Genomic DNA, 144,179 nt, shown 5'->3' with positions numbered 1-144,179 from the left:
TGTTGTTTTGTGGTATTTCCTTAGACCTCTCTTGATTAACTATTCTGGAGTTGTTTACTTATTCCCTGTGACCTCTTGGGTGTGCTTATCCTTGCTTTCCAACTAAATTATTGCTGATTCTGACGTGGAGACTTTTAAAACCCATGCGATCCCGTTCATCTGTTCTTACAATCATTATCTGAGCCATTGGGCCACGTTTCAGAAAGCCCTGGCTTATGCCTTCACCTTTCAGGGTCTTCTCTGCTTCCCTCCAGCAATATTGAAGGTCCAGAGTTAAACTATACCATAGGCAATCGACTCAATAAACACCTACAGGGTGATTTTATCCAACAGCGCTGGCGTATGCATTTTTATCAGCAGTCCCTGGAAATTTCTCTAAATTGGATTACATTTTGGTCACAAATCAAGTCTTAGCAAATAAATCGACATACTTAGCACATACAAAGTTATTAGTTATATATTATGAAATCATAGTAGAATCAAATTAGAAATCAGTAGTAAGAGAAACTGTACAAGTGTGTGGCGACTGAATATTCAATTATTGAGTTGAGCAAATTTTTAAAATCCCTAGCAGCAAAGTGAAATACAACTTATCGGAGTCTTTAGGATTCTCGAAGGCAGTTCTGAGGGGAAAGCTTACAGCTGCAAGGGCTTAAGACATCAGAGTTGGCCCTAGAGTGCAAAGAGAGAATGGATGGACCTCATGCTTTTAGAAAAGCAAGAAGAAGCCAAACTCAAAAACAGCAAATGGAAACAAATAAGTGCCAGGGCAGAAGTTAATAAAATGAAAATTAAACGAACACTATAAAGAATTAAAGGGTTTGCAGTAGTGTCTTTACTGTATTTTAAATATAGGACCGTGTCGCCTACAAATGGGACGATTTGACTTCTTCCTCTTCTATTTGTACCCCTTTTGTCACTTGATCCTGCCCCGTTTCTCCAGCTGAGACTTCATGAGCTACATTAGCGCACGCACTTCTACTCTTTGTGTAAGGTGATGGAGACACAACCAATAGATGAGCTAGTTCTCAGTCTTCAGTAGCTCAGTACTAAGTAAGGACACAGATGTTAACAGCCAATGACAATGTTGACAATTTGATTGCAGTTGTGATTCGAGCTTTTTGACGAAAGTCATATTGGAGAACTTGGCTTTACCTCCAAGAAAATGAGGTCCAAGACAGGATGTCAAAGGCTAACCAGAAAGAAAGGAGCAGGAAAGCCCGGTGGTTAATAAAGGAAGGGTGGGCAGAAAGGACCTGAGCCTGGGAGAACCGGTTTTACCCTAGACAGCTCAAGTAGTCCCAGGAGGAGGCTGTGCCACCCTCACTGGATTCTGGTGCTGTGGGCTTAGGGATCCACAGTCTGCAGGCTCACTCACTGCTCTTAGAGACTTCACAGAGACTGGTCGCCTTGTACGACAGACACAGAGACTGTTTGCGCTAATTGGAAACATTTCTTCAGAGCCTAAGGAGGTAAAATAGGTTTATTCCCCACCCACCTTGGCTCTCCTTATTCTGACAGGCATCCTGGAAAAAGAAGCCCCTCGACTGCCTTACACTTGGGAGCTAATAACTTAAATATGTGGCATATGGATGGTGTGAAAGAGCTCAGTTTGAGGGGAAGGAGGGCCCTTGTGGACCACCAAGGACTCTCTCCTGCCTCCAGCTGCATGGCTCATGACTTCTGGGCAGCACCAAACTTCCCCGAGCTTCTGTAGTCTCATTCGTACAAGAAAACAGTTAAATCCACAAAAGAAGCTGTGAACCAGATTTACTTTAAAAAGAAAGTCACACATTGAAGGTGATTAGATCACAAAGCAATGTTTAGGAATGTTCTCAATGACAAACAATTTTGTAAAATCAACATGTACCCTGGGTTTCAGGTCTAAAATATTTGGCTGCATTTTGCTAGAGAAGAGAAAACAAACAAACAAAAAACTTTTTTTTTTTTTGCCATGGTTTAAAGATATACCACAACAGAAAACCTCAACTTTTAGATATATCATAGTGCATCTAGGTTACAAAATGATTTGTGATAAGGCATTATAAATAAAGGCCTGCTTGCATGCATGTACAGTACCTTAAGAAGACTTATTGTACAGGAGAGAGACACCCCCAACTTGCGCTTGCTTGAGAGGTCAGGTCATCTGTGGACACACCCTGGAACCCGTACAATTTTGAAAGGATAAAATGTAATTCCAAGAAGAATTCCAGACATTAAACAATCTTTATTTCAGCTTGGTTTTTTATCACAAATATGAACCATCATTTTATTTCTTTCAAAATTAACTCCTGGAATTTCTAGTTAACTTTGAGTTATATTGCCAACAGATGACTGATTGAATAAAAGCTCTTCACTTACTGACAATAATGTTTCCTTCTGAATGTCTCTAAACCTTTCCTTTTACAACGTGTCTTTATTATAGTGTGGTGTGATGTTTGATGTAGATGAACCAGGTTGATTCCCAAGAATCTATTAATTTGGAGGTTGAAAGATACCATTAGAGAAGGAAAATGAAGGTGATCTTTCATTTTATGAGCTTCACAAAGTTTAATTTTTAATTTTATATTTACAAGAGACTATTTTGAAGGATGCAACATAAAATAATACACATGATATTGAGTAGGGTAGGTAGAGAACTGTTACATGTAAATGAACATGGATGAATATTCATATGGATACATATGAATACTACAGGGTTGTTTTTCCCTTCCATTGTGTGTGAGTGTATGGAAGGAGCGAGTTTTATAAGAAAAAGTAAATGGCAAAAACATGCACTGTTTGTCACTGCAAAGCAATGCAAACAGACCGTTATCCCTAAAGGACAAATGGAAAGACTGGGCAAACTCGGAGCTTACTATCTTAAGTACATGCCCAGGGTACCAAGGCCCGGGGGGCAGAACTTTTTTTGAGCATCCCTACCTAATCAAGATGTTTCCTTTGTCCAGTTAGAAGCTTTGCTAGATTTCCTTAGACTGCTATGGTAAAATGTGTAGCACTGCCTTTGAGACTGAGAACAGAAAATCTACGGGAGGAATTTGTGTGAAGAATTTGGGGCTTGCTTGCTAGTGAGTGTTTCTGTGTGGCAGACTGTGGTCTGAGATGAACACTCGATTAATGCTGAAGGAAGAAAGAGGCCATTGCTTCTATTTAACTTTTATCAGGTTACCAGATGCTGAAATGCCAAATATTTATTTACGAAGAGAGTCTGATAACTCTCTTAAGAGTTATCTTATGTAAGGCCAGGTTGGCTTACATCATCTGGTATGTCATTAATTATCTGTGAGTTTGGAGCACTATATATAACATGAGAAAAGTCCCTGTCTACAGAAAGCTGATAGAGTAACTTAAAAAAATGCTATTTCTATTTATGTGAGGGCATATTGAATTTTAAGACCACATATACCAGAGGGAATGGTCTCATTTACAATACTGAGGTTAAAGTCAAGATGATATTTGATTAAGAAAACATTTCAGTGATATTACTCTATCAGCTTCTTAAGAAACGGATCTGAAACTGACAGTCAATGTAGAAAGATCTAGAACTATGTACTGGCTCTGTCAGGCGACCTTTTGGGATGTTTATTCTTATAAGCCAGTCTCCACGCTGTGTGACAGACTAAGGCACCAGTGGCGAGACCCACCAGGAGAAGAATTCACCGGCTTACAAGTCACCCTGGAGGTCATCCAACCCTCAGTAAGGCCAAGGGAACATCGCTGCGGTATTCCCACCGTGACAGAGCAATTTCAAGGCTGCCATGGGGAAACTGGCAAGACCGTATCTTAAGAAGGGGGGAGGTTAGGGAGCACATTCCCAGCATAAGGGTGGCCCCGAGTTGACACCCTCTGAGCCACAAAAACAAAGAACAACAACAAAAAGCTATCAGTAGCTCATAATTTGAGACTGAGAATTGAAATCAAGTTTTATTAGTGCCCCTGACTTTAATTAAAAAGTCGAGGAAAACCATCGATGCAAATGACAATGTTTGGAGGAGCATTCTTCAGGCTCTGGGTGCTCCATCTGCGCTGCGACCATTATTTGACCTACTTGACAGATGGTGGGGTCACTCGAGCCAAGGGTTTGTCCCATTCTCAGGTGGAAGGACAAAGTGGAGAGTACACCCCAGGTCAGACAACTTAGTCTTTGCACAGGGATACCCTTAATCTCTCATGCCGCTGGGGAACAGTTTCAAAGACATTCCAACCACAGCATCATGCCAGGGCACTGGTTATCAGTTGTTCGGCTGCTCCTTCAGCAAACCCTCAGGCTGGCATTTCTGACCTTCTGAGACACAGACCACAAAGCGCTTCGCCGCTGTGGCGTCCCCACTCCAGTCCCAAGCACACAGAACAAGCCTTGCGGGGCTGGTGATTTATGGTTTTCCCACATCAATCATGGCCGAGCCAGACAGATACAGAAGATCTATCATTGAGGGGAGAAATGCCACGTTACTTGCTCATAAATTCAACTTAATGGTGATTTTAGGAGGGCAGCTTGCCCAGAGTTTGTCGAAACACAAATCAAAAAACCCCAAATTCCAGGCATATTAGCCTGGAAACTCTGCTGGCAACTTGGTCCCATTGACTTTTTAAGGAAATCGGCTCCCCCAGTCATGGTCCTAGTTGCCTAGGGAAGGTTTGCACAAAGTCTGGATATCACTTTGGCAGCACAGAAGCAAGTAGGTGCCATGCTGCTTGAAGGATTTTGCCAAGCATAAGGCCTTGACACCAGTCATCTAGGAAGTGCAAACAGACAGACACACAGACTCACAATGCAGCAAAAGCAGTCAGCTTTCAGACAGTTCAGATGTCTATGTTTTTTTCAAATCCTCCTGCCATCGGCCAGTCACAAACAAATAAATTCTGATCATTGCCACTCTTGAATCAGATAGTGAGCTGATGCTGACAGAGTTGGCTTGGTTCCATAGAATTCCATAAACTGTGCACAGGCACAATGCTACTAGATTGTTCTCAATAACCCTGAGAAGCGGACTAGATGGTAGCATCTTGTCTATGTACAGAATGCCATGCTCACTTCTCCTGCAGAACCTACAAAGTTTGTGCTTAAGTATTCTCTGTGTTTAAAGATTCCTTCAATAAACATGTTCCCAGGTACGGTGATATCATACCTGAAGTTGATTCTCTAGCCTCTGTCCAGTGCTTGGCATGTGAAGACAGCATGGTTTCCATTGTTGGATGAACAGAGATGTGAAGGCATTAAGTTCATGTCTTTCAGGAAGACAAAACCTGTAAGTCAAGGAGCCTGGTCAGTGATCAGGTGAGTTAAATGACTGAGTGAGACCTCAGGGAGAAAATGCCCCTTTACATCACCACTTTCCATAGGCCACAACTAAGTTCATTAAAAATAGATTTTGCGCATTTGAATAAGCATGTATATCGTCAGTATAGGCAATGAATAGTGCCAGTCCAGGAATGTTCAGGGTGACTAGAACTCAAAAAGCTTTTGATCTGTTACTAATTAATTCTAAAAGTCCAACATAGGATGATACCTTAAATTGCCCTCCCGATAGCACAGTTCTTTCCTTAACTGCTCCCCACTAGAAACCATGATGTCTTCTCCGATTTGGTTTGGTAGATGGCTGTAGACATTTTCTTTCTCTGTGTGTTGGAGTTCAGTTGGAAATTTATCTCTGTTCTGTTCTCAGGTCTCGCACACAGGAAGGCTAAGATTAGAGTTGACGTGGAGGCTCGGAATACTGAAGGGATCTTTAAGTCCTTACAGGTCTCTGTCACTCATGATGCTAAGATTCAAGGGTGGTGGCTTTCCAGCTGGAGTGTTCATCACAATTGCTCTGAAGGGCTATTAGGAAGCTGTGATTGCTGCCCGGAGTGGTCCTGGCTAGGCCGACAGCCCAGAGTCGCCTTTCTTTCTGTGTGTGTACGTACGTGGTTCTGGGGAGTGAACCCAGGGTCTCATGTGTGCTGAGCATGTGAACTCACACTGAGCTAGACCCCAGCCCATAGAGGAAGGATTTTTTAAAAATCGCAGAAACAGTTGATCTAATATTCTGATTCTTACTATGTATCTTGAACCTTTTCTCTTGAATGCCCCCTCATTGTGTCTTCATTGATACGTTCAGTCATGGCAGCCCCTGAGTGGAATAGGAAAAACCGGTTTGAATTGACTTATAACTATTTTTCGTGTTTTTTAAATATACAGATATCTTCTTTATTGCTGTGTACCTCTTGGCTTTTTGTGCTGACTTTCCTGCTGTTAGTTGGGATTAAAAAACGTGGGCATGCATTCATGCAAATGATGCCACTGGCCTTGGGTGGGTGTATAAAAATGGAGAACTTAGCATCAAGCTTGAGACTATTTCTTTTTTGACAAGGAACATACAGAAACTTTGGTCTAAATGGAGAAATATCAGCCATGCTTTTCAACCTGCTAAAAAGCTCCTGTAGTCCAGTCAAGCTACCTGGCTTCCTGGCTCCACAGTTTCTATAAAGAGGAAAAAAATTTTTCCAAGAACCATTTTTAGTTACTTTTTTTCTCATGATGAGACGCTTATCCAAACAGCCCAATTTCATTCAGGATTCTTTCCCATTCCCTGTTCACTGCCCATTCTTCCCTGACCCCACTGATCCTCAGACGGCCAGGGATTTAGAAATATGTTGGAAGCTTCTAATGATGTCTGGAGGACAGAACTGTGTTCAGACAGCAGTCTGCGTATCTCATTCTTCATTAGCTTCACGGTATCGCTTTAATTGTGGTTTAATCACTGGCTGTGTGCCGACCGTGCCACATAGTTAAAGTAATTACGGGGGTTTAATTCGAAAAGTTTTGAGTTGGTACAATGCTGCTTTTACAACGAGCTTTGCATTTTTTAAAAGGAGAGAGCAAAGAAGGACAGCCAATTGGTGCTATCATCTGCACATTTTTTGCTCTTTTGCAAGGCTGTCCAGGGTAATATACATAAATATTAATATACATAAACTCTTTTAGATCATCTTCCACCTGCTCAAGGATGCATTTGGCCCAGTTCTGGAGATAGTGCGTAGTGACTCAAACTATTTAGAACGGCTAATAATTAATCTAGGCTTCACTAGTAGTAAGCTTATCTCCACAACATGTTTGTACGAACCCAATGGTACATTTACGTAAGTGATGTCTGCTGCCAACTTGAGAGTATATTCTGAAAGGTGGTTCTTTGATACAAGTGGTATGAGGGCCAATTTTATGTCTCACATCGACTGGCCTGTGAGCTTTCACGTGGAGGTGGAGGGGAGGGAGAAGTATAAGTTTGGGAATACAGGTACTCTTATTTGAGCAGGCTCAACTTACGCTATTTCAGCTTACCAGTGACCCCAAAATGAGCATTTTCATTAAAACACACTTTAAATCTGAATTTTGCGTCATTCTACTGGGTAAGGTGTTTGCAGTGTGCTGCATATTCTAACGATGGGCAGAGGTAGAAAGTATCAGTCCCCAAGCAGCCTTAAGATTAGCATTGTTGCTGGGCGGTGGTGGCGCACGCCTTTAATCCCAGCACTCGGGAGGCAGAGGCAGGCGGATCTCTGGGAGTTCGAGACCAGCCTGGTCTACAAGAGCTAGTTCCAGGACAGGCTCCAGAACCACAGAGAAACCCTGTCTCGAAAAAACCAAAAAAAAAAAAAAAAAAAAAAGAATGCCGAAGGTAAGGCACGCTAACTATATACTTCTCTGGAATCCTTGGCGCATATATGTAACATCCACTGCTGACGTAGATCTTGAATGAGATGCTCAGCCAACACGAAGGAGATGCACGCATTATTGCTCTGTTCTAGTAGGGCACCTCCTTCTAAAATGCTGTCTTTATGTTAGATGTCCCTTTCTCGATTTTCTTATGCCATACATAAGAAAATCTCTCTCTCTCTCTCTCTCTCTCTCTCTCTCTCTCTCTCTCTCTCTCTCTCTCTCTCTCTCTCCCTAGTCTTACAGTGTAGCCCCCAGCTGATCTTAAACTCATGCCACAGCTTCGTAAGTCCTGTGACCACAGGATGTATGCCACCATGCTCAGCCGTAAAGCACTTTTGATTGAAACAATAAAGACTAACTTGAAAATCCGCCCACAACTAAGCTTACAGCAGAATTAAAAACAAATAAATAAAACCAATATGTCACCAAAGGAGGAGGACATAGCAGCACTGTCGATTTGAGTTGACCCTGTCGCTTGCTTTGCCAGTCCTCAGAGTACTGTTCTGCGTGTGTTTTGAGCAAGAAGGAACGACTAGGATAAGTCATCTTCCACCACGAGATTACTTCAAAGGAAAGACTGTTTGCTTTGGTTTTGTTCATTTAGTTGTTCATGATGATGCACTTGCCGTCTACCAGGCACCAGGTGATTCTTCTAGTCAATCATACACAGTGAGAAGAAGACAGCAAGGCTGGCTCTCAAGATTGAATCTTTGCTCTGAAACATTGCCATCTCCTGGTCTTATTCCTACCCCTATACCCTCAGCTTAAAAAAAAAAAAAAGACAAAACTCAATAACTCAGTTAACACTGAAACAAACAGAAACATTCAAAACATGGAATAGGGCTGGGTGTATCACCCAGGGGTAGAAGATTTGCTTAGCATGTGGAAGAGAGCAGGTTCAATCCCCAGCACCCCTTTTCATACACAAATAAGATGGAATAAAGGCTAACTCTACCTTTGCCCTTCTCGTTCGGGTTCCTCTATCATATTCTCAGGGACATAACTCCCACCCTCTGACGGTTCTTACCAAATCCTTTCAGATATCAAACCCCCTTCTTCTTTGCCAGGACAGTGCTAATCTCTGGAGTAGGAGTCTAATATTGTCATCGATTCTTCATAAGGCATTGGTGACTTGATACTGATATACTGTGGCCTTTATTTCTATTTTAATGACAGAATAAGTCGGAGAGGGAAAAAAAACCTGTACATTTTTCAAATGATGAAAATGAGGGAGATTTTAAGGAGTTAATTTGTATTTTGCCAGGGAGCCTTCCCTATGGCAGAAATCACAGCCTATACCATTTCTTTAGACTGCCAGGCAGAAAAGCTGGGAGCAATAATCTTTCTGTTTTTCACTGATGATACCATTTCCTTGTAAGAAATGTTCTTCAGTGCTCAAGTGACAGGTACCATATTAGCAAGCGAGCCTCAACACTGTGCTACAGGGATGGGCCGCCTTTGGCCTTGTCTTTGTTTGGCTCGCCGCTGCCTGTGTGCTGGCCTGGGGCCTCTACCACCAGAGCGCTCGCTTCTTCCGCCTGTGCACCGTGTTATTACAATCAGCCCTACTTGTTCCCAGCGCTTTCAACATCTGTACTGGCAGCTGGCTCATCTCCTACTTCATCAGGAAGTGCATTCAAGGGTATCCGGCTAGAAAGTTCCCCCAGCAAGCATTTCTTCATCATGGAAAATGAAGAAGAAAGGGTTCAGTTGAAGGCATTCATATCTGGGGTGAAGTAAGGTAGGATAAGGTCAGGGAGGAGCTTCCATCATCAAAGTGTCTCCATCATGGGTGAGACGCGTAAACAACACCCCCTTTGCCCTCGTGGACTGAGAGACTGGCGTTCCCTTCATCCTAGTTTGAGTCGGGGAAAGGGTGCGCAGAATTACGTTACTGGCACAGCCCTTGTTTGTTTTCTAAATTCCCAAAGGGAATCGCTCTCATACCATGGATTTCCTCCAAGATCTACAGTCTGATTACTCTGATTCAGTTTTGTGTGAGGCTTCTTGCCTTTTGCCACCAAATAGCCATGTCGATCTTTCGAGAAGTTAATAGGAAAACCCCAACATGCCTCTGGCTTTGCCTTTCCTCCCCGAGAAAACAAGCCCCTACTGTCTTCCACTTGTTGTTACATTTCGGATGCTGAATGCACGTGTAATGGCATAGCCTGCCGACCACGGTAACAGCGGTAACTAGGACTTGTCAAAAATACCGAAACAAGTCCAGTTAAGGTGAAAACACCTGTGACCCAGGGAACGAACTTCTCATGTTTTCTCAGGGAAAAGTTCGTTCGTTTGTGTGTGTGCATGTTCCTGTGTGTATGGGTGCAGTCAGAAGCCAGAGGGCAATCTCGGGTGTCATTCCTCAGGTGCCCTCTGCTTTGTTTTGTGAAACAATGCCTCTTCCTGGCCTCTAATTCACCAAGTAGGTGAGGTTGACTGGCCTCCGAGCCCTGGGATCTGCTGTATCTGCCTTTCTCAGCCCTGAGATGACAGATGGATATCACCACATATGGGTCTTTTCTGATGTGGGGTACAAAGACTCAGACTCAGGTCCTTGGATTTGCATGCAAGCTCTCTACGGTTGAGCCATTGCCCCAGCCCATTCATTCCTGTTGCTGCTGTAGTTAAACAGTATGCTGCGTGTCTCGGAGTGGTGATTGCAGCCAGACATCCTTCTGGCGTGCACTTGTCCTTGGCAGTTATGGAGATGGATGTGTTTTTTATATAAAGATTAATTGGAGTCTTAAATGTTTAAGGAAGCTAACAATTATTGAGTGCGAGCTTTGTACCAGGAAAGCTAGGAGTTTCTGCCTATATTATGTCATAGAGTCCTGATTTTCCACTTGTTAGTTGGACATTGATTTTATTAGTATGGCATGAAATGTTGCCGTGTGTGTAGTTTATGCTGGAAACAAAATGCACTTCGTGTCTTAAAAGAAGCACTGTGGCCATACAGCAGTGGTGCACACCTTTAATCTCAGCACTAGGGAGGCAGAGGCAGTAGAATCTATGAGTTCGAGGGCAGCCTGGTCTACAGAGTGAGTATCAGGACAGCCAGAGAAACCCTGTTCTAAAACACACACACAAACCAAAAAAAAAAAAAAACCTCACTCCTCAACTCCCCCAAACAAACTGTTGTAAATAACAGGATCGGTTCACAAAAGCAAACAAACAAGTACAAATTATAAAGTTAGAGGAAGACTTAAAGGCAATTTCATGGATGGGGGAGTAAGTAATCATTAGAATTATTTGTTTATACTTCCAGACTTCTTACTTATACCGGGTCTATGATAAACTATTAGCAAATGATCCCTGTGATTACATATTTTCCCACTTCTCTCAAATTGGGGACGTGGCACTTGTTTCGAACAATACCTCTAACCAGTTGCCTGTAGAAGCTTTTAGGGCCAGTACATGTTGGTGACCAGCAGCATCCCAGTGGCTGGAGGCTCTGTCAGTTCTGTGTGAGGATAGTGAAGAGAAATTCACCTCCCCCCCAGTTCACCAAGAATGCAGAAAACGAACCCCTCTTCTTCTAAACCCACCAAGCTTTGGTGATGGCTTGGAAGCCTGACAACTCCAGGATTAGTCTGACTAACTAATAAAGTACCATCCATCTAGAAGATGGAAATGGAAGGTCTTCCCCAAATGCATCTCCTTTCTGGTCTGAGAAATTTAGTCTGCATTTTGAACTGGTCACCCATTCTGTTTGTATACAGCCACTTTCTGCCTATAAAAACTTGATGACTTAGGCATCCCGGGTTTCAAGCTCTTCATCTGGAAAAGGGGCAAGTGCAGCTCTCACCTCACAGAAGCCAGTGGAAGGTGAACTAAAATCACACACAGAGGCACTTAGCAGGGGTGGCTCGCTTCCAGATGGTTCTGAAGAGACAATTAGTTTCCTTCCATCGTGTAGGCCAAGCACTGATGTATAGGAAGGAGTCTTTGTGTTTAGAAGTTGGGGAGGGGAGAAAAACTCAGGCAGGAAGAAGGACAAGCTAAGAGAGGATATAGAGCACAGTCGGGGTTAGAGAGAGAAAAAGCTCTGGGGACCAAAAGTTAGAGGGGAGCCCAGTGTGTTTAGTCCACAGACACTAAAAAGGGCATCCTTTAAAAGAGCCTAGGTTATAGGCTGGAAGGAGAAGACAGACAACAGGGAGGAAACCCACTTCTCTAGACCCAAAGATCAGGACCTGTTTCAAATGCCTTTATCCCTGTCTTGCTGTGTTTCTAAGGTAATAGCTTCATTGGAGAGGGACCCCCAAGAGTCGCTAAGCCAGCTTATGTCAGGGAAGACCAGTGGAGTACTAGGAAGACATTGCCCCGTATTTTAATAAACCTTTTCTTTTATAGAATTTATGGCTGCTGGCCCTGCAAAGTATCGACTTTGAGTTTACCAGCAGATGGCATTCCAGGTCAGTTCTGGAAATTGTGACCCTGCCGGTCCCTATCAGGTGGTAATGGGGACAGTCCAGCGCCAGAGCCTACCTGGCCAGTGGGTGAATTCCAGCAGGAGTCAAGGTGGAGGGAAGGGGAAGGAGAAGTGTTCTATGCTGGAGAATCAAGTGGGAAGAAGGACCCGTCATTCCCCCCCCCACTTCTACTACAACCCTCAGGTAGATGAGGCTAAGGATCTGGTGAAGTGGGTTGTTTTTACATAAAGGTGTTGCTTTGTTTGCCCCAACCTTCCCATTCGTTTGGAACTAGAGAGTCACCAATAATCTAAAGATAACACACATAGACTTTGGGAAAGACAATGGTAGGTAACATTTAGAGTCCTCTCGATTCTTACCTTCTAATACTTATGTATCCCTATTGAAGCAATCCTGATTCAGTCTTAAGGGAGTCTGATACTTCTGACTTGGATCTCAAGGTCCCAAGAATTCTTCCTCTTGCCTTCTCCCTCTGGGGAGGGCTTTACAGATGTTTTCTTGTAGGAAAGTCTTGGACGCTGTAACCCCAGACCTCATCCTTCCTTAGTATTTGCATCTTTATGACGTTTCCTTCATTATTTTAGCTCTGTTTTCCCCTACTGTAGGTTGAGGTACTCATTTGGGAGGGGTATAAGCTGCTGACGTGTGTCTGAAGTGCCAAGACCACACCGGGCATATGTTGCCCTCCCTAAAAGGGTTCCTTCTACAGAAATCTGAGTGGCTAGGATTTCATCGTTGCCTTAGCAATCCTGAGAGCTCTTGCTCCAGAAGACAGCCAGGAAGCTTGGTGTGAGATTATCAAAGAATTCTCTGGGAATGAATGAATTGCCAAACTGGTATGTTCAGTAGACTGCCCTGACCATTGTTCATTAGTTCTTCGATCTTCCAGCTTCGGGTGGCTTTCCTTGGACTCAGGCTCTTTCAGAGTTTAGCTACTAGTCCTACACAGGGATGGCTACCCAGGGTGGAAACGGGCCCTCTGCACATGTGTTCTAGGCCAGTAACACTTTACTGAAGCCAAATAAAAGGCTACAAGTGTTAGCCCAGGCTAGGGATGATATCAGACAGGATGTACTTCCCAAGTGTAAGTTTCCAGGGTTTGCCACCCCGGCAAGGGGACATTGAAGTGGTTCTCGGGCCCTCTACCACGTCAAACCAGAGTCAGTGAGATGGCCACAGATTTGTAATAGCTGGTAACAGGGTTCTGATTCGACCCTGGGCTATAAAACAATCAGCAGGCACTGATGTACATGGATACAGGTATATGCACTGATGATTCATTTTATAGCTACGGGGCTCGGGAGGGGCTGGGTGCCTCCCATTTGCCTGCAGTCTTACCAGCCTCCCGTATTGGTTTTACAGGCTCTTCTAAACCACAGGGTCAAGCTTCATGGCATGGGTTCTCATATCTCCTGGTCCCTTTGGAAAGCTCATGATGCCTGTATTACAGGCCACCAATTTTTCAGGTTCTCTTGTCCGCTGGTCTTCAGGTAGCGTTGTCTGGCTGAAGGCACTGGCTGAAGAGTGGACAGCAGGGTGATTCAGAATTGCCCCCCTCTTTGTTTGGCTTCGGATGAGGCTTCCAGCGCTGGCAGCTTCTGTTTGTTTATGTGTGCAGTTTCCGTCCTTGTGGATCAGCTCCGTCTCGGTGTTCCCGGCTCTCACAGGGCACAGTTCTTCAAACTGTGGTAATGAACCGACATGGAGTTGTGTAAACAGACGGGGAGGCAGGTCTCAAAACATCTGGCAACAGCAAAAAAAAAAAAAAGCTTTCTGAATATGGGACAGACAGGATTTAATTAAAATCAAACATGTAATAAATCTGAAGTGTTTCTGAAAGTGTGTGCGTCATGCAAGTTGCGTCATGCAGCTTTTCTGTAATCTTGGTGCAGAGCACACAGCAGGTGTATGTCTCGTGGCATGCATTGCCATGCACAGTGCTCATAACGCTGCCTCAAACACCCCGGCTCACACTGTAGACTCTTGTAGGTTACGAATTGCAGCATTTTGAGTGTACACACAAAGTTTTGTGTCCTTATGATTTAACTGTAGAAATGGGAGATGTTTAGTATTTTCCTACTATTCTTTCTCAACTTGTAAGTACCAAATTAGGTAGCATATCTCTGGGTTTTTATCATTATGTTTGATTTTGATCATTGATGCTTGAACTAATGACTTGAGTCTCACAAACGTTTGCCTGATGGAGTTCGCCATGAGGCTAGGACAGAATTTCCCACGATTCCTGAAATGGCCCTAAATATACTTTTGCCATTTTGTGCAGTATATTTGTGTGGAATAGTGGTCTCAATATTATGATTAAAAATGCAAAATATAACTGGGCAGTGGTGGCGCACACCTTTAATCCCAGCACTCGGGAGGCAGAGACAGGCGGATCTCTGTGAGTTCGAGGCCAGCTTGGTCTACAAGAGCTAGTTCCAGGACAGGAACCAAAAAGCTACGGAGAAACCCTGTCTCGAAAAATAAAAAAAAAAATGCAAAATATGGAGCAACTTTGATAAATGTTGAAGATGCTCAATGTCCTACAGTAGCAGATATTCAATTAGCATTTAATTCTTTATAAAACTAAACAGCATGTCCATCTCATTAGTATGCAGATTTGCTTTCATCTTTAATAAGTTGATAAAACTATACCAAAGGGGTAGCTTCTTTTCTTTCTTGTTTTCTTTAAGACAGGGATTCTTTGTGTAGCCATGGCTGAAAAGGGCTTCTTTAAAATAAATATTCTTAATTTATTAGTAAATATTTGATTTGTATAACTACTTTTACATTATTTAAGTATTTGTGTATGTGTGTGTGTGTGTGTGTGTGAGAGAGAGAGAGAGAGAGAGAGAGAGAGAGAGAGAGAGAGAGAGAGAGAGAGGAAGAGAGGGAGAATACACATGCCATAGGTCAGAGGTCATAGGACAACCCACAGGAGTTAGTTCTCTCTTTCTACCCTCTAGGTTCTTGGGATAAAATTCAGGTCATCAGATCTGGTAGTGAGCTTTTCCACAGGACTGTCTTGCTGGCCCTGCTGGCCCTGGAGTTGATGGCCCACACTGTGTCTGTGACATTTGCTAAATGAATTTGCTAATGCTATATCCTTCCAACCTTTCCAGAGTCACCCTAACCCAAGGGAGGAATGTGCCGTTCTGGTCCCCCTAGTTGCCACCCCAGTTTCATCCTTGCCTCTGTGCCCAGGTTCCTATAGCGGAACTATAGGAACTATAGACTCTCAACCCCACCCTGGGAAACTAGGCATAGGAACTATAGACTCTCAACCCCACCCTGGGAAACCAGGCATAGGAACTATAGACTCTCAACCCCACCCTGGGAAACCAGGCATAGGAACTATAGACTCTCAACCCCACCCTGGGAAACCAGGCATAGGAACTATAGACTCTCAACCCCACCCTGGGAAAACCAGGCATAGTTGCTTAGCCCTTGGGTTTTTTTTTTCCTTTCACCTCTGAACTTTTGACTCCATGAAGGATACAGAGTACTTATCATTGCTCAGTGACTTGCTTTATGTAAACATCAGGCAACATTGTTAAGACAGCCCTCCTACTAGTTGGTTAAATTAACTTCCTTTACAGTAACAGAAGCAAGCCAAATCTCGTTTTTTTAGTTGCTCACCCCGTTTCTCTGCTTTCTTTGGTTCATGCTATAAAGTTTACATTATCCTTCCAGCCTGATGTTGGATGTAAGACTTTAAGTAAGAGAAATAAACACAAATAGGAAAACAAGCCAGTGACGCAGAGCATGGGGACCACACAGATCCACTTGAGAGACGTGCAGCGGGAACAGCGGCTCCGCCAGATTCCGAACAGTGAAGCAATGGTGGGAGGGCCATCCGCAAGGCTCAGTGACGAGAATGGTGTCCCCTGGTGTCGGTGGTGGCGCCGTGCGTGCCCTTGTCAACTGAGCTCTGATGATTCTAACACCTTTCCCAAATGCATATCCTCTAAGCCTGCTGTCGGGTCTCCAGTTCCCAAAGGCACTTTTTCTCCTAACATGTTCTGTTTTGCTTTCCAATCAGCTGTCGTTTTTCTAATGTTTATAACTAAATGATGACTGCAGAATAGTCATAAATAAATAGTGTGTTCCGACCCACAAGGTCGTCCATTCTGTGCCCAGGTGCACTTTAATCTCTTATGCTGTTGGATGGGTCTGCCCTATTTGCGTTCCCATGTGATATTTACAGGTTTCTCTTAATGTTGAGGGGATCAAAATGCTCCATAAACTCTCTGAATGACAGGTCTTGGTGTTCACCTCAGTGTTGCTCAGCGGGCTTGATGGGTAAAGAAAGGATGGAACTTACAGGAGCTGATGTGTTAGTTGGATTTGATGGGCTTCTCTCCCCTAAGACTTTCCTGGCATCAGAACCCCTTGCCAGCGGTGGGGCCCAGCCATGGCACGTCTGTCTGCTGCTATTTGCAAGACAACGGTGCATCATATGCAAAGAAGCTTGTCGCTCCTTTCCCCCCAGACTCTCACGCCCCTTCCTGCCCCAGCCTTTCCATCTGTGATCGTCTCTCTCTATTTTCATTTTTTCTATATAATATGTTATTCCCTAAATGTACCCCCCCCCCCAGGTCCCTTTCTGGTTTCTTGGTTTCCACTTGTGCTCCAGGTTAAACACAGAACAAAAGATTGGAAGTGAGGATCTACATATGAGAGAGACTGTGTGGACTTTGTCTGTCTGGGCCTGAGTTATCTCACTCCATATAACTTTATTTTCACTTCTATCCATTTACCGGCAAATTGAATGATTTCATTCTGATTTGCAGCTGAATAATATCCATTGTGAATATGTATCACACTTATCCATTCGTTTGTTGATGGACATGAAGGTTAAGTCCATTCCCCAGTCACTGTGAGCTGGGTGCAAGGAAGTAGCTCTGTGAGATGCTATTAAACCCTTCTGGGCATGTGCGCTGGAGTGCTGTAGATGGGTCGTATGGTAGAGCTCTCCAGAGTGATGGCCCTGGTGACCCCTAACAACAGGGTGATAGGGTAGATGACCTCCAGTCCTGACCTTACACAGGAGTCGAGGAGCTACTGACAGTTGGTAGTTTCTGGGGAAGGGAGGAATCGTTCTTTTCTTTGGAGACTGTGGCCACGGGAAGGATTTCTATATTACAGTAGATGGGCCCACACTCTGCATGCATGTGGGCGGTGCTAACTGAACTTAATGAGTTACACAAAACAAAGATGTGATGTTGGGAGAGAGACACATTGAGGGGATAAGAGGAGGAAATGAGGGTGTGCATTGTCATATTTGTTTGCATGTATGAAATTCTGGAGAGTAGAGAAAAATTAAGAATAAAATTGGAAATAAAAGCATTTCAGTTGGCCGTCTTCCTTACGGAAAGAGAAACAGTATATTGTAGTCTCTAGAACATGCAGGACTTGAAGTTTTCTCCTCTCCACATCTCCCCTACCCTCCCTCCTCTTCGCTCTCCTCCCCTCTCTGTGCTGCCAAATTCATCACCTGTCAATATCCTGCATGCTTTGTGTACTGTTGCAGCATCCTGCCCATCTGTGCATCTCCCCGAGAAACTATAAAGACGAGGGTGATAGCCGCGCGAATCGTTTGTCTTATCACAAGTTCCGGGAGCAGTTGGCTTTACAAAACCAGAGGGATGACTGAGTCATAGTACAAACCCGAAGTTAGCGCCTTGAGAGGCTGTGCAGCTAAAACGCTGCAGCTCATTGCTAGCTGTCGTCTGTTGATGTCAGTGAGCTGGCAGTCTGAGCAAACAGGATAAGCACCATGAAAACACACCTTTCGTTCCATCCTCTGCAGGCAGATTTTATTTGTGGGAAGAGGCAAAGGTAGTCATTCTGGAGCTGAGTCTTCACGGCACTTCCGCCCCGCCTCTCCAGGTGGTCGGGCACATTTTTGAGAGCTTTGGTGTCTGTGCCTCCCTCATTGCCACACATTGCCACTCTGCCCTTGTTCTGTTGATGTTTGGGTTCAGGCACCTCTTGAAATATAGGTCCTATTCATTCACATGGATGTCAAATTTGTACTGCTCTTCCGGCGGTGTCTGGACTGGATAGGCTAACGCAGAAGAAAGAAATCATTAGCAGTATGTTTGCTGAGCTAGTGATAACATGTTTATGCTGTTGCAACATGGAGTGCGTGCATCTTTATGATACAGAATATGAAAATGCCCCTATCCATCCCTCCTGCTCCTTATACTTGGGGCCTCCCCTCTTAGGAGTCGTGAAGAAAAAGGACTCTATCCTATTCTGTAAACTATAAAAATAAGTCTCTCTCTCTCTCTCAACAGTTTTCCCAAGGAGCATATATTTCTGTATCTTAGATTTTATTGAAGATTTTAACTGACTTTTTTTGGGGGGGGGTCTTTGAGACAGGGTTTCTCTGTAGCTTTGGATCCTGTCCTGGAACTAGCTCTTGTAGACCAGGCAGGCCTCAAACTCACAGAGATCCTCCTTCCTCTGCCTCCCTAGTGCTGGGATTAAAGGCGTGCGCCACCACCGCCCGGCTCCATGTGCTTCTCTTTGGTGGTGTCTCATACGTCTGAACTAGTCCCCCAGTAGCATTGGCCATACACTGGGTGCTCTTTCAACAAAGATCAGAGTATAGAGGGTTCTTTTTCAGAAGGTTATAGACATGAAAATATATTTCAGGTACAGTAAAATATTTTTAGATAAGAAAGGATTTTATAAGGCAAATAGTTTTGTTTTAAACACAAAGGGCTGTTTCAAAAATAGAAATAGAGAGAAATAAAAGCAAAACCAAGTTAGTAAATCTCTTAAGATTTGCAGAGTTTAAAAAGAGAGGTGGTATGGATACGATTGAGTTGATCATTAAATATTCCTGAAACCAAAATTCAACACACTGATATAGAATTGGAGCCTGATTTTCTATGTGAAACAAAAAGGTTTACTTAAAATGTTGATCTCATTTTGACCACATTTTCAGAAAACTGGCCAAAAGAACAGGATTTTATTATATTTGATCAAGACAACTACTTGTATTTTCTATTGAGTTTGTCAAGCTGTTTTTTCCTTTTTTTATTGATTTTATTGAGCTATACATTTTTCTCTGCTCCGTTCCTTGTTTCTCCCCTCCCCTTCTACCCTTTCCTATGGTCCCCATGCTCCCAATTTACTCAGGAAATCTTGTCTTTTTCTACGTCCCATGTAGATTAGATCCATGCACGTTTCTCATAGGGTCCTCATTGTTGTCTAGGTTCTCTGGGATTATGATTTGTAGTCTGGTTTTCTTTGTTTTATTATGTTTAAAAAATACTTGTGAGTGAGTACATATGATATTTGTTTTTCTTGGAGCTGTTTCAGGCCTGCTCTGACCTAGGTTGCTGGTTCATTCCTGCTTCTGTGGAGTTTGCCATCGCAGACCCACTCTGAGAATAAAGTTTTAGTGGAGTGTTTTGTTCAGTTAGTGCACTGAAATGTGCACTAGTCATTATGTGTGAGTATAGTTGAATGTCTGGGTATCCATCCTTAACCTTCCTCGAGGCTCTATGAATTGCAATCTATTCTCGGGTTGATCTCAGGACTATCCAACATGAGAGGAGCCATTTGCTCATGAGAAATTTGGTTTGGATTCTGTGAGAACTGACTTCATTTCAAGGATGGTAAACATTTGTCCTGAGGTGATTTTGGGACTCCCCCAGACCTGCAGGTACTGTAGGGATAAGAGTACATAGACATCTGCGACCTATCCCATTCCAGGCAAGCACGTTCACATTCTTTCCTTTTCCCCAGTCTTAACTGTGACTGGAAACTCAATGTTCCATTGCTGAAGTTAGGGAGTGTGAGGCATGACTTTTCTGTGTTCTACTTTTCCGTCCCCTCTATCAGAGCAGCCCTCAGCCTCCCTTTTGCTCTGTCCCCTTTCCACAACACCCCTGCACTATATTTATCCTTGCCTCTCTGCCAGACTTCAGGAAGCAGGAGAGAGAAGCTTTAGGTTACCCGGTCTAGCTCATGACAAAGGTTCTCTAAAGCCAGACCCAACTTCCTGGGACTCAAGAGTGGACCTTGGCCACTGTCACCTAAATTTCAAACTTCCCTCACTTTCTACGAGAGTAGCAACACAGTAGAGCCAGGGCAGATCACTAGGTGAAGGTACTTGAGGGTGCTAGGCTCCTTTGCACTGAAAGTCTCTATCCACTCCCAGCACTTGTAGATTTGACTTTGCTGGTTTACAAACCTGAGAGCAATAAAACCACCTGACTCATTCAGAGTCGCGGTAAGTCTAATCTGTGATGATAGGTATATTCTTTGGCTCGTTAGTCTATTTAATTTTAACTTTAATGAAAGCCTGGGTGCTCTTTATTCATCATGGCCGTAGGCCTGGCTTCACAGCTGCTTTTAACTTTAAATTTCCATCTTTGACCCTGAAGGGGTCAAGAAACAAACCTGATGTTTTTAGCACACACTCTGGGTTGGTAGAATTAAGCCCTCATCTTTATTCTGGCATTTCTAACATGTTGCTTCCTTGTGGCCAGCTGTCTTTTCTTTTCCCGCAATGGAATCTTTACTATGCCCCATTCTGGCATCTGGAGTCTCAGCACACACACATATTGATATCTGATAGGATGACTAATCCCACCAACAATTTCACTTAATTCGATCAACATTTGCCAGATTGAGTTACATCTCAGGTGGTGTGTTAGGTGCTGGCTGGATGAGAAGGGACAAAGTCATTCAAAGAGTGTGACAGAAATAGCCATAATATGACATAATAAATGCTTTAGCAGAAGCATGTACTGGTGCTATGGAAACTCAAATGGAGAATAAGAAATTCTTCCCAGGAAGGGTCAGGAAAAGTCACTGGTAAGAGCCTAAGCTTGGGATCAGAAGTTCTCTCCAAGGACGGGGGTGGAGCAGGCATTCCATCAAAGAGTGACACCAAGGGAGTGCCAAGGAGTGAGTGCTTGCTGTTTTAGGCAACAAGGACAGGGTTTTCCCCAGTGTGACCTCCAACCTTTACCATAGTGATTCCTTGGGGAGCCTCTTGGAAATTAGTATTTCCAATTCCCACATTGCAGTGATTTGGGACCTCAGGAGTGGTGTCTGGCAATCCTTAATAACAATAAGCACCAAGGTACTTGGCTATTTTTGTTGTTTTGTTTTTCTTTTCTTTCTTTCTTTCTTTCTTCTTTTTTTTTTTTTTTTTTTTTTACAATATTCTGTCTACATGTATACCTGCAGGCCAGAAGAGGGCACCAGACCTGATTGTGAGCCACCATGTGGTTGCTGGGAATTAAACTCAGGACCTTTGGAAGAGCAAGCAATGCTCTTAACCACTGAGTCATCTCTCCAGCCCTATTTTGTTTTTCTTTCTCTCTCTCTCTCTCTCTCTCTCTCTCTCTCTCTCTCTCTCTTTTTCTCTCTGTGTTGCCCGGAACTCTCTCTGTAGATCACACTGGTCTCAAACTCACCAAGATCCACCTGACTCTGCCTGGGATTAAAGGCGTGTGCCACCGCAGCCTGTGATTTTTTTTTTTTAGTAAAGTAATTAAATAAATGCTTATCTATCTGTGAACACTACAGTCATCAGGCGGGTCAATAAGATATGGATGCCAGAATCATCCCCAGAGGTTCTTAGTTAATGATTAAGTGTCAAGGCCTAGATGTCTAGATTTTAAAAGTTCCCCTGATGTTTCCGATGCAGATAACTATAGCTTCCAAGATGGAGGACTCAGGGTCCAGAGTAGCAGCTTTAGGAAGCAAAGTAGGTACATTGAGACCTGCTGCACATCATAACAGGGATGCAAGAAGATCATGAAATTTTCAGTATATGTTGCGGAGTATAGGAGGAGGTTCGTTCTTGGCTGCCCAGACCCAAAATAATCACACAGAAATTAATTACAGCATTGCTTGGCCAATAGCTTAGTCTTCTTATTAACTAACTCTTACATCTTAAATTAACCCATTCCTTTTATTTTGTATTTTATCACAAGGCTCGTGATTTATCGGTAAGGTTCCAGGGTATCTGTTTCCTTCAGCAGCTACATGGTGTCCCTGTGACTCCGCCTTCTTTCCTCCTCTGTCTCTGCTTAGAATTCCCACCTTGCTCTATTCTGTGCTGCCATAGGCCCAAAACAGATTCTTTATTAACCAATGATAATAAAACATACTCACAGCAGATAGAGGGGACTCCCACATCAGGGGAGTTTGTAAGTTGCAAGTTGATCTTGCAGATGATTGAGAAAATGAAGTGACTCCCAGTAACTTAAATTTCTCTCTAGTTCTCCCAACCAGTGACATCAGGAAATGAGGTCAAATCTAACTTGTGTACTCCTTGTACTGGAGACTGAGACTCTCAAGTACCTTTTCCAGGAAGTGGGCTCTTCTGTGCCCTAGTAACTGCTCTCAATACTGTTTCTTTCTCCAGAGATACAGTATCTATTCTGTGCCCCTCTTTAGAAACTTCATCTACATCTGGGTAAACTGAGTCAGACAAAGGTTCAAGAAGGCCAGACTTGTGGCATGTTAGCGGTAGAGACTGCACATTTTTGCCGGCACTAAGCCTAGCATCATAAAATCCAGCAAGTCCAAATGGTCCAGAAATAAAAGAAAATGTGGGTTTTTTTATGTAAGACTACAGTATGTTTGGGGCCCTGGGGAGTTTTGGGGTTAGACTATAATGTTTTGGAAATTGATGAAGGTGGCAACTGATTAAGTACAGGAAAATGGACAATCACCACCCTGGACTGGGGTTTTGGAACTGCAGTGGTTCAACATGATCAAGAGAGTACCAGCTCCATCATGGGTTCAGGTATAAAGGAATGGCGAGAGGCCCCATGTAGGGCACACCTGTGGGCTCTGTGTAGCCATTCATCATCTAGACATCAATGAAGGCATTCTCCTTGATTCCATCCCCCTTTCTTTATGTCTTTTCTGTCCCTCATTATTTTTTAAGCCCTTTATATCTTCACCTATCTGTCATGAGTCCTGAGACGACCAGCCAGGTCTGATTAGCCTCAAAAGCTGCTTTAAAAACAGCAGAGCATCTTTATTCATTGGCGTGTGTGTGTGTGTGTGTGTGTGTGTGTGTGTGTGCTTGTGTATTCCCATGGCGTACATGTGTAGGTCAGAGAACCCCTCTGCTTTCCACCTTTCTGTGCATTCTAGAGAATGGACCCCATCCGTTGTCCTCTTCTTTAGCTGTTTAGCCTTTATCAAAGCTTTCCACACACCAAACCATCTGGTCACTCCCCCTCCCTGCCCTTTGTCCAGAGACCTAGAGAGGAAAAGTTACTGCCCAGAAAACTGTCGCTTGCATAGTTAGTGGTGGAGCTGCGACAGAACCATGTTTTGTGCTCTTTCTCTCTAAGCCTATGTGTCCTGTCAAAGTCAAGAGAATCCTTTGGGAGATGCCTTGTATATCATGGATGGAACCTAGAGTCATTTTCTAAGAGAGCTGCACTAATTAGCCTGACATGCTGACTAAATTAATTGAAAAGGACGTTGCCGGGCTGGAGAGACGGCTCAGAGGTTAAGAGCACTGGCTGCTCTTCCAGAGGTTCTGAGTTCAATTCCTTCCAACCACATGGTGGCTCACAACCATCTGGAATGAGATCTGGTGCCCTTTTCTGGCCTTCAGACACACATGGAAGGAATGTTGTATACATATAAATAAATAAATAAATCTTAAAAAAAAGAAAAGGACGTTGCCTAAAATTTTCACTAAAATGCAAATAGGAATTTATAAAATAGGAAGTTCTGGTTCACATATTTTAGGCTGCATGGCAAGATAGTAAGGTCACCATCTGCTGTTGTGATAATTTAGAGTCTCTGAACCACAAATGCTAGGAAAAGAAGAGGTTCTGGCCGCCTTGTGGATGGATCTGGAAAAGGTGTGCTGTGGTCGTCACTTTGGTTCATTGACCGTGCTCAGGCTTCCTTCTTTGGTCGTAAGACCCTGCCTGTTGGTCACAGGAGTGTCGGGAGGATGAGCTCATAGCTCTTCTTGCCTGGCAAGGCTCTGATTGTTTTTATCTGTGGTGTTTTGGAGTCTGGGAGCATGAGTGTCCAGCGCAGTGAGTAGACAAAGCAGACGTAAAGATATCTGCTGAACTGATGTGAAGTTTGTAGATTGTACAAGATGCTGTAAGCACAACCTTGGGCAGGCTTTTTTAAAAATCAGTCTCCAAACTCACTGTAACTCCCTAGAACACATTAGACAAGAACCAGACAATATTGATGCTACATCCCACTCAGAGATTATACATATTGGCATCTTTTTGAAAAATCCAAAAAATTTGGAACTTGGACAGATTTTAAAGGTCAATGAGCCCAACCCACAGCTGGTTCAAGAAAACCAGATTATTCAAAGAAATAGAGATTTTCTGGCTTCATGGTTTGTGTATTAGTAAAAAGTCAGAAAGAATAACTTAGATTAAAAGTCATTTGAGGGCCAGAATTCTTCTTTTTGGTTAAATCTGTTTCATTAGTCAAGAATAATTAAATCCATTTGTATTTTCTTCTTTATTTTATATTGACGTATTTAACACATACAATAAAACACAAAAATTTTGAATGTATCGCTTTAGAAAATTTTTACCTATGTGTATCCATGCACAGAACTATCTCACAAATTAAGGTATAAATCATGACAGTCAGTTTGGTAATCATCCTGATTAGATTCGGGATCAATTAAGAGACGTGCCTCTGGAGGGATCCAGAGGGCGTTTCTTGGAATGATTAACTAAGGGTGGAGGACCCTCCCTCAGAGTGGGTTGGATCAGACCCCACATTTAAAGAGGGATGGGGTTGCTTTGAATTGCTCCTCTTTGTTCCTCCGTAGGTGAGAATAACTGCATTGCTGCATTTGCCGAAGCCTCCACCGCCGCCACCACCTCAGCCACCACCGCCATCGCGACCGCCATCATCGCTGCCTTGACCGCTGCTGCTGCTACCTTAATCCAGTTTCTTCTCGCGTCCATCAAAGAATGAAGACCCAGGCCTCCATGCCAGACTGTGAACGCTGCACATCCAGCCTTCGGGGTCGAGTTTCTACCCATTTTCAGACACTCTAGCCTGTCGACTGACTGTCACTTACCCAGCCCACATCCTGTACAGCAATCTAATATATCTTTGCAATCTATATTCAGGCTGATGGTTCTTTTTCTCTAGAGAACCCCAGGTTCCTCTAGAGGAACCCATTTCAAGGTATGTGCCCATAATTGCTGCATTTGAAAGACTGAGACAGGAGGACTTCAGGTTCCAGGAAATCCTGGGTTACATAGCCAGATACTATCACAAGGAATCTTTAAAAATGCTGTAGTCTGTTACACAGGGGGAGACTTCTCTTCTGATCCAATGCACTCTTACGGTTACCATCTTCTCCAAGAGACAGAAATCTAATTTCTACCTCTGCAAGCTTGGTGCCTCGCTTTGAATTTTATATAAACTAACTACACAATGTGCAGTTTTGTTGGAGGTTCATCCATGGTGTTGTAAACGCAATTGTTTCTCCACAGCTGATTGTGAATCGCATGACCACAAGTTAAGAATTAATTAGCACAGGGTATTAGCTACTGGTAGGAAGAGAGTCGAGTGTGTTGTAACTTTAATTTAACAGCTCCTTTCTGGATTCATTTTCTCCAACTGTTAATGTACAAATAGTCTAAAGACCAGCTAGCACTGTCTTTCTGTTCAAGAGTCAATGGATTGAAGATCCAACCTACAACTGGGAGACATTCACGGATTACATCTGTCAAAGATTTCATAGCAAGAAATGGCCAAATAATTCCTATAAGTCAGTAAGAAAAAGGGAGAGGTGATAGCCTAAGCCAAAATGGGAAGGTTTGTGTGTGTTTGCCGCTGTTGTTACAATGAAGAAGAAATTGCTGAGCAGGAGATCTTGGCGTGGTTGTAGTGACCCTGGGACTCATATTTGCAGAGCCTCTGAAGTTCCGGCCATCTGGATGCTTCAGGGGAACACCCCTTGTATTGTTCATAATGAGGAAGGTAATGCACTGTATTTGGTGACTATGTGGACATGGTTATACAAAGGGATTTACCCGAACACAAAGCTCTGTGCCAACGAGAAAGCATTCTTCTTCTTCTAGAGCTGTATGAATGTAGCTGACATCAGCCGCCATTCAGCTCAGTTGCAGGTGCAGCCACCGGGCTGGGTTATTTTCCTTTGTTCCTTTGCCACGGCGACGGGAGAGCCTCTGAATGCAACACAAATAACAGCTGTGATCTTCATTGAGCGTTTGGAGAGGATCGGCAAGGTGTACGCTGAAGGCATAACAGCAGATAGGTTTTCATCTGGGCAGGCGTGGCTTGATTTCCTCCAAGCTGGAAAGGGAAAGTTTTACCAGGCCTCTTGGAAGTAACCCTTGTTTTCCCCCCCACCTGTTCGCAGTTATTGTCAGAAAATGCGTCATCTCTCTCCCACATGCCTGATGGAAAAACAACTTTGCCATTAAGAGCAAAGGGAGTATTTGCACTGTGTCAGGGATACAAGGGTCTGCCTATGGCTCACTGTGCACTTAACCAACTAGCAGCCCTACTCCCATCCCCACCCCGCCGCAGCATTGTAGTTCCCTGCCTTATCATTTCAGCATGAGAAGCCACTGCGAATCAAAGTTTTGCCAGAATGCTTGTGGTCTCTGTGTTGGCCCCTTTTAAGATTTTGCAACACTGGTCTCTTAGCAGGGTGAGAAATTGTCCCATCATTGTAATCAGCCCAGATTGGTCAACCAAAGAGAATTTGCTTGTTCTTCACATTTGGTTGCCCGGATCTTCTTGGATGAGGAGATCCCCGTGACTCTGTCCCAAGACTGGGGGTTAATTATTAGGTATTCCCTGTCTAGAATCACACACTGATTTATTTCATACTTAGCCTTTTCCCATTCATTTCCTTTCTTAAAGATTGAACTGTTTTAGAGTAATATAAATACTTACAAACAGCCCACAGACTAATAATTCAGTGAGGTCGCCAATCACGCAGAGATCTGAAGAACAAGTATGTGTTGTCTGAGTTTAACACAACATCTGGGTGATTAAAACCCCAAGATTCTGGGCCTGTAGAAATGCGACAAGTATCTTCCCAGCTTTTCAGATTCTCATTCTCTCACATGAGGTAATCCAGTACAACATCACAGAGAGTGGACAGTCCACAGTAATTGCCTCATAAATACTCTGTGGGATGTTTGTCCCACAGATTGTGCATCTGGGATGGATCACCCTGTGGAGTGGCCAGCTCAAGTTCACAGCAAGTGTGTGCTAACACTAGGACACTGAACGCAGTCCCACAGTGCCTTTCCATTGGGGAAGAAAGGCCATGGGGGGAACAATGGCTTCTGCAAGCTTGGGCAGGAAGCAATGTGGTAAAACAAAGCAAGCAGTGTAAAAATGCCTTGACTTTAAAATTTAGAACAAAAAATATGTTACTTTTTTTTTTTTTTTTTTTTTAAAAAAAAGAGGTTTTGCTTTTGTTCCCACAGGAAATGAGAGACTGTGAATTCATTCTGGGTTAAGAAGAATTAGGTTTGATCAAATAGGACCCCCTGAAAAAACTCTCTGATGGGAACAAATGGTCTAGAGATCCAACATTTCAGAGCACCTCTGTTGGAGTTTCCTCTGAGTTCTACACCCAAAACAGCCTCAAGACTGCCGGCTGAGATGACCATGCCCCACAGAATATTCTAGTCAGGACTTGACCATAATCCAAAATTTTCTTTATGTCCCCATAAGAGTATCAGTTCCCCCAGTCAGCAGGACTTAGCCTAAAAAACTAAAACCATATTCCCAAAAAAATGGATTCTGAATATCTGTTTTTGTTTAGAGTGTTGGCTACAAGTTGTTATTATGGTCAGAAAAAAAAGATAAATAGAGGAGATTAGATTCAGAGTTCTTGTTTTAAAAAGAAAAACAAGCTGTGCGATGGTGGCGCACACCCTTAATCACAGCACTCAGGAGGCAGAGGCAGGTGGATCTCTGTGAATTCAAGATCAGCCTGGTCTATAAGAGCTAGTTTCAGGACAGGCTCCAGAGCTACAGAGAAAACCTGTCTTGGGGGGGGAATAAAAAGGGAAGTACTGTGGGACAATGGTCTTGTACCCTGTAAAGATTTGTCATGTGTATTGGTTTAATATAATGCTGATTGGCCAGGAGCTAGGCAGGAAGTAGAGGCGGGGCAACCAGAACAGGAGAATTCTGGGAAGAGAAAAGGCTCAGTCTGCAGTCACCCAGACACAGAGGAAGCAAGATGAAAGTGCCTCACTGATAAAAGGTACCAAACCATGAGGCTAACACAGACAAGAATTATGGCTTAATTTAAGATGTAAGAGTTAGTTAATAAAAAGCCTGAGCTGATAGTTCAACCAGTTTATAATTAATGTAGGCCTCTGTGTGTTTCTTTGGGACTAAATGACTGCGGGGTCAGGCGGGACAAAAACCTTGGTCAACAATGAATTATTACATGTTGTTGGTTTCTTCCAACTAAGTGGTCTAGTTGGCATGGGAAGGAGGCTTTCATCTCAGAAATGGCAATCCCGGCTTCTGCTTCTGGTTTCTTTGTGAAGGGCATCCATTATTCTTTAAAGTGTGTGACTGAGAATAGAAAAGCACAAGGAAGCCATACTATGGGCTCTAGGGTCTCCTAAGAGGAGCAGAGAGGCCAACCCTTCAGTTTTAATTTACAGGAAGTATGTTTTTGTGGAGAGAAAAAAGATCTTTGAGAATCAAGGGACAATTCCTCCAGGGGCTCTGTAGATCTATGACCTAAAAGCAGGCAAATAAGAGAAGGAGCAGTTATGACAGTCTCTTTCTAGGTTACTAAGTGGAGATCCTCTGACTGGAAAAGAAGTGGTGGGCTGGGTGCTGGGATAAGGAAGACACACCTAAGGGGATGGCATGAGGGGGGTCATTGAGCCTAGGGTGGCCTTCCTTTCTGATAGCAGTGTTACTGTCAGAGGGCAGTGTTAGCTGTTTCTCACGGCCTTTTCTGTTGTGACTCTTCTCCAAACCTCTGCCTGCCTATCAATCTGTCTGTTTCCAGCAGAAACAATACCCTGCAGCCCTGCATTCTTCTGAGCTCCATATGAGCCACCTCTTCCGATCTCTCTTTTCAACGCCCAAGGACAGTTACAAACACTGTAAAGCATAGACCCGGTCTCTGGAAGTTCCTTGGAGATGGAAAAGGATGCTCCCAACACCTGCGTGCACCAACCAGTCCCATCAGTTGAGTTTTAATTTAGAAGTTCACAGAGCAAGCTCATTAAGCATTGGGTCTCTGGAGCCAGGACTGTCTTTTACTTGGTTCTCTCCCCTTATTAGCTAGGAAACATTGAGGTGATGTCAGAGTTGCTCAGGGCCTCGGGTTCCTTGTGTTCCAGATGGTGCAGTTGTAACGCCTGCCACTTGGGTTTGCGGTGCCCCCTTGAATTGAATTAACACACGGGGAGGAGCGATGTCTGGTACAGAGTGGAGTACTGTAACTGCCGGTTAGAGACATTGCTGCTTGTGCTCAGCTGTGTGTGTGTGTGTCTGTGCATGCGTGCGCATGCATGTGTGTGTGTCCGACTGAGTATGCACTTTAAGAGATAAGGTACTGGCAGACTGGCAGTTTTTTTTTTTTTAAATATTAACCAAAAGAAGAGTTATATTCATTATGTCAATGTTTTGGGTGCCATTCATTTGGTTTTCTCTTCTTGATTAATAGGTATTTTGGGCTCCATAATTGAACCTTTATTTGTCCCCTGCTGGCACTGTTGCTGCAGGTGACAAATGTTTAAGATAGGCATGCCTGCCCTCATGTAGCTTGTAACCTCCACTAGCCTATTCAATACACTTTTCTCCCTTGACCTGCCTTGGGGGATCCATCTTGGTCTACAGCATATATCTGCTGGTGCTGGAAAGCTGGGGTCCTGCAGCAGGCCCTACACTGCATGGTATATGGGTTTAATAATGTCAGGGGAAATTTTCAGTTAATTCCTTGGACTGTGGGTACACCCAGGATTCAAAGGCCAGACCAAAATGACATGAAGAGAAACAGAAAACTGGTAATTATCTGGTGAATTTGGGTCATGTGGAAAGCCAAACCAAATTATTTTAGCCAAGGAAAAAGTGATTTTTTTCGAATGAATTAACTTTGGTAAGATTTTGATGGGGTCTCCTCTCTCTTCTGTGGTCCACCAGGTATTACTTAGGAGCCAATACACAACTTGGTAAGAGGAGAGTTGGGGATTCTGAAGGTTGTAAAATTGCCCATTCAGGGGGAATCTGTGATCTTGCATTATTCTCAGTATGAATATATATAGAAAAATCAAAGCTTGGTTCTCAAAGCTGAGGTTGTAGGATCCCATTCCTTCTTAGGTGTTCTTCATTGCAAATGTAACTTGATAGCTTTTTTTAATTTCGAAAGGAATGATTTCACTGAGATTATTTCCTAATTATTTTTTAAAATTCTAAATTATATTTGACTTCAGATTTGTATTTTAGAGTAAAATCAAATAAAAAAAACAGGTTTTAATTTTTAAGTTTTCAGTCATTTATTACACTTTTAAGAGAAGATTTCAAAGCATTTCCTTATCCAAGAAATAGTAATAGAAACGTCTAATTCCGCCTGTAACCTGCAAAATCCCATCAACTTCTGTCAAGAGAATTTGTCACTCTGTCTCCTCACTGACCTCTTACAACCTGGGGCACTCAGGTTGAATTGCCGTCTCCTTCGTTTCTTAGATTCCGTGATCTCACCAAGCACCCCTTTCCGCCAACTTCTCCGTCAGCCCAAGTCAAGTTTTTTAAGCAAAGTGCATGACCAGAAATTGGCACCACTCTTTGGGTATTATCCTTTCTGTATTCAAAAGCTGCCGAGACTCGTTTGATTAAGCATAAAAATAGCTCTGTGAATGTCATCAGGCTGATGAACATTCCATGCCTGGCCGCTTGAGTTGGTATTCTGCGGATGGATCGCTAAGTCACCGTCAAGTCGTTTCCCTCATAAGGACCGGATCATGCTCTCTAGAGTCTGAAGAAAATATTCTCGTCTCGAGTTTAGAAGGTTTAAATTTGCTATTTCTATTCAGCAGAAAGGAAACAGCTGGTAAGTTAGGGGAGGGCAGCACAGTTCATCTGGCTACCACAGTCTCTACTGGGTTCTTTGGTTAATAAAGCATCTTTATTCCAATCAGGGCCCTTTCCCTGCCAAATCTCCTTATTAAATAGAGAGGTGATTAGAAAATAATAAATGACACTTTATTTTTAGGTGACTCTTACCGAGCTTCTGTGGCTGTAATTTCCTCTCACCCAGCTTTTCCTTGGTCTTGGACCTTGGCAGCCCTTCAGTGTGGGATATGCAAGGCTCTTGATCTATAGACCACTACTGAATGGAGCGCCCTTTCACCCATTTCTCCAGGACCAGATGTTATCTATGCATTTATTCTGTCCTACCCCTTAATTGCTTGCCACAAATTAACCTTGTCTGTCTTGTCTGTGGATCGTTCACTGGAACACAAGCAGTTGTTAAAATGTTTCTCTGTTAGTTGGGAGTGTTTCTAAAGTTAAGCAAGGTTATTTTATGTCTTTTATATGGTGACTAGGATTCCAAATGTGGACAGATATGGACCAGAAAAGTATCACTCAGGGAAGTTGTTAAGAGATATTTTATGGTCTGAATTTCCAGAAGTTCTGAACCATTTTGAGTGGGGCCCATAAGATGCTAATGTACAGTTAGATTTTTTGTTCTAGTTATGGAGTGATGGCAATGCACACAGAGACATACTTGAGAAATACTTGGGCAGTGGGAACAAGGAATCCAAGATAACCTATTCATAAATACTATTTCTAATTTATTTGTTGAGATAAAAGAATTTTGTTTATTTCATTGACTGAGAATCTCTCGGTGCATATTTAATGGAGCAAAATCAAAACACACCAATAAAAATAAAAAAAAAACAGCTGGGCAGTGGTGGCACATGCCATTAATACCAGCACTCCAGAGGCAAAAGCAGGAGGATTGCTGTGAATTTGAGGCCAGCCTGGTCTACAGAAGTTGTTCCAGAGCAGCCAAGGCCACACAGAGAAACCCTGTCTCAAAACAAAACAAAACAGCAAAAAGGTTTACAAAAAATCCCACACATAATCATTTTTATACCCTGCTTTTCATTTAACAGTGTGTGTTGTAATTCCAACTATATGCTTCGTGAACATTTCCCCCCGTTCTTTGCAAAGGCTTCCGTCTGTACCTGATCATGAATATTCTTAGATTTTATTATTTTTTTGATTTTTCGAGACAGGGTTTCTCCATGGCTTTTGGTTCCTGTCCTGTCCTGGAACTAGCTCTTCTAGACCAGGCTGACCTCGAACCCACAGAGATCCGCCTGCCTCTGCCTCCCGAGTGCTGGGATTAAAGGCGTGCACCACCAGCGCCCGGCTCATTCTTAGAATCTTAACATTGCCTGAAATGATGTTATTGAGATGCTCTGCTGTGGCGGTGTTGTCAGGGCCTGTCCAGCGGTGATCAGTTCATGAAAACTCTATTATCATGAATGGATCAGTGCCTTATTACTGGGCTGAGAGGAGGTGGCCTAGTTCCTGCCATTTCCCACTTTGTGCCCTCTGTAGGATGCAGTAGGAAGACAGTTTTGGAAGCAGAGAGCAAATCAGTTGACCTCTGTCTTCATCTTGGACTTCTTAGACTTTGGTATTCTGACAGATGAATTTTCCTTTTTATAGACTGTTCATTTTACAGTAGTATAAAGTGGATTAAGGAAGGTCATTCCCAGGTCCTTAACTATGAGCTGAGTATCTCTTCTTGTGAACTTTAATGTTGGTCACAGGTATTGATCTGGCAAAAAAAAAAAAAATGATGCAATAAACAACTTCATGCTTCCCTCCTTATGCATATACATGTGAAGGGTATGCATATACCTCATCTTGGTAAAGTTTGACAGTCCTTTCTTTTGTGTCCTGCTTGTCCAGTTTGTACAGCATAACGTCAGCAGTCAAGACAAGAATGCTTTCTTACCTTTGCCACAAAGAAAGTAAACTCTGTGGAGTTTCTTTGATGCCCATCATCTTCTCTGAAGTAGACTGGTGTTACCAAGAGCAGATATATCTCATTTGTCATAAAGAAAAGAAGTCATGTTATTAAACATCTTAAATGCCATATTCAAAGATCTCTGAAGTGTTTGAAGATGATCTGGCTATTTAAACATATCTCTGTTTGACCTTGAAAATATACTTAGTATGACTACAAGTTCAATTGTAACAGGTGACTAATTGCTAACCTGCATTTCCTTATTATCTTAAATAGTTGGTAATAATAACTATCAAGGGCTAGAAATTTGCATTACATTGTTAAGTGACTTTTATAGGCACCATACCTTGAACAAGATTAGAAATGTATGTGCAGTATCCTAACAAAAATAATCTCAATTTTATATTAATATATAAAAAAATCCAAGCCAATGTAAAATATTTAAAACTAGTAGTTGCTTTTTTAGTTTAAAAGTAGATTCAATAATCCACCTTTTAATCCTATTTCTATATCCACCTTTTAATCCTAATTCTAACCCCCCCTTATTTCTTTTCTGAGTAGATTCAATAATCTACCCTTACACCCTATTATATCCGTATCTCTCTCCTGTTTTTCAAAACAAGAACATTGTCTAAATCTAATATCATTTGTTCAATTTTCTTCCTGATCACAACCAATAACAATTTGTAACCAAACCCCCCTACACAATAACAAATATCCATAATCCACTGAATGACCAAAACCCACCCACCCCACCTCTTGGAAATGTGGGTGTTGTATTCCTAAATTTACTTTCTGCTGTCTTGGGGCAATGGCATCTTTAGGAAATCCTGAAAAGAAAAAAATTGCATTAATTGTCAAGTCCTGGGAGAGGTAGCTGTATCATTTGTTGTCCAGTCTCTGCATCATGGAAAAATTCAGATCTTGTCTCAAGTCCTGGCTAGAGCAGGCTGGATCATCTCAGCTAGCCACCTCTAAATTTTCCGGGGTGGTGTGTAGCCCAAAGCCAATCTTTAGGTGGTGGTTTTCAGCTTAGTGGTGTTACCATAGCCTTGGTGGAAACATCGCTGAGGGCCCCATCCTTCTTATGGAGATGTCCAATGTCACTGTTAGGCATGGTCTTGGTTCACTACAGAAAAATTAAACATTTTAAATGCCATGTGCAGCAGATCTCAAAGAAGTTAAAGGATCAGTATTTGTAATGTACATTCAGAATACAAAGACTCAATTCCTAGTTACCTGATAGAGACTCAAACCTGAAATCAAGTACGGGAAGGTAGATGAAACCTTTTTGTAGAATTAGTTATTACTCTATATGACCATTATTATCATGATAAAACTTTAAAATATATATTTTAATGTTATAAATTTTTAGAAAATATTTATTCCTCAAGAAAAAACTTCAGAGACTCAAAACAGAACCAAAGAATTATGAGATTAGGGGTAATAAAATAGTCCTTCAATTTTTGTTTTGCTATCGGCATTTATATTGGTCAGGTTATAATCTCAGACCCTTCATAAAATCTTAATCTAATTTTTCCCAGGCCTCAACCCAACTGTTCATTAACTTATCCACGCATCCCATGAATCTGCACAGATAGCTGGGTAAAAGAAGCTGTGGTAAATAGGTCTTCAGGAATGTGAGGATCTGATGCTCAAAAACTGGGGAAGGGAAACAGCACACAGTCCTGTGGGAGTTGCTTTGGGAGCCTGTGTCCTGGGCTCTAAGCCCCACAGGCACTCTTCAGGATCTTTCTTTCTCCAGGAGTGGCAGAGAGGCCTAACAAACCAGCCTGTGGTCTGCTGGTGTATCCTGGTACTATGCCCACTTCTGTGTTGCAAGAAGGAGAGGGTTTTCCCCTGAAACTTCTGTTGGAACCTGGCTGAGTTTCCAACAGTATATCTCAGAATACTGTAGGGGGATCCTAGAGCTGACTTGCAGTTTGTAGCACTCAGAATGGGCAGTGTCAAGTCTCCTACTTAGTCACTTATATTCCATGGTTTGCTATCCCAGCCCTGCCTTCTACGGTTTCTGTTTGTGAGTCTATATCTACCTGTCTCCAATCCTGGGGGCTTGATTTGCCTTGGGCTCTTTCTTATGAATCCAAGAAGAGTTGTTGATTTTATAGTTTGTTCTAATATTTACTTTTAGGGTGGAATTTAAATTTCTCTAGCTTTAATGAAGATACAGATATGAAGTCCCCTTTAAGAAATCCTGAACTGCAGGTGGTTGGGGATGCCTGTAATGAGCATTTGTGGGGCTGAGGCTGGAGAAGCAGCTTGAGTTGCAGGCAGCCCTAACATAGTGAGTCTGAGGTTTCTCTGAGCCTCTATAGTATGAGAGAATGTCTGTAAAATCCAAACAGACAGAGACAAGATAGGACAGAAGAGTAGCTGGTTAGAGCTGCCATAATGAAGCAACACAAACCACGTAGATTAAGACAACAGAAATTTTCTCTTTACAGCTTCAGAGATATAGTCAAGGTGCCGGCCGGGCCATCTCTCTCTAAAGACTCAGGGAAAGAGCTTCTTTTTTCTTTGGCCAATTTTGGCAGCTTCTGGCATCTTGAACTTGTAGAATCGGTTCAATCTGGGCCCACGGTGTCATCCATGTGCCTGTATCCCTCTTTTCCAGTCCTTCTCTTTGCTCTCAGAAAGACCTTAATCGCAGAATTTAGAGCCTACCTAGGTCTGGGATGACTATGTCCTGAGAGTCTTAACTAATCCACCAGCAAAGACACTCATCTCCAGATACCCACTATTGGCAGTAGATAAGAAAGACTTGTATATACCTTACTAAGGGATATAGTTCAACTCACCAAATTTATAAAGAATGATATTAAAATATATTCAATTACACTGAGGGAGCATCTATATGGTAATATGTATGATGATCATGGGAAATTAGATTTGATATATATATATATATATATATATATATATATATTTTGTCAGAGAAAGATTATAGCATTTGTTAATGCATTCTATTTGGAATGGGAGAGAAAGGGAAAGAGATAAAAAATAACACAGACTTTTCACTGGAACCACTTGGCAGACAGTAAGAATTGTCTACTTGTTTAGAGAGAAGCACTCTTTCAAGGAAGGGGATGGTGAGGACTTTCCCTGGTCATTTTAATAATTTAAAAGAACTTAAGAGCAAGGCTTCTGGGACCAGATGGGCTCACAGATAGTGCTGCACTTTGATCTCCATCTGCAAAGCATATTTAATAAGAATGCTGCTGGGTCAGTTGCATGTGATTATGCATGTGAGAAGTGGACTAGCCCACGCCAGTCAGGCAGAACTCCTCGGACCTCATCTGTCTCACTTTGAAGGAACCTGGAAGGAGCCCAAAGATTCCTTTCAGTGGATCACTCTTTGATTTTGGTAGTAAATTAGGAAAATTGACAGGGAGGTATCGGTTAGTGAGGGGGAGAGGAAGGAGGAGGCACAGAAGCAATGAGAAGTTGTCCTTAGATATGTTAAGGCAGTGGCAAGAGCAGAGAGACAGGAGGAAGCTGCTCCCGACTTAGTAAGAGGCAAAAAAAAAAAAAAAAAACAAAAAAAAAACAAACAAACAAAAAACTATGAGGAAAGAGAGACTCAGGACTTTTCAAATCTGGGATGTTGGAAAGGAGCCTTTGATGGAAGTAGGAAAGCCAGACTGTAAAGGGGGTGGTGGTGGTGAGTGCTGGTGAGGGTTGGGGTGGTGGTGATGAGAGCTGATGAGGGCTGGTGAGGGGCTGGGGTGGTGGTGGTAAGGGCTGGTGAGGGGCTGGTGTAGTGGGGATGGTGAGGGCTGGTGAGGGGCTGGGGTGGCAGTGGTGAGGGCTGGTGAGGGGCTGGGGTAGTGGGGGTGGTGATTAAAGATACCTGTTGCTAACTTGATGACCTGAGTTCAGTCCCCTGCAGTCACATGGAGAAAAGCAAAAGTTGTCCTTTGACCTCTACATGTCCATTCTGTCAGATGCCCTCTGTACCCCCAATACACATAGACCCCCCCACAGAGATCAGACATAAATATAAACAGAATTTTTAAAAACTGAGATAGCCCAGGGTGCAAGCTTCATGTAATAATTTCTTTAGTTGCCACTTAAAAAAAGTAAACGGTTAAACAAAGCACAAATGAAACATTACTCAACAGTACAATTTAACTCATGAGAAGTAACTTGTATATTTCCAGTACACAATCAGCATAAATTATTAATTAGTGTTGTGTAACAATTTCAACAATTTCCTCTGAACTGAAACAGTTTGTAGTAGACAGGAGAAAGCAGATGAACTATGAAAGGCTAAGGAAGTAAACAATGTGGAGCTTACAGGAAGTTCCTGAAACTTGTAAGTCATGAAAGTCACTCCCCCATCCCTCAAAACTAAGCAGGTAGTAACAACGGATGGGAAGAGGATACTCGCTGCCCAGCTGAACTGCCTACAAGTCCGGATGCTGCGGCAGGCTTTTTGGGAAAGCAGCTATTTTGAGTCATCCATGTTCCTATAAGCAAGCGATCCCAAAGGACTCATTGGTTCACTAAACCGGACAAGGGTAGAGCCGTTTCTTTGGCCTGTCTTTGTTGCTCATCTGGGATGAACAGACATTTATTCACAAGTCCCCAGGACAAATTACTCTTTTTTCGATTGTTGTCGTCATTGTTGGTCATGGCGAGTCTTTGAAATCTGGTATTTTATAATCATACACATCCATGTTTGCACCAGGTCTATTTTGAGAATGCAGTTTCTGCCATAGTGGACAGTGTTATTAGAGCTGAGGGGATGATCATACAGGAAGTTGGGACAGGATTTCAAAAGAAATACAGTCTGGCAAGGCTTGTATGGAGGGGGAGATCCTATATTATAGCACAACATTCTCCAGCCAGGTTTGGGGAATCAATTATTTTGAATGAGTTCAATGTCCTGGGGCTGGGAGATAGTTCAATTGGTGAAGTACTCGATATCCATGCATGGGGACCTGAATTTGATCTCTAGAATGGGCGTAAAGCCAGGCATAGTGGTGCATGCTTGTAATCTCAGCACTAAAGAGACAGAGACAGGTGAATTCTTGGGGTTTACTGTCTAGCTAGCCTAGCTTAATTGACAATTACCAGACTAGTGAAGTCCCTGTATCAAAAAGCTAGGTAATGGCAGCCGAGGAACAACCCCCGAGATTGAATTCTTACATCTACAGCTATATATACACACATGTATGCCTACATATAAACAATGAGCACGCACACAGAAGCACACATAATTCAAAGACATTCCCTTTCCTTGTTACACTGCCTGGCCCCAGAGAAGAACTGACTTCATAGCGGTAGTTCATGCCACGGTTTTATCACAGTGTCCTCCTGGGCTCTTTAATTTTGTAAATACCTTGTTGCAGCATATTGTCCCCTGGGCGTGTCATTTGGCTATTGTTGTCTTGATATAGAGAAGCTGCGCCTACCCTATAGTCCACCAGCCTTCGGCTAGAGAGGGGGGCAAGGGCTCCTGAAGTCGTTCCGCGGATGGCTAAGGAGGCAGTTCAAGGGAGAGCTCATCACCTCTGGGAGGATACGAAAGCACTTAACCATCCCCGAGAGGTGCTGGGGGAGCTCTCTTTGTAGCTCAGCCTCTTCAAAGTTACCCTTGCTCCTACAAATGATCTCTATTACTAAGCCAGGAGTGGGTGGAGTTGTTTAATTGGTGCCCTATTTAGAGGGAATTGACACCCCCCATCTATGCAGGAAAAATTGATACACACTGTGCTCATGGATTATTCTAATTGTCCATCTCTCCATGACTATCATGTAAATCTGATTTCCATATAGCTCCGTTCCTAGAATAGAACCTCTCGTATATTCGGTTTCCAAAAATTGCCTGTGGCATAAATGCCAAATCCTTACCTCCCATGAGTTTATGGTATGGCTCGTAGAGAATTCCATAGACCAAAACAATCTAGTGTTCGATCGTGGAGAGCCAGGTTCTTGATAATATTGCAATATGGCATTCAAGAATTCAACAGAAATAGAGTCCACGGGGTCTGAAGTAGTCTAGAATAGCAGAATGGCCAGCTATCCAAAGGTCTAAATCCATGGAAAGGGAAAAGGAGGTAAATGGCAGGGCAACTGGGATGCAAAGGCAGGATGCGTGTGAGTTGTTAAGATAACAGTAGATAGCAAAGGAAAGAATAAGCTAGAATAGTAGCCCCTGGGCAGTGATGGGATTTGAGTTGTGCTAAGCAAGACTTTTGCGATTGATCTTTCACAAGGAATTGAAGAGAGTAGAGGCAGTTGGCGGCCATCACAACTGTCTAGAAAGGCAGTGAGGGTTGATTAAGCTGCCGCTTTGGTGACAGGTGGGAGCAGAAATAACGACGGGTGTGTGAACAGTCGTCTCCCTGGACTAATCTAATCTAAATGTGCATCGGGAGGTTGAATTCATCACGAAGGACAACTTCAAGGTTCTGAACTAGTTACCGGATGGCTGTAAGTTCCAAACGGGAAATCGCTTTTCGAGGCAGACACTGAGAAGAAAAAAAATGGGCTAAAGACAAAAGCGTTAGGAGTTGTCTCAGTGGGAATTTCCAGTAAGCCTTGAAGCGATGAAGGGTCTCAGAGAATGTAGGTTCTTTCCAAAGTTGCTCTTTCTGCCTATACAGAAAGTGTTTATACGTTTCCCCGTGGCTCGGTTGATTACATTCTTGTGTGTGGTTTGATGCTTCTCTGGCCTCAAACTTGTATTTGTTTTGGGCATGCTTGAAGTAAAGTGCTAATGAGCCCAAGGTCACGGGTTTGATCCCCAGAAGGGCCCGTGAGTTTCATGAAGAGGAAAACGGCATTCCATGGTTCACAGACTTCACCCCTAATCCCATCTAACCCATCTCAAAACCGTGAAGCGCTGTCCCAAGAGGGCCTGGTGAGAAACTCTGAGTGGCCGTACACAGTCCATTAAAGCCACTGGAATAAACAGGTTCAGACGGGTTCCTCTGCATCGCTGCTTTGAGAAGCACTGTCTGCCTTTCTCGCTCAACTCTTGGGAGATGGATCCTAACCAGATGCACATGAAGCTATCACATGCACCTACACTCCCATCTGCCTCTCCTGGGCCAGTGTGGTGGTCCAGGAATGCATGGGCCTTTGCCATCAGTGTCTCCTTACCCGTGCGGGAGTATTATTGTTTGATTTTTTCGAAGCCAATTTTGTCACATACAAATAAATCCTGGAGAACACTGAGTGTGCCCCAAAGACTGGAAGCAAACCTTTCACTGACAGATTTTCCCCATCCCATCGGGCTGCTTCAGCTCGATGGATGATACAGTGTATTTCTCTTTCTGAGAATATACACGCACGTCTAAAAATCTTGGGCAGTTGCCATACTAGGATACAGCATCCAATATTCCCTGCCTTCCGAAGGAATGATGGCATCTATACGTTAGCTCTGAGATAAGAATCCAGAGGACTTCTGTCATATAAACCATTAGCAATGCTTGTTGGGGGTAGCATCCGAAGCCTGTTTCTATGGATACTGCATTTTCAAAAATTGATCTTAGAGGTTCCCAAATTGCTGTACAGCCGACTGATACATTGCAGGGTCCCATAGGGATGAACTCTTTTCCCAAGAAGGATTCAGAAGAATATTTCATATATCTTGAAAGACTCATAAGAAATCTTCATGGTTTAATATAGACTTGAAAACAGACTGCCTTTTCTTTCGGGGAATTAGAGTTTGTCACCCTGGGGACATTAAACCACTGAAGGCTGCAGAGTGAGAGGCCAAATGCCATTGAGCAGGCTACTAGAAGTAAGATTGATACTTTAGAGGACTATGCTATGGAATACATGCCTAAATGTAAAAGAATAAATGCAGAATAACTACAGAGACATGTTGATAAATTCAATTAAAAAACTGTTTGGAAAAAAATGTTTGGGCATAACAAGGAGCAACTGATTCACATACGTTGAGTTGATTGCACTGACAGGCACGCTTATTTGGATGATAACGTGGCGCTATCCTGACACCATCACAGAAGAAGTTAGAGATCATTTACCGAGGAGCAGTAGCTCTTCTGCCCAGGATGGGGTGGGGAAGCAGAAAGAAGTACAATAGCACAATGAGAAAATGCCCGACTTGGAAATCTGTGTTTGCTGTGTGGTATGGTAGGTGGAAGATATCTGTCCGGCCCAGTCCCGCCGCTGTTCAGTCCCAAAGAAACACACAGAGGCTTATGTTAATTATAAACTGTTTGGCCTATTAGCTAGGGTGCAAACAAGGAAGCAGTGCATCCTAACACAATCAGAAGCAGCGTGTTTCACGGCAGCTTTTACTACAGCGGTGGGGCCTAGAGATACCAGAGGCTTCTCTTCAGTATCCGCAGTCTAAGAGAATCAATCTGTTTGGCTATGGGAGAAGGGTAGGGATGCCCTTTTCCAAGTGACCTTTAAAGCGAGAGAAATAAAGAAGAGATCTGATTCTGGGGGAGTTCTAACTGTGCCTACTTTAGAAGTCCCGAGCCAAACAAGGCGGGGCGGCACAGTCATGAACAGTCCTCCGCTTTGCTTACCGATTTCTACTTCAGTATCTCAAAAAATCCGCCCTCACCCCTTTTCCATGTTTTAGAGATTTGAGGTTTGGAAGAATAGCTCCATGTTTATGGGGTGGAATGCTAGGTTCTTTTTACAGCATTTGAATGGAGAAGTTGCTACAATTCTGGTCTCAAATTTCCGTTTGGAAGAAGAAATGCTCTCCTCTGTCCCTTCTGTGGGATGCTGGGGGGTAGGCAGGAGCATTGAGTTCAAAAAGCAAAGCTGAGTTGGGAAACGGCAGGAGAGTTACTCAATCTTTAGCTCATCCTTTATGCCAAGAAGAGGGGCATCTCCCAGTTACTTGCACTCCAAAAGCAATTCTGACTCTGATGCACAGCTGCAATTGTTTTAGACCCGACTGACAGCTGTTTCTGCTTCCAGCGACTGCTGTATTCTTTTCAAAGTCGTCTTAGCCTTCACAGGGTAAAGGAAAGAACCCTTGGAAACCAGATGTTGCAGTAACTATAACCACTCCTTTTTGTTGGATCCCAAGGAGAATTAGTCTCTATCTATAAATGGGAGATGGTTTTCAGTTTAGCCTTGTGCCAAGGACTCTTCACTGTTTGGGGACAAATGCTCTGTAACCCATCTTCCATTGTGACCTAGGTTGAGTCCTGGGATCTTCTGTTTTATCAGAACCACAGTTCTGATAAATTTCGTAATGACTATTTTTGATATGCTGCTGTCCCAAAGTGAAACTCCACGTCAGAGATACAGTTTCAACAGATGCAGAGATGCTCAGGCTGCAATGGCAGGGAGAGACAGAACATACAGCAAAATACACACAAGATTGAAATGCCTGACACTACTCCACTGAAAAATGTTACGAGGCAACTCGGTGTTTGCGGTCATGTGAAGAACTCTAGTGGCATAGAGTAATACAGATGCAGAGGGGAGATGGCCAATAACCCAGTAAGGGTCACCATTGTTGATGCGATTTCCCAAAATGGTGGATACAAAGGTTCCAAACAAGGGACACTGTGATCTTCCCCTGAGTGGATGGCGATTTCATCCTTGTATTCAGCTTAAGTTGGAACCATGAGAGAAATACTTTGAACTTGTAATAAGTTGAAGTTGCATTCTAGGCTTTGATGTTGGGAAATTGGATAAACATGTTTTCGTTCATGTGACATGTCTGAAGTCTTAGTCCTGCTCAAGAAATGCCAATAACATTTCCCTTATTCTCTCCACTCTGAGTGACTCCATATGTTTTCAAAAGTTTGGAACCTCTCGTGTGACTTGGCTAAAGTGAACTGCAGAGGAAGAGGTGTAGGTGTGTTGATGTTATGAAACTCCAGACTATAAAGATATGGTTTTTCCTCCAGAACAACCAATTAAGCCATTGGCCCTTGAGACCTCAACAAATTTGAAAAACTTTTTTGGGAAAAAAAGCAGATGGATTACTTCCAAATCTCTGATAAGTGTCTTCATGATCAATTTACACATTTCCTTATACAGGGATTGTTTATCCTTGGATTATTGCAGGTCTAAGACATAACCTTGCTCCTCAATGTATCACAAGACTGGTTGGTCCTTGAATTTCCCAGCCACTATTCAGAGCGCTCTCAAGAATTAGCACTGCAGCCTAAACAAGCAGAAGAGGGGCAGAAGCAATGTTGAGAGTTGAGCTTACAAACACTCTCGCTGCTGTGCAGAAATGCTTATTTACCCTGATGATGTGCTCCCATGTGGTTTAGAACTCAAAGACATAGGCAGCTACACTTCTGCCTCTAGCACTGAAAATGAACTTGAATAGGAAGTGTCCATTAGTATGCTATGTCCTTACATCTGAATCGAATATGAAATGATGACGTTTTGAGTACACAGGCTTTTGTGTCTTCAGATCATCCTCAGGTCTGCTTGGAGTCTTTGACTTTTAGTGTATCAGTGAGTTTGAGCCTCCATTCCTAGTTCCAGAGTCATATAGGTAGATCATAGTAATAACTTATTATTTTCGGCCATTATTATTGTTACTGTTCGTGCTAATTATCACTGATATTCATCAAAGAGTGAGGAACATTATTTTTATGAAAGGCAATGATTTGGCCTAGATAATCATGGAGAACTTCCCAGGGGAAGAATTGTTCCTTAGCTCTTTGGGAGGATAAATGGCTTTGGAAAATATTTAACACTAAAAAGTAAATCAGTCTGCCCATACACCCCAACATAGGTAAAACTGTGATTGGTTGCTTCCCAGAACACAACAGAACTTTCTTGCAAGCTTGTGAAGGGTTTCCTAGGTGAAGTTCAGAAAAGGACAGGGTCTTACCCAGTGGCCTGTGAGAGTCAGAGATTCCTTGGTGCGTTTGGACTAATGATGCTGGGTGTCAAAGTGGAAACCCTGTTCTATCACGTGCCTAGCAACCTCTCACTTCATTATCCACAAAACATTTCAGAAAAGGGTGTGACTAGGTTAGGCGGATGGAAATGGAGGGGAAAGGTGTCATCTTGGGCGGGGGAAGGGGAAGAGCTACAGAGAAGACTCTTGCCACATCGGGATTTGAAAGAGGCAGCTGCAGAATGTTGATGGAAAAATTCATGGCAATTTTAAAGGAACAAGGATTGAGAGTTAAGTTGGAGTCAGCTACCAAGGGTGTGCGAGACAACAGCAAGGAAAACATCTGCCTTATTTCCTTAAATCCAAGTGCAAATCACGTGACTCCTGTCTACTTTTCAGTAACTTTCTAAAAAGTTAAAGGTAGGTTTATAAAAAGGGAAGTAGAATCAGACTCTTGAACAGGAGGGAAAGTTCTATATGCTACAACTTGTCCTCGACTAATGCTTGTGTGAGTAGGAGACCATGGTATGTATTCAGTAAGTAGATTTCTTAAAATAATTCAACGCTGAAACATCACATCATACAAAATCTCTCACGGGAGTGCATCCAGTGCTATTTGTGTGTGTGCCTTCTAGGATGCTGTTGGATCTCCTGGCATGAAAAATGTTTTCCCAAATAATTGCATCATGGGCTACATGTCAATGTTGAGTCCCAGTGGATGGGGTGGGTCTCACCTACCTGCTTCATTGCTCATGGATGGATTATACAATTAATAATCTCATCTATGTTTTACATAAGTCCTTTGAAACACTTGTAAATTCTAAGATATCGCTGTGATGTTTGACAAAGTTTTTTTTCCCCCCGGGTGTTTTCTGTGTTTGTGTGTTACTTTCACCGTCCCTACTAAAAACGCGACATAACTGTAAGCCTCTTAAGAAATGACACACCACATCAAAGGAAGTAATTAATCAAACATGATTAATTTTAATGTAATTACTAAAGAAAGATATAGCATTTTATTATGACACTCTAGCCATACATTTTCAAAATATGCTTGCTAAACAGTAAATGTAAGATAATGATTCAGTTAGTTACACGTCTAGAAGTCGTTAGGACTGATATTGTTTCGCCATAAATGAATTGAGTAATAATCATTTCAAACACAATCAGGATTAATTTGATAGAAGATGTTTTTGAATAAAAGAGATACAATGAACGACCAATTATTACTTTTCGGCTTCAGGAGGAAAATTAATTCAATGCCTGTAAGTTAATTATCACAGTTGGCTGTTAAGTGTGATAAGAATAAATGAAGCAAAAATACATGATGTCATCCAAATTCTCATAGCTCATTAACACTTTAACCAACAGAGAACTGACACGATATGATAACTGGAGCTTTGCCGTAAATTGACTAGAGACGGCATGGTGTTCAGAAACTGGATATTTTGAATAGAGATTTTCATGATACACAGACACAGAGAAGAGTTGTGAAGAGACAGCTCGAGGTTTCAGCGTCCCCTGCGGGGTGTTTTGCAGTAGGTACAAGGTAAATACTCAAACGCAACGAGATCAGAAGATGAGCAGAAGAGACTCTCCAAAGAGCTGGGCAGTGGAGCCGGGGGCGCTCGGAAAGGCGTTTTTAGAGTTCTTCTCTCATTGCCGTACTTTACACAAGTGCATTTTGGACAAAAGAAAATAAATGAACAACGCTTGCTCCTGGGCTCAGGCAATTTAAACACAGGCCAATTCTAATGACTGCGAAAGGTCACGCTGAAGGTGATTTAGCCTGGGTTTCAGGTAGGAGAAAGTATTTCCATTTTAACTCCTATTTCAACTGGGCAGTGACATTTGGATTTTTGTCTTCTTTCTCATTCTTTGTTAATGATTTTTTTTCTCCTTAAAAACTCAAATCAGTGACAGATAAAAAAAAGACAGAGAGAGAAATTATGTTTGAAATCAACGTAATCATCCATGAGAAGGGAACATGTGAAAGGTATTTTAAAAGGCAGTCCTTTAGTTGCTGGATTTGTCTGGCCAGCCTATGTAAAAATCTGAGGCAGTCACTGGGGAGGACAAACAGGACTTGGAGGAACAAAGACAGTTTCCAAAGTCCCCTGGGCCTCTGTCTTATCTGGGGAAGTTTTCCTTAAAATGATAAGAAAGAGAGGATTGTCTCAGATGTGAAGTGGTCATTTAAATCGGTGTCATGTACCATATGCACTCAAGCTTCAGACAGTCTTGTCTCTTTTCTTTTAAATGGAAAGCACACAAAGACTTTTGTGTATCTATATGTCAATTTCTAATACCTAACAGGAAAGTCTTATGGAATATCACAATAGCAGTAGTTAATATGCACGGCAGGGCTTGAAAACAAAACAAGCAACAAAAATTTCCCTTAGTTTTTTTTTTCCCCCCTCAGATTCAGAATTTCATGACCTTTGTGGGGGAGTGGGGACAGAGACTCACACTTCTACTGTATTTTAAGGTAAATAATTCCTTAATATTAATCATTCATCTTTGAAAACATGGGACAAGCCATGTGCTTTGAGCGCGAATGCTCATTCTCGGGAGAAGAGCCAAGTAGGGCCTATTCTAATACATTAAGATAATCTTTCCATGATCGAAAATAGAAAGGGACACTTAAAATAGTCTGATTCGATAGTCAAATATTGCAGGAGCTCCTCTGCTCCTTCAGCCAATAGCCGCTGAGATATCAGCCCATTGGGGCGTGGTTTCTCTCCTTTAAAAAAGTGGTTACTTCTCTCAGCGCTCACGCGGGCGCGCGATCTTTCTCTCACGCTTCCGGCTCCACTTCCGGCGACTAGGCTCCCTTCCTGATTGCGCAGAGAGCTGTTGTCAGGGACGGTGATCTGTAAGTTTTTACCCCTTAAATAAATAACCATTCTATTAATCATAATTCCAAACTGGTGTGGGATGGTTTGTGATTTACGCCTTCAGTCAAACCATACATTTCGAGCTAGCCTACCAAGAGTCTACGTGAATTTATTGCCTTCCATTCTGCTATGAAATAGGAAAAAGACGGAGTCACTTTTGAACGTTAAGATTTCCATTCATAAAGACTGTAAAAAGTGAAAGCTAAAACCCAACACAAAACAGAACAAAATCTTCACAGACTGTTAGCCATCTTCTTCAAAAAATTTCTCATGAGTTCTTTTCTTTCTCTGTCGGTAGATAATTCCCACCTCACAAGGAACTAGTTTCTAACCTTCCCCAATGAAATCCATGGCTGCTTCAAGGAGAGCGGCCACTCCTTGAGGTGTCTGACGGAAGAGCATCCTCTACAAACCAGGAATCAGTGTGCACCCCAGAGGATCTGGCAGAAGATGTTTCTACAAATAGGTATGTCTATGTTGTTAAAACCTCCGTTTTTATTTTCTCCACTTTCTGAGTATTTGTTTCCGAGGGGAGCGCGCGCGCACACACACACATGCACATATACGTGCACACACACATACACCAAACTAAAATCAAAACCAAAACTAAACAAAAAACCCAAACAACCTACAGAAAGGCACGAGGGAACGTCACCCTCTGCCGCCATTTGCCTCAAGTTCTTTTTCTCCTCCCATTTTTACTCCACACTCTTGACCAACATTTCAGATTGAATAAAATACTGCTAATTTTGTTGATTTCGAGAGCCAGTGAAATAATGGAGCCTTCTAACTTTAAACACTTCCCATCCTCTGTCTCTGAACCCCCAAACTCACAACTTGGTGAACAATATTCTACTTATAAGTAACACAGAGTTGAAAGGTGGTGGCGAGATCTAAAACTATCTTATTATGTCATCTAGCTAGAGGATTGTTGTTTTCATACTTTAAAAAAATATGTCTATGCTTTCTTTTTTTTTCTTTTTTTCATTTTTTTTTATAGTCAAGTACTTTCTTAAAGAAACAATAGCACCACATTGGCATAGCTGGCCAAACAATAAATGGGAAAGCAAAACCTGCCACGTGCTCTCTCAGGCACACCCTCCCAAGTGCACAAACCAATAACAGAAATCCTGGAGCCATGGGGTATGAGATGGTTTTGTCTACACAGACATTTCCACATTTCGCATTAACAGTCCAAGAAGGGGAAGGAGTTGCAAGGGGACAGGGCTGCTTTTGTTAAAAATAAGATTTTTAGAGAACGATTTCTTATTATTCCGTTTGGCGTCTCTTATGGTAAGTAGGTGTGTGTGTGTGTGTGTGTGTGTGTGGGCGCGCATGTGTGTAGGGTACATGCTTATAGGGTGGATATTAAGAATGTATTTTTTACCCTAGGAAAGCAGACTATAATGGAAGGAAGTACTCACTTTTTCTGTAGGACTGGCTCATCTTACAATGTTCAAACAATTGATACTCTTTGGAGAATAAGACTAAAATTTGACTAGGTACTGAGTCTTTTTTAAATTAAATCAGGAATAAGCCTATCAAATGAAAACTCCTTCCTTCCTATCTTTATTGTTCCTTTGTGAATCTCTTAAAGTTGCCCCGTGTCTAGACACTAAGCAGTTTAACTCCGTAGCGAAGCTACGGAAGTTTAGAGTTGTCAAGCCTCAAGTGTCTCTTCCTAACAGTCTTGAATCATTCTGCTTCATCAGTTGGCTTTCAGAGTTTATGTAGATTTATGGTACAGTTCATTAACCTTACATTTATCTTCAAGTTCATCTGTTTGAGAGTATAATGATATGTTAGTAGAATTAACTTTTATTAGTTGATTTCTGATCGAGTTGGAGAGAATTATGTATCGGATAAAGGATTGCATATCTAAGTTTTCATCATTGATACACATTGATATACAACTGTGTAGAGAATGAAATGAACAAACTCTGCGGCAGACGCTCGGAATCCCCATATCCGACCACGGCAGGAAGCCCATAGATGTGTTTTCTGGGAATCACTAATTCTAAAAGGAACACACTGGAAACAAGAGCTAATGCCAGGAGTGCCACCGTGGGCGTGGGAGGGTCCAGCTTCTCCCACCACACCTTTGGGAAACAGGAAAATGGCGAAACTGGTCTATTCCATTGACGTCTCTCCGTCGTGCGTAGGGCACGTTCAGCACGCCAAGCTTTCTGAGGGCTTTGCTGAACAGCGCTTCCTACACTTATTCAGAGAATCTCGGGGCAACCCAGTAGATGAAAAACTAAAACTGTCTTTTGTTTGTTTGTTTTTCTTAAACATTTTATAAGAATATTAAGGAAGTCTGGAAATGAGGAAAAGGCTACAGACAATAAGATTATCTGAGCATTGAATGTTTTTTTTTTGTTCTAAAGAAGGAGACAATCTTGCCCCACAAATAGGAAATACTTTCTAGGGTTTTTTTGGGGGGGTTATCAATGCCCAGTTGACTGCATACAATACATCTGCAGGAAGCTGGGTTCTTCCTTCTAAGCAAATGCTAGGGAGAACCTTGGGGTTGAGAAGAAAAATTTTTGCCTCTCAATTAGCAGTCTGGCCAGCACATTTTCACTAAATAAAATAAGTGTATATACATGCAAGGGTATAGGACTATGCCCACTAAAGTAACTTGTGATTTTTTAATAGAGATATTATTTCAAAACTTAAGAATATTGGGGCCTGTTTTCATATTCTAAAGGGAAGGAAAATGTGGTTTTCAAACTGAGTAGATTATCACTGATAATATTAGAGTTATTCCGAGATGCTAAGTGCCTGGAAGGGTGAATGGGAGTGGACAAGTAGAATACTCTTTGATTGGCCAAGATCTCGCTCTTTCTCCCTCTTTCTGTCTTTTTACTTATCTTTCTGTGCGTACATTCAAGGCAGAAGTAAAATCAAATTGTAAATCAAGTGTCTCTTACTTTTTCGTGTTGGAGAGATGGAGTCGTTAGTTCTCCGCTAGGTCATTGGACAGCTTCTCCAGTCAGCACTTGGATAGCATAGTAGCCTCGCAGTGATGGGCGGATAGTCCACGGAGCTACTTTGTCAATGGGTTAGTCCCAGCATTCCTTGTATCCCAGCAATTCACCCTCCTGGAAACCCAGAGGAAAAATCTGAAGATCTCTCGTTTTTAATATTCATACCACCCCTTTGAGGTAGGTAGATGACATATCGCCCCCATTTTGCAGATGAGGAAACTGAGGCACCAAGAGTTGGAGTGACTTGACCAAGGTCACAAGGTGTGAGTCTGTGTGGCAGAGGTTGCAACTACTTATTTCTTCAGTGATTAAAAAGAAACCAGGACTCCGAAAAATCCCTAGCCTCTTGCTTTTCCCACACTCCACAGCGTCCTCTCTGGACTCGCTGAGTACATGTGTCTTAGTGGGCTTCATATCTTAAATTCCTCTTGGAAGGCATAGCTGGGGAGGCCTTTGCATCTCCCAAGAGGATGGATTTTTGTTTTCTTTTTTAGTTCCTTTCCTAATTTTGTCATCTTAGGCTCCAGGCTTTCATTGTGGCTTTGCTTTCACCTTTTACCGTTTTGACCAGATTCTTTCATATGACAAACTACAAAATAGCACCATTGTACTAAAAACAACAACAACAACAGAGTTTTACATACTGTTTGATAGATCCTGTATTATTGATATGCTAAATTTACATAGTGCTCTATATGGAAAAAAAATAAAAAGAGAAATTGCTAATTAGGTTACAGACTAACTTATCATTTGAAGGAACCATCGAGAGCGGAAGAGACATCCTATGTTCCAAACACACGCCTAGAACTGATTGGCTTCAGCGCTGCAATTACCGTCATTCTGTTTCTTTTGCCGTAACTCGATGTGGAAAAATAAAGCTTTGTGTCTAAAATAAACGCATCCAACTTAGATTTGGTACAAATGCCACAGATGGAATCGGGTGGGTTAAAACTTGGTGGGCCGGTTGGCTACTTAACTCGCTATTGCTTTTGAGGAGGCCGAATTTAACAAATCCATAGCTCAGGGACGGGGCAGGGCTACTGGGGATGGACAGACAAGATTACTGGACTCTGTGAAACAGGCAGCTTGAGCTACATGGCGGAAAGTGAAAACAAGGAGAGTAACTCATGAACCACTTCCACACAGCTGCTGAATGAATGGCTCCAGCAGCCACGATTCAGAGAGGCATTTAGTGCAACTGGATCTATACAACATCCATGCATTTCCGGCTCTTGAGAGGCAGGGACTAGGAGATATAATTATATATATATTTTTTTCTCTATAGAACATTATTGATAAAGGATCAACAGCAATCTACCCACTCTAGGACCATTTTTGCAAGGTGCAAAGTTTGTTTGTTTGTTTTTAACAAACACTCCTAAAGACAATATTGGAATGTTTACGTGTATATTTCACGGGGGGGGGGAATGCCCATCTTTGAAATGTTATTGAACGTATTATTGTTTGGTAGGTTTTTCCCAACGTTTTGCAGGCGGTTCATGCAGATCAAAGGATCCTGCCAGTGACATCTCATTTTCTGCTTCTCGGGAGTCTCTTCCTACATCCTGTAGTTCTTGTTCCCCGCACTCCCTCTACTTGCGTTCTTCAAATGTACTTCCTACAAAGAAGGAAGGAAGGTCCCATTAAGTTGATGTTTATATAGCTATGCATGTCTTTAAACAATCCATTCATCCCGTGTGTTTATTCGTCACCATTTGGTAGATAACTAAGTCGAGACACATACACGATGTGTAATGACCAAAACAGGGTGAGTGGTATTTCGATACCTTTAAAACTTTATTATTTCTTTACTTTGGTAATTTTACACTCTTATAGTTCTTTATCAGATATATAATAATAAATTTCTGTAACTTAAAGCCCCTTTCCCTTTGTCCTTGTGCTATAGGAGACCACTGACTCTTCTGGGTACTAGGCCTAGCTCTTTCCAACACACGGTCTCATCCTTTCGTATCTCCTGCTTCACCAATCAGCTAAAAGAAGGTTTGGGGTCTTGAATTCTTAGAGGAACATACAGATGGACAGGCCTTTAGTTAATACTTCAACCACACTTGACTTATCTCTACGAGCTTCTGTGGCCTAGGTACCGCTGCTCTGTAACCACACAGAGAGGCCACGCTTTCCCTCCGCCTCTGGCCCAGATTTATTCACAGGATGGAGAATTCTAACATTCTGACTAGAAGCATATCCCCCCTTCAGTGAGCAAAACAAAACAAAACAGACCCACGCAACAATAGCAAGAAAACCTCAGACTCGTCAGACTCCAAGGTTACCTCGGGAGTTTGCTAAGCTTGTTTCCCAGTACTGCTTTATAAAAAGCGGCCAAAACTGCCAGACTTTTCTGCTTAAGGTAGTGCCTACTAAATCTCAATCGTGTTAGGAACTAAAGGACTTCAGAGACCTAGGAAGGGTGAGGATTTAATACTGATGAACACTGCCATTCCTTAGAACCAATGCCTATCAACCAAGACTCTTGGGCGTGTGGCCATTTCTCTGACACCTGTTGATCAGCACTGCCAGGAATACGACATTTACAACTGAGTCCTTCATGAAATGTGAAAGGGAACTTGGTGAGTCCATATCACACTGACCAAACAGAAGAAAGGGGGCATCATCTTGTAAAAACACCCTTGAAAATACCAGGTCCGCACCCCGTTGTTTAAGAAGCAGGCCCTGAAAAAAGTGGGACCTTGGGTAGAGCATCTCAAAATGCCATCAGTTTAAAATACTGAGACTTTCCCTTTTTATAGCATATGACTCTATTGAAGTTCACTTAACATACTTTCATTACTGGGCAATGCGTTAGACATTAATCTACTGGTGAACTTCCGCTCCTTGTCTTATAATTGTTTTCTAGACAAATGAAGTCATTTGTGGCAGAGAAGATCATGAGAGTTCCCGAAACATTTGAAGCCACGCGTGGACCCATTGGATCCATCTGGCCGTGTGCTTCAGATAGCTATAATAGCGACAGTACTATTCTACACATTTATCAACCACACTTACTAGGGAAGTATACTCATTTGAATTATACTTTTTTCCCTCTTTAATATGCTCACTGGCTTAGAAATAAAGAATAAGGAGTCTAAAATGCACACACTGAATTCAGGAATAAGCTGGTAACGATGAAAGAAACCCCATGATCTCTCGCATACCCCCCACCCCCCAGGCTGAGCTACGGATTTGCCACAGAACACCTTCAGGTCTCTTCTGTTCTTTACGCTTGAAGTGTATGAGGGCTGTACAGCCATTAAAAGGGGGAAAATGAGGTTAGATTGACCATCTTACATATCTATCTTCTGGTCCTTTCTCTTCTCTCTAAAGCCGAAGGTAGACAGGATGAAGGTGGGCAGAAGTGTCCCCTGGTGGTTTTCTTGGGGGTCTGCCTCAGCATCCGGCAGAGCTATGAGCTGAAACGTGCCCACCACTGCCCTGAGTAGCATGCTTCCCCAGCACAGGGAAGCAGAGAACCCATTTAGGACCAGCTGTGTGTCTGGTTTGCCGTTGGCTCTCTTCCCGGACGCTCACATGTGATTTCTTTGTTGCAGACAATGACAGGGGCGAACAAAAGCACTCAGGCCCTTGGGTTTCGGTTGCATCTGTTGCTTTGCTCATTGTCTTAATTTAATTATGCTGGCTACCCTTGACAATAGGCTACAGGAGGAGGCCTGTGAGGGGCAGCCATCCTTGGAGCTGGCACCCACCTCCAGTGCCCTTCTTGAAGGGTTATGAAACAGTTTCGTGCACAGCCAAGCAAAAACTTTTCACTTCAGCACCTTGTCCAAGACAAACAAAGCAGCCGAAACTGTTTCTAGTACGCAGCTAGACAGCGTTTTGAAAGGAAAACGGTAGTGAGTAAATATTATTTCCTATTGACACCAGAGAAGGTAAGATTATTTTAAAAAAATATGCCGGTCTTCCAGCTCACTGGGGTTGATGGAAGAAACTGGTCCTTCTGAACGGACGGCTGACCAGCTTATTAAAGGGTCAGCTGGGGAAGGGATTAGTTTGTAATACAGGCCATTTGCTTTCTTCCATAGCTCTCTGGCTTTCCTCTGGAAAGTTATCCGTAGACCTTTGGAGGGCGGAGATCATCAAAGGTTAATAACAACAAACAGCGCAGTAATCTTGTCTGATACCTGCTGGGCTCTACGGTTGAGTAGATGCTCTCACTGGCTCCTCACGGCCATTTTGGCAAGGTGACCTCTTTTGTACCTACTCCATTTCCAGGCTGAGGCTTGCTAAGATTTAGTGATGTGTGCCAGGCTACAGAGGATCGGGCTGGTAGAACTAAGAGCAGAAAAAACAGGAGCCATCCCCTGCATATCGACAGTATGCTAAGGATTAGTTCATACAAGTCCCCGTGTCTTCTCATTTATTCTCGCAGTCGTCCTCAGGATGGGCACAGGCATCTTGACCACTGGACCTTTGAGGAATCCTTTAAAAGGGTTAAAAAACAAACAAGCCGGTGTTTCTTAGAGTTGAGCTGGATTTCTGCTTTGGGTTTGTTGAAGATCCTTGTGGTTCTGGGGCTGGCCCACCAAGAGGAGAAACGGAACCTCATGCCTCCAAGTCTAGCTCTCTTTCTAATGGCAGTAGCTCATAATTTTACCAGTTGTCCACCATCCCCAGCTGGTTCACAGGTGAAGGTAGACCCTCAGGGGTCAAGGACTCTAAGCTAAGAGGGTGGGTAGCCTTCCTGATCAAATGTGGGAGTTAAGCCACATTTGCATGGTTTTTTATATTTTCAGTTAGCAAGGGTTAACTCCTTGTATTCCATTCCTTCTGGTTTTCATCATGCCTGTTTGGGCTAGGGGGTGGATTTTTGCCTGCAGGGCAGAATGTAAAAGAAAGATGATAGGCTCTTTATACTTCAGGAAGGAAGGGTTGATATTTTCAATAGACTGTTTCCATCTTCCTCCCACTGCAAACAAGTTAAGTATTGTAGGGCATAGTCTAGGAAAGGCCTGGCATCCCATAAAAAAATCACCGGAGGAAATAATGCCCACCATAGAATATTATTAGCAGCTCATTTATAGCACAAAGTACCAACTCAGCATTGACCTTCTCCACAAAAGGGAAAATAGAAAAGAAGAAGGAAATAAAAAACAGTGGATGATTGAGAGGTGGCCCAGACATCAACTTGTTGAAAAGGATGTGTTGCTGTTCTTTTTTTTTTCTAGCTGTCTTAGGAACACATGGTATTGTGGAGGTTGATTTAGATGTCTTGGTATCAGCTTTGAAATCTGTTGACTTCAAGGAATCCCAAGTTCAAATTCTAAGAGAGTCGGATGAGCCTTACTCCTCTGGTAGCCGAGCTGAGTGAGAGTCACAGGGTCTACTCTGTGCATTAATATTTGATTTAGAGCCAAGGAACAGAGCACACAATGCGAGAAACTTGTGTTCCTGTTGTGTGTGGCAGACTCTTTAAGACAGAGGCGCATGGGTCATGGGTAGACATTCAGGACACCATGTCAGCGTGCCTAGCCTCTGGCTGGCTTTTCTTTTTTCCCTCTCCCTCCTCATGACTTTTCCCTTTGAGCAGTTTGGATTGTTCCAGGCTGACCCTAACCTAAGCTGTGTGTGAGTGTAATGGGGAGACCCGTTTTTGAAACACATACATCTTTAGTGGCCGCTTTGTCTTAAAGACTCTGATGGCTGTTACACTGTCCTTAGCACCTGATGTCAGCATCAGACATTTCCGCCTGAGCTCCTTTCTCTCCCTTCCCCACTTGGGATCAGAAAGCATTTTTGTTTGATCGTTTGTCCAAACTACTGAACTCCGTCCTCTTTTCTCTTAAATAGCTATATCTCCTAATAAATCTTTCCTGTATACCTCCCTGAGGCCATTGGGCTTACAAGCTTAGTTTTGGTCCCAGCTCCCCCACTTCACCAGAGTTATGTGCTATGGGTGATCATTGCCTCAGTTTCCTCCTCGATAACATGAAAGAATGGGGTGAAAGTTGGCGGGTTGACTGTCCTAACTTTGGTCCATCTATGCAGCACAGGAAGGCGGTTACTGTTGTGTGCAAGGAGGCACACTGCCAAAGACATTTGGTTTAGATCCATTCTGTGAGCTTGACTCTTAACAGCATCTTCTAGACTGGCTTGTGTGATATCTCGTTTGCACCTACCTTTGTTAAAACACTGACATGTTTTGGAGTCCCTTCTGCATATGTTTGCCTCCCCCACTTCAAGGGAGCTCCCCGAGACCAGGGGGGCCATATTTCCTTTACCTCTGTATCCTCTCTAAACTCAAGTAGGGTATTTGAGAAACAGAAGCCAATAGCAACTTCTGTCTCTTGTTTACATTAATTTAAATTTCCTGCAGAAGTAATGGGGGAGAGTTTAGACCAACAGCAAGAGTTGCATGGTCACCTGTTGTATTCCCAAAGCAAAAAATAATAATCCTCACTCCTGTCTCAGAACTTATACTGAGGATTGTGGCATAATCAATGTTAACTAAGAAATGGGAGAAGTAGTGAGGTGCCCGGTTAACGGTTGGGGTCCATCTTGGGTGTGTGTTCTGACTTGGCCAGATTCGAAAGTAAGACCTTGACAAGACATTCAATTTTCTTATCTCCACAGCAGAAAAAAAATGATAGTATTTACCATGTAGGCTTATGTTGGCTGAGTGAAGTGATTCACAAGCCTTGGGTAAATACTAGCTATTATCATTATCCAGTCTTTAACAGTCACTGCTACCATGACACTGTCTATACTTGGATGCTACTCTCTTTCTTCTGATTATAGTCAAAACTACCTGGATTTTTAGAGCACCCATGAATGCTGGGGGAGCATGCCAACAGCTCGTTTTCCTTTCCTCTTTTAATGAATGATGCATTCCTAGGAATGCTGGGATGTCGGGGAACTTGAGTGCATCTTACCTTACTTCAAGGTTAGCTTGAGCTACGCCCTTTTTCCCTCTTCCGACAACCACCTGATTTGATTTCCAGCGTATCTTTCTGTGATGTAAGAAGCGGCTGGTTCATGGTTTAAAAGGCCAGAGGGAAATAAAGGAAGAGATACTAAAGGGCTTTCTTCCTTAGGCAGCAGAAAGTATTTATTTATTTATATTGTCTTTAAAAGTCTATACTAAAGGGCTTCCTTCCTTAAGCAGCAGAAAGTATTTATTTATTTATATTGTCTTTAAAAGTCTATAAGGATGTTGTAAAAATTCTGCAGGTTCAAAGCTGTTTAGACCAGATTTTATGGACAGTGGTTTGGTTATTTTTGTTTGTAATAATAATAATAATAATAATAATAATAAATAATGGTGATGGTCATAAATAAGCCTAACCATACCATTGTTCCCTGAGGGAGGAGTTGACTTTGGAATTGCTGAAAGGCTCCGATGTGACCTTTCAAAAGTACGATACCAGATTCTGGTGACTTTCCTGATGTCTGCACCTCTCTCACCTGGAAACTAGTTCTGATGCTAATCCCTCATGCTTCCATAATGCCATTGTTCCAACTGGCGTATGACTTAGACTACTGTTGACCTGGTGTGTGTAGCACGATGTCCTTGAGAGACCTGAGGCCCTGCGAAGCCTCTGGTGTCAACTCAGTGTACCAGTGATGAGTTCACAGGGTTAGTAAGAAAGGGTGTTGCCCTCTTCCACTCAATTCTTTGAGTGTTGTGACAAATCTGGGCAGAACATTCAAACTCCGTGGTCTGAATTTTCCTTCTCATTGAATTGAGAGAAATTTTGGCTGCTTAGAAGACTCTCCCAAACGTTTCGGATGAACAAAATAACACTATGACAGGTTGAAGTGATTTGCATCTGTTTGAGGTTGATGGGAGCCTTCGGCATATAAAAGTAAACACCGGGAATGCCAGCCAGTGCTTTTCCAAGGCAGAACGAGCTACGAGAATGGTTCCTGCAAGCAGCTTTAAAACTTTAGAATCCCTTTGTGGTGCCAAGCACCTCTACTCTAGCCTGTATTCTTTTGAAGAATACAAATTTTATTCCCAGAGACAGAGAGCATTTAATAGAGACCCGGTTGATGAATACTGACAGAAGAGCAATAATGATCCCTGTATTTACTGCTCCAGCTACACGTCCCTTTCTGCTTGCCTTGTAATGTCCATGAACTTTTAAACATGCCTTGCCACGACATCGACGTCACACATTTCCAAGGGCGATTGGGACATCACACATTGTCAGGCGACTAGGAATCTTCCCCAACCCTCAACCTGCCATACTCTTGCTCTTAATTATTTGAAATTTCTGTCCTGCCATAGTTGTTATCTACAGCTGTGAAAATAGCCCATCATATTTTCACAGATGGCAGGGCTCGTTGGCCTTTGATTACTTAACCTCTTGGTGTTGGCCAGACAGAAAGCTCCCTGTGAATGTTTCTAGACTTTACAGGATTTTGTAAAAACTTTTGGCATATGAATCCTTGCTTGGAAGTCAGGGCCACTCAGCCAGTTTAAGTTTGATTTAAAATTTTTGAGTCTTTCCCTTGGAACTTTGGAGCCATTTTAGCAGGGATAAGAGTGTTGTTAGCTATCATGCTTAGATTGTTATAGAATGAAAGCGGATATTCCAGAGTGAGGAGAGGGCATTGGAAACATGGCTAAGAAAGAAAAGACCAGGGCTGAAGAGATGGCTTACGGGTAAAGGCAATTGCCACCAAGTCTAATAACCCGAGTTTGATCCCCAAGAATATTATGGTAGAAAGAGAGGGCCAATTCTGTCAAGCTATTCTCCAGCCACCATATGCACTCCCTGGCATAGACCCTTTCCCAGAACAAACAGACATAATTTTAAAGCTTTAAAGGGATGGGGAAAGAGATAGCAAAAGCCTGGAGCAGTTGTGGCCAATAACGCTCATCTCTGAGCGCAGCAGGATGATGTGGGGAACATGGGACCATCTGTGGGGTCAAGCATTAGACTTGGACCTACTTTCCCAAGTTGCTGCTTCATCCTACAGAAAACTACAGATAGGAGAGAGCTGTAGACTGTTCCCTGTGCATCAGATGGGAATGGTTGAACCCTGCTTCTCTAAACGATACCATGAAATAAAAAACCAACTTCCTTTTCCCCTTCCAAAAATGTTCCCTTTATCTCCCGAATAATACTTACTTTGGGGCTATCTCCCAGAATTTTTCCAGAAGACAAAGGAATCTTGAGATTTTGTGGATGACAAGGGATGTTTACAAAGGAATTTATATTCACTGAAAGAAAGCAACCCGCTCTGGTATTTACCCATGACTTTGGAAAGTCATTCACCCACACACCCTACTGTGCCAAACGAAGCTGCACAAACACACGCATCATAGACGTGCGTGTTTACTTGTGCTCCTTTGAACACACGCGTAGTTTTCTTTCTCATCTCTCAAGACTGTTTACTGTGGTTGACTTCAGAGTTCAAGTTCTGACCAAAGATATTTAGAATTAGGCCTGACTGTAAGTGCATCTCGCATTCTTATTTCTAACCAGCAGCCCTCTATTTTTAAACTCTCCTGACCAACACTTTCTAAAGCTATAACCATAATGGTTAATGAAGCTGGGACTTCCCCCTTCCCCACAGAACAGTTCCTAGTTCTTGGGACTCTTCCCGTAGACTTCAGGAGCTCTTTCTGAGTGCCCGGTGTGATGGGAACTTTCTCAGAGGTGCTGTGTGTCAGACACAGATTCATAGATCTCTTGTACCATATCTCTCATCAGTTCCCCTGTTGACAGCATCCCATTCTGTTTTCTAGAATGTAAACCCACATTGACATTTCTTGATTATATATCTTGGTTGCTGCATGAGACCCAGAGGCATTGAGAAACCTCATTAAAGATGGGTTCTCAAACATGTGGGCAGCGGGGAAGAATTCTGATTTCAAGCAGGCCCTTGAAAGAAGGGAAGCTGTTGTCACTTTTGTGTGTTCGGTGGCTCCTGAAGAATCTCTAACTAGCATCAGGTGTCCTTTCTTATTTGGGTCACAGGAACCAATAGCTGGCCTTTTGCCCCTGAGGTAACATTTAAGGGAAGAAGTTCTATAGTGGATATTCTAAAACTCATAAAAATGGTCTGTACTTCGTCCCAAAGTGTCGACCTTTCTTTCCATTGCTTCCAAAAGCCCTCATTTTAATTTCAGGCTATCAACCTCGGGTGCCAGTGAAGGGCGCTAGATCGGCAGTCCGAGTAACTGAAGTATCTCGGAAGCTGTGAGAGCCCGGAAATAGCCCACGTTCCTATTTATTTTGGCAATTTTAAACTACTAAGACCTAGAATCCATGCTACAGTTAAATTTTCCCCAGGCACTATGGAATGAAATCACATATTACATTTGATTTTAACTGGTTGAGAAAAAAGATGGCATTTTTCTGAAAAGTTCATTGTATGACCCTGAAATAGATATTAACATTTATGTGGAAGAACTGGACTAACCATTTAAATCCTAGTTATCCACAAAATAAGATATTTTCCCAGGTAGAAGGAATCTTAGACAACTGAGTTCTCTTCTGCCATTTGTTGGCGAAGACATACATTAATGGAACTGTGATCGAACTTGGGCTTGACATTATTGGCAATATGAGATACTTCTACTCCATTTTGAGCACACACACAAACACACACATATACTTATACGTGTACACATACACAAACACAGGTATATCTATATAAGTCTTCAATAACCCCTCACAACAGATGTATGGGAGAGCGTCAGTTGTTACCATGGTGGGAGATGAGGAAACTGAGAAATAGGTGAGCTGGACAATTTGCCCATGAGAAAGCAGCTGGCAAAAGAGCTCTGACGGTGCTCAGTGTTCCTAGTGATGAGCCTATCCTGCTTCTCCAACTTGTAAGCTCTATGCCTCGTCTAGACATCTACAGTCAGTTTGTCTCAGAATTGTGTGTTTTGACTAGTTTTAAGCACAATTATCAATCTTCCCTAACAGAAACACTTGAAGCTGAAATGTGGGGGGTTATGAATAAGAATTAGCATGTTGCTTGCTCCAAGAAAACCCTGAGTGGATGGCGACATTCCATGTGAAGCATTTAGCTAACCACAACTGCCACACTGAGTCCCTGAGCAATTTCAATGTAAGCCGAAGAAGGGCGTTTCAAACCTGCGAGATGTCAGCAAACCTCTTCTCCCTTCCCTGGTTTGTTCTGTGATTGCCTCGCTATCCTTCGTAGGAAAAGAGGAATCATTTGGGCTCAAGAGTTTTACTTCCTTTTTGTGGTCTGTCGTTCTGTTAGAGTGAGTCTGCCTATATCACTCACTTACCTATTCAAGCATTTATCTGTCTGTCCATCCATCTGTCCATCCATGCATCCATCCATGCATCCATCCATGCATCCATTCATCCATGCATCCATTCATCCATGCATCCATCCATCCATCCATCCATCCATCCATGCATCCATCCATCCATCCATCCATCCATCCATCCATCCATCCATGCATGCATGCATGCATGCATCCATCCACCCATCTGTCCACCTATCTGTTCATCCATGCAGTCTTCCGTCCATCTGGTATACCTCGAAGTTCTTGGGTATTACTACTAAAATGAAATGAAAGGACAATGTTTGGTTATGTTTTCCTGATCCCTATTACACGACAATGACACTTTGGCATGCTAAGGATTGCTTTTAAGTGGATAAAACACATTTCAAAAAGAAATGCATCCTGGACTGAGGTCTGGGGCTGTGAGAACTTATTTTTAGCTAGAAAGCCCTGTTGATTTCAGTTTTCCTCGAATGAAGTTTATAATTAGATACAGCCACCCAAACCTTTCTGCGGGCATAAATTCTGAATGCCTTTGCTGAGCTGTGGTCTGCAGAAGAGCTGTCTGTCTGAAGGCCCTCCTAAGATGATGTGGCTTTAGTGTCAGCTTCTGCCTGAGGCTGGCCCCAAAGGGTGCTGTTTTAGCAGAATGTGGCATCTCCTGATAATCTAGGATCAGTTTGCAAAGATACCAGAAGTAGGTTAGCTTTCTTTGGGGGTTCTAACACATACTTCGAACTGAACCTTTTGATTCTACTTTGAGCTCTGAATATCTCTATAATATTGAAGAAATCCAAGATTTTCAGTGAGCCGTGGAGAAAAGGGGATCCGGGAGTAGAAAAACATCAGGGGCATGAAGGACTAGGCAGGACTTCTTGAAGTAGGTTACCTAGATGAAGTAGGTTACCTAGATGAAGTAGGTTACCTACTGTGGCTTCGGTCATTTTACCACCTCAAAGGTCACCAGGAGCTTGGCTGAGGACTGCTGCCTTCTGCACTCTCTTAGAGAGGGGACTCACTATTTGGATAATATTGAGATTTTTGCTTTCTTCTGGCAGAAAAGTATCAGATTCAGGGGACACTTCCCATGGCCAGTTCTACTCCCCCTTTTCTTTGGTACTTGATTCGCTTTGACAAAGTTTTGCTGTCTGCCCAGAAGAAGCTTAGAAACCAAGTACCATGTCCAGATCTCCTGGTCTTTAAAACAAAGAGAGAGAAGCAAATGACTTCCGAGGCCTTTGCCAGTGCAAAAATAGAATGGTCCTAGGGGGTTTTCTAATGAAGAAGACACTCATAGGATTACGTTCTCAAGATCTAGTGCTCACTATCTCTCTCTCTCTCTCTTTCTCTCTCTCTCTCTCTCTCTCTCTCTCTCTCTCTCTCTCTCTCTCTCTCTCTCTCTCTGTGTGTGTGTGTGTGTGTGTGTGCAGGAAGAGTGAAGTAGCCAGGGAGAGAAGGGGAAGAACAGATAGAGGGATAGTTGAAAATAGTATTTTTTTCCCTTAGGAGAAACAATCAAATGATATAGGTTGATATCAGATATGTTCATTGTGGGATAGTTGCTATCCTATACCCCTAAATTCATGTGTATACTCTCAATTCCTATTGTCTCTAAAACAGAGTGCATGTAGATATGTAGTTTGATCGAGGTCATCAAGTTCAAATGAGTTCATTAGGGTGAGCCCCAATGTAGTCTCTCTGATGCCCTAATGAAAACAAAGTATTTGGGCACCGAGAGAAAATCGTGAGGACACAGGAGGGGAGCCTCCAAGGGACTAATACCTTGAATGTGGATTTCCATTCTTGAGAACCACAAGAAAAAAAGTGCATCTGTGGGTTAAGCCACTTACTCTGTAGTCTGTGGTACTTGATTATGTCAGCAATAGCAAGCTAATACATCTTTTATATCTGATACCAAAGTACAAAATAAAAGTTCAGAGACCTTTGAAAGGTTACCGCACAGGCGTTTATGTAAATACGGGATGCTCTTTGGCCTAAACCCTGGACTTGACTGAGGAGCAGAGTCACCAATGAAATCCAGGGCAGAAGTCTGGGAACGACTATGGCACAAACAGGTCGCTGTGAATCTGCGTTAATATTTAACTCTGAACATATATTTACATGGGCGATTCTTCTCTAATAGATTTGTACAAAATTTAGCATGTGCGCAGAAGACGCAAACTTTATTTGCATATTTTTTATTTTTTATTCTGATTTGGTTGTTTGAAGAAGGGGTTGCATTTCGTTGGCATGGTTTTAATTTTTGTTGTTGTTCTTGGTATTCCGCCCTTGTCACTTTGTACTTGGTGAAATGTTAGATTTTCAATTCTTTCCCTATTAGCTTATTTTTCCTTCCATCCTAGGCATTACCTAGCTCGGCTGGGGCTACCCTTCCTCACCTCCTCTACAGCTTTTCTGAGTTGTGCTCTGCTCCTCTCTCATCCTCGCCTCTGCCACTTCCCCTTTGACCTCTGTTCACAGTTCCTAGCTCCACTCTCCGTCCTCCTCTCCTCCGATTGGCTGAGTCACTTCTGGCCCCTCCTTCCCTCCAGGGTGTGTCTTTAGCTCACCTCTCCTTCTCCTTTGTGGCTTCATTTTCTTGTTCGTGGATAGGGACTGGGACTGCAAACATCACAAAAATAATTGCATTGAGAATAGATGGTTCCTGTGCCAAAGACAGTCTTTGAGTCTAGCAAGAAGGCCTGGGCTCCACAGGAAAAGGAGCCAGGCTTGCAGAGGGTCTACAACTCAGGCACCAGAACTGGCATTACAGAGCCTTGGGCCTTGTCTCTCGTACCCACATCCTCTTCAACTAGAAAGAATGAACACTCCTTTGCTCGCCATTCGCACACACATGCTTTCTGGCTCCGGTGCCTACTGTGTTCTGTGTACACCCACCAAGTCCTGGACAGTCCCCTTGCATCCCTCAGGTCACTCACTGGGGTAATGTTTCCCCTAAGACACCACGGTCCTCCTTCAGCCTCAGCTGTGGTTGAGGACCAGGAAACAGCACAGGTCTCATTGTGAACATCTGGGTCTCTTATCATCATGATTTCTGCACAATGCTGCCTTTGTTTCAAGGATAGAATCGACATGTCCCCTTTTTTGTTTTTTTCAGCAGAACTCTTCAGAACACCCGAGAGAGGGCTGTTCTTTTTTCTGCTTTCCTCTTCTCTTCTTATTTCTGTGTAAGGACTATAATTTTACTTAGGCTCTGATATATTTCCTTCCTTCCTTCCTTCCTTCCTTCCTTCCTTCCTTCCTTCCTTCCTTCCTTCCTTCCTTCCTAACAAGTATATAAAGTGGCCAACATGCATTGATTTTTATGTGCTTCTGATTACACAGTTGGTACTTCTGAGGTTGCTTTACAATAAATGTTTGGACAAAGGACGCCTTGCTTTTTGACCACTAGAAACATCTAAGCATTTCCACAACCAGAGTATGTCCATTTTCAGTGTCCTTCTCTTTCATGTACAATTGCCACTGTGAATTTCAACTAGGTCCTAGTAGGGAGTCTTTCTGTGTTTGGACTGCTGTAGAATCCCCGGACTTACAAGATTTTGTTATTAGATACACTTATGGCAAGTGTTAATCTTGTCTGACAGTTACTTGGTGCAGGCACTCCACTTGTACATGGAATATGTCTTAGAGTATACTAACTTACTGAATTCTGACAACTTGTGCAGTATATTTAATCATTACCACACTGATAACTAAGACTTAGGATGCTATTTGGCAAAGAGGCCTCATTGGGCAACTTGAGTTTTGACAGGTTTAGTCCTTGTTTTCCACCATCTTCCAAGTGTCAGAATGTCCAGGGAAGTGAAAAAGATAAATTTCAGTAGCAAGTGATTAGAAGGATGGATGTGTAAGCCATCCAGTTGGTGGCATTGGAGTCCTTTGACCTGTCATCTAGGAAACATAGGACAGAATTTCCATTTGCGTCCCCTCCCCCACGTCTGAAAGAGCACTCAAGAATGACTGCATCCCAACCATACACACTGCATCCCAACCATACACACTGCATCCCAACCATACACACTGCATCCCAACCATACACACTGCATCCCAACCATACACACTGCATCCCAACCATACACACTGCATCCCAACCATACACACTGTATCCCAACCATACACACTGCATCCCAACCATACACACTGCATCCCAACCATACACACTGCATCCCAACCATACACACTGTATCCCAACCATACACACTGCATCCCAACCATACACACTGCATCCCAACCATACACACTTACCTTCTGAGTCTTGGGCATGTCAGTGTGGCGCTGGGCACGGATAGAGCGGGCTGATTTCGTAGGCTTGAGGGGAGCACAGTACATCTCCAGCCTTCTCAGGTCACAGCTCCGGAAGCAGCACTCATCCACGATGCCTGTCTGAGGTGCCCTCCGAATGCTGGAGCCATAGCCTGTGGGCTTGTCTGCACAAATCAGAGCGGTCCTGGAGTTAGACAGAGCTGCCCACATCCACAGACTCCCATCGAATCTCTGGACGCCTCTCTTTAACTACGTCAAGTCTCTACTACTCCCACGTGTCACCCTTTTCCTGCACTATCGTCAGCAATGTCTGATCTATTATGTTCCTTTAGATTCCGGAATGTTTTCTGCAGTTAAGCCACACTCGTGCAAGAATTCATTCACCATACACTTACGTTTGTATTGACTCTGACCACGTTTTCAACAAGCTGTATTGGAGGATCTTGTTTCTGTCCAGTCCTATCACTTCTCTGTCTGTTATCTTTGCTGGGAGACCTTTAGAAGTGCTACTTAAAGCAAAACTACAGATCAAGCTTCTTAAAATTTTGTAAATGTACCGTTTCATTGTTAAATCGACAAGTTAACTGTATATATTGTGAGGGTACAGTATGATACTTTGGAATACATATATACTATCCAATGATATAATGAAGGTGTTTAGATTGTCCGTTATCTCAAACATCTGAGCTAGAACACCATGATCCTGGAAAAACTGCGTCTCATTAATGACATTAGTAAATACATACAGTTTTTGTACACTGGGCATCTCAATTGTTCTTAACTATTTCTGTCATAAAATTAAATTGCATATAGGCAAAATTTGACGTCTAGAAATATATCCTTATTTTCTTGATGAGAACCCTGAGACCTAAGAGTTTGAATGGCTTGCCAAAGGTCCTTCATGCAGTAATTGGTGGAGTCAGGATTTTAACTCCAATCTACTTACTGTTACGTCCAAGAGCTTTAGGGAGCCCAGAAGATATCGGTGTGTAACTCTAGAAAAGTCCCTGAAGCTCTTTATTGCATCTTTCTTGGCAGAATTGAGGATAAGATGAAACAGTGTGTTAAATAAAATAATGCACAGCACCTGGTACAGAAGAGGTCTTAACTACGTATTAGTCTGCGAGCTCTGGCTCTCTTTTCCAAGGTCTTAAATGATCTATGGAAAACTGTCTCTACCATTGACCATACCCAGAAGCCAAGAAACTCAGAGCTGATTACAGTACCAGTGAGAAGAGGCTTGCACACCACCCCAGAAAGCGTGGAGCAACCATTTCTGTTTCCTTGGAGTATAACAATTGGGCCGGGACAGAAGGAACTAAATGCCAGCGGGAACACTGATATCCAACATCTTTTGATACTTACAAACCGTTAGAGCTCTTTTCTTGGCTGGGTTCTGGTTTGATTGGATCATGTTTTTGATCACACTTCACACTTTTACTGACTTTCCGAATTCAGAAAAGGTCAAGCAAGCTTACATAGACCTTGACATACACCAGAATTATCCCTTTTTGGCACCATAGAACTTTGGTTAAATCAAGTGTTGTCTCTGTAGTAGTGTATCAAACATATAAAACATGAAGCTGGGCTGTCTTAGACAGGGGAATGTGATTGTGATCTGCTCCCATCTCCTTTGTATCCACTGGGAGGTAGGCTTCGTGAAAGAAACGTGTGAACCACTGACCTCTAAGAATCCAATTGACAACCTGATATATGCTTCATCTTAATTCCTGACCCAAGGAAGGCATGGCATTAAACACAGTCTTAAAGTCACATAAATCATGACACAATAATAGGATTCTGAAAGTCACAGTTTTCATCCATATTTTCAGCTTCCTTATTGAGGGGAGAGCAGATCCAGGGCCATAGCCTGCCGTCACTATCACTCTTGTTTGGCTGCCTCCCTGCTCCAAAGGTCAACTGTTTTATGGAGTTCTCTAAGAACCCAAATGTTTTCCCGATGCTTGGCACAGCAACCTTGTAGCTGCTTCCTCACACAAGGAAGGCTTATTCTCAGGGCAGCTGGAGGTAGGAACTTCGTGAGGGTTCCTTTGTGGTCTCTTTGGGAAGGAAGGGTCTGCTGCCGCTCTCTCTCACGGTAGATCCTGTGGGCTTTTTGTGCTTGTAGGCTTGGGGAGGGACCAGGCAGTTGAGCCCAGTGGAGTCTCAGCAGAGCTTTTACTTGCCCTTTGAGGGAAGACTAACATGGACGTGGACTCTGGGCTTTTGCCTCCCAGCCAGGCCCCGGCAATTTGAAACTCAACTGGTCCCCTGGGCAATGTAATGTTTTTTGTTTTCTTCGTTTTTTAAATAATCTTTTTCCGGGACTATAAATTCGAGGAAAGCCACAAATGGATGTGCATGGCTCTTGTAACTCACGGACTTCTACATAATTTTCTCTCTGGCTAGCCAATTAAGATCAGGGGATACATTTGGGTTCTCTTTGCAGGTAGGAAAAAGGAGAGAAGGAACCTGTTTCTTGGTTGTAGCTATCAAATAGTAATCTTCAGGTAATGACTGTCCTTTGTCTACATATACATTTCTTAAAGAGTATGCATAAAGAATCACTTGCTGATTATGGAATAGTTGGTTGATATTTGAGAGTAGGGTTGTAGAATTTTTTCTAGAAACTTCCAAACTTGACCAGTTCAGATACAGCTGTTTTCACAGCTCAAGATTATGAATTAAAAGTGGAGAGGGATGGATTGGGGATTCTAGGACCCATTTAAGTTTTCTATTCCAAACACTTCTCAATCTTAATTCTGTGATTCAAGCTTGCTCCAAGAAAAAGATGCTAGCCATTATCTTGGGATAGCAAAAAGCATTCCCATGCATTGCTTGACCCTACTTGGTGATTCTCAAGAGCCATGAGACAACCACAGGTCTATTTAATCTTTCAAAATAGACAATAACCATCACCACAGCAAAGAAGAGCACACTCTTATAGTACCCATCTTGCTGTATGTCTCAGAAGAGCTTAGAGTTTGATGTAGTTTGTTCTAAAGGGACCTGTGCTCTCCAACCCACAGGCTGAAGGATTTTGAAGCAGAGAGCTTTAGGATTTTTATATAATGTTTCATTAAGAAGCTTGATTTTATCTTGTATATGCATCTTTTTGGAATGCTGTTGGAGTAGGGGTATACATGTGAATTTTCCCATGAACCAGTTTGCTCACGCTATCAATTCTAGTGGAATGTTTTCTTTGTCAATTCATAATGATTACAATGAAATCATACTTTGTTCAGGATTTATGAATGTAACAAATGTTTACCTACTGATTTTTAAATTAATCTTTTGAAGTATCCTATAGACTTGATTTCAACAGTCATTACCTCTCAGTAATCAAGGGACCACAGTTGTGGGTCTACGTTTCAGGTTTTATCTTCAACTATTTCATAGTCTCTTTTTTAGAACCACAATAAAAGTATTTACAGTTATGGTCTAAAACAGGAAGCCTAGGGCAATACAGTTTATCAGATAGGCATTCAAGCAATCCTCTCCAGCATTTATTGATATAAGTATTATTTTAATTACATCTAAATCGCTGCAAGTTTCAGTCATTTAGTTATTTTTTAATGTGATAGAACTGGTTGCTACACCACCTATAAAAACTCCTTATAACATTTTTATTCTAATTTGCAGAATTAGAATTATCAGGAAAGCAGAAAATAAAATTGTGTTACCATAAAAGACTTTAAACAATTTGAAGAAAAATGTTAAACAGACTTTCTTGAAATGTAGTGAACTCCATGCTGCAGGAAGCAGCTAAGTAAAGTCTGTACAAATACCTTCCACTGACCTTAGGGGCAGAATCCTACAGTGGACATGGGATGGCTACTGTATTTCTTTCTATTCTGGGTTTTTTGTTTTTTATAGAAAATCTTGGCTAAATATTCAGCATAGTTGGGAAACACATTGTCTTCAAAAACAAGTTTCACATATTTTTAAACTTAGAAGATGGACATTTATTTTCTAATTATCGTTTGTGTTCTCCAGAATGCTTAAAACCTTCCGTGTTTTTACCCAATGCAATAGCAAAAGACAGGTGACCAGGACAGTCCTTTGCACAATGAGACATGATTGGAGAATTCTCTTACTGCCTACACACTTAACCGTTGGAGTATGTAATGGTTTGATGACAAGGTCTTAACATTGAAAATTTATAGTAGCAAACTTATTTTGCCAGTGTCGTGGTTCAGAGGTCGTCTAGCATATAGATCAAAGGCAGCTTGGCAGACAAGCTGGCCATCATGTAACCCAGACTTGTCCAGTAGTAGACATAGGGTTTAGGCATAACACACGGCTGTCTTTTAAACATGGGCCAACACACAGACTTCCAGTAGCTGAAGAGCTGACTTCTGTAATAGCAGTACTTCCCTATAAATAATGCATGGTCACTGGAGTAATTCAATAATCTTCAGGGCAAACTTGCTAGTTACAAGGGTTTGGGGCAGAACTGTGGTATCATCAAAACCACGCTAATTAGCTGAGTATCACATTTGGACAGGGATGCAAGTAAGTCACTCCCCTCCATCTCTGATGAGACGGATGCACTTTGGAGATTTAGCTGTGGTCATTATTTCTGGAGCCGAGAGTTCTGCCCATTCATCATGAGTAAAGCTACCTCCACCAATCTGCAGGAATTTGTTTCTCATCAGTTTCTGGAAATGAGCTTGAGACATCGCACTAACTCTGACTCTCTGTGAAATTTCCCCTTTTCTTGCTGAGGAAGGTTTTAAAACTCTCCATTGGGAGGAGTGGAGCATTGATTTGTGAATCAATATTTAAATAATGACAAATGCTAACACTTTCAAAATAGGAACATACCTGCTTTTGAAGATCTTCTATACTTGTTCTTCTCTAGGTTACAAAGTATTCAATAATTCTCTAAAACAATTGCTAATAGGAGGAAGAGGTACCAAAGTAGATTCTACGTCCTATTAATTAATTAATTTTTAAAAATTGAAATTAGGGCGAAGAGGCAAGAGAATTCAAAATGGGGCTTGGAGGCTGTTTCTAGAAAATTCTCAGTCACATGCATGGTAGAGAACATAAATGGAATTTCTAGATAATAAACAATTCGCCCTTAACTTTCATTAGCTGAAGATTGATTATACAACCAAATACCATAGTTAAGATCTGAATCAGAACATTGGTTTTCTTATACAAATTATTATTTTTTGCCAACCTCTATATTTGCTGACCATTCAGAATATCTCAGCGTGATTGGATTCTTAAGTCAGTGTTGGTCTGTGAGCAACCTTATCTAAGGAAAATTAATTCAGTTGACTTCAACTTGCATTGGATATTAGTAGGGAAGTTCTGAATATTGTATAAGTAGTAGTCTTGCAGCTTCCCAATAAAATTTCTTTTGTTGTCCTGAGAATAGACCACAAGGCCCTATGCATGCTGGGACACATTGCGCTACTGATGTAAGCCCCTAGCCTCATGTTTTAGCATTTCAGTGTTCTTCCTTCCTTGTTCCCTTCCTCCCTCTCTCCCTTTCTTTCTCCCTTCTTTCCCTTTGGCTTTCCATTCTTCCTTTCTTATTTCCTTGGAGACAGAGTTTTGCTACAAAGCTCAGAGTGGCCTTAACCTTGAGCTCATGAGCTCCGGTCTCGTTGAGTACTGGGATTGTTGGTTTATGCTACAACTCATGGCAATGTTTTAACTTTCATATGCAGAAATGGAAGTTATTTCCTGATCTTTCCTACTTCTGGCAGCTTCCTATGAAAAAATGGCTTGTTTCATGATTCCTAATATAAGGGAAACAATGATGAAACATCGTTAGCTGGGTGGCAGTGGCACACATGTTTAATCCCAGCACTTGGGAAGCAGAGGCAGATCTGATCTCTAAGTTCAAGGTCAGCCTGGTCTACTTAAAGTGAGTCCCAGGACATTTAGGGCTACTCAGAGAAACCCTGTCTCAAACAAATAAACAAACATTGTATGGTATTTCCTGTACTCATAGGACTTACATTATCTCTTAAAAACTTTATAGAGGTCATATTTAATTGAAATACACTAATGAGCTGTGTGTGTGAGTATGTGCTTAGTAAAGGTGGGGAAATGGGGCTTATTTCTGTTCACACGGGTGTGTACTTATGGAATCACACATATCAGAATAAAGCAAGTCCTCAATAGTACAGATTTTTCAAATCAGGGTTAGTTGCAGCAGCAGCAGCTTAAAATCCTATATTTAGAAATCACGCCTGATTGACCCTCTTCTAGATACTTGTGTTGAGGGCTGCATTTCTGGGAAAGGTCTTTCCAAAGTTTGACCTTTGGTATTTGTAAAAGTGGACACCGAGAAAATGTTCTGTTTTCTATGAACTATGTGTCAGAAGCAGTCTCGGCCACCTATCAGATGTAGGCATCGATTTCACTTTTGGCCTGTGTTAATTTTTAATTGGCAGTGTTTGCTAGTTCCACTCCTTCTCAATTGGATGAAGTCATCTTTTCTAGGAATCGTGACCCTGGGTGATCCACCCCACCCCCACCATTCAGCAGCCCTTTCTCAGCTACTAAATCCCTATAATGCCAAAGATCAAAGTCTCCTTGTTACCCAACCTTGTCAATGTTTATGTATCTCCGGATCTAAGAGGAATGAAATAAAGCATCGGGAGGCTGCTTCCTTCTGGAGAGTCTCTGTGCTTTTGGAAGCCTCAACTCAAGGGCAGGCATGGGAAGGGTACTGTTTGAGTCAGGGAGTTTAAGTGCAAAGCTTAGGGTCAAGAACGGCTGAGATTCAAAGCTGAAACATCGCTGTTTTAAGACTCTTTAGAGAAATGGGCTGACAGAGTGGGAAACAACGTGATGTATTACTCTAGCTGGCTACAATGCCCTGGAGGGTGAGCGTCTTGCCAGGACAGCAGAATTTACTAGTTTGGGGCTTCTTCCAAGACTTGGAGAAGATAGATACAGCCAACAAAATTATACTTTGGCAAGAGGAATGCTTCACAGCTCAGAACTGTTGTCCTAAGGGGATGGTTTTGGTTTATCGATGTCTAAGGTGAAAGGTAATGAAATACCAAGAGGTCATTGAAATTATCTCAGTGGGGCTTTCTATGGAAATTAGCTCTCATTAACTAGTTAGGCAGTGTCCTTCATTGACAATAGTTTCAGCATCTCTGCAATACCTGTCCTGCGGATGATGGAGGCAGGGTACCAAGTGCTTAAAGCACAAGGGGTAGAGTCAGGCAGCTCAGACTTGGCTACTTCTTACTCAACTGCCTGAGTTTGGGATGGAACCCAATCTTCTAAAAGTCAGAGCTTCATACATAGATTAGTCATATAAAAAAAATATATCCTAGAAATGCCGTGAGGACTAAGTAGCTTGGGGCTTAACGTCTGGCCTGCAGTGAACTACATAAGCATTGGCTATCTGTATGACTTGGTTTTGTTGATGAATGCAGCACACTGGGTAAGAATTTGTCTTCCTCACTGACTGTCTAAAATGCACTCTTTCCCACCCAAAGGGAAGTTTATTCGAAACAGATTTTCTAGCTAGAGAAGGGCTGTCTGCATTAAGGTGAATAACTGTTCCCTTGGAAGTATATCTAAACTTCATGTGTGCACACACCCTGAGCAGTCCTGCATCAACGGCAAGGACGGATCCTCCCACCAGGTCACGGTGCCAGATAGGTTTGTCTTTGCCTATCACTACCGTCGGTTTCTCTCAGACAATCTACCAGTTAAAATCATTGCTTTTCCGTGTCCAGCTTACTTCAAAACAGTGTGAGGGCATGCGATGAGTGTGGGTGGAACACACAAACAGAGAGGGGCCCTTCTCACTTTCAAACACTCCGTGACCTTCTCTTGTCTTGCTCGCCTTCCTCTCCCCCTTACTCTTGATTTCCCTTGTTTGCTAAGGAAAGCCATTGGTGGTTTCTTTTTCCTCACTAATGGCTGTCAGGCTGGACACTCATGCCATGCTGAGTTTGTGGTAAGCTAGGAATTAGATACGACTTCCCTCCTTGGATAATTGAAAGCTAGGGCTTCCTCCGTGCCTGGTTTGCTTTGGGAATGAGCCGTCATCAAGGTCCCAGTATTACCAGACTGCTAATCGCTACTCTGTCTTGGACTTGTGCCTGGATGTGGTAGAAACTATACGAGAAGGAATAAGAAGGATGCTGATGATCGCATGCACGAGCTTCAGTGTCCTCCTTCCCGCTGTTCCTCTCTCTGAAAGATTGGGACAAAAACTGGCAGAGAGTCTGGCTCTAATCTGGAGATAGTAGCCTGGTGTCGGCATTATTGCCTATGCATATAGTGTCAATTCTAGTGCACTCTCAGCTGAGAGAGGAACCTTGTGGTCAAAACACAAGACTTTTGCCGGGCGGTGGTGGCGCTCGCCTTTAATCCCAGCACTTGGGAGGCAGAGGCAGGCAGATCTCTGTGAGTTCGAGGCCAGCCTGGTCTACAAGAGCTAGTTCCAGGACAGGCACCAAAGCTACAGAGAAACCTTGTCTTGAAAACAAACAAACAAACAAACAAAGAAATGAAAAAAAAAACCCACAAGACTTTCATGACTGGAAGGCAACACCTCTCTTTCTGGTGCCACCGAGAGACGAATCGGCCAAGGGGGCATTAAAAACACCCTCCTTGTTTTTAGTTTTACTCTGGAGTCTATCTTTGCTGTACAACTTGGCACCTGCCCTGTATTCTCAGGGGCCCTGCTCCCTGTCAATCTCCTCTACTTAGTCTGATTTTCCTTTCTTTCTTTTTCTTTTTTGCTTGGGGCATATCTGGACCTTTTTCCTGGGGGCAGGTGTGACAGGGTCAGCATGGCAGGTAAAGGGGTGGCAGCTGCGGAGGAAGTCTGGCGTGTCTGAGGGGAGAGCCCTGAGAGGTGGAGGCCCTGAACAGAGGGGCATCCAGGCCTGCAGCAGAGAGAAAACTGTTGGAAGGCGGACTCTGCAGCAGCAGAAACAGCTCTTGGCACCATGGCAGGGGAAAAGGCAGGCAGAGTCAATGCCAGATTGAAACCCAGAGAGAGAGGAGAGGAGGAGGGTGGGCAGGAGGAGACAGTTTGGGTGTTAAGTGACATAAGTAACTATCTGGTGTGTGTGTGTGTGTACTCAGATGCCAGTTGGGTTGTGCACGACTGCCCTTTCATGCTGGTGTTCTCAGACTGCAAGATCCCAGGGAGTGTTTCTCTAGCACCCAGTGCTGGGCCGTAGGCACGGAGGGGAGAGGAAGATGGCGGTATGTTGAGATGCAATATGGCGGTTGATCGAGAGCAACACCGGAGCTCAGCCTGGGAGCCTTCTTGTGGACTCACACGCCAGCCAGATGCTCAGAGAGCCATTCCCATGGACAAACTGAACTCTTGAGAACATCAGGCACCCTCGCTAAAGGCATGACTCGCAACAGGACCGAGCTGGCTGGGCTTGCCACGTTTGGGATAAATAACGTTTACATACGGCACATGTGTGCCTTTCTGAAGTAAGAGGGAAGTGTAGCAAAGGAGAGAGAGGGAGGCAACAGAAGTGTCTTCTCTGATTAGTTTCAGGTGCAAGTTTCATCTCTGTTTAAGGATGGTTAGGACCAGCGTTAGGCTTGATAATGGAAAATGAAGAAAGATAACGGAAAATGAAGAAAATGCCAAGTTCTGATGCTTGACTAAGGGACAAAGACAAGAAAACCTGTGTGGATTGCAGAGGCCCTTCAAAGTAGGGTTCAGGTGTGCACTGGAAGGAGAATAGGAAAGAACCCAAAGGAAAGTTGTTTGTTGGAGGTATTGAAGCAATAGGAAGAAATAAACTACAACATTGATAACCAAGATCTTCATGAAGAGGAATGCTTCTCGTTTAAAACTGGGAATTTGCAAATGAGTCTTGCTATACATTTTTATAAAAATAAATCTTAAATTTTTAAAAACTTTATTTATGTCTATGAATGTTTTCCCTGCATGTATACGTAGGTATCATAATCATTCCTGGTCCCCATGGAAGTCAGGAAAAGGTGTTGGATCACCTGGAAGTGAAGGTAAAGACAGCTGTGAGCCACCATGTGGATGCTGGGAATGGGATCGTGGTCCTCTGCAAGGGTACTGAGTACTTTTAACTGCTGAGCTGTCTCTCTAGCCCTATAAAAATCCCTTTGAAATGTCCCTTTGATCATTAATCTTCATAAGACTCCATCTTCAAGAGGTGATAAGTGGCTCTCTGTCATACGGTGGAAAAGCTGTTAATATCATCAATTAGAATGCTATTGAAACTGTTGATCGGAACACTTCCTGGTAGTCAATGGGGTTCTATCTCCCAAGTTGCCATGACGTCTGTCAGTGGTGTTCCGACCTCCTGTGTAACATTTTCTTCCTTTCAGGTGGGCATTACAGACCCTCAGGAAAGACTAGATACCACTCATGGTGTTTCATCTTGGGCAATGTGACCTGGCTTCTAGGCAGGCCTAGAATGTCCATGGTTATCCAACATGAATGTCACTGGTATCCAACATGTTCCCAGGGGACAGTATCAGGTAATAGATAGCAAACATGGTTTTTAAAGTGTTCCCTTGATCTCATTATCCATCTCCCTACTTCTCTTTCTTTTACTGTCTCTCTCTCTCTCTCTCTCTCTCTCTCTCTCTCTCTCTCTCTCTCTGTAAAACCAATTCTTTCTGCAGTTACTAGCATTTTTAAATGTATACAAGAAGTTCTTAAACAAGTCAGAATATATTATTTGTCAAAGTACTAAGCAAGCCCTACAATTTGAAGCTGAATGGTTCATTTATAGGATAGTAGATATTATACTATAAATATATATAACAAGTAATTATATTACATCAGGAAATTTCAGACAAAAGTGGACTTGCTGTTAGATCATTATTACTTTCCTCTTTTTTTCATGGAGTTTTGCTGCCATGGTTGTTGCCCCTTTTTCCTAGTATTTGATTTCCTAAATAAAATCAAGAGACTTTATATGTTTTCTTCAAATTCTTTCATTTCAGCTTTTAAAAAAATGTCTTTAGGCATTAAAACAAAACCAGAGTCAACTACAGTGGTTTCTCAGCAAGTTTTTGGCAATCATGGAGCCTGTTAACTTTGATCTTTCCACTCCCAACCTAGCCCTACCCAAATGAGGTGAGCTATGAATAAACAGAGAGAAGGGGGGAGGGAAAGGGGAAAAGAGGGAGAACAAGAGAGTCAAGTAATAACTCGACTCCAAGTTAGAAGATGTTCTCATCCTTATTTCATCTGGGACCAATATCATGCCTACAGTCCAAAAGCCATTAAATGCTTTTTAGCAAATATAATTATCCACCAAGAAAAAAGAATCTGATTCTTTTAAATTTCATTATATTCAGCATAGAAAAACCACTTTGGGGTATACTGTTTGGTAGAGAAATCTCATTTTTATTTGTATTTATTTTACTATAAGCCTACACACAAAATGGCCACAGTGCTCTGCCCTGGGACTTGGTCTGAGGCAATGGCCTTTTGGCCTTCTGACCAGTCCCTCACTTCTGCGAATTTCCTTTCTGAGAACTAGAGACGGTTGCCTCAGAAGTCATTTTCCAGCTCTTCGCAAAACTTATTCACAGTTGCCGAATGAGTTGGCTTCGTGGAGAAAAGAAAATGTGAGACCTGATGTGACACCCAGCTGGGAGGGCTCTGTGGTGCAGCGGGACACCACACCAGCCGTGATGGCTTGTGGGCCATTGTCTTTCCCCTGACTGCCTCCGGCTGCCTCACTTTAACTCAGGTCCAGGGTTAGGGATGCTCAGTTGGCTCTGATGAAATAAACTCTGTCCCTGCTTTAGCAGAAAATGGAGGTCTAATAGTCTCTTGTAATATATAGTCTTGCAGAAGGGAAGCTTGCATTCTGCTTCATAGCTGGCCTTCCAGGACCTTCTTCATCATAATTCCATGCAAAGTGTCTTTCTCGTCTTTGGAAGAGAGGACATTTTAAAGCCCATGGGCTCCACAGACTCCACCATGATAAACACATGCGTATTCATGAAAGAACTCCATCTATAAACTTTTAGAAATGACTCTTAAGGTCTCCTAACCCTTACATACAATGGAGAAAGAGGAGAGAAGTGAATCTCTCGGCTTTGAGTTATAGTAGTTCTAATAAGAACAGACAGAGAGCACCCCATTCTCTTTTCACTGTGTTAGTTACCTTGTTCTGATTGTGATACAGTACCTGAAATAAACAATCTGTGGGAGGAACACTGTGGGAGGTTCTCCTGTATATGTGTTGCTTTTATTGGTTAATGAATAAGGAATCACTTTTGGTCAGTGGCTTAGCAGAGTAGAGCTAGGTGGGAAAACTAAACTGAATGCTGGGAGAAAGAAGGTAGAGCCTAGAGCCACCATGTAGCCACCAGAAGGGAAAGATGTGAGCTGTCAGTTGGAACCTTGTCCGTAGGCTACAAGCCTCGTGGTAAAATATAAAATAATGGAAATGGGTTAATTTAAGATATAAGAGTAAGCCAGAAAAATGCTTAAGTGATTGGCCAAGCAGTGATTGAAATAATATAGTTTCTTGTGATTATTTCAGGAGTCTGGGAGGTCGGAAAATGAACAAGCAGCCTCTTACAACAGAGGAAGTATATATTTTTTCAACTTGTGGTTTTAGTCCGCGATTAGCTGGTTTCGTTATTTTTAGGCTGATGCTGTGGGGAGGCAGAAAGCCTCATGCTAGGAAGTCATGGTAAAGGGTATTTTACCTCACGAAGCCTCGTGCTAGGAAGTCATGGTGAAGGGTATTTTACCTCACGAAGCCTCGTGCTAGGAAGTCATGGTGAAGGGTATTTTACCTCACGAAGGGATGGAGAAACAGAGGGAGTAAGAGGGGAGGGAGAAGAGTGTGTGTGTATGGCAGGGGGAGGGAAACATGGAGACGGGGATATATATGCTATTCCCTTCAAAAGTATGTTCCAGTGAAAGACCTTTCTTAAACCAAGACTGAATAAGTCCATGTGGGCACCATCAGCAGGTCCATCCATTCATGATTTTAACGCCTTTATGCTCCAATCACCTGGCAATCCAGGCCTTCAGCATGTGAAGCTGTGGGTGTGGCTTCACAGTCAAGTCAAACCCACCTGGACTGTGAGCCTGTGTCACTGAGGAGGACTTGAAAGAAAAGAATATCAGGAAACGGACAGACAAGGAACACTTTCATCTTCTTCTAAAGGCTCCCCTGTTCATGTTGCGCCTGACCTCACTTCTCACCATCTTTTCTGTGTCTGGATCAAGAAGATACTCAGATAAAGGTCAGTGGAGAAGTCCCAGTCTCTTCTCAAGTAGACTGGCTCCGTGGAGACTTGCCTTTGGCAGACACGTCCTGCAGTGGGACCATGAAATGCCATAAATTGCTCACATTCTTCAGAACATCTGTGCCTTCTTTGGCCAAACCTTTTCCTTGGTACTCAACAGGCCACAAATCACCCTCGGCTGCTCCTTCCAGACTGCGGATGTCCTAATACTCTTCTTTCAAATCAGATTCTTCTCTTGTCCTTGGCCGTGGCTCCTGGCCTGTGAGTCTTCTCAGATCCCCATCTGGGTTAGTCGTCTGAGGCATGCCCATCAGTGTTTCTCCAGTCTGCCTACCTGACTTGAAATGTTGCCTGTCTCCAAATGTCGTAGTTGCTAAGGAGGCTATGTTACCTCCTTTGAAGTTTAAATTTTCAGCCTGACTTACACAGAGTAGTGTAGATAAATACTTCCATAGAAGCAAGAATACTGATGACTGACAGCTAGCAAGCCAGAGGGCATTATGAGAGGACTCAAAGATAAAATCAGAAGAGGCTATAAATGTTTTCATTAAACACTGTTTTCTTTGTGACACTTAGGAAAACCAAAGCCTCTGCAACAACTTATAGCCAACAACATAGTTCCTTTTACGTGGTTTCTTTTAAACTTTTCATGTCTTATTACTTTGCATGACTAATTCATATCTTTGTAGCATCAATGTGGAGCAGGCGTTATGCCTTGTGTCCTTTTAATTTATCAGGAAGCTGAGATTTGTGGAAATTAAGTAGTCACTTAGTCTATTAAATAGCAGAGCCAGGCTGCCTTCCTGGGATAAGAAAAAAGAAACCATCTGAAGTTGACACCATTGGTGAGACTTCCACACCACAGGATGCTAACGCCCATGAAGAGGACAGCTGACCCTTCAACTCAAGGGTTCAAGCACTCGCATCTCACAGTCTTCTCCCGGGGAATATGTTGACAAGAGAGAGAAGTCTTTGGACTTCTGCAACCAAGGACACAGCTTGGGCATTGGACGCTCACATCCCATTCCTAAAGCCGTGGCTCAGTTTCAGATGGGGGTACATGGGGTGCTCAGCCTGGTTACATAGCTAGGCAAGTTCACTTCCGATCCTATTGACTTCCAAAGGTTATAACAACTTTAACTGATAGTAAAATAGTGAAGATTTACCCATAATTCAAATATCCTAACAAATTTCATTACCTTCATTTTGTAATTTTTCCTCATTCTCTTCCAGGGGTAGATTATTTTGACATAGCTACAATCGCAGCCGAAATTTAACGTAATGTTGTATTTCTTCCACTTAATGTTTTATTGCAAGCATTTCCTGATCTTCAAAGTTATAATTTTAAAGCTGCAGATATTTTATTGGGTAGATTTATCACCCTTACTGTCTTCAAGCCCTTTTATATTCCTAGATCTTTTGGCTATTGTCAGTTTTATTACCGTTTTAACTAACGCAGCAATTAAGTGTTCTTGTAAAGATAATGCTCTAAGCATAGGTCATTGATAAGAACGAGGGCTCAGGAATGGATTGGTTGAGGCAAAGGGCCTACTCTCCGACAGTCCTATTCTGCTGAGAGGCTGCTTTTTCACCACAAGTACCAGAAAGAATTTAGTCGCAGAAGCAGATAATTGTATCCAGATTTTCTCCCAGTGTTAGAAAGGAGAGAGCTAAGGTGGAGAAGTCCAAGCAGGAAGCTTACCTGCGCCCCGTGAATTAGAACAGAGGAACCACTTCCTCTTTTTAGTTACTAATGCTGTCTTCAGGAAGGGAACATGGGGGTGTAACCAAGCTTGAGCTTGGCATTTCAAGGTGTACTGAGTAGAAGAAAAACCAAGGGAAACGAGACTGATGACAAGAAATCTTGCTTCTCCATTTTCAAAAGCATCCTGCACCCAAGAGGTCTCTTCCCCAGAGAGGGCCTATGGACCACGCTTCCACGACGATACTACACCCAGGGAAGGAGTGGACTTTTGCCTCTCCTTATGCTCCTTTGAGCAGAATCTTCTATGGAGCATGGGGATCTTGTTCAACCTGCTGCAGGGTTACAGAGGATGCTGACAGTCTACCTTCCCATCTAAAGGGAGACTTGGGCAACCATCCTTGGTTTTCTGCTACCATATTATCCTTCCGCTTATGGCCTTTCATTCAAAGATTTTTACTGAGCACCTACTCTATGATGTAGACATTATTTTCAGCAAAAACTACAAACAGGAAGACATTTTAATAGCCCCTGAGGCCCTGGTGACTGTGGCGGCTTTAACGGCTTTGGGAGTTAGGGATGCTGAATTCAACAGTTCAATGACAAACATTCGGAGACAGTGTTTAAGGCCCAGTACAGCCCAAGAAATTTCGTTCAGGTCCTGGGTGTCCTCTGCTCTATTTCGATTCCATTAATCTCTTTGAACATGTATAACAACAGTCAAGCTGCATTGAACTATATCTTTGCCCTTGCCTTCTGTTTTTTGAAGACCAGCCCATTTTCCCAATCTGCTTTTAACTACCTGAAGGGCAGAAATTCCATCCTTCTGCTTCCATGTCTAAATTCACAACTTCAGATAGGTGGGCATTTCCTAGATGCTCATTGGTAGATCTATTGACACATCTGGCACACAAATAGCACATGAAGAGAAGCAATATGAAAAACATGTGGGCATTGAAAGGAAGAAACCTCGCACCAGGGACTGAGCATTTAATGGAATCATAAAATGCGTACATGGGGTCTGGGGTTTGAGTCCAATACCACACACACACACACACACCACTACCACCACCACCACTCACAACAACCACCGCCAAATAAACACCCTTCCCACCAAGTACTGACACTAGTGTCTGTATTCAAAGGTGCTCTGTTAAAGGCATAATAATGGTACCTATGTCTCTGGATAATCAGATTAAGGTACAAAGACAGCATGGAGCCACAGTAGGAGGCATACTGCAGAAACTTACTTGAAAGACATCATCTCGGGTCATTCTCCTAGCCATTACCATTATGACTTGAGTAAAGGGAGCAGGCTGTGACAATCTGACTTGAACACGGGCACTGGAGCCCCTTTTCTTGAGTTGAGACCGTGGTTCCACTCTCTCAAGTAGTGTACTCGGCTCATCCTAAAAGGCAGCCACCTCACAGGCCTTGGGATGGATGCGCTAAACACCTAATCAGTTTGGTTGGCGACACTCGGCAGAGTTCGTCATTGGCCGTTATGTGCCTAGACTTAGTGTTCTGAATGTAGAAGAGGACAAAGGAGATAGAGAGTTCCTGCCCATCACCCCCACCCTCTGGAACCAGCAGTTCAGAATGCACGTCAGCATTATCGATCCATACAGCCAACTACCAACCAGCTATCGATCCCTACAGCCGTGACTCTGTGGCATTTCCTGCAGCAGCTAGCGCCCAAGAGGACTAACGCATTCTGCTATACACAAGGAAACATACACATCGGTGGTTCTCAGAATTAAACCCGTGTGAATAGCACCTGAAGGGGCTGTTAAAACATGGGCCAGTGGGCCAAACCCCACAGAGAAACATTTTTTTTCTGCCAGTCTGAGCTAGTGCCTGAGAATTTATATTTCCAATGAGTTCTCAGTTGATATCATTGCTTCTGCGTGATACCAGCTGCCTAGATGCAGATAGGACCCAGGAACAAGTATAGCGAGAAGAAGGAGCCATTGCAAACTGCAGTTCCCAGAAAGACTGCTTTCAAACACTTGAAATATGCCAGAATGTTATCATATCTCTTTTGTTGATTGCCTAGTAAAGGTATTCATATGTTAGTCTGGTGGCAGAACCAATTTTATTGCAAATCAGAGAGACAAAGAGAGAAAAATAAAAACATCAAAACCTTCCAAAGGAAGAAACTGAAACAAAAACACATGCTGACCTTGCCCCCTTCAGTGGGCTTTTACTTTCTTTAGCCTGTGTCATTCTGTATTCCAGTGAGCACCCCTGAAGACAAGATGCTCTGTCTCAGTGTAGGAAGTTAGAACCTTAACAGGCAGCCAAATAGAAACCTGGAGACACAGCGATGCCTTCTGATACCAAAGGCTACATTCTCTGAGTTCCAGTTGTTCTTTCTTAAGCGTTCAAAATTCTGCGCTGGGAATTCAAGCCACCCTGCTCGGATGTAAACTCCAGCTCAGAAGATGGCATTCACAAGAACCTGTGGAACCTGTGCCCACTTTTTCTGTGCCTTTCACCTTTATTACCCCCTAGGATAATATAGAGAAGTAATAAATAAGAAAAAAACATGTGGGGGTAGGCTTATGACCGACATTTAGGGTTCTGTGTCATCAAAATATCTTTTCAGGGATTATACAGAACTGGAGGAAAAAAGGGTGGAAGTGAAGCAGGCCAGTTGTGATTGCTTACAGAACCACTCTGGGGCTAAGTAGAGGCCATGTACCTGTGCAGTAAGAAAGGTAATTTTCTGTTTGTCAGTCAAGATGCATACACACACACACACACACACACACACATCTTGATAGCAAGATAAATATATATAATATTTTTCAACATGTCTCAAAGGATTCACATCAATCTTGCTGTAGAAGCAGGATCAATTAATCCAATTGCTTCCACAGAGAAGTGACAGGAAGGGGGTAAACGATGTTTTATTTAGTTTCCAAGCCCTCCTCATGAGGTTGTCTAGGAAGGCAGATGTTGTGGCTAGTGCACAGACTCCAACTCCCTTTGAGTTCCACTTGGCATTTTTCTCTTGAGGAAAAAAAACCCAACAACCTCCCCCAAACAAATAAACAAACACACTAGGGTTTTTAATGGTTCTTTTTCCAGCTACCTACTTTCCATTTCTACTCTGGGACATTTTACATGTCTCCTTCCCAGCTCTACTTCTGAGATAGATAAGAGGGAAATGGTCTCATTGTTCAAGAAGTCTGTTATGGATCCGCAGGGATGGCTGGCCCGTCCTCACAGAGACACCGGAGCAGTCAGGAAGAACCCAGTGGTCCACTGCAGTCTTTTCTAAGATACTGAGGGCTTGCTGTCCACTAGGAAGAACCCAGTGGTCCACTGCAATCTTCTCTAAAATACTGAGGGCTTGCCTGCCCACTAGGCATCAAATCCCAAAGGCCAATTGTGCTGCTAAAGACACACAAAGATCCACAATGTTCCTTTAGGCCAGCATTCATAAAAGAGTATTTGTTGCTCAAAAGATGAGATTTCATATAAAAATATTCAGATCATCTGCACAGGCAGGTTTGAGAGTCTTGAGCTTGTGGGAAGTCCCATGGTGAAGTCTCTCTGATGTCACTTGCTCTGCGCTCAGGGACACCATACTGGGGTTTTTCAGAGGTAATAGATGTTACCTCTTCGAGCAACAACGATCTCGAAATTCCCTGTTTATCACCTCTGATTAAAAGTCCTCCAAGAATCCATTGGGCATGTTAATAATTAGCCAGGGAACAATGTGTTTCCAAACATTACCCTCCCATTAAAAGTTCTGGGTCAGAGAAAGCAGAAGGGTTAGTTTGCTAAAGGGGATTGGTTCAGAGTATCAGGACTTCCTTAAATGCTAATGTCCACAGGGCATTCTACCCAAACAGGGCCCCTGCTGTCCACCCTACCTAAGGCCTCCACTCTCAAGTCCATGATCCTCTTGTTTCTATCAGCATATCAAAAGTAGGCATGATCTTCTTTATTTATATGCTGACTTGTACTTTTTCTCCTTTTGCCCTCAAATCAGTGAGAATGGGAGGTCTATGAAGCCAGGAGACTTTTACTACATGTTTGTTGCTATAGCCCCAGCAGCCAGAACAGCTCTGCATAGAGTCAGCACTTATGAACACCCTTTAATGTGTGCATAGTCAAGTTAACAAATGAATCGAGAAGTTGGTTCATTTATTCTTGCCCTCGTGTGCATCTTTAGTTCTCAAAAGGTGATGGTTGCGTAGGTGAAGGGAGAGGGGTAATTTGCACTATTTTCTACACTTAACCCATGTTTATAGGAAAAGGAAGAAGTGAATGATATTCCAACCCTTCAGAGGATTGGTGCAAATCTAGACTCCTTCCTCCATGACAGACAATAGCAAAGAATATTTTTCTGATCGTCTTGCATTGGTAACAGATCTTCAAAATCTTTGAAGGTAGCATTAGAATTTAAAGAGATCTTTAACGACTTCAAGACAAGTCACTGAAAACAGAAAGATGTTTAAAATGGACAGAAACGGGCTCCACCTGGCAGAGACAAGGGCTATAACAAAATCTCTGTGAGCTCTGGGTGGGCAAGAAAGTACTACAGCACACGGGAATATGAGGAGGGCTCATGAGAGGAATTTCGGCACCGAAGCCTAGAGGCTTTATCTTTCTGCGAAACCCGCCATTGCTGAGGTTTTGGCTAGAGTAGGAACTCAGATTTCACCCTGTTTTAGTATTCATTTGGAGAAGCTGGAGACGTTCCAGCAAGATTAAGAAGATGATTAACAGGGTGGAAAACAACGTGAATATGTAGGCCCCCTAGAGAGACAAGGCTAAGATCACTGTGGGAAGGTGTAAGACAGGCTGTGACCACCTGGTATTCTTCTTTATCTCTGCTGAGGACTGGACTTGGAAGAATAGGATCCGTCTACACTCAATGTATTCCCATTTAGTATCAGGAAGACTTGCTTAAACAGGAGGAACACGCTGAACCAGGGCCTGTGGGAAGCTAAGCAATTGCTACCCTGGAGACCCCTAAATGTAGGATGACAACCATCTGCTTTGGAAGGCTTAGATAGAGGCAGGGGACTGGACTTAAGGACCTCTTGGCTTTCCTTCCGTCTTTGAGTCTGTGTTTAGAGAATCATGACCACTAAGCTCCCTAGTCCTTCATAATCCTCCATTCCCATCACAGGACAGAACCCACACTGTCCAGCTCTGAATGGCTTCCCTTGGGAGGAGCTCAGTTCTTCTCTGTACTGGAAGGAAACCGAGAGTGTTTCTTCAGCTGTTTCCCTTTTCCAGCCCCCACAGAGAGAGGCCAGCATTTGCCCTGCTAGCATGTGTTGGAGCAGCCTGCCTCTCCATCTTGTGTGGGATTGCAAGGTGGGTGCAACTGGACACAGTCAAAGGATGCCAGATCTCCAAGACAGCTGAGGGCCGGTCTGGATCAATCCCCTTGTTACTTAGACTAAGAACTTCGAAGGGAAAACAGCTCTCAAGGAATCCAGCTGGTTCCTCTTGCATGGGACTGAATTGTAAACCTCTTAATCCACAAGGTCTACTTATTACCTGTATTTTCAATGAAGATAAAGCATCTAATATCATATCTTAAGTAGTTGAACTCAAAGCGAGACAGTGAGCAGGGGAGGCATTTGGAACAGGAGCATTAAAATGCTTTATCAATGGCAACGTGTTTATATCCTGTCATTCCAAATTATGGTTTCACACATAATAATGGGTAGATGTCCAGTTTATAGTCTAATGGATGATTTCTTTTGGGGAGCAGAGGGGTTGAGACAGGGTTTCTTTGTAGCTTTGAAGCCTGTCCTGGAACTAGCTCTTGTAGACCAGCTGGCCTCGAACTCACAGAGATCCACCTGCCTCTGTCTCTCAAGTGCTGGGATTAAAGATGTGCGCCACCACCACCTGGTTGAAATTTTTTTTTTTAGAAGATTGCTTATGCAATAAGTGATGTTCAATCTTTTGGGGACTCTAAAATGGCAATTTTTATTCTCATTATTTATTTTGAAAACAATTTGTGTGTGCATGGCTTGCTGTGTGTGTGATATATGTACTGTCAGTGGAGGCTTACACGGCTTCAGTGGCTCTCCATTTAGACTTTAAGGCAGAACTTCTCATTAAACCTGAGCTTCATTGATTCAGTGAAGCAAGGCGGACTAACCAGTGAGCTTCAGGGCTTTGTCTGTCTCTGTCACACCCCAAGCCGCTGATGTAGACCTGGATCCTTGGTTTTCTTGTTGGTGCGGCAAAACATGCTACCAAGGGAAGATGTTTCCCCAGACCATCTTCTCCATCTTAAATAAGTTATTTATTCTTTCGTGTTTGCAGAGCAGATTGAAGGGTCTGCGGCAGCTGTTGTCTGTACGAGGAAATGTCTAAGCCAGCTCTTCTGTGATAGCCTCTCTCAGTATTGGATTATCTTTTTTTTTTTTTTTTTTTGAGGTTTTTGAGACAGGGTTTCTCTGTAGCTTAGGATCCTCTCCCGGATCAGGCTTGCCTCAAACTCACATAGATTCACCTGCTTCTGCCTCCTGAGCGCTGGGATTCAAGGCATGTACCACCACCGCCCAGCGGATTATTATCTTAATAACCCATGAGAATTGCCTGTCCTTTGTGGCTCAGTATCTGTAAAACCAAAATCAATATCCTTGCCACCAATTAAAGCCAAGTTGACCCAAGTCAAGTCTTTTGGACTTGACATGTCTTCTTGTTTATCCAGACTCAAAGTCTGACAGTTCTATTTGACTCCGTTCTATAGGTAGTCTATCGCTACACATCTTCTGTTACAGGTCTCATGACTCCTTTCGACTTTCTACTGCCTCTTCCTTGCCCCTCTGTCTTCTTCCTATCATTTAGGGGAAACCCAGGGCAAAGGAGACAAGTGATAGGGTGCCAGTGTTAGAGGTCAAGAGTGAAAATGGGAAGTGGAACACAGCTGGGAATCTGTTTAGTGGGGTGACCTAGGAAGATTAAAAAAATATAAAATAGAGAGAAATCATGAGCTGTCTTGTGTAGATACTGGACAGACATATGACCTGAGGAGACTGACAGCCGTGGGAACATCTGGCTTAGATATGGCTGGGTCATTTATCCCTCATAAGAATCTTATAGTAAGGAAATCATTATTTGCCTCATTTATTGTTGATGATGCTGAAGCTTAGAAAAGTTTAATAATGTATCTCTAGTTCGCCTGTCTAGTAAATGGTTTAGTCAGAACTCAGTAGGATCCTTCTAAGCACCAATTCATTCTGCTACATTGTCTCTTGCCTTAAGTAGAAACTTCCTGACTACTTACAAGTCAATAGCATGCTCTCACTGCCTCTTACGACATCCTCTAAGAGACATTTAGCGTGAAACAAGAAAAAAAATCAAATTTCATAACCATTTACCTGATATGACATAGTAAACAATGCTAGAAAGATAGATTTTTCTTTAACCTCTTATAGTGGCTGCCCATATCAATTTTCTTGACGGGATTAAGAGAACGAAATGGATAAGATTGTTGTCTGCATTCTGAAAAGCCTCCCTCCTTATTCTTTTTATTGTATATTTACGATTCTAATAGTTATTTCTTTTATCTCTGAGAAGTGTATTAGTTTCTTCTGTCTGGTTCAATAACATTCAGCAAAGATGGGAAGGAGAGGGGAGATCAGGATAATGACGCTCTCTTGAGCAGCTGCTCGTTTGCTCCCATGCATCTGGTGAATGGATAGGGTGCGAAATTGCTCGGGGAAACACAGCTGTCAGGAACGTTGGGAATATTTCCATGCTCAGGTTGCTTTAGAGCCTGGAGCAGAGCCAGCTTTGCATGCAGGCAGAATTATAAAAGTCATAAATGTGAGCTTAGCATCTCCCCATGCCTCTCGCTGGTCTAGGCATCACTGGTCATCCCATATTCTGCAGAGACCTAAGACAGCGGTTTCACTTTAATTTTTGGTAGCCTAGGAAATGGTTCAAAAATCACATAACTTAATAAATGATGCCAACAGACAAGGTGTAAGTATAGATTGGACAGACATGAGAGCATTCACATATTTTTACAATGCTTCAGGATTGGGCATCTAACTCATATATCTTAAAGAACTTAAGGAGTTCTATTCTTACAGTATTCCTACCCATTGTCTAGGATCCTGTTATTTATTTTTTTTAATAATAGAATACATTTGTCAGCTTCCCTTGCAGCTACATTTGACTGTTTTTCTCAAGTTCTATATAAAGGAATAAAAGTTTAAAGCATCATCTAAAACCTTTAGGATTCTTCCTTAAAGGCCAACCAGAAACTCTCTTTTCTCTCTCTCTCTCTCTGTCTTTCATCTTTCTGTTGGATGTAGCATGGTTAGAACACTGAACTATCTGTGGCCATGGCGATGAGGACTTCAACACAGGATGGTAAAAGAGAATACCAGAAAGAGCTGGATTCTTTGTAAAACAAACAAGCAAGCAAACAAACAAACAAAAAAAACCCCAACTTTGTTGTTATTATTTTGTGTCTTGCGTTTCTGTGTTGTTGTGTGTATGGGTGTTTGTGTGTTGTTGTTGTTGTTGTTGTTGTGTGTGTGTGTGCACATACCACAGCATGATTGTGGCTATCTGAGGAGAACTTCACAGCCAGTTTTCTCCTCCCAGCACTCCATCACTATGTGGGTTCTGGAGACTGATCTCAGTTCATCAGGACTGCAGGGCCAGTGCTTTTTCCTGTTGCCTGGCTGTCCTGAGAGTTTGATTCTCAAAAATATTGAGGCACAGAGATAATTGCCTGGCAGGGAATTTAACAGTGTTGAACTAAGTAGCTTTAAACTTATAGGTGAGAGACTGACTTTCATCTTATTGACACCAGTTTAATCCCAAGATACTGCCCCTGATAACCTTTTCAGCGAAGAAAGAAACAGATGACTGGGAGGCTACCGGCGCCTCAAATGACACCATTGTGTCTTTAGCCTAGTGAATTAGGATGTGTTTATGTGGAGATTCTGGGAAGACATACAATAGATTGAGAGTGCAGCCACAGAGCAAGCAGAGGTACAAACCAGATGGTTCTGGAGCAGCTTTTCTGCTTCAGCCTCACAGGGAAATGGAACAATAGCCACTATGGGTAGTTATTCATTTATTTATTTATTCATAAGTCCACTCAGCTAATTTATTTATAGTCTACCATGTCAGGAATGCTTTTTTAGTGGATTAAATTGTAAGGAAATTTGGATGTATGGTGACAAAATTATTGTTTTTAATTTCAAAATTTTTAAATAAACTTTATTATAAAAGCCTTGTAAATATATAAAAACACCCCACACCAAAATTAACTGGACCCAAAGTCTATCCAACTCAGTGAACATGACAAAATTGCATCTAACCTCATTGCAGAGCTAAGCTCTTAGCCAATTTGCAGTCATTAAAAGCAAGCAAAACCCTGGGTAACCCGTGGGTTACCTGCCACATATAGGGGACCAAATCCCAATGGTGTGCATTGTGAAAATGGATGAGTATATCAAAACCGTGATCCTCGAGGAGTCTATAACCTAGTAGAGAAGACATCACCTGTAAGTAACTAAAATAAAAAAGGGAAGAAAGTTAAGAGCCTTAGCAGGTGCAGGCAAGGAGGTTCAGAAAAGGAGCTCAGCTGAGTCCTCATCCTACGGGTTAGTGTGATGTCACATCAATGTGCATTTCTGTTTGCAGAACAGGGCAGGCAGTGGAGTTGTTTCTGGTCCCCATCTGTGGAGAAACTCCAGCACAGGCCCCTTTCAGGATGTGGGGGAAGCAACTGTCTGCTCTGTAGAGGTATTTTATGAGGTGGACGGTCTTTCCAACTCCTTGATTCTGAGGTCCTATTTTTCGTTTTCAATTTCCATTGTGTCTGTTCTTTGCTCATGGTGCCATGCTGCATAGGCATTTTGGTGTGAGCGTGCATTGCTCTCGGACTACACTTCCCACTATACTTTTCTCCTTCCCCTTTATCAGCCCCTTTGTCCTTCTGGCTTGTCCAGCCCCTTTGTCCAGCTTGGCTTCTACTTTCATGTCATGTATACATGCATGATTTTATGTATCTATATAAAATCTAGGAACCACAAATGAGGAAACATGGTATTCACCCACAAGACTTCCTTAACTGCCTTCATCATTTCTAGGTTGCTTCCATTTCCTGGAAACAATCTAACTTGCTTCTCGTACTGTGTATATACTGTGGTTTCTTTATCCATCCCTTTGTCATTGAGCATTTAGGTTGGGCTCTATAACTTAGCTATTGTGAGCAGTGTTGCAACAGCATTGGTGTGCAAATGTCTCTGCAATATGTTGATTTGGGTCCATCAGGGGAATACTCACGAGTGGTATAGCTGGATATGGCAGATCTCCTCTTAGATTTATGGGGGCCTCCACTTGATTTCCATAGTACCCGGGTTGGTTTATTTTCTAACAGGCAGCATAAACGGGTCTCCTTCCGTCTACATCTCGGCCAGCATTTGTTTTCATTTGTCCTTTTCACAGCTGCCACATCGGCTGCACTAGAATAAATCTCCTTCTATTTCTGACATGAGCTCTTTCCATGACAGAGAGGTAGGAAATAGCACAGAGATCTGAGCAACTATTTTGGATACAACGGGGATGACACTTTCCTTGGGGACCTGTTCTGTGACTTGGTAAAGTCTCACTTGCTCCATAACGCAAGCAACTTTTGTCATGAACGGAAACATAGCCGCCAAGTAATGCTCCACATAGAGACAAACGGCCTCCCTCCCAAAGGCCCTGGAACTAAATTAGACCTGGCAAAGTATTGCTTTTGGGGGGCTCCCGCATTTCCTCTACACCTTCTGTTTGAAGGCTAAGAGCAATCATCTAATTCTCTATATGAACAATACCAATAGAGGATACATTTGCCATTTATTTTTTATATATACATATATATATCTTACATATATATATATATAAAACAACTTATTTGGTACATTGAGGCAAGTTCTCTTGAGATTTTTAGTTACATTCTTTTCACCAATATAGTATTTTTCCATCTATTCATCTACTTTTGAGTCAATATGTCTAATTTTAATTAAACTTCCATGGTACCTTGGGTAGGTTGTCAGAGGAATGTCTTGAGTTCATTTCTCTTAAGCCTCTAATAATTAGAGCTAGAATTTGGGTAGTAGGGAAACAGAGTCACAGACAAGCCCTAAGAGACACCTTGGAGGACCTTTCTCTATTTTACTGGATTACTCTAATGGTATTTAAAGATAAACAGGAAACAGGTTTTTTAAAATTGCGAAGCCTTCTGGTGAGAAAATAAGCTAAGATCAAAACACTCCAAAGTGTATCAAGTGAGTCCAAGTCTTCTCTATGAAATTTGATCAGTGGGTTCCACACATCTAGACTAGCTTGTATTCTCCCAGAAGTCATGCAGACATAGTATTTAACTCCCAGACAGGGACTGACTTGAATGATAAAGTTCTATCCATCCCTCTGATTTCTTTCTGTACTCTATCTTCAAGGATGTGAGCTGATTGTTCTCAGGTCAGTATCCCTCAAACAAACACTACGAGCGTTTTATTGTTATCTATCTTATTTGTTTACAAAGCATGGTAAACTTAGCATTTATAAAACACGGTAATGAAATTGGCAATGCCAAAAGTTCTAGATCAGGGTGCCAAGAGACCTTCTCTTGACACTTCCAGAACCCTGGGCCTTCTCATGACAAGTGAAAGGCACTCAGAACATCCCAAAGTAGAAGGGAAAGTGGGAGCACAGAGTGTTTCCAGACATGGACCGGCATGTCTCGTTTGGTGAGGTGAGATGAGAGGAACCAGCAAGAGCCGAAAGTGAAGCTCCCTCACCATGGGAAGCCCGATCCCTTCCTATAGCAGAGGGTCTGCATCAGTGCATGCAGAAGTTCATAAGGAGAGAAAGAGAGACGGAGAAGAGAGGGATTGATCAGGCACATATTCCAATCACTGGGAAGGAAAGGAAACTTGGGGACTACACTGTGCGCTTTCCAGCTTTTCCAATCAGGTGATTCCAGCAGACAGGGCTCCTTCCCTGCTACAAAAATTGCCTGTAGCACTGCCCACCAGTGTACCCGTGACAGAAACCCTGTCAGTCCGCTTTCCACCAAACCCTTGCTGTCAGCAGGCGCTTGTCACACATCCGTGTACCTTACCAGGACTCGGTTTCACACTCTGGAACACTGGCTGGTTAGGTCAGTCTGGTAAGTTAGATCATTGTAGGCCAATTGACACCCTTACTATTGTTATTCATTTGTCAAGTTAAGAAGACTAATGGGCAAACATTAGCAATGCGTGTTTAGAAGGTGATATCATCTTCCTACTGGTAACCTCATCTATAGTGCAAAGAATCCTGGGAAGATTTGGATGAAAGAGAGAGAGAGAGAGAGAGATCATAGGTTGGAATCTTTCAGAGACATCTACATTGCAAAGCAATTGAGGACAGGGGCTTGCGGAAGAAAACTGCAACTGAGTTAGTGTGGAAAATGCTAGATTGGTGGCACATCTTACCCGGTGAGAACTTGTGACTTCAATGTGAAAAAAAAAAGAGATTTCAATTAAATTGCATGTTTTTTACTCTCCCTAAGGGGTGTTCAGGTTTAGGGGCTGGGATGCTGAGAGTTTTATGAGGATGAAGGAAGCCTTCTAGAAAATCTTGGAACCCCATAGCCCTTGGTAAGACAAGGGCTATGTGGACGCAGTTTTGCCTATAGAAGCATTGTGGTCAATGGCATTCTTTTACAGCCGTGTGTGGCTAAGCCTGGAATGGTGTACTTGGTTGTAGCCCAGGAATGTCTATACTTTGCCCTTCCAAATTCATTTTTATGGGTTATAGGCTTTAAAGTGTGGGAGAGTCCCCTGTAGGGCTCAGCATTTCTTATTTTTCTTTGGGTTTTGATTTGAATTTGGAAAGATAACCTTGAGGACATATTATAGAAGGAAAGCCTGTTTCTGTAGCCTTAGCCAGAAGCTCTGGCATTCGGCCTAATTTAGTAAATTCTAACTGTGTGTGTGATTCTCGTGTGCTGAACATTGTCTCAAACTCTAAGGGTATCCAGAAGAGTATACCACAATTCTGGCTGTATGAAGTTTACGAATAAATGGATACTTAACTCTATTATAAATGTATATGGGGATTTTTTTTCCTATGTACAAATAGAGATGCCCAGAATATGTAGGGGATACTTCTCACTAATAGCATAAGAAAACATACTAAGCAAGGGAGAGATGGTTTCAGCCGTAGGGGTTATATCCAGGAAAGAAATGAAGAAACAGCAAAGGGCTAAGGAGCCATTGGACACCGCAGGTGTCTAGTTGGTTGCCTGTTTGAAGACCTTCACTGTTGCACTTAGATTGTTGGGCTCCCACAGGCATATGTGTGCTTGTGTTTCTCGGTGGACTCACTTGTAACAGTAACAATAGTTCCTGTTTTACAGACGTGACTGAGAATGAGAGGTGTTTATCACGCACAGAAGTTCTTAGAACAGTACTGTGCCTGTAAAGAGACCTCAGAATGTGGTAGTTATTATTCTTCAATGTAAAGGTTGTACCAGCTTATGTCTTTGGCTTATTTTGTCAAAAAGTCTAACATGTAGATTATTGCCCCGATGTCTTGGGTCCCCTCACTTATATTCCATGCTTTGATCTCTATACACTCCCTTTTCATTCTTACCAGAACATCTCCACCTATCAACTCCTACGTTCCACTTGAACCACTAGCTATGAATTCCAGAGGAACATGAAGATTCTTATTGTATATCATGGGCCTGAGAGTACCAGGCTGATAATGACTCTTCCAAGTGACTCACAGGATCCGAGAAAGGCCCAGCTTCTTTATCCTCAGAGAGGAGAACACGTAGAAGGGAAAAAACGCACGCTCATCTTCCTGCTATTCCTAGATTTCCCTGAAAGATGACAGCAATATCAAAGGAACAAGACAAACATTCCTATCAGCCGGTCACTGGCATGTGGCATGTGCCAATGTTTGGCTTCACCGAGTCTAAAGGCCATGTCCATCTCTGTGAACAAGCCAGGACTTGGTGCTCTTTCTAAAACCTCCAAGCACATGCTAGAGACAGCTTAGTTAAGAATAGAAAAAAGCCTCACGTCCTCAATTATGAAGACGGCTCGTAGACAGAGCCAGATGAGTGGTTCAGCAGAGGTGAGAGATTCCTCATCAAGAGGCCAATCAAGTTAGAGGTCAACACTGGCTAGAAAGTCAGGTCATTGGATGCAGCCCAGATATCTTACAGGGACAACTGGAGGGTGTCTCCTGTCTGCTGTTTACCTAACAGTCTGGGAACAAACTGGTGTAGCCAGACCCATGTCTTCACATCCCACTGAGTCAGAGGCTGCCATTAATGTAGTGCTTGGCAGGGAGGCTGAGGGCTGGCCACATGGGGACTTGAATTGCTTTGTCACTTTCAGGTCTGGCAAAGCCCGAAGAATCTTGGATTAGGGTGTGGGGGGAGGGGTAAGAAAGGAATGGAGGACATGGCTCTAGCCACCCACAGTGCCATTTCTAGGTTTTGATGAGGGAAATACTAGATCCAATAGTGTTGACTTGTAAGATCCAAAGATATGTTGACTTTAAAGAGGAATGAAGGGCCTGGGTTCCAGAGGAATGGTCTTGCTTGGAACTTCTGACTCAAAGCTTGAATGCAGGGCAAGTTCAGTTATCAGAGTGACATTACTGTGGGTTACACAACAGTGTGCCAGTTTTCTGATGGGTGTTGAGCAATGCCACATGGAGAGAGAACCCATACACAGCAACCTGTTCAACAGTTCTAAGAGTTTATGTTTAAAATGCTTTATACATATTTTTATGTGTTGGGAGCTAGGCTTTCCAACACCCAGTCTGTTTTGTTTCTGTTAAAAAGTGAATTTCAAGCTGATGAGTTAAAAGGATTTAAAATATATCCCACAGTGAAAGCAGAGGAGACCATTTCAGGTGTGTGTGTGTGTTTCTCAGAGCACTGCTCATTGTATCAGCCCCCACCTCCCAGCTGTCTTTATCTACAGCTCCTTCTTTAATGTCCTGACGTGGGATACCCCTCTGAATTCTGTGATTACCATTGATTATAAAGAAATTGCTTTGGGGCTATAACAGGGCAGAACAGAACTAGGCTGGGGGAAACTAAACTGAATGTTGGGAGGAAGAAGGCAGAGTGAGGAAAGCCATGTAGCCTGCGCTGGAGACAGATGTAGAACCTTGCTGGTAGGCCACGACCTCATGGTGATACACAGATTAATGGGGATGGGTTAGTTTAGGATATAAGAGCAAGCTAGAAATATGCTTAAGCTGTTGGCCAAAGAGTATTGCAAATAATATACTTTCTGTGTGATTATTTCGGTTCTGGGCAGCCAGGAACGAACTAGCAGCCTCTGACAACAATGTCCCATCTAGGGTGGCTATAGTCAAAACCCTCAATGCACCAAGGTGGGGAGACTTGATCAGGATGTCCCGTCCCCTCATCCTAGAAGAGAGGAGATGCATGCCCTCTGCATTGCACTGAGTAGAGTCCGGTAAAGCCCCTCTGTCCTCATCCCAGGGTGACTTCAGCAGACAGCCTGGATAAGAAGTTGCCATTTCTCACCCTGACACCAGGAAAGATGAGTCATGAGCATCAGCAGAGGACAAGAAACTGGCAAACCAGACGTGAAGAACCAGGATCCTTCTGGATCTTGCCCCCTTCAGAATGAAAAGGGAATCATCATTCCTTGTCTGGCAAGCATTCAGGTGTGAGAAGTAGATTTTCCCCTACTGATAGTTTCTGTTAGACCCCAGTTTTGTTGCTCACTGTGAATAGGCTCACAAGTGTTGCTCACTGTGAATAGGCTCACAGGGACCCGCAGGTACATAGAAACGTGGGGAAGGACTGACTTCACCAGCAGGATGAAGGCTTTAAGAGTGCACAGTTGTCATCTTGGGGGATCCGAGGACATAGTTTTATCCCCTTTTGAATTTATAATACTAAGACTTGATTTATTTGATAAGGGATGTGTGCGAGTGTGTTGCTTAGTCTAGAGGGTAAAGAGAGGGCTAGGAAACAATTGAGTGTGAACAACTGGGCTTCCAAGACTATGCTGAATTCAAAACTGAAAAGAGGAAAAGAAATCTTCATTTAGAGAAAGTCAGAGAGACTAAAATATCAGCAAACCTGTTGGCAGGGAATAAATATTTTGTCAGAGGTTCTTCCTTCATGTCTGCTCAAGTGTAGACTTCCAGCTACCGTTAATCTTCTAATCAAAAGGGAACACATCTATTTATAATTGACATAAATGGCAGTCTTATTTATAGTTCTCCTTCGCCTTCCATGTTTCTCTGTGGGAGATTTCCCATGAAACAAAAGCCTAGTTTTTTTTTTTTTTTTTTTTGCAACTGTATTCCAGGGCAGCCTTGATCATTTCTGTTGCCCGAGAGATGTATGTAATTAACCTCTTATCCCCACTCAAGGGGTGGTGGGATGTTCAAAGGGCTGACCAATAATATAACGTCTCCTAATTTTGCCCTCGTCATTCCGGTCGAAAGAAATCATACCTGACCCAAAATAAGAAATGGTAGTCCACAAGCTCTAGAGAAAAGGCCATGAGGGCCACCTCAGCTAACCCATTTTCTGCTTCAGTACGGTGTCACACATAGTCTAATACGCCTCCTGTTCTGGGGGCTCGTTATGCAAATCATTTCTAGAAGTCAGTAGAGAGCCTTGGATCTCAGAAGTTGGTAACAACTCCACGGTTGTCATCTCACACCCTTTGGTAGATGGGTGGAAAGCCTTTCTCCCCGTTTTAAAGGGAGAAAATTGCCTGAAGTTCCCCAGCTCATAACAGGCTCCTTCAAAGCCTCCACGATGACCAGACCCCTTAACCTTACGTCAAGAGTTCCTTTTCATATTCATGAGGTTGTCTTTCTGGTAGTGAAATAAATGTTGGTTCAGTGTACACAGGCACTCACAGCTGGCTCTCTGCTTAACTTAGGAGAAAGAAATCCTTATGCTTTGAGAAACTAACAAACACCATGCATTCTGTATTGTAGGACAGAGATTGGGTGGGAGATGAACATTATTGCTCTAGGTAGAGTTCGGAAGGTATTGACTTTATGTTGGGAAGGCTGGCCCAGCAAGACCCCAGAAAGGACTCCTAAGGGGTGACCTTTCTATCACTTCCAACTCAGATCAGCTCGTCCACACAGCATCTCTAGCCTCTTTCAGGGTCTGTACCCTGCACATCCCAACCTTGACTTCACCAAGGGCCTAAACAAGGAGTGCTCAGCAGTAAGGCATTCCATCTTACATGTAAACATGTACATACATGATCATTATAAACAGAGTAAAATAAAAATTCTAGATATTGATCTGGAAATTCTCCAATATGGTTTAAAATCTTCCATGTGAAGGTGAAAGGGAAAATAAATATTATTTTTTAATTTATCATATTTAATAGTAGGTTATGGTGCTTCTCTCTATATACAGATAAGGATTATCTTTAAACCTGACTGAAGGGCCTTAAGATAGACTTTGATAATAAGATAGGTGCCCATTAACAGCAATGTGCTCTCTGACTTTAATAATTTAGCTTTCTTGTTTACTCTAATTCTATAACGAATAAATAGTAGTTCATAAAATATTGCAGACTTTAAATTTATAACAGACATTTTCTACAGCATTTTACAACTGGCCCCTCCAATCAAAATTCATTATGTTGAATCCATTTTTAGAAGATGAAATGGACTCTATAATGTGATGGCAGATAACACACCTCTCCGTGTTCTCAGAGAAGGTGTGGATGAGAGCCCCTTTCTCCGGGTACCCCCAAAACTCTAGAAAAAGACCCTTTCTGAAGTAGGAGACAGAGCTCTTTTGCACTTCCTCTTCCCTGTGATCTTTGTGTTTTACCTGGCATTGGCTCAATGCGCAGCCTTCAGCAGGGGCCCTGGGGATGGACAGACTCCTATAATCCTAGACGTTACTCCTTGTGAGGCACGCCATGGTGTTTTAGTCTTGAGATCATAGAGAGCTTCCAACAAAAAGGATCATGTTCTATTTACCTAAATTCCCTCAGCAGTTTTGTTTTGATACACCACTTCTCACTGTCTACTTGAAAATGCCTAAAAGTTCAGAATGAGCCTCCAACCCAGCCAGGTCTGCATTTTAAATGAGTTATTGCCTTTTTCGTGCACGTACAACTAATGTAGGCCTATAGGTCCAAAGGGGGGGAAAATGAATAGCTTAATGAATTCATGGACAATGGAGCTGGGGAACTCTGACAGAAATTAATAAGATTTAGCCCTCACCTCCAACAAGTTTTTCCTAAACAGAGGGTAGAAGACCCAAACATTTACACACACACACACACACACACACACACTCAACCAATCGACCAACCAACCAACCAAATACCATGAAAGAGAACATGTTATAAAGGTGTCTAGAGTAATTCTATCCCTTTCCTGCTTCAGAGAGAGCTGGCATCTGCTAAAGATTGTACAAAGTTAATGGCAGTTGAGGGGACAGGAGGAAAGTTCAGGAAGATAACATGGTAGTATGTCAGGTAGGCTGGATGTTGGAAGATGCAGGGGGCATCAGGAGACCCAACAAGCCAGTTGATTCAGTGTCTCTTTGCTTAAAGCAGGTCATCTGAAGAAGTGAAATGGGCCAGAATGAGACAGTTGAGAGTGTGGAGGTTTTGGTGAGGCAGAAGGACATTCCGATGTGAAGAAAAGAGTTGTTCAATAGCAGATCATTTAAATTTTTTATCAAAATACTGTCTTTGCCAAGTGAAATACTTACTAAGACTGGATATGACTTACAGACTGCCGTTTTGTGAGGGCGGCTGTAGGGAAACATTAAGAAATACAACTGGAGAAAGTCAGATAGTGGCATTCCTCAATATGCCTGCCTTTCTGTCAAATTGAGGAATTTGGGCTCAACTTATTCAGCCATGCGTGGTCACTGGAAAGTTGTGTTTAGGGAAGGACTAAAGTGATTAGAACTGTGTTTATGAAGATTAATCTCCTGGGTGGGATGGCTGGTGTCAAGCAAGATTGGACTCAGAACGATCATTGAGGAGGCTGTTGCAATAGTTTTGGTGAGTGATGAGGAGGATCTCAATGGTGATGGGGCTGGATGGAGGGACATGTGGAATAGCCCAGTCAATTGGTAACAGCTGTTCTGGATCTTGGTGCAAAACAAACTATAAGCTACAGCTTGCTTTGTCGAAAGAGTTGGGTTTGATGGTCTGCACTGTCCTAAACACGCCGGGTGATTGCATAAACCATCCATCGCTTTGGCTGGGAACCTGGCCTTTCCTGCTGGACAAGGCCACGGGCCAAATTCTCCACTCGCTCTTGAAGGAACATCCCTTTGATGATCTTGAAATTATTCAGTGTTTGGGATTTCAGACTCGGGTTCTTCTTCTAATCAGGAGAGCCTGATATTTTACAAATTCTCCATGAGTCGTACCCTCTGGTATGTCCGGGGAGAGCTGCGGAGTTGTGCAAAGATAGAGTCTGTGTGGTATCCCTCTGAGTCAGCAGAGGTTCGCTGAGTGAGGAGGGGCTAGCACAAGGACAACAAGTGCGTGCTGGGTTGATAATAGAAAGGTGGAGAGTTACCAGACAAAGGGAGCTTCCGCACCTCAAGCAGAAAGGGCAGGGGCACAGGCTAAAAGCAGATGGGTACATAAATGAACGAAGCAATCTTTCAAGGACACTGGAGAACGCTAGGGTCACAATCCAGTCACTCAAGGGGTCAGACAAAGGAAAAGTAGGCCCTGCCATACTATGTCAGTCTATGTTAATTTCTGCTTTGTTGAAAACATCTTGATTAGTAATAAAGACATATATATATGTGTGTGTGTGTATATATATACACACATATATAAACAAATCATGTATGTGGGTTATAATTAGGCAGGTTATGCGTGGTGACTACCATCTGTCTTCTGACACCTGCTTACAAACTCTTGTGAGGGCAGTAGTTGTGTTAACTCTTTCGCCACCAGCATGTGGTCAAGCAGGGGGCCTTCTCAAAATGGGAAATAAAGAGATGGAAGAAGGATACTGGTGATAGCTGTCATTTAACTTCTTTCTGTTTGTATCAGAGTAACAAGTAAAAGTCAATGAGAGAAGAGTGCTAGTGGCAACAGAAGCAAATGATAGACTCCGTATCTAACCAGAGTTTTTAAAGCAGGATTAAAGAGATTTGGGTGGAATATTAGCTGCTCATTCCAGCAAAGGTGGGAGAGATTATGTTTCATGGAGATATTGATTCAGGGCTACCATCGTATTCAAATAATATGAGCTGGTTCTAAACAAAACAAATGTAAAGTTTTCTTTTAAGAACAATATCAATTATCCTAGACAGACTATCTTCAAGAGATAGCAAAGAGCTAAAGGAAAATGCAATGGAAAAATGTGAATTGTATCAATTGTCTATTTTTCTCCCTGGAAAAGAGAGAAAAGAGATCACAAGACTGCATTGCTCTGTCTTATACCACTGTTCCTTCTTCAGCAAGTTTAATCACTACATTTACTGAGTTTATCCTGGGCTTTCTGCTAGGTGACAGAAATACATTATTCTCATTTTCATTAATTTATCTTAAGCTGAAATAGAAGTCATGATGGTTTCCCACTCAATTTTATATAATATACACATGTAAACAGTCATATATATGTACAAATGTATATCTGCACACATACACAGCACCGTTGCTAGGCTGTTTTTGGAAACTGACTATCGAAAGAGAAACTGGCAAGCGTTTAAGGTCTAGCGCTGAGGTCCTGGCCCTGGTGACAGGTCTGAAGATTGCAGCCACAGCCATTAGGAGTTCCAGTTTCTAGTTCACAGAGAATCAGGCCAGAGGGTTATCCTTGGAGCCTTTCTGTATTTGCTCCGCAGTAAAGCTCCGCTGACTCGAGGGAAGAGGGGCTGGATACTGCTGCCTCTCCTTGTATAGTGGTCCATAAGCAGTTCCAGTAAAAGGTGAGCTTTACTTACCTCTCTTCTCTCTCGGGGAACAAGGGTCACCAGCTATTTTCTAGAACAAGTTACCTCAAACTCCAGGGCACGTACAGTCGCCCAGGGTGTCTGGTTAACATGTAGATTCGAGGTCTTTTGGGGTGCTAGCTGCCCCTGACCCAGCATCTTTAATAATTGCCCCAGGTGTTTTGAGCAGCCTGCCTCCAGATCCGCCCTTGTACACCAAGCAGAAGTAGCATGCACCTTCAAGAGCCTTTGCTAACCAAACATTCCTGACCCAATGTAAATAAGAGATTATTTCTTATTATAAAACACTTTCTATGTCTATCAATCACATCTTTTTTCCCCTAAAGGGATAGATTTCTTTATTCTTTAGTGTTGCCATGTTTTTAATGTGTGTGTGTGTGTGGGGGGAGGGATCAAAGTCACTTATCTTGAAACCAATCAACCATCCAGTGACTTTAATGCTCCAAGTGGCAAGTGCCTGCTTCAGAACCAGCTAGAAATAAACCTGTCTCTGTGTTTAGCTTCTACATCATAGGGATTTTGCATAGCTACTTGCCTGTGTCTTAGCAGTTAAAATAAATTTTTATAATGTCATGCAAAGAATCATTGTGGTAAGCCTGTGGCAATGCCAACGAGACTTAGGGGTCTAATGCTTTTCAAAGTCTTGGGATTCCTACAACTTTAGGATCCTCAAAGATCTACTGTAAGGGAAGCCTGCTGTATGACTATGTAATTGGTTATCTAAGACACTGTCTCCAAGTATCTGTCCCATACTTGGAGGTAAGGACCTAGCAGAAAAAGAGTCCCTGGGTACATAAAGCTATCTCTACAACTAAACTCAGAGGGTAGAACTCTGAGGTATAGGTCAATGGCATTTACATCTGTGCTGAAGATATATTCATCTTCTTAATAGGGAACATTTGCTGTGCTTGACAGACTCACAGTGAAATGGTTGGATCTATAGGGAGGGACACAACAAAAATTTCAATTTGGTCCTGTTTTCCCACTCAGTAGCCATTAACTGAGGGTTCTCGACCAAGAACAATCAGACAACTCTAGTTTTACCTTCTACTTGATTAGATATAATTGCTGCTAAGGGTTATGATGTGTTTCGGGAATGGCAAAGCATCCACATAGAGCAAAGATTGGCGGTATGGCAGCTGGGGAAACCAGAAAAGAAGAAGACAAATGACCGATCTCTCGCTCCCAAATTACCCTAAAAAATTAGACTCATTTTCAGTAGCTTTGCCTCCAAATGTCTTCATTACGTGAATCAGCATCGCTATCTGCCAAACTAAATAAGTCTATGAACAATTGGAGACTTGAATGAAAATAGCTATAAAACTCAAAATGCATAGGAAAATTAAACCTCCTTCATGGAAGGCCTTCCTGGAAGACTGGCAAGACAGGAATGCAGCGAATGTGTCTAAGCACCTTTTGCTTCTCCCAGCACGCAGTAGAAAATATTAGTAAGTAGCCAGCCAGGTGGCGTGCCTTCACAGTAAATTGACTCAGACAAAAATCCCTTTCTATCTGAAGCCTCCAATCTATCAAATTTCAAAGGTTTATGAGGATATCTATAGTGTACCGTAGTCACACTGATGGGGCCAAAAGAGACTTCGTGAAGCTGGCTGGCGGAAGTTGGTAGGATGTTTTCTGAGTGCGTGGGGACCTGGGGTGTCAATGAGCAGTCCCATTCACGGAGCGGCCGATGTGGCCTGGCGGTTCATTGTGAGGGCGGGCACTGTGGTCGCCAGGTTTTCAAGGTTACACTTAATGTGCCCACTCATTCAGGAGTTCTCGGCACTGGTTGTGGGTAGCTGAATTGCCGCTCTGCCCTTTTTCCCCACGGGTCTACTTTAGGACCTGTTACACGTGAGGTCTCCTCTGATGCTTGGTTTTTCTGGAACCAATTGCTGCCTGCGGTTCTCCATAGCCCTCCAGTTCTCCGATTCTGCTTTGGCAAATAGAAATGTACTGCGGTGTTTCCCAAGGGCGTGTCTGCCAGCTGTGCTATCTAGCGTTGGGATTATATGCCAGGGGTTCATCACTTCTCTGGTCTAGAATGCGTGTCTTTAAAATAAACCAAAAAGAACAAGAGAGAAGAGTGGAATAACAGTTTTTAGAATTGGTGGGACATACTAGCGAGGGTCTGGCAGCCTTTGAGAAGTGCCCATAGGTTTAGTCTTGAGCAGACATCTCAGGTAGACCCAGAGGCTTGACTTTTCTATTCTTTCAGCCTCAGATACACAATGACAGTAGTTGCCAATGGAAAGTAAAATGTTTATTCTGGGGGTGGAAAGAAGAAAATAGATTTTAGAATGACTTTTTCGATATCAAGTTAGGAGTCTTATTATGTGTTCTATCCTGGCTACTGTGAAGGACAGAAAAATGGGAGTGTAGTCTCTGTTTTTCCCAGTGGGCTGTGAAATAGGACGAAAATCCACAGCAACAGCAGCCAGTATTTCATTGTGGACTTTAGAAATATTTTTACTACATCGTCTGTGTCTCTAGGAATGACTGGATAGAGAGCCCCTGAGAGAGCAAAACACCTTGTTACTGGTCCATATGGCAAAACAACGTACACTTGTTATTGTATCAAAGCCCTGCTTAAACAAAAGGCTGCTTCTTAAACCATTGTCTGAGTCAGACAATGTTGAAAACATTCTGGATGGGCAACTTGAGGGAGAAAGAGACTTTCTAGTCTAGAAATAAATCCCCTCTGCTGACCACTCTGTTTTGAGGCTGAGCAGGGCTCTCTAACAGCTGACTCAAGGGAACAGATGCCTTTTGCCTACGTGTGCTACTTCAGTGACTACCTGGCCACCTCCTGGTGGACAAACTCAGCAACCTCCGTGAGGTGACATAATAGGCTTCATCTTGCTTCTTCCAGCAAGAAAAAGTAAAAAGCAATGTGTTACCAATGGACACTCTCCCCGAGCGGCCATCCTAAACAAGATGAGTGAGAAGGGCACCCTGGCACACTGTTATTTTTAATTAAGAAGTTAGAGGAAAATACATGGCTGAACTGACTTTTCTAGATTATGGTTATTGCAGAAAGTTTTACAGAAATCGAACCATTGCACTGAATTGTCAGGCGCGAGGAAAGACAGACGGCAAAGCATCTCATTCAGTCCCTTGGAAGTGACATATTGGGTAGCCCCTTCAGCTTCCAAAGCCCTTCTGGGGCTGCAGCTCATAACGGTTCTGAAGAGTAATATTTCTGGTCATATTTTAAGATGGGGAACGTAAGGCTTACGGCGGTATTGACTTTCCTGAGATCACAGAGCTGTTCGGTAGGTGACATGGGTTGAACTCGACCAGAGACTGTTGTCTTAAAATGAGTCTGATGCTATCCAGGAAAAGACCCAGAGGCAGAGGGGAACATGACCATTTACTCTGAACTAGGCCTTTTCCTGGCAAAGAGTAGAGAGTTTATTTATTCTGAGTCTAAGGAAGGAACAGCCACAGTCACCCAAGTGACTTTCCTCTGTGTCACCATCTTTCTTTACGCTGATCAGGTGATCTCAGTCTAACTTCAAAGCCTACAGCTTCACGTTGACAGTTCCTCTTTGCCCTTACTTCTCTCACCAAAATGGGTTCTGTGGCTATAAGACAACAAGGAAAGCCCGAGAATGATTTCTAATTGCCTTATAGAAAGAGCTATGCATTTCTACAGTAAGTTATCGAAACTCCACCAAGTCCTCCGATTGCTTACTCTAGCTAAGGGCTCTCATCAACTTCTGATTCAGGGACCAAGAACTGAGTCCATAATCCTGTCATTTAGGAAGGCTAAATAAGACATTAAATAACATTTTTAGTGTGTTATTTTAATTTTATGCGTCATTTTCCTCTACTTTGTTAGTTGTTTCTCTTCTAGAGATTTTCTAGTATAGTAGTTCTGAATTGGGGGTGGTGATTTTGTTCCCCAAGTATATTAGACAATATCTAGAGTAGTTTGAGCCCATTCCCTCTGGGATCCTGGGATTCCTAGCATTGGTAGGAACCAAATGTATTTCATTGTACCTACTGTAATGCACTGGACAGGGCTCTCCTTCAGTAGAAGTTACCAGACCCCAAACTCCAGTAGACCTGCAGTTAAAACTCCTGTGGCTAATAATACTGCCAGGAAAAGGAAGGGCTGTTTTAAGAATAAAGTATGGTTCCAAAACACGTTACCTGGATTCCCAAAGTGGCAGGGAGGAGGAAGGAAAGGACCCCTCGGGTCCCCTCGTCAGGTTAAGCCAGCGTTCTAACTGCTGTGCTCCTTTGCCTAGTTCCATGGACGGTCAGGAGTTGGCTCTGCGTGGTTGGCTCCACACGCTTTTTCTAAATTGCTTGCTCTGATGAAAGACACATTTCATCAGGGTAAATGGCACAGAGGCAGGGCCATCTTCCCAGAAACCCAGAACTGACTGACGACAGTTCTTACACAGTGCGACCAAGTGGTAACTTAAACATGCCCTTCAGATGGCAGCCTTTCCTAGACCCCAGAATTCCACGAACAAAGACCAAAACCAGTTAGGTTCGTGCAGTATTTGAGTGTCTGCAAAAAAAGTCAGGTGTAAATTTCTTTTAGCTTGGGACAAAGAATATTTTTTTTTAAAAAAAAAAGAAAGAAGAAAAGGAGAAGGAGGAGGAAGAAGAGGAGGAGGAGGAGGAGGAGGAGAAGGAGGAGGAGGAGAAGAAGAAGAAGAAGAAGAAGAAGAAGAAGAAGAAGAAGAAGAAGAAGAAGAAGAAGAAGAAGAAGAAGAAGAACCAAATCCACATCATCCTACAACTCATCAAGCTGTTTCAGAATTTCCAGAACTGTAACTTTGCTAAGTCATTCCACCAAAGTTGACCTTGGAGAGAGAAACCAGAGGACTGGAATATCATAATATACAGTAATAGTCTAAATTACAACCGTAAGTGGACTTCAGTGCCCAGAGTCCCTCTGAAGGCATTGTACACCATAGATACAGACAGACAGAATGGCTTTAATTTATGGGCACTTCTGCAATAGGGAACAAATTGTTAGCTCTCAGGTGAGTTTATTAGAATCGAGGGTTGCCTGGGACTGTTCATTTGGATGAACTTGATTTTATGCCTCCCCTGGCCATTTTAAGTTACCAAGTAATTTCACATAGGCATGATTAATTGCTGCCTAGTGGAGGAAGACTGCATTGGGATCAGGAAAAAAAAGAAAGAAAGAAAAAACAGAATCAACATAGCTTCTACTGCCACTAATTAGCTCTGTGACCTTGAACACATCACTTCCCTCTGGGTTTCTGTTTTAGTGTTGATAAGATTATTTTCAAAGGTTTCCCAAGCTTATAGCAGGGTTTAATGTTCTCCCCTTTCATTAAGCAGGTAGCTTTAAAAGAGAGCTCCAAGTGCATATCTTTGATCAATGGTCAAGTTCTTAAGTATCTTCCTGGGATATCAGCCTATGTTTTCTTTTGAAATGGAAATGGCTCTTCCTGCAGAATGCCTGAACATTTAAAGCAAAAGGTTTTAATTTAAAAGACTGTGTGGTCTCTTCTGGGTTGCACAATTTCTCTTTGTGTCTCCGCTTCTGCTGATCAAATATTGCAAAGCCATTAATTACCTTAGGACAAATACGGAGGGCCACGTGCAGAAGGTCTGGTGTATTACATAAAGCAATATGCCAGATGTAAACCTTGGTATCTAAGGTTCAGCGGAAACCCAAGAGGGGCATTGATGGCAAGAATGAGAATCCGGAGCTTGCCAAGTGCCTCTCGAAATGGCTCTAGTCAATGTGAGACTAAACAGTGAGCTAGACAGGCCTACAACTTGCTGCAGTTAGGGAGCTGCATGTCAAATAACAGCTCTCTGTTGTGTTTTCAGCACAATCTCACATACAGATAAAGACAAACATAGCTCCACTCCAACGTCTCCTTGGCCTAACAGTTAATAAGAGGTTCGAACTTTCCAGACAACTGAAACAATCCTTTGGGATGTAAGACCCTATGAAGATGCGTGGAAAGGTGTGGGATGGGTGGGTGCCAGGGTAACAGCTCAGGGCAAACGGATGAGCTGCCGCCAGGGTTGTCAAAGACATTTGGCTGCAGGGAAGATCAAAGCCTCCATGACCGGTTATGGAGGACAAAGGGGGATCTCCTTGGGAGAGACCTTGTGCCTGTTGTCAGTGTGCCTGGTTCTTCCCTGTGGGCTTTGAGATCCAAAGGAGGGCTTCTCCGTGGAGAGATGGGGTTGGCTCTGATGGAGAGCGCAAGGGATGCTGGTACAGCACATGGTGTCTGGACAAGGTAGTTGGAAGAACCCTGAAGCCATATATGCTCAGTTTCTTTCTTGGATCTCAAATGTCTACCTGCTACTGTTGATGTGAGACCTTCTGATACCATGGTCTTCAAGCAGCTTGGTGAGCTACTCATGGCACAGATAGAATCCTGGCTGCTCCCACTGTTGCAAGGCTCTCTCCCCATGCATCATAGGACTTCATAACCTTTGCTACCACAGAGGTGTTTGGGCCAACTAAATAGCCTTTTGGTAATCCATTGAAAAAAACAAAACAAAACCAAAATAAAACAAACAAACAAACAAAAAAACCCTCCAAACTAAAACCTTCAGGAAATGAAACATTGGAGGTTTTCTAATAGAAGAAGAAGAAAACACAAGCAGTGATAGGTAAGGCTCCCAGAACATGGAGCGTCATGGTGCTCACGGCAAAGGGCCATGTACCATCTGAGGGGGCCATGTACCATCTGAAGGGGGCCATGTGCCATCTGAAGGGGGCCATGTGCCATCTGAAGGGGGCCATGTACCATCTGAGGGGGGCCATGTACCATCTGAGGGGGGCCATGTACCATCTGAGGGGGGCCGTGTGCCATCTGAGGGGGGGCGTGTACCATCTGAGGGGGCCATGTGCCATCTAAGGATTCCGGTGAAGTTTCATCTACAGTGGCTATCTCTATTCAAAGGAAACATTCTTCTTTACTCTGAGGAAATCCGGTTGGTATTTCCTCAGTGGTCCCAGGGCTAAACTGTAGGTTCATTACATGGATATATCTCCCCATAGCCATGCCTCATTTCAACAAAATGCTGAAAACCAGCTGCTTTCTCCCAGGGCTCTTGCTCCTTATTTTCCAGAAGATATCTGTGATTTGGGGGAGCATTTCCCTAGACTACAAAACTGCTTTAGTAGTTACTAACTAAACAGTGTTAGTAACTAAATGAGCATATTGCCCAGAGATGAGAAACTACTGGTTTGTTTTTTGATCCATCAGGTTTCAATGTCCATACCTTTCATTCCATTTCTTGTGTCCATGCGTGTGTTGTGTGTCTATTCAGTATGTAAGTTCAAGTGTGCATGCCATAGCCTATGTGTGGAGGTCAGAGGCAAGCCCCACTCCTACCTTGTTTGAGGCAGGGTCTCTTGTCTCATTGTATGTCAGAGCAGCTGGACCATAGACTGCTAAGACTTTTCCTGTGCCGCCTTATTGGGACACTAGAGCTGTGGGCTTGTGCTACCACATCTGACTTCCCGTCTTCCTCCTTGCGTGACACATGTGTCCGTGTCTTACATTCCCCCGGGTCTTAACACTCCTTGTTTGTCTCAGGCAATAATCAGCTTTGCCTGTCAACATGGGAATACCGACGAAGTGGGCGGTCAAATAGATTTTGAAAAAGTAAATCTGATACGAGCAGATCAATTTTTTTGTCATTAACACTAAGACAGTGGACATCATTGTTGCTACTAATAATTGTATCAGCTGTCCCAAGTGGAACAAAATGAACGTATAGCTAGCTACCCAGACATTTTTCTAATATCTTATTATTTTTACAGTGGATTTTGCAACTGAGTCTAAGGAGAGAGTAAATAAATGCCCTAGATAATGGGTGTGAGGCTGCTGTGTATTTGGTCCTAGGCAAAACTGACATTCTAATCTAGTAGCCCATTTAACCCTCATACCAACACTATAAAGAGGTCCCATCTTACAAATGAAGAGACTGAGGCCTGGGTAAAGAGCTTGATCAAGTCTTGCAGAGTGATCTAATGCTCGACCCTGGATTCTTATCAAATGAGGCCACACCTTGGCCCTTGAACCCCTCATTCTCCTGTTGATAGTACTCCATCCAGGCGGAGACACACTTAACAAATATTAGCAGGCCATAAAATTGGAAGTTACTTTCTAATTTCATACAGATACCTTTCCTTAGTCCCACAGGCAGTCTTCTGGGGAATATTTTTTAAAGTGGTCGCAAGCATTTGTGGGTCAAGATAAAAGCCCAGTTCTTTCTTTCTTTTCTTTCTTTCTTTCTTTCTTTCTTTCTTTCTTTCTTTCTTTCTTTCTTTCTTTCTTTCTTTCTTTCTGTCTTTCTGTCTTTCTGTCTTTCTTTCTTTCTGTCTTTCTTTCTGTCTTTCTGTCTTTCTGTCTTTCTGTCTTTCTGTCTTTCTGTCTTTCTGTCTTTCTTTCTTCAAACCATATCTATGGCCCATTAGCTCCATGTACTAATGAGGGCAAGGTCATAAGGTCAAGTCCAGATGTATCAATTTCAAAGAGAATAGTTTTTCCACAGGCTGTCACCATACTCATCTCCAACTTGACCAGCACTCACACAAATGCAAGCCTGGCATCCCCTGATGGGTGCCGCACAAAGAAATGCACATGGGTGGAGCTCAAAATCCATGCGGGCCCAAAGCAGAGCTAGTGGCGACCGTGCATCTCTTTTTGAATACTCTCCTCGTCTGTCATTAGACAGGCGTACCTGATAGGCTGCTGAAAGACTTTGGGTGGACTCTTCCTTGCTAATGAACAGACATTTTCCCTGCTTCTGAAAGCTGAGGCAATGTAAAAGAGCAAAGACGACAGTCACCAGACCGTCCTTGATACCAGAGAGAAATGATAATCTCGGGTTCAGGACCTGGGAGTTTGTGGCCGTGTATGAGTTTCTGTTCTGTCCTTGGAGAACTCAAGGCCACATTAAAATACAGAAGAGCAGCTGGCTGTTAGTTCTCACAGTGAGTGGATTGCCTACCTTTGGGGACCAACCGAAATGATGCCAAGAAGACAAAAGAAGCTAAATGTTCCTGGGTCACTAGTTACATCCAGAATTCTCCTTCCTTCAATAGCGTGGGGGCTTGTTGCTTACAAGCTAGTCCTTGGCTGTGGAGATTAAACGTCATTTACTTCAACAAAATTTCCTTATTTTATTGACAAGGACATTTCAATCCAGGACGTTTAAGTGCCTGCCAAAGTCACACGAATAATGATTGACAGGTCTGGGGGTAGTTTTCTGAGCTCTGGATCAAAGGAAAGAGGCCCGAGTTCATAAGGATAACCTAAACCTAGGAAGGCTTGTGCAATCGATAACAATGAAAGCTAATTGCAAAGTTTCACTTAAACTCTTTAAGAGCAGAATGCTCTGACACATGCAGGGTGCCGTCCGTTGGCTCAGATCTGTTCTTAATAAGCATGCACATCGTAGGGATGTTTTACAAAAGCCATAAATCTGGGCAGCCGGGAGGGTTTCCAACTTTCTTCTCTAACTGACTCACGTCTCCTTTGCCCAGACCGCCCGAGGTAAAGAATATACAGTTTATTTAAGGGACTGTTTATAGACTCTTAAACTAAAAAGGACCCCAGAACCTCTCTTTTTCCTGGTTGCTCTTAATTGAAACCATTCAAGATGGTTGGTTGCCGGTCAACTTTTTTTTTGTTTTGTTTTTTTAAATACCTCAAAGGGGAAAAATTCCAGGAGTTCCCGAACAGCATTGTTAAAATGGTTTAATCTCCATAGCTGTCAAAAATTATGCCTCTGACAAACCTAACTTCTCCCATTTCATTTTACCCTTCGGTGTGCTTCAGACAAAACAAAGTTAGAGAGGGGCCACCTGTGTGTGGGTTCCAGCACTTGGCTGGGGCAACGCAGACCTCTTTCCTAGTGAGCTTTCCCCTCTACGATGACCCTGCTCTCCTCACAGGACCACAAGAGCATCAACCTGATTGACACGCTCTTTCTCTGGCACCTGGGGAAGAATCTGGAATGAGCGCTCTTCATTGGGCCCTTCATTTTGTAAAGCATCGTGGGCAGCTGCATCAGGTTTGAATCAGGTGTTCTACTTATGCTGCGGAGATATTCACACCCCGCCGTACAGGAAGCTGTGTCTGCTGCCCTCTCACAGAACTTGGGCTCAAAGGGCAATGCGCACTCATTCGCAAAACTGCGTCCATCTACACAAAGTAAGAATTACCAGAAAAGACTGCCCTCCAAAAAACAAACTTACTTACGACAATTGTAATAGGGTTCAAAACCCCTCCTTGTTAAACATTTTGTATTAGCCAATATATAGAGACGGAGGCAAGTTTCTTTCAGATGTTTTGATATCAACCCAACATCAGACACTATCTTCCATTATCAGTAGAAATACATACTTCTAAAGTTGAGTTGAAACAGCTTCAATAAAATGGTATGGGCGCAATAAAACTTTGAAACTAGAAGGAAAACCCAGTAAGTGTCAAGTGGAGGGACAGAAATGAGGAGACTGCTTTCCTTTAAAAGGTGCCTTGAGGGCTGGAGATGCTTGGGGCTGACTTTGCCACACGCAGTAAATCTCAGGGGATGAAAAGGAAACTCAGTAAAATTTGTTGACAACAGTTAATGCCTGTAAGAATAATTGGCTCAAGAACAAAACGGGCCATCAGTGTAGCTTAGGGATGGCTAAAGTACAGCTTCTAAGTTCTTGTTGGTATACACACATCGCATCCAGTGGGAAAAAAGCAAAAGAGTTTCATCAAATAACTGGGAAGGCATGAAGGGAGCAGTATGTCCTAAAATGCTTGGCTGTCGTAATTCTTGGTGGTTCTTACTATGAGAGTCCCACAGAAGCAGTTCTATTGAGTGTACCTGGATTCCACCTTGCCATTAACAAATTGATAAATGCCAGCAACTGTTGTATCAGTCAGGTATTGAACTTGACACCAGTCTTCAACAATGAATAGCTACAGCTATTTATTTATTATTTAGAGGGCAGAGCCTCATGGAGACATGTCATAAGTGAGATGGAATATTCAGGAAAAGCATTAAGAATGTAAACTCTTCTCCCAAGGTTCTTTTCTCCTACAGCCTATGGCATAGCTACTTTCTTCTAGTCTAGACTCTGGCTTTGAAGGCAAGGTCGGTCTCTCACTCATCATCAAGTTGTGCCTTGTGCACAGCACAGTCCCCCCTCCCCCAGTGTTCTGACGTAAGCTAAAACAGCTGGAAAGGACCAGCTTTTCTCAGGTAGAGAGGACTGTGGTGTTGGACAGAAACCTATCAGGAATACCTTTGTGCTTAAAGAACAAAGCAGGCAGAGGATTTAGCTTAAATCCTGGAAGCCTATAAAACAGAATGTGACTTAGAAAAAAATAAATACTTTAATTGACAATAGCATGTTTCACAAAGCTGTTTCTCTACCCAGAATTCTTTGATGATGTTGTCAGTTGTCTTTTTGTATTTTATTTTGCCCAAACAATGGTAAATTCACATGATCACACTCCTCCTTGAAATATCAAGTGGCTCTATGGATTCTTTTCATTTTAAATTATTAAAGTCTAGCTTGAACACACCGACTGCACCCATCACCTGAGTAGAAAAGCCCAGTAGTCGTGGACAACGCTTGGAAACTCTGGAGGATGTCATGATGACTTTTACACTGCAACCTGGCACTAGGCAGAGGGCACTTATAGGTGTGGAAATTATCAGTGAGCTGGGTGAAAGGAACTTGTACAAGTGGGCTGCCCAGGCAAGACGAAGTCCTTGGGAGTCAGAGGTGAGAACCCTTCACACTTTTCAATCGCAACAAACTATAGCATGACCGCAGCTCACAGTTCCGTCACACCGATCGCTCACGTTCACCTCCTACAGAATGATTTTAAAGGCAAAACAGTTCCCCCACCCGATGAACTTATTCACTTACTCTGCAACCAAGAACTAGATGAAACCATTTTATCGCTGGAATTTTAAGTGGATTTATTCAAATACAGGACTGTCCGGAAGCAAAAGTGACCATTTCCCATGCAAACAGCTAAAAGCACGTTTGACTCTTTGATGATATTCTGCTACCTGTCTTTGTCAGTTTATTTCCCAAAACCACGGTCAATACACATTGCCCAGTCTCCTTAGTACTTCCCTTGCCCACCTCCAACTATAGGCATAAACTTTTTTCTCATTCTCTCTCTCTCTCTCTCTCTCTCTCTCTCTCTCTCATACACACACACACACACACACACACACACACACCATATCACATCACACAAGCCGCCGCCATTACCACCTGCTCAAGAGAGAACTGACTTTTGGAGGGAACATGAGAGACTTTTGGAATGTGAATCTTCACCGGAGCCATGTGAAGCTTGGTGGGTCACCGAGGTGATCCGTCTGCACATGTGTGATGGGAACCCTGGAGAAGGAGCCATGCCCAGTTTCTGGGAACCCTTTAAACTTCCAAAGACATGTATAGAGTTCACATCTGTCTTTCTGTGTCCTGCTGCCTTATAATATACTGTGAAGTGGATGTGTGTGAGGTGGATTGTTTTCAAGTGATCACCGGCCTTGGTGGCCATTGGTGACTTGGTGTGTGTTAGTTACAGACATGGACTCCTGGGCCTCTTTCCCACTGACTGTTGGTTGCTTATTGTCTGAGACTTACGTATGGTATACGCCATTGGGTTTTTCAAAGAGTCCTCTCCAGGTGGATATGACACCCAGGGAAGAACTATATTACAGGGAGGCAGTGATTAAAATCTCAAGGTTAGTTTGTATATCAGTATGCTACCCCAGTGTGCAGTTAAAGAAGCGTATGTATTTGCAACCATGTCTTGGCGGAGATCACCTTTTGTCTGCTCATGGTGACTTTGTATCCCATGGCGATATCTAGTTTGTTCTCAGTTTAATTCATTTCTCAAGTTCGCATGAATTTGGGGTAGGGGAGCCTTATCGTTTCCCTCTGAGTCACTGAACACTCAAAGAAGTCCTGTATGTCTCCCATATGTTTATATAGCCCAAAGGTCTAAGAGTGAAATCCCCACTACTCCAGGGTTGCTCTGTCCTAGTCTTTGTTAGAAGGGATAGGCGAGTGGGGGTACACCATGAAACTTGGAGAAGGGCTCACAAGGAAGGGGAAGTAGTTAAAGACAAACTCTTACAGAAGAAAATTCCACCCTAAATCCCCCAAACCTGCCATCGTCCTGCTGAAATGCTACGCGTCCTTTAAGGGGAGGGACCTCAGGGGCTGAGGATGGCCGCCAGCCAGGGCAGTCATCCGGTTATTCCCCCAGTCCCTGCAGTTGAGAACCCACAAAACCATACACTTGAGAACTACAGCAGCCCAGAGAAGAAGGGTGATGGGAGTGGGCGTGGGAGGGCTACTCACTGAAGTAAAAGCCCCTTGGTCCACACACGAACTGAAGAGCGTCCACCAGCTCGGCCCCGCAGAGGGTCTCCGGTCCAGCTGTGGCAGAGCTGGTGAAGGTGAGCAAGCAGAGGGCCAGGTAGAAGAGATGGGAGGACGACAGGGCGTGCATCTTTATCTGCAGAGAGGAAGAGCAGAGGGTCAGGAATCCTGGTGGGTCTGGAATGGGTGGGACATGAACACCCTGACTTTATCTTTATCTGCGGAGAGGAGGAACAGAGGGTCAGGAATCTTGGTGGGTCTGGAACGGGTGGGACATGAACACCCTGACTCGCAGGCTCCCCTGGCCATCACTCATCAAGACTATCTGGCCTAGAAGAGCAATGGGGCGTGAAGAGGCATGGAGACCCCTGCAGGTGCTGGCCTGAGCCAGTCTTGACATCAGACACCCCATGTTTAGTCACTGATTTTTCAGAATGCCTCCTGCGGTTTTTATGAGTTCCTATTACAAATAAATGGGGTAAAAGACTATAAACATTTGCTGCATGACAAAAGATGGCAGTTATTTTAGTGAGGGAATTCCTGTGCAATTCTGAGAGCCCAATAAAGCATCTTGATTATCAATAGTTAAATACACTCAGCTTTGCGGTCACACTGTTTTAAGTATTCTAAAACACGGCTACTTGCAGATGGTACATATACTCATATCTGTTATTGACCAAAAATATTAAATTAACCAGGGTATCGTTTTCTGTCCTTAAATTAAGAAGATTTTTTTTTTATACAGGCTGGAAAGGAATTGTGAAAATACATCATTACAGCTTTTCAGAGACAGAGAGGGGCTGGGGGGGGGGGGAAGCGTGAGGGTGGGGGAAGAGGTGACTTACCTGAGAATGTTAGCGGACAACACAGCCATAAGTGGAAACCAAACAACCAATCCAGAAACAGGGGGGAACATGAGGATTTAGGAATGACATCATCTCTTTCACAGCACAGAGACAGAAAGGTCTGACGCCTTTCCTTAAACACCTCGAAGGTCATATAGTCTGTAGCTCTATACCAAAATGCAGGGAGACAAGAGAAAGTCACGATGTCCTTATTTATTAACTAAAGGTTTAGGTGAGGAAAGTGTGGTCAGGAGAAAGACTCCAGAATGAGGGAAAACCCTCTGATTGTTGCTGCTACTGTCAGGTTTTAGTTCAGTGGAGAAGGGACTGTGTGTAGAGTTAGGGTCTAATGGCAGCAGTCTTGGGTGGGACCCCAGCATGCCACGCCTCTCCTGATTATCCTCTGCCCCTTTGGGAAACATTCCTAAGTCTTGAGTTTAGGCTTCAGGGCTGCTCCGGAACAAGGGGCCAACGATCTGCCATCAGACAAGGCAGACAGCCGATTCTGCCTTGGCCAGCTCCTCGACAGAAAGTCTGGGGCGGGGGGGAGGGTTAGAAGCAAATGTCCGTGTTTTATGGCTGCCTTGGGAAGAGGGTTTCTAGTCTCTGTGCCCGCCTTGGGGGGAGAGTGAAAGGCAGGAAAGGGGAGAAGATCAGGGAGTTCAGCCATCATTTTTCTGAGCTTTAACAGGAAATGGAAGTAGTGCTTACATTCTAAAGCCCTTCTCTTCCAGTTTACTACCAGAGGGGCCCACGCACAGTGCAGGGCATTGGGCTTAAACACCTGCCAGAGCCTTTGGTTGAGCAACGGGAATTCTGACTTAATCTCTGGGAGGCATTCATGTGTCGTGCTATCCATTTTATAACAAAATCTATCAAGGGACCTCCGGTTGGCACAAGTTAGTCAGTGGTCGAGCGCCAAACAGCAACCCTGCCAAAGTCAGGGCTCCTGTGACTCAGGTCTCTCTTCCTTCTAAGAAGCAGACGAATAGGAAGACAGACAAATACTTTTCCCCATTGCCACTTGTGGAGCCGGCATGAGCGTTCTTCCAGGGAGGCTCCCAAGGTGAGCAGCTCTGCCTCCTTCCGACACACACACTTGGGTAGCGTGGAAAGAGTCACCGACGTGGGATTAGGTGACCTGCTCGGTGAAAGGGGTTACGGAGCTGCCCCGGAAGCTAGATTTTTTTAAAAGATGCTTTTTTTTTTTTTTGAACCTCACAGTTGGGGAAAGTTCAAGCAATCCCATCAGGTGTGGAGACTGAGACCCAGGTATTTCGTTCATGGGCACTTTCTCTGTCCTATGTGAACTTTCAACTTGATGGCTCTGCATCCCTGGCAAATGTTGCTCAATTATTTTAGACAAATTTCCAATTCTGTGGCTAGGTCTTCTTCAGCCTAGCATTTGGAGGGGGCAGGGAGCCAAGTCCCTGATTCTCGATAGCACAAGGTAAATATTCAATAAGTGCTTGGAAAGCAGCTAAGGACGACAGGAGGATTCTGTAGTGACAGATCCTCACGAGAGAGGACATGCAATTATAGAGGAGGGATGACCTCAGTCAAGCCCTCCTTAGGACTTCGGCATGGAAGCCCTCCAACTCTATACAACCAAAGACACAGGTTTCCTAGAAATGAGCTAACAACTACTCATTTCCCTTGGTCATGAAAAGAATGACGGGGAGTTCCCCTTTAGTATTCCTCATGGAAACCTGAACAGATCCAACCCAACAGGGCTTCCTGGGTCTGTGAAAGGGGCAGCCCTGTCATCCCCATAATTGGTCTTAGGGAACACGCCCCTCCACTCTGCAGCGGGTCAGCTCTAGAATGAATAACTCTTCAGCAAACCCGGTTCTGAAACACCGCCCCCTAGCCCTGCAGAGTTATTTTGGATAGTGGTGAAGGCCAGACACCTGCAATGGTTAGCTTGAACCAACTCCACAGGAGCTGTTGCTCAGGCTCACAGCCTTGGTGAATTTAGACTGCCACGAGCTGTCATAGACGACATTTTTATAGTTCAAGGGAGAGTACACTTAAGTCCAGCGAGGCATATACATCTCTAGAATCTAAAAACTGAAAATTGCTTTTACCAATTTTCCTTTTCCTTTCTGCATGGGATCTGGGATTATACTAAAAAAAAAACCACTGGTAAGTATCAGTACTTACAATTCTAGGACCTCTGGTACATTTTCCTTTAGCTCAGAGACCAGTCCAGCACACCCCCAGGGAGTCAGAGTTTATCACACCATGTTCCCCCAACAGAAAACAATAACGAATGTGCTTAGGAGCTAAGAGAAGTTCAAAACAAGTCTCCCCATATGTTCTCCATTTCCTCGGCCCCGTATTTCATCTACCGCAGAGAAAACGTCTAGAGAGAAGGCATAGACGCGCTAGGAAGAGGTCAAGGAAGAGCCTGGGAAAGAGAGGGTGAAAAAACCCCAATCCCGAATTCAGAACGCTTTCCTCAAAGATCATCCCCAAATCCACGTTTCCAGAGACCTCTGTGTGTTAACCGAGTGGGAGAGCAATTGATTCCAGTTGTCTGGCCGACCCTGAGAATGCCCGGCAGAAGCGGGAGGGTCGGAGCCATGAGAAGGTACTCACTGGAGGTGCCGTCATTTGGGTATGTCCTAGGTCGTTTTCACAGCAGGTCAGGGTGGGGTATTATGAGGCCAATGTGAATAGAAAACCCAGGACTTAAAAACATGTGCTGTTTTGTGGGTGGGGTTTGTGAAAGCATCTAGTTACATTTGGACACCCAGGCAGGTATGCTACCAGCCTGGGTAAACTGCCTTTTGTCCATTCAAACAACGAGCAAATTGCACAGCTGGGAGTTGAATCACCCCCCCCACTCCTGACTCCCCCCCCCAGTGAAGCCTCTGATTTCCATTGTATGGCTATGTATCTTAGCTACCCAGAATAGTGAGCTATGTTCCAGCTCCTTCCCCACCTTCCCCTGACTCAAGCCCTGGGAAATACCTTAAGCCCCAGAGTACAAAGCCAGCCTGTGCCCAGTGTGCACTGCTCAAGGGTGGTTGACCTCAGCTCATTGAATTACATTTCAAAGACCACCACGCAGCAGCGCCCCTCAACCAACTCCTGCTGCGAGGACAGGAAAAAGTTGAAGCCTTGTGGCTAGCCCCACTTCAGAAATGCCTTGCAGACCCAGCATGGAAAGAAAGTTCATTTGGAGACGATTTTCCAAACTTGCAGGGAATGCTGAGGTAACATGCCACAGCCTCTTTGATAAACCTTTTAAATAGGGAGACGCAAGCCCAGCTGCCAGACCACACAGCGTATACGAATGCTGACTTCATAACTGCAAGGTGGCTGGAGCCCGCGGGCATCTCAAGGATGGCAGAGCTAGGCGCTTGACAAGGTTGTCTCCCTAACTCCCAAGCCACTTACTTGCCTAAGAAAAAGTCCGCAGCGAAGGAACGCTGCGCTCTGTGGCTGGGATCTTTTGTGAATTAAGCCCTCCGGCAACTGCCTCCAAGGAGCCAGTGACAGTGGCTTAAAAGTGCTTGCAAACTGAAAAAAACACAAGTCTGGAAGGATATAATTTTGCTGAGAATGGAAACTTGAATCAGAGCCAGTGATCGGAAAGGAGAAGTCAGTGTGTTGACAGCGGCGGCCGCAGCCAGATTCACCTAAAGACACTTTACTGCACCCCCTGTAAGAGCAGAGGCTTGCAGCCCGAAATCCAAGCCCAAACTCAGTCCACCAAAGTCCCCTTCCAAAGAGAAAAGTTGGACAAGCAGCCGCCAGAACGCTCCCGCTCTCCGGGCACAGCGTGGATCTGTTTAAATTTTCCGAATATGCAGAGACAGCAAGTTGTCTAAGAGCTCCCTTTTTTTCAGGAAAGCAAATTAAACTTCACTTTAACTTTGACTTTCTGGGCATAAGTGCAAAGAATTCCTGATTCTTGGCTCCAAGAGGCATTTTTAAACAGCGTTCCTATCGTCTAAAATGTAACTTTTTAATCTGTGACAAGCCTCGTAAATAAAGTCCTGACAAATTCCACACATACACAGAGACAGACACACACACGGACACGGTCTTAAAAAGCAAACGCCTGCACCTGTGAAAGAAAAGCACAACCCAAGTTCACATCCAGGCTTTCTAGCCCCGAGCCATAGGCAAGATTTAAAGGAACCTCTTAAAACGGCAGCGCGGAAGCCCCGTAGAAGTGGAGGGTTTAGAATAAGTACCTTGCAATAGTTTCTACCCGTACAGATATCCCTGCAATTGCATTCATCTCCCGGAGCTCCTTCCACAGCTCGCGCAGAACTGCACATTCAGCAATTTGTAAATAACTCCCAGTTTCTGAAACAATGCAAATTCTAAAGCGAATAACACTTCTAGGCAAGAGGAAACAGCGCACAGTTTAAAGACAATCCCCCAATGACTCTGAAGAATAAGAGATATTTACCTTCAAGAAATCACAGAAGCAGCACTTAAATAATTGAGCAGGAAGACCGGCGACTTTTCCCATCGCTTCTGAAGTGCAAAGTCTGGAAATGAATTGGTGAGCAGGAATAATGAGGCAAAAAGAAATCCAGAGAGACGAGAGATGTTAGAGCAATGTCACATTTCAATTTTGAGGACTTTATTCCATTGCGCAGGCTCTATCTGCTCCGAATTTAGCAGTGACAGTGAGATTTAGCAAACAGAAGAGGGATTTAGAGAAAATCCTCACATTTATCTACAAAACACAGACGCTGTAGACAGGAAACAGCTGGGGGAGCGTTTGCCTTCTCTCTCTCCCTCTTCTGGCAAAGTTATCGAGTAAGGACTTTTTTGGGCACGGTGACAGAATAACATCATACCTTTGCTTTTCAAAACTGGAGCACAGAAGCGTTTTTTCTCTCCTCTTAAAAGAATGTGTGTTACTGACAGGGCTAGCAGACATTAAATACTGATGCTGCCGTAGAGAATAGGGTCTGTTCTCAGATTAACTTTCCACAGGGCACGAAGGTACACATGCCTGCCAATACACCTTACCGGGATCAGAGGATCTAAGTGGGGTAGCGGAGCAATTTTATATTTTAGGGCAAATAGTGAATTTGAGAAAGAAGAAAAAAAAGGAAGAAAAGATCGTCTCCAGAAAGTCCGATGATGTTAACCCTGAAGTGACCAGGCTGAGCTGGTAGGAAAGCCAGGGCTCCGGTGACCCCTCGCCCTACTTGCCAAGGGAGGGGAATGATCTCATTTCCTAAAACCTATAGACAGGCAGGCAGTAGCGGGCTGGCTCTCATTAGGACACTGGATCACGCTTTGTGCAGAGAAAAAGACTATGCTGAGCTCTGAAACCAACTGACAAATAAAAAGATCTTATTTTTCAACAAAGCCAGCTGCGTGTCACCTCCTCAACCCCAAGGAAACAGTATGTGAGGCACACACACACACACACAACACACAACACACACACTGTTGTCCATGTTTTTTCGGCATGTGTGTGTGTGTGTGTGTGTGGTGGCTGGCTGTGTTTTCTTTCTCCATTTTTTTATGTGTGTGTATTCCAAATAATACCAGCTGGCTAGCAATACCCTCTCCAGAGTTATGATGTCATTCAAATCCCTCCACTGGGTAAAGTGGCTGGCAGCATGGTTCAAGCTGGCTGCTTCACTATTTGTAATGTATATTCACTTGCCTTTGCCATAGAGAATCATGTTCTGATCTTTTGTCGATACGGTTTGTACCTATTTCTCAGTGCTTTAGAGAGGCAATAGATAAGGAAGCAAATTATGAAAGAAAGCTACCAAAGCCCTGATTAGACAGTGTGCTTTCCTTGGATGTCTGTCTAGGTGTAGTTTCCCAGGGGAGATGGAAATGAGCCGAGCCCGACTCCCCTCGCCCTCTCATGATTCTGGGGGGATTTGAAGATGTTGACACATCAGTGGAGGCAGAGGTCAGCTATACACTGCCTCATTCTGCTGCCCAGGGCTGAAAATCTGCTTGGAGAGGTGGATGTCCTTAAATGAAACCAGCTTGGTTTTGCAAGGGGTTTGGGCTTGTTCCAACCCTCGGTGTGGTCAATACTTTATGGCAATGTTTACCTTTCAGACACAGGCACTGGAAACCTGGAGTTGGATTGGTGCAGTGGTGGGTGATAGTAGTATCATTTGATGAGGGTACCTACTGTGTGCACAACTACACATACCTCTAGAGAAGTCAAAGGGGACACGAAACAGGCAGGCAGAGAGAAACTTCACTGCCATGTGTGGAGCATGTGTGGCTTTAAGATATATGAACAGTGCACAGTGGGAGGGGAGAATGTATTGTGAGAGGCATGGGCCTGGGATTGACCCAGAGAACACACGAATCTGCAGCATCACCAGGTGGTCCTGGCATGTCTGCAGCTGTGGGGGCAACCCTGCAGCATCACCAGGTGGTCCTGGCATGTCTGCATCTGTGTGGGCAATCCTGCAGCATCACCAGATAATCCTGGCATGTCTGCAGCTGTGTGGGCAACCCTGAGCCAGAGTAACCCAAGGCTTCCTCTAGCTAGCTCTCATTGAGCACTTGATTTATGACAACTTATAGAGATCATTTTCTTTTTTGTAAAAACATCCATCCCTCTCTTAAGGACTTTGATGATGTACATAACATAGAACCAAAGACCTGTTGAGAGCTTCTTAGTTTCTCTGGCAGGAGAAATCAAACCCAGGCTGGAGCCCAGGTAGCAGCCCCTTCCTTGGTCTACCGTGGGTGGCTTCACAGGTAAACAAGCACTGCCAATCACCTCTTCCCAGTGCAGTTGTCTCAATACGTTCTGGAAGCTTATTCTTCTCCAAGTTTGTGACTCTAGCTCCTATGCTTTCCGAGCACTGTGATGTGATGTGATGTGCCATGTTGTTCTGTGTTGTTTAGTGCTACGCTGTTCTGTGCTGTGCCATGCACTGAGTGCTGTGCAGTGCTGTGCTCTGCTATGCACTGTGTGCTGTGCCATATAGTGCCATGCTGTGCACTGTGTGCTGTGCACTGTGTGCTGTGCAGTGCTGTGCTGTGCAGTGCCATGTTGTGCATTGTGTGCAGTGCTGTGCAGTGCTGTGCAGTGCTGTGCACTGTATGCAGTGCTGTGCAGCGCTGTACACTGCTGTGACATGCAGTGCTGTGCATTGTGTGCTGTGCAGTGCTGTGCTGTGCACCGCTGTGACATGCAGTGCTGTGCTGTGCACTGCTATGACGTGCAGTGCTGTGCTGTGCACTGTGTGCTGTGCAGTGCTGTGATGTGCACCGCTGTGATGTCATGCTGTGCCTAGCACAGATCAGTTATCCTTGGCCGCTTCGTCTGAAAGTCTGCTTTGAGGACAGAACACAGACCTGCACTCGGGCAGTGTTGACAACACAGGGATTCACTTGGCTTTATAACCCCAATTACCCTTAAAGGATAATTGAGTTTTAATTTATGTTCCAGTTTATGTCCCTATCAAAGACAACTGAATTTCCATGCGTCGTAATTCTCATCCGCTGTGCTGTGGAAACATTCTGATGTGAACTATCAGTTTCCTATGGTGGGGGGGGGGGCGGCGCAGCAATTTTCTGAAGGGATTCACATCCATTTCAAACCGAAGAATCATCTGTGTTAGCAGGGAGAGTGAGCTAGCAACAGAGCAGAGGACCATGATTCCAGGGGAAACATCCATTTTCTTTGTAAAGTCCAAGTGTCAATGTGAAGATAGAGGGTCTTTAGTGATGGGGTGAGGTACCTGTTTAGGGGAGACAACAAGGTACGAACCCACTGCTGAAGCTTAAGGTGGTAGTAAGTTTAGTACCTAGGAAGAGATCTGGTCAGGAAACCCCCTGCAGAGGACTGTCCGTGGCTATTCTGAAGTTACCAGATGCTTATATAGTTGTCTGTCTGGAAAAAGGATCTAACAGCTATGGGAACCGTGTGCCACAAAAATAGCTAGCTGCAAAGATGCGCTCACCATGAGAACATCCACTCCAGAGCAGAGCGACAGGCTCACAGTCTCACCTTTCGCATGTGTAATGCCTGTCGGAGGCTATAAATAGCCCTTGCTCCAGCCTCCCCTTGCCTGGTGGTCCATTTGCTTAAAGCCACAGCTCCGGAAGGCTTCTGACACCTTTCTTTAAAAGATAAATAAAATGAACTTGTTCATTCTCAGAAAGTGAGGATTGCTTGAGAGCTGCCAAAAATGGGGCAATACCTGGTGCCCTGGTCTTTTTGCTTGAGTCAGAGTGCCAGTTCTCTCTGTGTTCCTTGGGGATGGGTCACCATCAAAGGTCACATTGCATGTTTGCACTGTTTGGCATATAAATTTTTGTCTTTACTGCTGTTACTGACATTAATGTCAATGTATGTGTGTGTGTGTGTGTGTGTGTGTGTGTGTGTGTGTGTGTGTGTGTGAAAGCAGAAAGGAATGTTGAAGGAGAGAAGTATCTGGAATAAGGGGGAAGAGAAGACAGAGAGGATGATGGGATACACGTGACGTGAGTAGAACTACTTAGGCCAAGAGAGGAGAACAAGGCAGAGTGGAGAGGAGGAGAGAAGTTCTGGGTAGAGATTTGGAGGAAGGGGGCTCTGTTGTCCCAAAGGCCACCAGGCAGAGGCCTTGGTAAAGATCTTGGTGTCTCTCTTGGGTCTTTCTTTGTAGGGGCAGTTGCTCTGGAGTGTGAGCCTTTGCCTGAGGTGAAGAGCTTGTATACAGAATATAGGACTTAGAGGTCTCCAAAACTCAACATGCCAAAGAGAAGGGACCCACTAGGTTTTCCAAGCCTTCTGCTCAGGAGGCTCCTGTTGACTCCACAAAGACAGTCTGTAGCTAGGAGAGCTGCTGTAACTGCTCCAAGGGACATTTTCCTCACAGCGAGGGGGAAATGGGAAGACAAATCCATTCACTGAAGAAATCAGTGTTTCTTCTCAGCATCGAACTTGGATTCGATTTCTGATAAAATGACTAACAGACTAATACTGGAAAGAGAAACCAAATCGATGTGGGTTTGTGAGCCAATCAGGCTTCCTTATAGTGGAGGAAGCATCACCATAGGGGGTAAGTGTGGTTTGGTGGAGAGAGAGAACTTGAGGGCTCGCTGTACTTGCCCCAGGTCTAATAGAAAAGTGGGCAAGAGCACTCCATTTCCGAACCTCAGGGCTAGAACCCACACAGGCTCTTTCCTTGGGAATTAAAAAAAAGAAAAGGAAATAAAGGAAGATGGGAAGAGAGACAGAGACAGAGACACAGAGAAAGAAAGAAAGAAAGAAAGAAAGAAAGAAAGAAAGAAAGAAAGAAAAAAAGAAAATTTGTGTGCCCTCTAGTGGTCATTTTGGAAACTACCACTTTAATCTTCACTGGACACGTGTCTGGAAGGAGTGTGAGTGTGTGTGTGTGTGTGTGTGTGTGTGTGTGTGTGTGAAAAGTCCTTGATTCATATATAAGCTGCATGTATCTGCTTAACTAAACCTTTTAAATAAAGGTGCATGTTTTCACCACCCTGTCATTTAAATGGGGGTGAAGTGTTGAGGGGCAAAGAAATAGCGTAAACTTCACAGATGTCTTCTTCATGCCCAGTCTCCTGGTATAAGCTCAAAACACAGTGCTAAAAGACTTAGAGTATGGAAAATAAATGGCGATTAAAGTAACATATTTTCCAAAGTCACAAACCCACTAAGTAAAACGCCAAGCCTTCTCATTTCATAAGTAAGAAAAATGACACGGATGTAAGGAGCGCTGGGTAGAAAAATGATGCATTGAATGAAACCTAAATTTAGGTGCTCCCAGGCACAGCTGGGATTCAGTCTTCCTGTGTCCTCTTCGCGCTTTCTGACACCTCGGTTTTCAAAATGTGGGTTAGAGCACCTAGCGTCAAAGACTCACTAGGTACAGAAGTGTTTCCATTTTTAACCCTCTTTCTCTCCGGAATCTACGAAGAAGAAAGTTTCGATCTGGCCCCAGCCCATTTGAGCGCCACCCCTATCTTGCTTGTCCATATGTAACAAAGAAAAAGCAGACCTCAAGCCCAAGGTCCTTCTAGGTGGCAGCTTCTAGTCAGAATTCAAAAATATCGATTCCACATTACTAGTCATGATATTTCATGCCATTAGTGTTAACATTTAAAATGATTAAATTTAAAAAGTTTGTTTTAGGCGTATGTTTTTAGGAACTCCTATTTGAGTTCAGGGATGCTGGACTTAGAATGAACATGCTATTCTTTTCTAGGAGTGAATTATTTTATTTTTAAAGCTGGCATAGAAAGCAATGGCTTTCACCTTGGTTTCGTCATACATAGAAGTCATTATATTTTGTTCTTATTTGGCTCCCTTTGTCCTCCCCTTGTGCCCCTGCTCCTCTTTTGGCTCTAAATAATCCTTCCTTTTGCTTCCCAGTTCTTCTTTCAGAGCTTTCCTTCTTCTCATGCATGCCCTTTCTAGTCTCCTCTCTCTCTCTCTCTCTCTCTCTCTCTCTCTCTCTCTCTCACACACACACACACACACACACACACCATTAAATCCAGAGTCTGCCTATGAGAAAAAAAAGCAGGTAGTTTATGTCTTTCTGAGCTTGATCTTAAAATAAATAATAAAGTTGAGTACTAAAACATAGGTATCCCAGTCTCAAGCTATGACTTTTTAAGAAAAAAATACATTTAAACTAGGTAATTAGTATTATGGATGTTCAACAGTTATGTTAGTATATTGATGAGGCGTGGAAGTCTAGTATTGGAGGTTTGCATCACGTGACATGTTATTGTGCTGGGAAAACAAATGGCAGGCACAAGATAGATACCGAGAACAAAGACCATGGATGTTTAGAAAAAGGCCACCTTATGGATGATCTAATTGCATTTCAGATAGTTTAGACTTTGGTTAGCCTCTGCCGTGTTTCGATCTGGTCTTTGGAAGGGTCTGGAGGAGTTACCACAAGCTGGTATTGCATTAGGTCTTGAAGCATAAACTGACTTCCAGGCTGGAACTCAGCAAAGGTTGTCGCATATATGGGCAACAGTGTGAGAAGTGGGAATGGGGAGTTCCAAGGCTTGGGGTGACATGGCAATGAGGCTGTTGCCATGGACACAGTGTGTTAGTTGTGGGGTCCCTTTGGTCCCTCCCCCCAATTGACAGCTTCCTGGAACAATTGGAGGACAGTCTCAATCTCTCATGTTTGCCTTGTACATGAAGATTAAACATGAGCCCTGGGGACAACAGAGAACTTCCCAACACACTGCAGTAATGGACCGTGTTAGCCAGGGGTTTCTGGAGGAACAGAACTGGTGGGATGAACACAGACTAAGAGGGGCTGCGCTGGATTGGCCTACATGCTACGGGCTCAGTAGTTCAACAACGGCACTTGAGAAGCTCAGAGCCCTGTAGCTCCACAGCCCCCTGGGCTAGATACAACCTTCAGTATGGTCCGGAAAGCTGCAGGGCTTCCAGATAGCTGCTGGGCTTCTGTCCCCATTGGAAGACTGGGAAAGTTAGATTTTGATGTTAATGATGGCAATGGGGGCATCTACAGAATAGGTGTATTCGCAAACGGGAAGCAAAGACAAGCAGGCAAGGCAACAAGGGTTTGTTTCTCCAGGACCGGGGCTGCCACTGGAAGGGGTCTCCATTGCTGTGAAGGGTCTTGTCCCCTCAGACAACCTTTCCTGGCAGTGCCCTCAGAGGCCCCCATAGAGATGTGTCCCTACAGACTCTAGAGCCCATGAGGCTGATGAGCAAGAGTTCCCTTAACACAGATTCAGGTTACGTTTAACCCAGGTGAGTTTGAGCGCTGAGATGAGCACTTGCGGGTCACTCCATGGTGTTCCCAGCTATTCCGTTTTGAAAAACTCAATTGCAATGCTTACATATTGGGAAATAGATTGTTACGGAAAAGCGAAAGTATTCTACATAATAATGCTGTAAAAGGTGAGGTGAAAAGGTCTAATTTCCATGACACCCTGAGCGCAGACACACAGAGGTGCACACACAATAAATAAATAGCAGGGAAATTTAAGAGAAAAACAATAGTAACATGTAATGACATTTGAGTAAGTATCGAGGGGCTGTGACCTAGCTAAGTTAGCACATAGAATTATCTCTATCACCAACGGCTCTCAAAGGTACCCTCCCTAAAAATGGATAATAAAAATAATAAATGTAATAAAATAAGATAATCAAGAAAATAATAATCTTTTCCAAGTTACCAAAAAGACATCTCAAGCGAATGGCCCGTGTTTTCCGATTTTAAGTTTTCATTCTTACATTTTTTTTTTCTCAGCCCTTTGCTCCCTCTTATTGCTGCTTGGCTGTTGCTAGAAGGGAGCCCTCTGTGGCCCTGGTTCAGGTTAGTCAGGCCCTTAACACTTTACAAGGTGCTGCTTACTGGTGACGGTGGTTTGAGATTTTACCCCCTGCGGAAGGAAATAAATATGCATAAAGCACACACACTTCACACCGCTCAGACACATGCACCCAGTTAAACAGCTGCGCTAAGTTTTTCTAGACAAGGTGACGTGTGTTCGTTCTCTCCCAGCACAGTCTGTGGCTCGCATCGGTGGTGGGATCCAATCTCAGGCCTAAGGTAGCATTTTGGGTAAGGCTAAGCCAATACCTTCAGAGGCTGATCCTGGGCCTGGCCTTGTTTGGGTTGTGAGGTTTTGAGTAGCCGAGTGACGAGAGATTGCTCGCATTCACGATGCTTTTCTGCGTTTCCCATTTTCTTTTCCGCTGAGCCGGTATCCCGACCGTGACTCAAAGCATCCTTTTCTGCTGCTCGGTGCTATAGACACTCTTGTTATTAATGTCAGCCGGAACTCTAGTAGATAGATCTGTTTGTGTGGGTGCGCATTTATTTTCTCAGTTTTCCTCTCTCTTCTTCAAGGGGTCTGGACCTCCCGGAGGGTGAGGCTGGTCTTGGCTGGCTTCTGGGATATTCCTAGGGACTTAACTCATCAAACCTCACCACTATTCTTCCATTCTCTCTTGTGATGTTCGTAAGACCCAGTCCTTCCCTTTCTATTTCCCTTCAGCCTCCTCCACTGGACCCATCAATGCCTCATTATTGTGTGAATTTTTTTAAAACCAGTCTCCCCCAAGCAACGCAGCCAATGAGGGGTAGCTGGACCCATTTTCCTGACATTGTAAGTTCAAGGGTCTCACACTTCTTCAGGAGTGAGGTGGGGTCTCAGAGTCCTTTGATTCATATAAGCCGTCCTCCTAATTTTTTTTTATTTAAATAACATTTTTTTTTCCATTTATTTTACGTACCAACCAGTTCCCTCTCCTCCTGGCCCCTCCCCACCTCAATCTCCATTCAGAAAGAGACGGGCCTCCCATGACATGACCATGTACAGAGCAGGGTACATCAAGTTGAGACAGGACCAAGCTCCTCCCCTTATGTCAAGGTGGGGCCAGGTAATCCAGCACAGGGAACCAAAAACCAGAAAGCAGCTAAGCGCCAGGGAGAGGTCCTGCTCTCAGCGTTAGAACCCTTACTGAGTGACTAAGCTACACAATTGTCAGACACGTGCAGAGAGCCTAGGTCCATACCATTCAGACTCCCATACCTTCAGTCTAGCATCAGTGAGCTCCCATGAGCTCAGGTCAGCTGTCTCTCTGTGATCCCCGGTCATAATTCCCTAGCTGGTACAAACCCTCCTTCCCTTTCTTCGGCAAGACTCTGGGAACTCAGAACAGTGCTGGTCTGTGAATCTCTGCCTCTGCTTCCATCATTCACTGGATAAAGTATCTGTCATGGGAATCAGGGAAGTCACTAATCTGCTTACAGTCGGTGGCCCGTTTAGGCACCCTCTCCACCATTACTAGGACTCTTAGTTGGGGGTCATCCTTTTGGGTTCCTGAGGGTTTCCCTGGCACCAGTTTTCTCCAGAAATACCGCCCCCCATCAAAATGTCTCTTTTGTTACTCTCCTCCTCCATCCCGCCTCCAACCTTCCTCCAGCGCTCAGTCCTCCCAACCTCCCCTCCTAGTTCCCATTTCCTCCATCTGCCCCCAGTTTACACAAGAGATCTTTTCTACTTCCTCTTCCAGGGAAATCCATGCATCCCTCTTTGGGCCCGCATCATCTAACCTCTCTGGACTGAGGATCGTAGGTTGGTTATCCTGTGCTTTACTCCTGATAACCACCTGTGAGTGAGCATGTACCATGCCTTTCTGGGTCTGGGTTACCTTACTCAGAATGATTGTTTTTTTCTAGTTCCATTCATTTGCCTACAAATTCCATGAGTTATCTATTCAATGTATTACTGGAAGTTCTAGCTAGAGCACTAAGACAACAAAAGGAGATCAAGGGAACACAAATGGGAAAAGGAAGAAGCCAGACTTTCACTGTTTGCAGATGATATGATAGTATATATTAGTGACTCCCAAAACTCTACCAGGAGAACTTTTACAGCTGGTAAACACCTTCAGTAATGTGGCAGGACACAAGATTAACTTAAAAACAAAACAAAACAGTAGCCCTCCTTTATACAAATGATAAACAGGCCAAGAAAGAAATCAGAGAAACATCACCCTTCACAATAGCCACAAATAACATGAAATATCTTGGGATAACTCTAACCAAACAGGTGAAAGACCTGTATGATAAGAACTTTAAGTCTTTGAAGAAAGAAATTAAGAAGATACCAGACAATGGAAAGATCTCCCATGCTCTTGGATAGATAGGATCAACATGATAAAAATGGCAATCCTACCACAAGCAATCTGCAGATTCAGTGCAATCTCCATCAAATCTTCATAGCTTCCACAGATTCCCCTTCCTCAGCAACCTTATCTGTTGCTCGTTCCCAGTATGGCATATTCATAACTAAGTTGTTACTGTTTATCCACACATCCTTAGCTCTGAGTATACGGCTAGGTGTTTAATGACCGTTCAATAGAACTGGTCAATTAATAAATATACTACCACTACCACGATGGAGTGTGTATTATATTCAATTCATTACTTCATCTTATTTTAATGCTCTCATTTAATTCTCATGTACTTTAATGGAATATTCTATTTTCGTTTTCACTTAGAAAGGGCTTAGCACAGTTCTAGGAATCTGTACTCTTGAAGAAGTTGGGGGACTCATGAAGAGAGGTAGGAGAAATTAAGTGCTTTTGCTAATGTGTAGAGAGTAAATCACAGACCCCAGATTTAATCTAGCTTCTTCCTTCTGGTTCCGACAGGCTTTCTCTCACAGTGGGCTGCATTTACTAAAACAAAGCGCTCAGAGCCCCACAGTTAGGCAGCCGTTTTCCAGAAGGAAGAAATGCAGGAGCCCAAACCAAAAGCTCAGAGTGGACATTCAAGTTAGATGAGAAAGCACTTATGCTTTTCTGGTAAGAATAAAGGCTGGGCTTCCTGCAGTGTAACCTTCTTGGAGCTTTAGGTGTGGGGAGCTGCAGTAAGCAACTCCGATACTAAGCGGCACTCTGCTGACCCCCAACGTGACTTAGACAAGCTTTTTTTTTCCAGACACGTGGGCCTACTGGATGACTACCCCACTTGTCAGAAAGCTAGACTCAGGGAAAGCACCCTCTTTGCTTTGCTGTCCGGATTTCCTAAGGCTAAGGAATCCAGGTATTCTTTGTGGTCCCTCTGCACCCTAACTCCATCTTGTCCTGCTTTCCCTGTCTAATGACTACTTGCTGAACTGGCTCCCTTGAATCAACCCTGGCTTCACATCCCTGATTCTTCACAAGGAAAATGGTGACTTCAGATTTGGATCTTGCTGGAGTTAGAGTCCTGCCAACCCAACTGGCAGGCTCTCTTCGCGCTCTGGCTCCCATCAAGGTAGTGATCCCACACCCTGGCCTGGCGAGCTCCTCCGCAAGGTGCCAGGGTCGTCAATCTCGCTCCACTGGTTGGCGAAACAAGAGACATCCCCAGATGATTGTAGTATTTAGGCAGTCGGGAGGACCCTGAGGCTTCTAAGAGAGGACCTCGGTTCCTACTAAGGGGCTTTTGAGGTCAAACCTCCTGACATCTGGCCTCTCCCAAATCTCTAACTCCTGGGGATTTTGCAGATAATGCCAATTAAATCATGGTTTGCCAGGTGCTGCCCTTAGAGTAACCAAGCTGCTCTTATGACCCAATATAAAACAAGCCTGACTCAAAACCCAAAGGCCCCAGGGGCTGGATAGGATCTTTCCAGTGGGAGGAATAAACCCAGAACAGATGCTAAATGATGTCACAAAGAACTCTAACGACAGTCATCAGTGTTCGGCACCAATGGCCAGCCCCATGCATTTCGGCAGCAAGATAACGTTTCCACCTGGTCTCTACTGACCCTGGTGGAATATTTCAGGGGCACATGTGTCACAAGCATGCCAATGCTAACACTGTATTTATCCTACCCTGGGGAATTCTCCTTATGAAGGGTAAGCCATGACTTCAGTCATTGGTTGGAGGAGGCAGCCCATGGCTGGGGCAGTCTTATCACTCCTGGAGTCGCCCCTAAAGGAGAGAAAACTCTGACAGCTATTAAACTACATGACTTGGAGAATCCCTTGATGTAGCTCAGGATCATGCAAGTTAGTTCAGTCCATAAAGTGCACAGGAAAGGCCAAACCGGGCTTCATGAGTGCCCGGCGCTACCGCAGGGCATGGACCTCTTGCTGGCTCTCTTAAATGTTATGTGACAAAATCATGCGTGTGGCATGACTATGTTAACACGTTTTATAGCCCGAGAACCCAATGGGATTAGGTCTACGGGAATCGTGAAAAGCAGCTGAATATGTTTTCCAGATGTTCACGGTGCTATAACTCTTTGCTGCGAGCAGAGGAGAAGTTTTTGCCTGGGCCAGGAAGCTTGACTTCAGAAATCGAGTCAGGGACACACTTGAGATTTGATAGGTTTGAGATGATAAGGCTAAGTCTCATTCTTTCGGTTAAATCACTGTAATTTTTTTTAAAAAACCAAGCCAAACAAAGTGAGGAGGGGTACTGAGAAAAATAGAGACAAAAAAGAAGGGAGAAATAAGCAGTCAAGAAAGTACAAGGGAACTGAAGTTTCCATCTTGGGTAGTTGTATCCCATCTGAGCCTTGTAGCAATGCATTCCCATTTCGGGCCAAACTCAGTGTCCTTTTCAGGGAGATTTAGGGGACAGAAAGCAGATCCAGACTGGCCCTCTCGGTAGTACCGCTGAGTGACCGGCCCACGTGAGAGTGAACTGTTTAAGGGATTACACCTTCAGAACAGGTGCATTGATTTATTGCTTAAATTTTAGACTCTTGTCCGTTACTTGTAAGCAGCTTCTAATGAGTTCCTCTAAAAAGAACTAAGTTTTTATTAGGTAATTATGCTTCTGCTTAAAAAAATAACAAAGTATGAGGCTATTTCTATGAAACGTTAACTCTTACCATTTTTGCTCGCGTGCCAATATGCAGGTAGCAAAACATGCTTGATTTGTCTTACAGAAGAAAAGCGCAGAGTATATTTGAAGCTGAGGAGATGGTGTGGCTTGTAAAATGAGGCTCAAACAAGAACATCTGAGTTCAGATCCCTGGTACCCACATGACGAGCCAGACAGGTGGCGCATTCCTTTCATCCCGAAGCTGGGGAGGGAGAGATAGGAGGGTTCCTGAGGAAAGCTAGAAGCTGGACCTGTGATTTCCACATTCGGTGAGAGACCCTGCCTTAAAAAATAAAGAGATCAAGGAAAGTACCTGATGCTGACCTTAGGCCTATACACACGTGTGCATGTGCACACACACACACACACACACACACGAATGCTTACAGCACACAATGTGCAGATTTCTAGACCACAGAGACCTCCTTCAAAATGTTCTTTGTTCCTGAGTGTGATGTGTTGAATTCCATCAGGCTCTCTGTTGGTGACACGGTGAAACTGGGGCCACATTCCAAGCCCTTTGCTGCTAAGTTTGACAGAGAATTGTAAGGAACACAAGGCTTTGTGTACTTCACCTACTGTTCAGCCACACTGGACTATTAACTGGACTGCAGCTATGTGGTGCTGCCTGCGTCCTTAGCTCTTGCTCAAGGATTTTCATCTCCACATGGCCTCCAGCTCTTTGGATGGAAAGCCTGACGTATTTGTTGAGCGGGCTTCATCAAGCCTCCTGTTGTCTCTTCTGTGACATGCCCGAGACACGCCACATATACTACAGAAGCTAGACATGATGGCTTATTCCTGTGAACTCCTGTGTCACTTTGTTGTTGTCTGTGCCTTGTCTTTTTTGCATGTATGTGTGCAAATATGCATATATTCATTTACACATTTACCCATGGTTTCATTCACAAAACAGTTACTATTCATAATATACAACATGCCAAGAACTAGATAAACAATAAAAAATACACATTATTTCCCTCTATAGAACTTTCTATACAGGGCAGGGCTCGTATTAAAGACTAAATGTGTACCAGCAGAGATACACACCCTTGGGAAATGGCTATTGTTAGTTTTTATATTTACTTATGTTTTTAAGCAAGATGACAAAGGAACCTCAGAGTCTGACCTGAGAAGGGAGGACATGGCAGTGTTCCTTGGGAATCAATGACACGGAGGCAAAGATACTATTTACTTACGTTTCCTATGTGCAGTTCTCAGTATCCCTGTTGACGTTGTCCCCGCCAGTTCCAAGAAGAGTGTGGGTCGGGTTCCTTTCCGTCAGGACTGCGTCATGACTGACCTCTCGGTTCACTCAGTGAGGCATCATTCCCGGCCTCATCATGTCATGTTTCTGGGGTCATCCTACATACCGGACACGGCTAGATACTGAGGGTCCCGCGAGAACCAGGACAGCGTCACCAATTCACTCCGCTTACAGTCTAGGAAGTGTGTCTGAGTCTTTGTGTGTGTGCACGTGCGTGTGTGTGGTGAGGATGAGGTTGGAAAATAAGCATAAACAAGAAACAATTTCAAAAAAGTCTAAGCACAGCAGAGCAGATAAAGCCAAGCGACAGTGGTGGGCTAGCCCAGCCAACTGGCTTAGTGCGGGCTAAGTAGGACACACAGTGCGAATGACCCACGGATGACCCTGTCTGAGGGAGCAAGGGGACCCATTTCTGTCTCACTTCCCTAGTTTTTTGATTTGGGTTTTTTTTTTTTCCCCAGAGGTCACCATTGTATTTGTTACTTTCTTGTGCAGGAGAAAAAAAAAATCTTTTTGTCTATGCTGAGCTTATTGCCGAGATCCATATAGCAAAATACTGGCCAACAAAAGCGTGCACATTCATTTAGCAAGGTGATTTTAAAGCTTTTACTCGTGTCTCTTTAAGTATCATAATTTTGCATCTTTACCTGCTCATATTGCTATCAGCCAGAACTATTTCTATAAGATACATTTGTAGTTTTATACATTCACAACTTAAGAAAAATACGTGGCAAATAAATATTGTGAAAACTGTACAGTTTCCTCAATAGAAATACAAATTAAAAGGATAATGTAATTTGACTTACCTGATTATCAAACATGTTCCATATTTGCGTACCTGTTATTCAGAAGCCCTAGTTATATAAAATGCATATATGCATAAAACCTTTGATTTTATTCCACCCCTCCCTTATATAACATGCTTTGGGAATGAAGTTCCGAAGACAGACTAGGATAGGTATCTTTGTTAGGTTTGACAAAGAACGGGTGGTCCTGAAGCGATGGGAAGACAGAGGCATGATGGGAAGGGGAAGGCGCAGTAACAGTGGGAGCACAAAGTTGATGGCCTGGGGAAAGTGAGGAAGTCTCTTCTGCTCAGACTCATCAACATTGCCTGTTAGTGCTTCCTGACTTGATTCAGAGAGGGGGCGGATATTGGGAGATCTAAGGTTTCCGCTGTTTCCTAAAATGCCGAGGGACCGTGCTTGGGGATAGAATGCCCTAAATCCCATCACTGTCAATGGCGCACTTGCAGAAGTGCGGCTCTCAGCCACTGCGTCCTGCCACCAAGTGCCGAGATGGCCGTGGCATTGAGCCACTTTGATAAGACGCCTCCGAGAAACCCAAAGCAAAAGTGGTTGCTGTGAACTTTGACCCAGCAACCCGAATCCCGTGCCCCTTTAGCATCCTTACGCCCACACAGGTACTACGGTCCTTCTTCCGGCTTGCTTCTGCTGCCCTGTCCAGCTTCTACCTCATTTCTCCCCTTCTGCTAACCACACCACTGTTTGGTTGAGCTTTCTTTCACTTATGTTTTGAAGTTTCACAGCTGTAGGGAGTTGGTTTGCGAGTGCTTAGGATTTCTACACATCTGATTGCAGCAGAATAGAAATTAAGGATTTTCTTTCATGGGGAAGAACCCAAAGTACCACTTAAAAGTGGATGTTGGGGTGCTTGGCTGTAGTGTGCAGTTAATCGTCTAGCTAGTACATTGTAGCCATAGACATGTTTTTAACATGTAGGTTTGATTTATTTGAGCTATTGACTCATTTATTTAATTAAAATTTGGAATCTAAGTCACTAATGCCTTAAGCACCGTCATTTCACAACTATGATTACCTAGGCCCATTTGTAGTGAATAACTTAACCTTGTGAAATCGCACCAAAGTTTTGTTAGAAGCAGATGGATAGCTGGCTGTTTTGCTTTTCTGATCTTCAGGTTGAACCCCAATTTCTGTATCTAGGTTTTTATTAAGCATGCTCCAGTAAACCACAGCCATCTTCCCTTCTTGTACTGAAGCCTGTGTTCCTGGTCTCAAGGAAGAGACTAGAAAAATGGAAGGCCGATGTTTAAAACAAGCGCTGCCATTGTGTTGCTCAGGATGGGTGAGCAGGAGCAATAGAAGGTCCATGTCGTCAGCAGGGAAGTTCATTTCAAGGCTAATGTCAAAACACAGCATCTTTGATGCTTCTTCAAAAGGGAAACATAATGACAATGAATATCTTTACAGCAAGTATTTTTAAAAAGCACCTGACGTCTTTAACCACAGTTTAGCAAAGTAAGAACACATTGATATTCCATCTCACCCCAGTTTGGAATGGTTATGATTGGAGGGGATCCAAATAGTGACCAACTGCAGGGAAGGAGGAAGTATTTTTCATTGTTGGTGCAGATAATTAAACTGGTGCAGCCAGTAAGGAAGTGAGTTTGGAAGGTGCCCAAAAAACTAAAAATGGAACTGCCACATGACCAACTATACCAGCACTGGGTATATGTCCAAAGAAGTACGTATCCTAGAACATGACCAACTATACCAGCACTGGGTATATGCCCAAAGAAGTACGTATCCTAGAACATGACCAACTATACCAGCACTGGGTATATGCCCAAAGAAGTACGTATCCTAGAACATGACCAACTATACCAGCACTGGGTATATGCCCAAAGAAGTACGTATCCTAGAACATGACCAACTATACCAGCACTGGGTATATGCCCAAAGAAGTGTGTATCCTAGAGCAGAGATATTTAAATATCCATGCATATCGCTGTTCCATTCACAATAGCAAAGAAATGGAAGCAAGCTAGATGTGCGTCAATTGATGGACGGATAATGAAAATGTGGTACATCTGCACATGGAATTTTATTCAGCCATAAAAAATGTGGAACTGAAATTTGCGGAAAACAATGGATCAAGTTGGAAAACATATTAAAGCGAACTAACCCAGAATCAGAAAGACAAATAACCACATATTCTTTCTCAAATGCACCTATTGCTTCTAATTATCTATCTATCTATCTATCTATCTATCTATCTATCTATCTATCTATCTACCTATCATCTACCAATCATATCTATCATCTATCTATCTATCTATCGATCTATCATCTATCAATCATATCTATCATCTATCTATCTATCTATCTATCTATCTATCTATCTATCTATCTATCATCTATCTATCTATATGCACTTACTTGGGAGCAAATGTGGGTAAAGATCAGGAAACTAGAAAGGGTAACAAGAAGGGAAAAAGAGACTTTAGGAGAGGGAGGAGAGGCTAATAGAACACATGTGTCATGGAAGTAGGGAGAGAAATACTGGAGGATTTCAGGTATAGGCGGAGAAGGGGTGGAGGGAGGGGAGAGGAGGACTAACCAAACACAGTGTGTGTGTGTGTGTGTGTGTGTGTGTATGTGTGTGTGAAAATACAGAAAGGAAACCTGTCACTTTGCATCCTCATTTAAAAACCGAAATACTTGTAGACTGCTGAAATATTAGGCCAGGAAGGAGCCTGAGTTGGAAACAGTATGAAGTCTAGCTTTTTACTGATTTCATATTCCATGCATATGGAGAGAGGGTGACCTGAAAAAGAAATAACACACATGAAAATTGGGTACAGTGACCCCAACTGGGCAAAGAAACAAGGAAGAAGAAATGGGTATTTTATGTTCACTAATGTGCACTTTATGGAAAAACAGGAGAGGTAACTGTTTGGGGAAAATACTTCTTTTCATTTCTGCACTCAGAAGAGCGGCCATACTAAAATAAAGAGAATTATTAAAACAGACTTGTGAGAAATAGGCCAAGCTTCAAGATAATTCAAGGACAGATAGTAAAGTAGTATGTTAATAAAAGAAAAATGAGGTTCCCACAATAAAGTATTAGCGAGGTTGGGACAAGACCTATAGGCGTCATTGTGGCTCTCTGGCCTCCGGCATGCCAGTCGTCCAGCCTGGCTCTGCAGTCTGTCTAAGACTGGGACAGACTGAGGCTGTGGTGGTCCGTGATGGTAATCACAGCGCTCAAGGAGCAGAGGCAGGAGGAACTAGAGTTGAGTTCAGTGTGGACTACATAGCATAACCTCATCACCTCATCTCGACATAAACAAGGAAGAGACCAGAAAGAACTCCCAACAGAATTACTGGTCGGGGCTCATGAACACACTCTGTCTACTCTGGAATCTTCTTACTTATCAAATTAGTATATATCAATTCCCACTTCCTAGTGTTAGCACACACACACACACATACACACACAACAAACAAACAAACAAAAAACGTCAACAGAGTAAAGTTATTGCTATAAGGATATTTGTGCATATTTAACACAAATTGCTAACCTCTAAAGTTTCTTAACGGAATCCATTGCAATGTGCTATCTGCACAGAAAACACCCTGACGACTTGTCATTCATAGAAAAGTTGGGTCAAGGCCAAGATGACTTGTTTGAGTTGATTTTAAAGTCTTCAAATTTGTTTATGCCTTGTGAAATAATCCAGCTAACACATACATTTGCAAAGCTTTGGGAGTACCATCTGCTCCCCAAATCTATCATCCTTTTCACTACCCTGGCAGGTACACTGAATTTAAATAGTCAACCTTGACAGTTGTCTCAAAGAATTTAAAGTTATCAGATCCAATTAAAATCGTAAATAACCATATTAAGCCTTTGTTATATGTATAATTTAGAGGCTGTGGCCTTAAATGTAGGGTCATCATTGCATTGGTTTTGATGACTTGGTGACTGTTGCAGTTTCAGCAGTAAGTTTTGCTGTATTGCCAATGTTTTCAAGGTGTTTATCCTATAGCTGGTTGTCTCTGTCATTTCTTGTGCATTTTTGGAAGTTGCTTGATTGTACTTCCTGCCTACTCAGGTAATACTATATCCCTTCTCGGATATTCGATGGGGTTGAAGACTAGATAGTTGTAGTTACTTTCCTCTCATGACTTGGCCAAGTTATTTATTATACAAGACTTAAACTCATTAGGATAGGATAATTATTGAATATATTTGTTCTTATTTATATAATTTTGTATTAGGCTTAGAACTATCTTATTTAAACAAAAAGGGAGATGCTATAGGAATTCCTGCCGCCAGTAGCCTTTAAGTTACCTGCCAACTTGGGCGTGGCCTCTTATACTACTTATGCCCATGTAAAGCACATGTCTGGCCTCTTTTCTGGCTGCCAGATTTGGTTGCTGTTCTCCATTCCAGCAGAGGATATTGACTTGTGAGTCTACCCCTAAATAAATAACCATCTATTATTCTCAATTCTGATCTAGTGTGGGATTTCTTTTAAGTGTCCATCTTCAGTGTGTAGGCCAACTTGGTCCAGGACTACTGTATATATGGCTCAGTACAACACTGTAAACATACTTAAAACACCATGGGACTTTTTTGTGTGCATGGTTCCTGAACATGAATTTTATAAATAATAATCTGTTGCAATGCCTTGCAAAAATAAATGTATATATATATTCTTTCAAACCGTGGATCAAGGGTTGGGCACCCCTGCTGGATGATGAACAGACTGGACTGGGAATAGGGGCAGAAGAATGGGTTCGATGTCAAGGTAAACACGTAGGTGGAGACTAGAGGAAGCAGGATTCAGTGGCTCCGAATTTCTCCCCTCCGTCTCCTTTAGGAAGACAACATCCCTTAAAAATGAAAACCGTCCCAGGGAAGGCTGCGATTCACTGAGAGTGTGGTACAAACTGCTGGATGTTTCCCAGAAGACTACTGAGCTCCCCATGTGTCCTAGCAAGACTGTGCTTCACCCCCGCCCCCCTGAAAACTGCTTTTAAAACTAATCTCAAAAGGAGGCCGCAGTCAGAACTGTTCCTCACTGCCTTTGCACAGATGAACTCCACACTGTTTAACCCCTCGTCACATTTCACCCTGGCATCCCCAGCACTATCCTGCACATCTCTTAGTGTGCCCTGTCCACTGTGCTCTCTGGAACCCAGAGCACGGGATCAGCAGAATCTCCTCCCACGTCTTCCTCTACTCTAACTTCCTCCTTTGGCTCTGAAACCCTTTTTGCTTATTGATTTTTCTCCATCTTGGGGGGCTGGTTATTATTCCTTCTTTTTGTACCTCACATGCACAGGATCTGGAGAGGACAAATAGGTGTCTTTCTTACTTTCCATGACTATTTTCAAAATGAGCTTTGAGCCCTCTACAGTTCTGTCTCCAACTTCTCTGGACCACCAGCTGGTAGGACAGACCATCTTTCTCCCACAGATGTCCTTGTCCGTGATCCTCTCCATCCATGTGCTCCTTCATGAAGTGGTTATTGTCTGGATGCTACTTTTCCTTTTGTCGATGTTCCTATTAACATTCTTGAGTACATTAGCATCCATCGACACAGTCACGAGGCTGAGTATCTTCTCGACTCCTTCATTCCCTTGCATTTAATTTTCTGTCTCTCCACCCCACCTCAGCTTTGAATCTCCATTCTCATACTATAGACTTTTAGCCGTGTTGCTCCCGAAACCTCCAATTGAGCCATCCAATTTTATATGTTCTATTGAATAGTAATCCATCTTCAATTTTCCTTTATCTTTACCAAGGTCCCCATTCTTTGCTTCTGCTCTGCCTCCCTGTTCATTGTCTCCTTGGGGCTCCATTTGCCAATTTACCGACTTAAATACTCATTCATTCAGTCTAGCTCCTGTGTAGATCTAATTTGTCCATCCCCCCCAGACATATTTAAACGGTAAAATTAGCAGGATTTGGTAAGTGGTATTAGCTGGGACCGTTCCCTCTGCCTGTATCTATGCCTACCAGGTGGAAACGGGCAGAAATGGGTGGAATGCAGTCATTCCTAATTTAGGGTTTTACCCAGAATGCTTCCTTGGAGAAGCTTTACTAGGAGGCCACTCTCTGCCCTGCCCAGTCATCTTCAGCATTCACAAGAGTCGGTCCCGATGGTTCACTTCTCCGATTAACTTTGCAGCTTCCATTCTGCTATCTGTATTTGTAATCTTCAAGATGAGAGGAGAGAGTAAAGATGTCGGCCCTAATAAATGTGTACAAATTCTTCTTCAAGCAAAGAAATACAAAGCAAACCGAGGGAAGGAAGGTGCTAATTCCCGTTTGCGACGTTTCCATTTCCGTACGTAAGAATGGTGTCCACTGGGCAACTGGATGTAAGAGTGTAGAGCTTGGAATTGCAGTGGATGATTATTGGCTTTGTCTACTAAGAACCCATTAACCTGCTGCTAGCACCATCTCAAAACTCTCAGGGGGCAATCCCCAGTCTCCGTTGGTAGTCCCACCCCTCTGTAGTGCATCCTCCTTCCATGCTAGTATTCATCAGCTGATTTTCGCACATTTCTTTGTTTATTATCTATATCTCCCTCTGGAATATCAGTCCCTTAGACTATGGGGCTTTTTTTGTTTGTTTGTTTTTTTTTTTTTTTTTTTTGTTTGCCGTTGTATTTGGGAACCAGGAACAAGACTTGTCACACGTGAGTAAAGTTTTCCTCGTGCCTACCTCAGACACAGTGGTGTCTCGGCAGCTTAAGGAAGTCAGTATTTCCACATTGTCAGCATCAACGATGGCTTTAGTTAGACATCTAAACCAATAGAGCCCCGAAGTGTGAGCATGTGTTGTGGATGCTTCCAGTTACCATCTAAAGGGACCTGGACTAAAAGCAATGCCAATTCAAATGGAAACAGACAAAAAGATTATAGTCAGGTCCTGGTGGCCTTATTTAAGAACTTGGATCAAGGCAGGTATGTAACAGTGGTTTTAAAAAAAATCTGTCTTTTCTTTAATTCTGCTCAATCTTGCTTAACTTTAATCACGTTTTCAGTCACTTACAAAAAACAGAATTCAGACTAATATTAGTTGTAACCGAAGAAATCTGAACAGATGCAGTCATGTGACAGAACGGGCAATAGAAGACTAGAACAAAGCAAAGAAACATATTTAATAAATTGTCAGGAGGCAGAGACAGCGAAAAGCTGCATAAGATGTGGAGGAGAGGAAAGAGTGTCAGAGAAGAAGAGGAGCACAGGAAGGGCTCAGTGTGCTTGTTCTGCAAGCAGGGGTGGTTAAGTTTGAAAGCCCAGCATCTATGTAAAAAGCCAGGCATGATACACGTGCCTGTATGCCAGCATTGGAGAGAGGGCATAGGTAGATCCTGGGAGCTTCTGGGCAGCTGGACTAGCCCAGACCGTGAACTTCTGGTTAGCGAGTGACCCTGCCACAAGACAACAGGGAAGAGATGACAGAAGAGGACACTTTGCATCCTCTTCTGGCCTTAATGTGGACATGCATGTATGTGCACGTCCAGGCACTCATGTGCATCACACGTGCATACACACACACACATACACACACACACAGGGGGGGGGGAGGTTAGCAATAAGGAACTTAAATTAAAAGTGTGTATCAGAATTACCAGAGATACTTGATAAAGGACAGATTTCTGGGCTTCACCTCCAGTAGATGTGGGATGGGGTCTGTAAGTTCATGTCTAACAAGATCCCAGTTGATGGTCTATTCGTACCTCTGAGAGCTCTGGTAAGAGAGTCTGAGTAAGGAGGAGGCTTGTTAAACCTGAGAACATGCCAAAGGAGAGTATATCTGTGCTTTGCTGGATGGAAGAACATGTAGGCAGTTGGGAAATAATGCAGAGGTAGAGACGATGGTGAATTCTGTCTACTGAGAGATTAAAGAAACAAGGAACTAGTGACAGGGAATAAGAACAAAAGCCTTTTAATTCAAATGTGTATTGAGTTTGGAAATACTTCTCTGATCATGTCAGAGAAACGCAGTGAAGTCCTGAGAAGCACAGGACACAAGCAGAATGGAGGGCAGGAACTACCTGAGCTAGGGATGAACAGAGAAGAAACGAGGTGCAGGGATGGCGGCTGATAAGAACGGTCTGTGGATGGAGGAGCTCGTGTTTTGATTGCTTGGGTTTTTTTTTTCTTAAAAACAAACAGGATCCCATGCTTAAAACGGGGAGGAAAACATAAGAGGATGAGATGAAGAGAGGAGCACGTTTTAAATAGCTGTTACGAAGGGCACCTGTGGCTGAGAGCTAAATTAGAGAATAGACTTCCTCCCATCAACGCTGGCAGCCCTGGTTTAGAAGCGAGAAGGCTGCATGGGTTGAACCAGGGTGGACATGGCTTTCTTTCTGTTTTTACAACACGCATACCTCCATTAATGAGTGCTCCGGGAATGAAACTCTTTACTATGAAAACAGACCATCTGCAAAACAAAACATGTCCATAAATCACAGTGGTGGAACGTTTGCAGCCTTGTGACAAAACCCCTTGGTGCGCAGTTGCTTTTTGTCTTGAACCAGACTCTGCCCTAGATCAACATGTGAAATCGCCAAAGATGATCTTCTGCCCCAGGTCCCCCTGACCTCTTCCAAAGGCCTGACAGCCCTGTGCTCTTCAGAACCCCCCTTCCTTTAGCAAGCCTAAGATGGAGTTGATAATCAGTCTTGTTGCTGTTGATTGCAAACCACTGGTGCCCCCTGTCCATGAGTAGCTCTAGCTAGGACTATGCATCCATCTCCCACGCTTTCCCTATGACTAGTTAATAATATTGGAATTTTTTTTCCCCTTAAAGGCAAATTTAAGGTTGCATCAGTAAGGTTTGTCCCACAAGGGCTCATGTTCTGGAGGGTTGATCCCCACTGCTAAGAGAGGTAGGAATCACCATTTTTATAAAGGCTAGATACCTAATTTTCCAGAATGGTTTATGTTTCAAGGGGCTTGGATACTGGAGAGTAAGTGATTGCAAAGCATTTTCCAAGCTTACTGCCTTTCTTCTTTGCTTTCTCATTTACGATCCCTCCTCCCAATGTGACTTCACCTTTAGACACCATCTGCCATGCATGTTATGGCTGAGTCAGAAGGCCATTCTGAATGAGGGACAGAATGGGGCCACCTGATGTTGAATTTCAACCTCTAAAACCACGTTAAATAAACCTCTTTTCTTTAGAAAATACCAGGCCTGGGGGATGGGCTATAGAGACTACAAAGTGGGCTATGAAAGGCGTCAAGTTCAAGGTGATGGAGGTTGGGATCCACCTCGTCTAATC

The 144,179-nt window shown here is 43.3% G+C and overlaps 1 protein-coding gene across 5 annotated transcripts; it reads right to left on the bottom strand.

Moving 5' to 3' along the window:
- Positions 1 to 44,941: 44,941 nt before the first annotated feature.
- Positions 44,942 to 120,394, bottom strand: Igf1 (insulin like growth factor 1). 5 transcript variants are annotated; one of them, XM_057757862.1, is made up of 6 exons: positions 120,351 to 120,394; positions 119,954 to 120,035; positions 114,659 to 114,815; positions 65,381 to 65,562; positions 63,685 to 63,736; positions 44,942 to 51,478 (listed from the first exon to the last, which is right to left on the bottom strand). In XM_057757862.1, the coding sequence occupies exons 2-6, from the start codon at positions 120,014 to 120,016 to the stop codon at positions 51,453 to 51,455; spliced, it is 480 nt and encodes a 159-aa protein (XP_057613845.1). In that variant the 5' UTR covers positions 120,017 to 120,035; positions 120,351 to 120,394; the 3' UTR covers positions 44,942 to 51,452. The 5 variants fall into 5 exon arrangements, with proteins under 5 accessions (XP_057613845.1, XP_057613850.1, XP_057613848.1 ...); XM_057757867.1 differs by lacking the exons at positions 119,954 to 120,035; positions 120,351 to 120,394 and adding an exon at positions 119,733 to 119,784; XM_057757865.1 differs by lacking the exons at positions 119,954 to 120,035; positions 120,351 to 120,394 and adding an exon at positions 118,126 to 118,177.
- Between the last annotated feature and the right edge of the window lie 23,785 nt (positions 120,395 to 144,179).

The sequence above is a fragment of the Chionomys nivalis genome, chromosome 25 (assembly GCF_950005125.1).
Source record: "Chionomys nivalis chromosome 25, mChiNiv1.1, whole genome shotgun sequence".
Classification (NCBI taxonomy): Eukaryota; Metazoa; Chordata; class Mammalia; order Rodentia; family Cricetidae; genus Chionomys; species Chionomys nivalis.
This window is presented reverse-complemented; position numbering and strand designations above follow the sequence as displayed.

Excerpts from the sequence above, each read along its gene's own strand:
- Igf1 (XM_057757862.1), bottom strand. The coding sequence starts at position 120,016 with ATGGGAAAAGTCGCCGGTCTTCCTGCTCAATTATTTAAGTGCTGCTTC. Across the intron at positions 65,563-114,658 it reads ACCAAGGGGCTTTTACTTCA|ACAAGCCCACAGGCTATGGC; the intron begins GTGAGTAGCCCT and ends TGATTTGTGCAG. Across the intron at positions 51,479-63,684 it reads GCCACAAAGGAGAAGGAGAG|GAAGTACATTTGAAGAACGC; the intron begins GTGAGCTAAAGA and ends CCTTCTTTGTAG.